We start from the raw sequence: 144,179 nt of genomic DNA on the forward strand, positions 1-144,179 counted from the left end.
CGCTCAATTTTTTCGATTTTATTTATAACGTGAAGTAACATAATAGCTGTTCAATTATGAATTTAGTTTTGTTTTCAATTGGTTTAGCAATGAGGTGACATGATGGCTCAAAAAAGCCTACTTATTGGTTGCAAAGCCTAACATAGGAATCTCCAATTTATGATAACAATTCAATCATCTTCTCCCAATCAATCCACCTAGACATAAACAAAGAGCCAACATCAGGATCCTTATACATGCAATAAATAAAATCTAAACTAGCATATAGCCCACACGAATGACAGAGTACAGTTTGTTTTTTTCTTTTTTCAATTATTTTTGAATTACAATATAGCAATATAACAAATTATAATAAATAGAAGGCTTCAATACCTAAAGTTTTATAGCATATCTAGCAAAAAAAAATTCATGGTTGTCAAGTAAAAACTCCCATTATTAATATTGGCATCATTAATATTGATGTCCACACGATAAATAAAAAAATCTATGCAAACCAAGCCTTTATGTAAAATCTCCTGTCATTAACATTGAAATCATTAATCTCAACCTTGCACGAGCTTGATTAGCATCGTATAAACCAAGAGAACCAACAAAAATGCCTAATTTTATATTATTTATGAAATTTTGTATCCAAATAGCTCGAGTAGAGGATATACTGCAAGCAATATATTTAGCTTTTTGCATATGTCTAATAACACAGTCATTTTTTGCTAGACCAAGAAACAACAACATCATTAAAATACAAGCTAGGCATGAGACAAAAGGCTGTGAATCCCTTAAGACCTGGTCCACAGAATGTACAAGGCCTACACCTATAATTTGATAATAAAACATTCCACAAGTTTCAAGCTTTAAAATAACAGGTAGCTAGTGGTACATTTAGAGCAACAAAATCCATAAAGAAATTATATAACAAATCCAATATATATCAACTTAACCAAAAATAAATAGTCATCTATCATAAGTACTTCACCAGCCAATTATACCTCTATCATGCCAATAAGACAAAGTAGAATAAGTTCCAACATAACTAAGTAAAACTGGTAGAGAGATGGTGGTTCCGATCCTAATCTTTTCACGCTCACTCCCCATAACTTCTCCCCAGGATCTGAAAGAAAATAAAAGAAAAACCCTTATACTCCCTCCTTCCTCCACTACCCCCACGTCCAGCCTACCCTCTCCTCCTCGTCTTGTGAGGAGCCCTCCGTACGTAAGCTCTGTTTCCTTAAGCAACTCATGCTCTCCTTGGTGAGGATGATGATATGTATGTTAACCATTTAGCTAAGCTCATCTTCTTGTTCAGCTTCCTATGCCTCCTTCCCCTCCCCTACCTTCTCAGGTCCCTTACCTACTGGACCACCCAGGTCGCCATTGCCATCGCTATCATCCTCATCAATCTTTTCTGGAGGAAAAGAACGAGGTACTAACCCAACCCAAACATTATCGATGGGACTAAAACACAAGTTAGCCAAGGCTAGCTAACCTTCCAAATACAAGACAACAGAAGAGCCCTCCATCAGGCTCCCAAAGTATGAACTACGACAACATCAATAGTAATTTTACTGGAGAAATGAACTAGTCAGTCACATGAGACCTCCTCTATAGTATTTCCAGGCAAATGTCCAAATGCGAGGGGGGCTAGTTGCTAGGCTCCATTTAGTACGTAGTCAAGTAGGGGCATCTTGTTCTTGGTGAATGGCCTCACTTGCCATCCAAATAACATGAAGTTGACTGCAAGTGGGGAGATGCTTTTTTTTTTTTTTTTTCTCTCTCTCTTTTCTGACTATTTTTTAAAATACAATATGACGATATATAACAACTAATAGTAAATAAAAGACTTCAATTGCCAAATTGCGGCTATACGTTATGGTTAAGCAAAAATTCCTACCATTAATGTTGACACCATTAATACTGACATCCACAAGTAAATAAAAAAATTCTACACAAGCCTAACCAGATCAAACAGTGAACTTTAGTCCCGCAGCCATATAACAAATACAGCTGCACAAGATTCGTTCATTAATAGCATTATCATTAATATTAGACTGCTTGATGCACCGTGTATAATTATTTTTTTCTTTTTATCAACTATTTTTGACATGCAATGTAACACTATAGCAAATTATAATAAATAAAAAAATTTAATAGTTAAATTTTTGTTGTATATAAAATAATAAACTTCAATAATAGTCAAGTATATTATTATCAATGTCATTAACATTTGTTGAAATTTAAATAATAAACTTTTGTGATGACTGAGCATATCAATATTGATGTCATTGATAACGTCATCGACATATCGAATTAAGAATTTTTGGTTAGCTATTTTTTGCTACTTAATAAACTCAAAAATGATTACAATAATATTTATAAATAGTGTAAAAGCATTTTTTACAAAGTAGAATTTTAAATTTTATTATAACGTTTACTAAAATTAAAATATCTTGAAATTTACTAAAGTTCGTTAAATACCTAAATGGTGGTGCAACTCGAGACGGTTGGGCATCGCGAACCCTATCGTTTGTCCTTTATTCTGCTCTCGTGTATAAAGAAAAAGAGAGAGGCACGAAAACAACGAAAAAGATCTAATTCCCGACCCCAAGGAAGAACCCGCGAAGAGTCGAATGCATGGTGGTCGTCTCCTCCTCCTCCTCCTAAATCTTCCCCCTTCGTCCAAGCGTCGCCGCGTCGCCTTCCTCCTCCTCTCTTCCAAATCCCTCACTCTCTACTGGTAAATCCCCAGATTTCTTCACGCTGAGGGCCAGCTCGGTTGTTTTGAGCTTAGAATTCGTAGGAATTTGGTAGTGTTAGAGTTAGAATTTGGGATGGGGGCCTGGGTGTCGAGTATGGATGGGGGAGAGCGGCCGATTGGGCTGGGGGACTTGCCGGAGAGTTGCGTGGCGGAGGTGCTGCTCCGACTTGATCCGCCGGAGATCGGGCGGTTCGCACGGCTCAGCCGCGCATTCCGGGAGGCGGCGTCGGCGGATTTCGTGTGGGAAGCAAAGCTTCCTAGTAATTATAGGTATTTGATGGAGAAGGCGCCGGGGGAGGAGAATTCCAAGCATGGGTTTGGCAAAAGGGAGATATTTTCGAAGCTCTGTCGGCCCAATCGCTTTGATGCGAACACCAAGGTACGCGTTTTTTTTTTGGTTCCTTTCAACGCACAAATGGATACCGTGATTTGATTTGCGTTCTCAACGAGAACGCTGAAATCCTTCTAGTTGGAAGGAGAAAAGGAGAAACTTTTATGTGGGTTTTCTAATTAGATGCTAGATATGATGATTGGAATTGATTTCCCTTTTCATAATCAAATTTTAGGTAGGTTTTTGGATTTTGAGTTCGATTTCGTTCTTAAAGTCAAAGGTGAATCTTTTGGTTTTGGAAGGAGTAAAGGAGGGAAAATTCAAGTCTATTTTCTGATTTCATACTAGATAAGACACTTTGGATTAATATCCAATGATTCTAGGGAATTGTTGTTCATCTTATTGATGGAGTGGGGTTTGGCTTCTGGTGCTGCAGGAATTCTGGCTGGAGAAGTACACAGGTGGGTTTTGCATGTTGATCTCATCAAAGGCGTTATCAATCACAGGGATTGATGATCGGAGATATTGGAACTATATCCCTACCAATGAATCTCGGTATTACTTTGTTATTTTATTATGTATACATAAATTTATTTATGTTTTTGCCTTTTCTTCCATTCAAATAGGGTGAAGCTGTTTGTGAAATTAATCCGATCGATTAATATTCTCATTTTGCCTATTTTTCTGCTTTAAGATTATTCCTAGTTAGTTTCAGCATTGAGTTTGTTGTTGTGGGTCACTGGGTCAGTATTTGTAGATTGACGTGCTCCAAATTATATGGTTCTTAATAGTCATGAGTGGCACCTGAAGACCTTCATTGCCCTGTTCTTTTGGTTTTTAGATTCTTGTGGTCATATATTTGTCACAAGCTTCAGTTTCCTATTTTTTCAAACCCCTAAATTTTTAGGGGCTTCTACATATGTTTTTATTGTCATTTACAGAACTCTTTTTTGGTGCATAATCATTATTAGCAGCTTTTCAGCTTAACTATGAGTTATTCTGGCTTCCTCTTTCAGAGGTCAGTTAGTTGCTAGTCATAGATCACCTAGCATCTGGTTATATGATAAGGAGCCAGTTACTGTCTGCTCACCTCCCTACTTACATAGGAGAGCCATGTCTCAAGTTTTTTTTTTCTTGTATTTTCTTCCCTTTCTATTTTGTTCTTGTTTTCATTTTTCTTAATTTTTTCGTTTTTTCCTTCTTTCCCAATGTTACCGCACTTGCTTTTGAAAAAGCTATACAATGTCCAGACTTTCATGCATCTTTATGTCTCGATCTGATTAATATTGTTGTTTATAGTCCTATTCTCATCCATATCCCTTGTCTTGCAGCAGATCCATACTTTCATCAGGTTTCTTTGGTTTTTGTTTAATGCCCTTTTTTTCCCTCCCTGCATTTTATTTTTGGTTGCTGTCTCTATAGTGTGTGGGTTCTCTTGTGTTGAGATTTTTAATTTTTTAGTAGGTTTTTGACCACATGGTGAACCCCCAATTGGATCAAGCCTTCTTCCAACTTTTTCTTTACATTTTTTCCTCGTCCCCAGAAATATCGGGGTCCATGGAAAAGATTCATTTGCATTGTTGAAGATAACTAAAGTAGGTTATGTTTCTATATCTTGACATTTCAATTCTGTTCTTAGGGCTGCTATTGGCTTGGTGGGTTTGTTTTACAAGAAATGGGGCATGAAGTTTCTCATTGTGCTGGACTGAAATGATCGCAATCTAGTATAGTCCACTGTCATTATTTCCTTTAATTAATTCATCATCACTTATCCTGATAGTATTACATCACAATTATGAACATTACTGTTCATTATAGTCTTGTGCATCAATATCGTTCTTATTTAATTTTGACAGACCATGTTGGCAGAAGGATTTTCATTTCTTCAACTGGTTTTTGCTGTGTAAGTTACGCGTATAATGTGACAGTCCATTTTTGAATTGCTTGAGTTGTGAAAAAGACAATGAATGTCAATTGTCAGCAAGATTTTATCTCATCTGATGATGGATGTGGATCTGTTCAGATCTGTGTTATTCTTACATTACTGTGAGAGGGCATACTAGAAGTAATCATCAGGCATAATTATTTCAGCTTCATATTCTCCTATTAGTGTTATGAGGTATCAGCAGTGCAGTGAAGAGTTATCACCCATGTCCTCAATTCTGAAATTCTGATTACAAGCTTTTGTATTACAATTATTATATGCCGCATGAAGTTTGTTAACTGGAGGGAAGTCACATAAATCTCGAAATATGTTCGTGCAGATTCCGCGCCGTTGCATACCTTCAGCAAATTTGGTGGCTTGAAGTCCGTGGAGAAATCGAGTTCTGCTTTCCAGAAGGTACATACAGCTTATTCTTCAGGCTTCATTTAGGCAGGACCTCCAAGCGACTTTATCGTCGGGTCTGTAGCCATGAGCACGTCCATGGGTGGGACATAAAACCTGTGCATTTTCATCTGTCAACTTCTGATGGTCAGCATGTCCAAACGAAGCGCTATTTAGGTGAACCTGGGAGTTGGATCCTCTACCATGTAGGCGATTTTGTTGTAAAGAACTCCAGTGCACCCACCAAAGTCATGTTCTTAATGAATCAAATTGATTGCACGCACACCAAAGGAGGTCTTTGTGTGGACTCTGTGTTAATAAGCCCCAAGGGGTTTAGACAGGAAAGAGTGGCACATACTTCCAAGTAGGTTTGCCACACAAGAAGGGGGGGGGGGGGGGGGGGGGGGGGTGCGGGATGTGGTGGAGGTTTATTAAATAGCAAAGTTAGATGCAGAAGGTAGCTTTCTTTCCATGGCAGATTTTTGTATGTACATGTATTCCCTTATATTACAGGGATGAGGTAGAGTGAGGGGTTTCCTTTCAAGATTTTGTAAATGGGTCATGTAAATTTTAGACATCAATATATTTCTTGATTAAAAAATTATCGACTATTTGCTGATGATGTATACTTTCCAGCATTCCTGAGCCTAAGCTTTCTATCAAGCAACCAGAATAACAGGAAAATAAGCTTAGTCTAATAGCTCATGGAATCCCTTGTAATTTGATTAACTTGTTTTATTTGTTGGATGTCTGGCAAGCTACATGTTTCTTGGTTGTAAAATTTGTTACAAGAACTCTTGGGGGCCAAGCATGGTAGGTGTTCTTCTCCTTCACATGTAGATAATTACAATTTAAGCATGGAGGTCCAAAGATACATTACGACTGCTCAAGAACTGAAATGTCAGACAGCTGAACAAAGAGCAAAGAAAGAGCATGGACCATCAGAAGATGGAATCATGATGAGCTTTCCAAGCCAGGATCTTCTGAATCAACCAACCTTTCCTCTTCTCAATCCTCTCCCCATTTTCCTACCTATTTAAGTGATTTCTGTGTTGCCCTAGATGCCAGGCATGGCATGATGCTGATATCTGTGTTTCAAAAAATTTCATTATGAAGCATCCATAGAGGATAAGACGGTAGTCTCATTAGCTTTATCAAGGCAACTGTGTTTTATCCTTATCGGTGCTAGCTACCAGTCGAGAGTAGTAGCAGTAGCATATCTGTTTGCTTAAGACACTATTAGATTTATGCTTGTTAGGGTTATAGTTGCTTGGGGGCACACCCTCGAAAGCATAGTTTAGAAAATATGCAAAGCTTGAAAATATGTATCAAAATATTAAATAACAAAAGATAAAAAATTAAAATAGTCAAATATTTTCATTAATTACTAATGACTACAACTGTTCAAAAAACATGATTCAGATAATTCAGTATCAGATGCAAAAGTCTAAATATCACCCTCATCAAAATCCCTGATCAAATAAGAGAAGCTAGGGTATTCTATAGCTTTGAAAAGAGATACAACAATAATGTGAGGTAACAACACAGTTAAGAATTCCACACCAGTATAGTGGCAATAATAATACTAGTAGTAAATATGTAACTAATGAAATAATAAAACACCATCATCATGAAATTCATGTGCCATCAGCTTGGTAATTAAATATTTATTTAACATACCCAATATATATAAGTCAAACAGCATTTTCAACATACCCAATATATATAAGCCAAATAATATTTTCAACATTCATATCTGGTATTGGCACAATAATAGCATCAATATATATTCGCACAATTTCAAAGTAACAATACCATTTTATGGTGAGCTCCGGTTGTTAGTAATCAATACAAGTTGAATTCGACAACATAACTTCCTAACATCTAGACTGGACACAGCTATACTCAATCCTGTGGTAGGTGAACCTTACACTGTTCTTGCCTCACTTCAGCTTATTGCTGGCAACCAAAATCATGCTTCAGACTATGACTATCAGCCATTATCAGAGTGTCATGCTCCAACCTGTGATTGGCCAACTCTCATCTTGGCGAGTCTAGATGCTTCCCTTTCCCCTATCTTATTATTATATAGTATTTATTTAAATTTTATTATATTTAAGGATTGGAATAACCTCAGCCATGCTCAAGTTTGTGGCAGGCGAACCTCATAACACTTATGCCACATTTCGGCTTGTGGCTGGCGATGAAAATATCATGCTTCAACTCATGATTGGCAAATTCTCATTACTACAAATCCAAATAATCCATTTTCCCCATCTTATTATTTTATAGGATTTATTTAATATTTTATTATCTTTCGACATTGGGCTAATCTCGATATTATATAGGCTAATCACTTATACAACACATTGACCTATGACTAGCAACCAAATTGTCATGGTCCAGCCTGTAATTGAGAATCATAATCAGAATGTCATGCTTTAACCCATGATTGGCAAACCTTCTCGTGGGTAATTTAATGCCCCCACCCCTTTTAGTTATAATTTCTTTGAGTTATTTATTAATGACATGCATGCTTAACTAAGCATAATAGAATATCATAAGAAAATAAAATATATCATACTTATCGGCATATAACATATCCTCAATCATGCAGATGATCACGCTTAAGAATCTTTACAAATTATTTATCTTAATCATTAGCATATGATACATGAATGTGTAAAATTTTGACAATTATATAATTATCGACATGTAGTAAGTGCTGACCCAAAATGCCAACTTAATCTACAGGTACACCTAATGTGTCTAGTTACTTTTTAAAAAAATCAATAATTGGCATAACAAAATATAAAAACCGACCTCCTCACTAATTTAAAATAATAAATCACTAATTTTTAAGTTCCTAAATTCAAAATTTTGATTCTTCAATCGTAAACTTATTTCTAGATTTTTTGTGGGCTAACTTAATAATTAAACTATATTCAAGAAAATAGAGAGCAAAATTTTTATCTTGATTAGTGAGCTAGGAGAGATCTTACATTGGTCCTCTCCAAGTGTAGACTACTGTCCAATTATAAAATTAAATCCATTCTAATTAGGGAGATAATCTAGGATGAAGGAGAGGGTAAGGGCTATTGGTCATAGATTCAGGGTGGAGATTCTTATCTTAAGGGTTAGGGATTAGTCTGAAGAGGGAATTTGGTGGGAAGAGAGAGAAAGAAGAAGATAGGAGAAACAAACTATGAACTAGGTTCGGCCCGACTTGGGAATAGAGAGAGAAAGAGAGAGATATAAAGAGAAAGAGAACAAAGAAAGAGATGCAAGCGGAAGGGGAGCCTTGGGCATGTCCATGAGGGAGAGAGAGAAATTGAGAGAGAGAGTGAACCGAGAGAAAGAGAGAACAAGAAAGAGAGGTTGGAGCTCTAGGAGGTGGTCTGGGCCCTCAATCATCGGAGTGTGGCACTACTACTGGCCACAAGGAACAAGACGGAGGGAGAGAAAGAGAGAGGGAGAGAGAGAGAGAGAGAAGGGAGAATAGGGCAATCGGTAGGGTGAAGCAAAACAAGGGACAACCCTATACCATCCACCATGCAACTAAAAGAAAGGGAGAGGGGAAAGGGAAAAAGCAAGAGGGAAGAAGGTTGTTAGCATCATCAATCCTAACTTGTGGCTCGACCACTCACCATGTAGGGGAAAGAATATGGGAGAAAGGAAAGACAGAGGACAACCTCCATGTTGTCCTCAGAGAGTAAGGTATAAAGAGAAAAGAAAGGTGAGTGAGAGGAAAGATATTGGTGGGTGGCGGTGAAATAAGGGACAACCTTGTTTCATCCATCATTTGAGTGAGCAAGAGGGAGAAAAAAGAGGAAGAGAGGAAAAAGGAGGGATCAGGGCTCATTGGAAAGATGGTTGTGGCCCCAGCATTCGATAGAAGGCGATGATTTTAGCCTCATGGTAGGAGACAAAGGAAAGCTTGGAAAGAAAGAGAAAAATGAAGGAAGGAGAAAGGTTGAGGCTTAGCCCGAGCCGCAACATCCATAGTTATAGTGGCGGTTGACATAAATAGAGAGAGGAGGAGAGAAAGAGAGAGGAAGATGGTGATAGTAGAGGTGAGATCTTGACGGTCAGGAGAGACAATACAAACACAAAGAGAAAGAGAAAATGACAGGCTTTGTATTTGTGTTTGAGCAGAGAGGAGGAAGGAAATAGAAAAAGGATCACACTCCTCCCATCTGAGTCTATGCTTGGTCGGACAGGCAACCACTCTTCCATTGAACTCCCTAGTACAGGAAAAAGAAAAAGATGATGCGACCTAGGAGCCTCTGTGGTGTGCATTTTGCACCGTAGAGAGCTGTATAGCCCTAGATAGCCACCATGTCATCCGATCATAGAGACAAAAAGTTATCAAAAAGAGCACGATGTACAGCTTGCAAAATGCATCGTGTATAGCACACAAAGCCACCCTGTTTGATAGCCACCGTCTCTATTATCAAATGATGTGGCAACCATCCAAGACTGTATTGCTCTCTACAGTACAAATTGTGCCCCGTAGAGGATTCAAACTCAATGTGATATAGCGATGTTGGGGGACTGGCTGACTCATTCAAGTGGACTGGCCAGTTTATCATAGTGGAAATCACAAAGAAATACAAAATATTATAGTGCTAAAACTCCATCGTTTAGCTTGGTGGTGAGACCATCAAGGTGATGTCTTCCTTTAAAAATAATAATAATAATAATAATTAAAAACTATTCTTTTCTCTCTCCTAAACTAGTGTAAGTGAGAGAGGAGAGTAGTTGAAGGGTTAATATAGACTAAGAGATGGTTGGAGCATATTAGTTTTTCAATTGTCTCTTAAGAAAAAAAAACTAGGTATAACCAAACTTGAGATGAATGTAGATGCTAAAACTATTTTATATTTTTGATAATTTAAATAAATATTTTAAAATGATTATTGTAATTATTTTTAATAAATTATATGTTATTTTCTTCTTTTGGCTTAAAAATATCTCTTGCTCTCTTTCCTTGAAAATTTGTAGAGTTCATACTTTTTCTTTGTTGCTAAATAGAAAAGTTTGATATGTTGGTTCAAAAATCCATTTTTCTTTTAATAAATCATCAATAATTAGGTTAATCTTTCTAATAGCTATCCTTAATTCTCTCAACTACTTATACTTGCTTTGCTATTGTATGTAAGCATTGCAGAGGAAAAGTTACGAGGAGTAAAGCATCAATGTCCTAATTCAAAACTTATCTGTTATATGTAATGATCAAATTGTTCAAGATAAATAAAAAGAGAAAGTAAAGTCATTCTATTTTGACAAAAGACCATAACTATGTTGAATAGGTCTGCATCCACTATCTTGATCATAATCATGTGTTCCTAAATCTGTCTTAGCTCTTTTACTTATTCTCAAAATCTAATGATGTTAGAATTCCTTCATCTGCAGAAGCCAAGCATATTTTGTCTTTGAGAGAAATTTAACTGGAATTATTATAAGAATATTTTGAATCATTAATAAAGTTAATTTTTGGAATGGCAAATTAAAAAGTAATGCTGCTTTTATATAATTTAAAGACTAAGGATAATATAGTCAAGATTGCAAGATCATGTTAATGGCCATCTATGCTGCAGCCATTTTATATGCTAATCTAATTTTTCCCCTAATTTTTCCAATAGAATCCTATAATTCTAGTTCTTCACAGCTTCAATAATCAATTAAGATTCTACCCCCAACTTCTTCCAATTTTGTTCTCTTTTAGTAACCTATCCTTTTCTACAAATGCTATCTTTTTTTCAAGACCATCAGTCCTATATGGTACTTAAAGATTAGTGAAATATTTTTCCAAAAAATATGATGGTGGCATGCGATAAAAGCAATGAGATCATGATTGAATGGGATACAATTAAAAGAAGAATAAAGTTGAGATACCTATAGATATTTCACAGCATTAAGCAAATAAAGTTATAGGATTATATTGAAAAAATAAAATCTGGGGAAAATGAAGGAGGCATTTGATTAAATGACCACCTCTAGAGTAATAGTTATAATGACTAAAATTCCTATAACTACAATTTAAACCAATATATATATATATATATATATATATATATATATATATATATATATATATATATATATATATATATATATATATATAATTTTTCTTCAAACATGTATTGCCACATGTCATACCGCTAGTATTTTATGTTATTTTAGAAACTTTTACCTACTGGCATTTGATTACCCTTTTTCATACGACTATGATTTACAATCTATGAATTGTCATATAAGTTACTTAAAACATGACAATATCATTGTGCATAGCATTTTTCTCCTCCAACATCATGTTGGTTGCTACACTTCTTTCTCCTTGTCAAGTCCATGTTACATGGTTATTTTTTACTAATTACTTAATATAGTACGTATTTATTTTGACACACTATTCCTCATCTTGTATTCTAATGGGAGAGTCTTTTGTTTCTGCACTCTTTCTAATGAAATACTACTGGATATATAGGCATCTTTATGACTGGACTAACCTTCACAAAATTCCGGTTCAACTGAAAGAGAAAATAGAACATCTACTTTCATTATTTTTATAACAGAGTTTTCTGTGACTGGGTTCTTCTTTTGTTATCTAGATATTATTTTGAGGCTATAATTTTTAATGACTGAACTATCCTTGAAGAGTTCAATTAAACCAAAAAAGTTTTAAAAAAAACACTTTAATTGGATGTACTATGATGTTCTTCTTTTATAAGTTTATACCACTAAGAAAGAGTAAAAGAACTTAATAGCTAAGAATGGTTGGACACCTCATCTAAGGAAAAAAACAAAAGTATTCAAGAAGACTTGCATATGTAAAGTCTCAATGGATTTAAAAAACCCATAAAGTCCTAACCTACACTATTGACTCTAAGTTTTTTCTTATTTCCTAACTTATATAACTTTTCAGAGCATGGGCTACCATATTTGCACCCTTCTCTTAGACCTAATCAAAAATTAGGGAAAAGAGAGAACTTGCTAACTACTCCAGACTCCTCAAGTTTCTTCCTGTCACGGTCTCACCTGTCTCTTGAAGTGCGCATACATTGAAAGTTTCAAAAACCATGTACAATTTTTAAAGAATTTCATAAAAACCAAAGGATTATTGTTAAGTGCTAAACTTTTCTTTGTAGTGAGACCTCTTCTTTAATTGGAAAGGCATATTTTAGAGTTGAAATATCATTAGAAATGGAAAGAAATAATCTTCGTAACTTATTCTTCCTCTCTCCCTGACTCTGTGTGTGTGTGTGTGTGTGTGTGTGTGTGTGTGTGTGTGTGTGTAGAGAGAGAGAGAGAGGGGGGGAAGAGTTTTCGGTTTGCTGTAGGTGGGCTAGTGGGAGAACACTTCACCAAAGTGGCTCGACTGCACCTAGGCCTTGGTGACTTAGGGCCATTTCAACCTTAATTTGGACTATGAAAGAACCTATTTCAGCTCCACTTTGGACCAACTCTTTGTCCAAATTCTAGTTTGTTGCTTTCCTTTTTCTTCTTCTAACGTTTTTCTTGGTCATCTATTGAATAACTATATTTTCTTGTTAATTTTGCATTAATTTAATTTGAGCAGAAATGCTTAACTATTTTTCACAAATATTCTTCAAGCAATCTAGGACTATAAACATCCGTCTGACTCTTTCTTGACAACTCATGCGTGAAAACTGACCCTATTTAGCACTATATAAATTTGAAAAGAATTATAGAATTATAATAAGTGGTGCTGGAAATCATTTTTGCAAACAGCTCTTGCAAAAGGGCATTTAATAAAAAGGTGTGATGGAATCTCAATATTTGTTTTACATAATGGAAAGCCAGAGCTTTGTTAATTTTTAGCATACATATTGGACCAAGAAAAGAAATCTGTTTGGACTTTTGCATCTTGACCAAGCTAAGTTGTTTTTTCTTCCCCCAAAGTTGTTTGCATCTTTTTCATCTTTCTAACATGTTTCAAAACTTGTTCTTAAATAATCGTTAAGGAACAATTGCGAGGCCAAGTGGGAGAATTTTAGTCTAGCAATATTTAATATTTGGCAAATTCTAGGTCGTAGGGCTCAGCTATTACCCATTATACATTGAGTTGCAAACATATCAAGAATTCAAGATGCATCCCAGACATTGAACTAGCATAAACACAAATTTATACACACTGAAAGCATGTTTTAATATAAGAAATCCTTCTTCTCCTGCAAAAAGTACTCCCAAGTCTGTATTTTCTAAGGTCTTTTTGTCACGTTTAAACTCATTTAATCTTTTGTACTAGTACTTCCTCCTGATGCTTTCATTTGCTTCTCTTCTCGGATCTACACGTAGGCATTTTCAGTTGCAACTTATATCTTGTATCCACTTTAACCCATTAACTCTAATGATATTTTCAGTGCCTAAGACTCAAGCCATGCACATCATAATGTATTAAATCAGGCAAAGAGAGAACAAATATTACAACAGACATTTCACACAATGCTCCACTTGAGTCCCACAATCCTCCCAATCCTTGAGACTGAGACTCCAATCCAAATACTTCACAGGACTGATCAAACTTTCAAATGCAAACTTCCTGTTAAGCAGGGAGGTGAGCTTTACACATCTAAAGGTTAGAGATCTAGGGTTTCCAAATCTTTTCAGAAGAGATGGAAATTTCGAGATATAGAATAGCGCACGATCATAGATCTAGAGTTTTCTAGGGGCAAGAGAGAGGAAAAGATGGGTTTTGAGCATAAAGAGGAGAAGAGGGTTAGGGTTTAGAGAGGGAGCAAGGGAGGGAGGGGCACAGAGAGGGAGAGAGGGGGGGGGGGGGGGGGCACAGAGAGGGAGGACTGAGGGAGGTTTTCAAGCATTCTAGGTGGTTCAAGTTGACCAATAAGAGAGAGGAAAGAACAGAAAAGAACAGGAGTAATCCGGTTTTAGTTCATTGGTGGCATGTGTTAGAAAAATACCATCAACTAAAACCAACTCAATAGCCAACAAAGGTATTTCAATTATTTCACTAAATACATAACCATTGACAAGCAGCATTAATCAATAACATCAAGCAATAAGACATGATAACAGTAAGATTATTCGCTGGTAGGACGAGGAAAATATGCACCTAGTAGCTTCTGAGAGGTAAATTTGCAATTGCCCATATCTCAACACATTTATGCAAACAGTCTATTAATAACAAAGCTTTGAAAAATGACTAACATTGAAATTGTTCTCAGAAGAGTAATGGATGCAGTTTGAAATGGCAAAGCACAAAACTGCCAACATAACAAAAAAAATTATCAGGGTCAAGTCATCATCCAAAGAACTTTCATATCAGAGCTACTCTTTTGAGCTTACTAAACTGTCAACTTCATAAATATTTTCCTGTGTTTCATCCATATTCTACATCACCAGGGCTCCCCATTAAATATCCCATTTTCTGCAAATTCTTGAGCGATTTGATCCAGCTCTGGCAGATCTACGCTTTGGGGCAAGTCTGGTCTTGAATTCAGACTGTTGCCGCTAATCGCAGGGTTGCGGGCAACAGAATTGAAACTGTTGCTCCTGCTCTGAAAGGGTCCCAAGGCATTATTGCCGGACATGTTGGCAGGGATACTCCCCAACTCCGTTCCGTTCTTGATTGACCCAACATTCATCCTCACCGGCAAACCTCCTGCGTCAGCAACGCCACTGCCAAAGCCTTCACCAGTTAGCATGTTACCATTTGCATTAGGGCCACCAACAGCCTGTTGTGGTGCTCCTCTGTTATTGAACACCTCTTGCAGCAACTGCTGCATTACATGTTGAGGCATGTGTTGGTTCACCTGTGAAGGCTGTAGGTTATTCTGCTGATGCAAGGTACCATTCAACACATGCTGCTGATGTGCACCTCCTATACCATTAACAGACATGTTTGTCAGAAGTGAAGAAACAGAACCCTGAAATTGCCCAGGCTTTGCATGGTTGGGGCCATTGATGGTACTTGATGCTTCCTGCAGAAATTCATTTTGGTTTGTGTTCACATGGTTCCTCAGTAAGTTCTGATAGTTGTTCACAACCACATCGTTCTGCGGGATGTTATTATGAACTCGGCTGGTTGTAATGTTATTGCTCATGTTGCTGCTTCTCCCAGGATGAACGCCAATGATTTTACTCAGGGTACTCTGATCAGCTGGCAGACCATGAGCAGTCATCAGTTGCTTCGGTTCCTGCATCTTCGTGTTTTGTAGCTTTGCAGCAACCTGTTGAGGATAATTCTTCAAGCTCTCTGCAAACAGAACTCCACAATCATTAAAAAATGGAGCTACTCTTGGTTTCAGTGATTTAAGTACAAAAAAGTAAAAAAGCTAAAGGGCAGTTCATGAAAGCTGTGTAAAATTATATAGAAATGCCCAGGATTGGATCTGCTTTATGATTAGAGAGTAAAAAATAAAAAATAATAACCAGAACAAAAGTGCAAGAAAGATTTCACATGTAAAATGCAATATCCAGGCTCATTTCTGAGCATACATCATTATGTGACAAACTGATATTGATAACTTTGGAATCCAGTAAACTTCAGAATTGTCCGCAATTACAAATTCCATATCAAGCATCAACAATAGGGAAATGCTTTGGCATCAAACAGTTGTATGGAGTATCAAAGTACCAAATTATAAATTTGAGAAAAACACCATTAACTGACAAGATCATATCATGCAGACATCTTCTGTCTACAGAATCATTTAAGCATTTAAATATGACTCAAATCTCTTCTATGGTAATGCAACTCTCTCCCTCTCTCCATGTTTGCATGAGAAACAAAGGAACCAGTCCAAAATGCAAACACATATATCAAGTGTTATATAAAATAGTAAAAAAATTTATGCACATAGGCGGCCACAGCCATCCATGCTTCATGTGTGTCACATCTATGAACTGGGTGAAATTGTAATATAGGTCTTAATATGTTCGGTAATCAAAAAGCCATGGGAATTTCAGATGTAGCTTTTCGACGTACAACATGCACTTTGTTCATATCCCAGGAGTTGCTAATGACTCACTAGATGGTTATGTAAAGATGAAGGGAACCAGCATATACTAGAGTAACAGCAATAGAGGAGTAAAAGCTATCTACTCACAATTTTCTAATGCTTCATTTAGATTCTAGGTTAGATTTTAGAGTCAACATCTCACATGGAAAGATGTCTCTATATGTTAAAATCCTATGTAAAATAGAAAAGGAAGCAGAAGCAGACACACTTAGAAACATGGAATGCCGTACCGGCCCGTACCGGCCGGTACGGGCCGGTACGTACCGGTCCGGTCCTAGACCGGTACCGGAACGGCAAAAAAACCGGTATTTTCCGATTTTTTATCCGAACCGGCCGGTACGGGCCCGTACCGGCCGGTTCGGAGCCCGTACCAGCCGTTACCGGCCTCGTACCGGTGCGAACCGGGCGATTCGCACCGGTACGATTTTTTATTTTTTTAGAACCACAGCGGCGCCGCGCTGTGGTTTTTGAAACCACCGCGTACCGTACCGGTACCGGCCGGTACGTACCGGACCGGACCGATACCGTACCGGTCCGGCTGGCCACCGGTACGCCGACCGGTACCGGTATGGCGGACCTTGCTTAGAAAGTATGAGAACATTAGCTACAATTACTTAACAGTCAAAACCTAGCTTACTCGATGCTACATGAGAGAACAGAAAATTATTTAAACATATACAGCGAACGATGGGAAAGGAAGAAAAGGCATACTCTCCGAGAGGTAAACTGCAAGAGAAGAGGTTCAAAGAAGTCTGTTAAGATCAATTTAGATTTTCCATTTCATAATCTGATACCTGTTAAGGTTTTGTACAAGTCCGTCATATGACTTTTTAAGGCATCAAAGAAGCTTTGAAATCATCACATTTTTTGAATCATTGTCTCGTTCACTTGCAACATGTTTGGTCCTTCTCATGCTTTTTGTTAGATAAGTAGTTCATATGATAATCTGAGATTTGGAGTGCATTATGTGAGTCTGAATACCTGACTTCTGAGGCATAATGGATGTAACCAAGCTTCCCAGCACTAGTTTTGGCACCTGTGCAGGTGCCATTCTGGTACAGTGTTAGAGCGGGTCAGTTCATGGTACAAACACTTGGTAGACCCCCCATACCGAGTATCGTTTTGCTACCAGTATAGTACAGTATGCCCAGAATGGGCAGTCTAATCCAGTATGGCAAACCACAGATGCAACAAAATTAAGGTGAGACTTCAAGGAAACCCAATGGACTTTCTATTTTCATCAAGCATGGTAATCCTGATGACTTTATTTTTCTTTCATGATACTTGCTGATCAATTGCCTCTGTTCATCAAATTTTTCCTTTTGTTGGTACCTCTACTTCCAAATCTAACATATCTTTCAAAAAAGCCATCCATAAAAGTTCATAAAATGGACTTCTAGAGTTAACTTTCTGATATATCATTCTGAAGCACTCAAATTTGCATGTGCTCCTATGTACTCATCAACCATACACTATAAATCATGCTCAATAATTCCCTTCCACTTTCCTCTTAAAGCTTAAAAAAGACCCTCAATGTTTTTTGAGTCTAACAACCTGAAAGTTCACATTTTCAGGCTTAGCTCCCTCAGACTTGAACCCATCTAGACTTAATAGCTGAAGACCCTTTTTGGAAATTATTCTCTACACTTAATCCCTGAAGTCAATTTTTAGAATTTGTTCATCATAACTACTTTCTGAAATATATTCATCCTAAAGACTGAAGGCAAAGAAGAAACAGTCATTCCTGCTTTACTCTTCAATACACCTTTTTTTTTATGAAAACTGTTCAATACACCCTTAATGTCATACTTCTCTTCATCTTTATGTTGGAACAAACTGCTGTCTTTTTATGAGTATCTAAAGGAAAAAAACACTACACATTTTTGACATTCACTCTTTTAAGTTTTCCCTGCAACCTTTTCAGCTCCATAATAATTAGAAACTATCTTAATCTATTAGACTCGTGCAATATGATTCAAAAAGAAAAATAAATCCAAACATCTCTTGGCATTCTTGAGCATCCATAACTGACTCCTCTGTCCCAATTATTTCCTCAACTTATGACTCACAGTCAATCCAAAAGCCTGTCCACTTCATCTTGAAAGGCATACACCATCTATCAACATCAAGAGAGAGCATAGGTACAAGTACTACATACTTGCGTGAAACCATGCACTCTTAAGCATGAAAACAATCCATTTTCCATCAATTCAGGATCCGTGTTATATATCCTACTCAACATGAAAAGCTCAGGCCATCTTATATCCCACTACCTCCATTAACTCTTGTGATCTCCCTCCTCTGCAGTCTAAGCTGGTGATGGGGATTGTGACATATTTCGAGTCTATATAAGGGGAGCAAAGAACCATCCAAGCCTTTGGATTGACTTGGATGCCCTGGCACCATGATAGGAGCTTTGTTTTTCATTTAAATTATATTTTCTGTTTTAGTCCATTTTTTGTTTAATAGTGTGCAAAGAACTGAAGTGACTCGTTTAGTTACATGTATTATTAATGAGTCAAGAAGGCATTTTAGGAATCAAATAAGGTGGACAATTGGCATGGGTGCTAAATGTTGGACACAACAGCCTACAAAAATGTAGGCACAGGGACACAGAATATACAAAAGCATATGCATGTGTGCGTGTAATGTAGAACCATCTTTTGAAGTATATACAAAAAATGAACAAGAAACCGAAAAGGGGAAGGAAAGAGATACATGTTATCTAACAAACAAAATAAAAGAAATAGCCATGAATCTGCAAGTTATTTATGTTATTCTTTCTATAGGTACATTTAAGGTTAATTAAAATGCCTTCCAGTACTTAAGTTGATCGATAATTGTGATGCCTTCAGATCAAAAATACGATAGCACTTTATATTTAAAATATCCAACATTTGAAACTAAATTCCCCTGCATGACACTTCGGAAAAAAAAAGTCTAGCAACAATACTTTTTTGCTAATGTGATGCAGTGATTATTGAAGATCAGCTGCTAAACATTAACGAAGGGTGCAATGGCTGTGAAAATGAGCACCCAAAGCAACAGATTGCTACTCAGATCCGTGCCATTGCGAGGGATGTGTGTTAATGGAGGCATCTTAGAACCTGATCCCGCTGCAATGAATATGCATGAAATAGTTCATAAGCATATCTTCATCCAGCGACCACAAAATGTCACTGTTTTATTTTTATTTTTTTATGGTTCTTCAGATTAATTTTGATTGATAATAAGAGGTCAGTTACTTTCCATATCACTGTAGCATGAACAGTATATGCTATAGTATGCTGGAATTTCTTTTCTTAAGGACGAAATAAAGAGACCTTTTGGCCAAGGTTCAGTCCTATCCTTTCTTTCTCTTTATTTCTGCTTATTTTTCTCATCTCTCTTAATCTTCTTCTTTATCATAAATTTGCTGTTTATCTCTACTTCTTTTCTGTGAATTGATCATATCGCTGCCTCTTTTACTGTAGTTTATTTCACAAACCACACCATGGCGAACATACAGTGTTTTACAACATCAAGTATTATATCATCTTAAAACCATCAACATACGACACAAATAGTCCACAAATTATTCAAAATCTACTATTAACTTATAATTTGAACTTCATACCAAAAGTGTTTAAAATATTTCGCGATGTTAATTCTATCTCAACTAACAATAGTTTAAACAACCTTTCTTAAAGTTCTTTTTTTATGGTAGAAGTAATACATGGATTTTGACCTGGGCCGAAATCTTGTTTCAGTTCTATCCAAACCATTTCAATCTATAATCCTATTTGAATCTTGATCTCCACTTAACATCATAAAGAAAAAAAGCATTTCACAATTTTTTAGCTTAGTTGGACAAATTTAAATCAGATTGACTTACAAGTTACAAAACCCTATAGAAATTAGCTACCATTTTCAAGGGAGAAAAATTGGAATCTAAAAGGAAAACTTAACCAAGCAATATAAATTCCAAAACTTCAATGATTGGATGCTTCTAATTGTTTGTTAATTTGATTTATGGAATCAAAACTACATTTTCTCCAATCAAAAATTCATAGAAGCAAGGGATCTTGAGGCCAAGGATTTTCTCTCCTACCACCAGAAAGCAGAAATTCTTCCATCTTGTACTATATACCAGAAAATAACTAGAATGTCTTTCATAAGATCTAGTACCTGACAACCACTAATAGCAGAAAATTCTTCCATTTTCATAAGATCAAGTACCTTTCAAAAGAGTCCAGAGAACAGAAAGAATTGTAACATAAAAAATGTGACAGCTAAAATCCTATCTCATTAGCCGATGGTTTATGTCAATGTTCTAGAACTTTGACGCATACTGGTAAGATATAGTATTGTGATCCATGGCTCACCAACAAAACTAAAAGTTTGAAGAGGTTCCTGTCATGATGCTTTATCAGTTTATCTTATGTCAGAAACTATAAATTACAGTTGAGCAAGCAAGCTTCATCCAAGATATTGGACAATTGAAATATCACAGGCAACACCTTACATGACATAGATCTAAGAAAACAATCCCAAACTTCTTCATTTCTGAACTTGTAAGGATCATACCTAAGGGTCCAATCTTGTGCTCCTGGCTAAAATCAATCAGGTCTTTCATGTTATTTACCACCTCAGATATCTGTAGACAGCGGACATACATAAGATAAATGAATACTCATGGATGCAAGCATATTGGACCATAATCTCTTCGGCATAATGAAACAAACTACCAGAACTACATGATAACTACCTGCAAGCATCGCACGTATCTTTTTGAGAATCCTAAATCATTTAAGGACGGTAATTCCAGCTTTTTTGCCACCTGACAGCTTGTTTGAAGAAGTCTACAAAAAAGAATGGATCAGAAGAGGAAGCTCATAAATGCAACTCAAAATAATCATTGCCCATCACTACAAATGAGCATATGGATATATATTTTGTGAGGAAAAAAAAGCATCCATTAATGAAACAACACTCATCCGTTAATGTAATATACTGAATGAGCACAAGTTACATATGTAATGAAAAAGTGTTAAGAGGCAATAATACATATTTTGCTGATATGTTTCTTACTTGGGAGCAACCAATTCTTCATTTAAATATCTCTTATTGCTGGAACTACTGAAGAATTACAAGAATATTTTCAATATTTTTATTTTTGTCTGTCACCTTAGAGAACATCCTTAACCACGCTTACCAAACACAACTAAAGCTCCTCTAGTTTTATAACATTCTTAATATTGTTTATAATTTGTAGGCATGTGGTTATCACATAACACTACCAAGATAATGTGCTTTCTCCATGTATTTATAATACTACGTTCTATATTCATATGGTACAAATTCTTAAACATATGATTTAACAAATAGTCTTGTAATTTCTATCTATTAATGCGCGGAGCCCACCCGAGTTCGTTTTCTGCCGCCACTGGGTGGCCGCTGGGGAAACACAGCCCGGCCCCCTCTCGGGAAACGGGGGTGGGGGTCCAACAAGCACATGCAGCAGAGGGGGGCCCACAAGCACCCGGCCCGCCCCTTCTTATTCTGTAAAGCCGACCTCTTTTTCGCCAGTGCTGACGCAGTGCGCGCGTAGATAAGAAAAGCAAAATCCCAGTGGGGGCCGGTGCCTTTTTACGGCCTAAACTCCTCTATTTGTCAGCCGTGGGGAACTACTTCCTTTATGTCTGAGGCGGAGGGAGGGGGATGGGCCTACCTATCCCGATAGGACCCCATAAAGGGAGCAGTTGAGAGGTTCCATATTGCTGAGCCGAAGGGCAGAACTTCTGTACACATCAAAACTATCAAAAAAATCCTACTAGTAGACTCCTACTTATTAGGCTGAACTCTTAGTATTGCCTTGGATATTTGTCCACCCCTAGAAGAAAGGTGTGGGGGCAGAAATGAGATTGGGTGGAGATAACAATAAACTCTAATTGAAAACAAATCTAAGTGGCAGATAGGTGCCGTAGCACGATTCAAGGATAAGCTTGATACCATATTTTAGTGATCCATGTATTTGAAGTTTTGCTTACATAAAGAATTCATTTAGTGAAGCATTTTAGATATTATATTTATATGGATGATTGAATCCTATGACCTAACATTTTCATCATAAGGTTGAGCTTCAACCATATCCCTAATCATTAGTGTACCACCAAAAAAGATTGAACATTTGTGGAGCAAGTTCAGTTCTACCATGGCTGTCATTTGGCATAACTAAAATGAACTTGAACTATTTTTTTCAATAATAACTAACGACTCTCGAAGATAGACACGTAGATGCAGAATTGGATTATCACAACAGGGGCTATCATAGAATTATTAAGGTAATTTTCTGGATTAATTCACAATAGCTTGTTGGGAGGACCGCTGGTCTATGCAAACATTGGGAGAAGGAAAAAATCCAATAATTTAACAGTATGATGTGCCAAACAGACATTTTCATCTATTAATTTCTGTCAAAATAATTAGAAAATTCAACTTTCACCTGATTTAAGCAAACAAATCTGTTTTGTATTTTAAGACAAAAAAGAAAAGAGGAAAAAATATATTTTTGCAAGTTACTTCTCATGTGAGTATGTAAAGTAGCCAAGATAGCAGTCATCCAGTCATCGAACTACAGATGTTCAAATAGGAAATTGTATTGCATGGTTCCAATTTTAAGTGTGCAACTCAACATCTGCATCTACACAGAACTGATTTTTGTTTTAAAGACAATGTGCATGCCATCAGTAAGTTCACCTACATGTTACATGGGGCTTGGAAATCTTGGTGCAAGACTCCAGCAGAACCATTGTCAGGTACAGCAGTTTGATATTTCTGTGCAGCATGGAACAACTGGCTTACCTGGAAAAATAAAAATGGGTTACTCAGCTACAGAAAATGTATAGGAACAATAAATTTAAAGCAATTATGTAACTTCCTCCAGAAATAAATCTACTATAATACGCACAATTCAAAGCAATGGTAAAACATGTCAGGCAAGGCAGTTTGGAAAGAATGTAGTTTGGAAATTCAAAACTTGCAGTTGATTTAGAATGCCAAATAACAACAGCAGAGTTGCGCAAAGTTGGGCATAGATGATTAAATTATAATGATGCTACAAGATCATTGTTTCATCTCCATAAATATTAGCTGAGAATTAACAATGATATTGGTGATAAGAAACCATCGAGTCAATAAGTAACTCAGACCAAATATGGAATGACAACCACTAGGTAAACCTTCAGACACAATGGCCAGATATAACAAATATTCCAATAAGCAGCTGAGGAGATGGACAAAATTGAAAATTTAAAATCAATTTAAATGTGCAGATGATTACTAGAAACTTGAATGCAAAGAGGGCTGGACTCTTGCATACAAGCATTAGAAGCATCGACCGCTAGCTGGTTTTTAGTTATAGTTAGGACTTAGAGACAAGGTTTTGGTTGTTTATTTACCACTATGGCATGAATGTCTGGCTGGATGATACAAACTGAAAAACATATGAACCATAATAGCATCCAATGTCACTTATATTTTTGTGGTGTCACATATTTCTAATATTGTTAGACTGCAACAATAGAGACAACCAGGAACTACATCAGCTAGGGTAGCCTTCACACAGTCCTGGTCAGACTAGAACTAGTCAAAAAGATACAGACGGATCAGCTGGTTACTAAATAAGTTATACATGGCCATTTAGTCACTTGTTTGAAATCTAATTTGCATGATAGTCTATGAAGTGATAGTGTCTTATGCATAACGATGAATAAATGCCAATTTTAAATACCTAATAGAAAAGCCAGATTGTGTGATAATTTTATCTTTTTTTTTGCTAAGGTTTTTTCTTTTTGCTAAGGTGTGATAATTTTATCTTCAATGCTATCTTTTTCCTCCAGTTTCTTCCTTCATATTCCTCTTATTCTTATGAATTTATTTGTGAATAATATTCGTACATGCATTTTTATCCTTCTCGTAGGCTTTCTTCCTCTAGACAATTTCCATCTAGATCTATCTCAATCACCATCTCACTTGATCTCCACCCATCCCACAAATCTCAGGTTGTCCTCATTTAAAAAAATTCCCCCAATTTCTCCCTCTGAGCTCAATTTATGGTCCATGGTGTATTAGTGATTAGGGTGGTAAGTTAATGTTTTTGAGAGAGATTTCTCAATCTTCACCGCCACCATCCCTCACAAAACCCCAACATGTTCTCTCAGCCCATCCCTTTTGGCCTCCTTCAAAAGATACCAATGTCTCAACCATGGTCTGTCGTACCGTTCCATACCGGCCGGTACGTTCCGGTCCGACCTGAGACCGGTACCGGATCAACGTGGAATCCGGTCCCGGTATTTTATTGTTGAAGAACTGGTATAGGACCGGTTCGAACCAGTACAGAACCGATTCGGACCGGTACCAGACCAGTATGTACCGGTCTGGGCCGCCACCGGTACGCCGACCGGTATCGGTACGGCGGATCTTACTCTCAACCATGGAATGCCGTACCGGCCCGTACCGGCCAGTACGGGCCGGTACGTACCGGTCCGGTCCTAGACCAGTACCGGAACGACAAAAAAATCGGTATTTTCCGGTTTTTTATCCGAACCGACCGGTACGCACCGGTACCGGCCTCGTACCGGTGCGCACCGTACCGCCCGGACCGGCCGGTACCGGCCTCGTACCGATGCACGCCGTACCGCCCGTACCGGCCGGTTCGCACAGGTACAATTTTTTTTTTAAGAACCACAGCGCCGCGCGCTTTAGTTTTTGAAACCACCGCGTACCGGCCGGTACGGTACCGGTACCGGCCGGTATGTACCGTACCGGTCCGGCTGGCCACCGATACGCCAACCGGTATCGGTACGACGGACCTTGCTCTCAACCCTTTTTCTCTGGTATCCCGCTACTAATTTTTTTTATTTATTTAACTTGTGCTGAATAGTTAATATTTTTCCTTATTCATATTTGTATTTCTTTTTCCTGTTTCCATTCACATTCTATATTCTTTTGGTGCTTTGCGTTGATTCACAGTTTTATGCACAGTTTTCCTAATTTGATTTTGATTTTCAGAATATTCTAGCAACTAGGCATGTGCAATGTACATCTGAAAAAATAAAATAAAATAAAATATCAAGTTACATTGGACATAAACGATAAAATATAATTAAATATAAAATAATATTATGTTGATAAAATATTTTAAAATACGGATCGATTGAAGAGAAATATAATTTTATTTTTATCATCCTGCATTTTTTGATGCAATCCAAAATCTTTTAATAACTTAGTTAGTTCATTTTTTTAAATTAGCTTTAAAAAGTAGCTATTACCAAATAATTTGATTTGGAAGAACTCTTTTCATCTCTTCATTAGGTTGGATTTCCAAACCATTCTAAATTCCTAAGTTTTTTAATAGCAAGATTTAATAAGACAGAAAAATGGGGGCAGATTTTTGGTACAAAAATGACAGACAAAATCAATAGGGAATATTTTCTGATTTCAAACTGTCATTTTTATATATACCAGTACCCAAGCACATGCAATGCATGTTTGAGAAAAATAATATTAAATTTAAAGTTGTGCATATATATAATTAATTAGATTGTTCCTTATTCATTTGCAGTCTTGTACATTTTCCACATTTATCTTCTCTTGCAAACATCACAATCAAACATTTCCTTATCATTTTGCAGTTGATATTGATATTTCTGATCTTTAATTTATTTATTATCATAATTTTTTTATTGAGGATTTTGAAGAAAATACACCCTCTTTTTTATTTTGCAGATTCAGTATCGTTTTCTTTTTTTTTTTTTGTAGATTCCATACAATTTTTTGAAGTTTGGAGAAAACCATTCAGGTTGGATTTTTTTTAGCCTCATCACATTGGCATGTTGAAGACTTGCCCAAGTTCACAATAACTAGTTTATAAATTAATCAATAATAAATATAAAGAATAAACAACTAATACTACAACTTGTTAAAGCACAATAAATCAGTAGAATATAAAGCCAAGATATTGATAAGCTTACACAAGATCTATGTAAGTTTTCCATGATGCTAACTTAGTTATCCATGACTTTGTGCAAATCCAATCAGAACTTATGTAACCTAGACCGAGGTTGTGGATTGGTGAGCAAGTGAGGTTGCCACTAGCCTATCCTAGTTGGGTTTTTTCGCCTTGCTATGTTAGCATACTGAAAACTTGCAGTAGTCTCTTATAACTTTTACACAAGCTTCGAACAAGGTTTACAGGGATTTGGAAAGGACAGATTAAAAATATATTGTAAAATTCATCAAAAAAATACGTAGAATAACAACTAATGCTATAAGTTGTTAGAGCACAATATATAAGTAAGAAGGTTTACTAACAATTTTGCACTAGATCCATGTAAGTTTTCTGTTATACTAACTATATTTTAGAATCGACTTATGAAGCCCAACCCCTAAAAACCCAAATTAGGCCATGTCCACTGACCGGCCTAGAACGGCCCAAAGGCCCGTTGCAAGTTCCAAATAGGGCAAAGCCCTACTCGAACACGGAGATGACTGCTCCGCCTCGAACTCTGCTGGAGACCAAGAAACTCTAGTCTCTACTCTATATAAAGGCCTCTCAACTCTCCTAGCAGCACCGATGATCACTGACCACCGCCACCTCTTTCCGCCCATTTTTTCTTCTTGATAGCCAGTGTCTAGTTCACTATGGCCGCAGAAATTTCTCACTAGAGACAAGGGAGAGCACCAAATCCCTCTCTATTCTTCTTCGCGAACCATTCCCCTTCTCTTTCGAACCATCATCGACCAAATACCAGCATAAAGTTGCCAGATTTCGACCACAACCCCCTCTGTTTCATGGATTACCAGCTCTGTGTTTTTCTTTTTCCAGTCATCTCCTGCATCGGCCCCTGGCCGGAGCCAGAGCCCCAACCGCTGGCGACTGAGCTGGGATCCAAGAATGACCGAGCAAAGGGCCCCGTTCGGCCTTGTTTGTTAGCTGATTTTCATGCTTCTTGTCGGCCGGTCGCCGCCACTGGCCGCTCTCCACTATTCACCGCCGCCTACTGTCACCTTGCAAAACCACCATGATCCACCCCCTTCTCCTATTTTCTCAAAGAAGAAAAAAAGAAAAAAGAAAAGACCCATCCCTTTCTCTCTCTCTAATAGACCTATGGGCCCGTAGTGAAGGGTCCAATTTCTTCGTCCTATAGATCCGAGTTGACCTCCACAAAGATGTCCTGAACCCCCCGGATACCCAAACAGCCTGTTGGACCAATCACCTCGGCACTATTGAGTGCCTCTGAAACCCACTATTGATGAACCTTATCAAACAATCTTGAACTTGATCGAATCCGTGCTTCATGATTCATTGATCGAATCGCTTAGAATTGACCCATCTAAAGCTATCCTAAGTTGTCTGCAGGCTAGCGGTATCTTATCTGCTTTGTCTATCGAGCGGTCCCGGTGAAGGGGAAGGAACCTAAACCGTCGAACATTGTCACCGGGTCAACCGCCTCCTTTTCTTGTTATTTTATTACTATTAAAGTCATCAAAAAGGAATTAATTTGGCTTTTTAAGTCTTAAATAAGTTTAGCCGATTCGCCTAGTGAATTTTGAAGGTTCAAAGTGAATGAGGTAAGTAGTTTTTACACTCCATAATTTTCAAACTATCATGTTTTTCATGCATATGGTTTATCATTGATGATATCACATTTTCTTAAAATAAAGGATCAGCATATGTATTAAGAAAATTATGCTTTGTTATGAAAAATGGTTCTATGAATATTTTTAATGAAAAATAGCATGCTTATGAAGCATGAATCTTATCCTATCAATTAGTATTTTTCTATCTACTTATGTGTATATTTTAATAAAAAAATATAAATATTTATTTTAAAGAGACTCAAATAGCTACGTATGACCTTCCTAGAATTGGAGAAGATCAACATTCAGAACTAGTTCCATACGAACACAAACTCTGCCAATGGGTATAACATTGGCACATAAAACATGATACTTTGTTACGAACACGGGCTCTGTTACGGGTATAAAATCACCTTAGCATGAATATTTGTAAGCAATACTTTGAACTATGATATGACTAATAACAAAAAATGATTTATAATTATTTGTACAATATACTTGGAACCATATTTAATAAATATGGATGGATTGTGCATGCATTATTTGCTTTATGACTTATGTTATCATGTTCTACAATAAAATATTTTATTTTTGTAATCTTTATTATTGTCTTCAGATGATGCATTGTTCACAGAAAAACTTACGCTTAATCCGATAAGATAGTGTAATTTTTACTTACTGAGTATGCAGCACATATCTCTCTTTATTTTTTCTTTTTTCAGACGAATAGGATTACTAAGAATGAAGAATGGTTCAAGCTTGGAGTTCGCACAAGCAAACTTTACGATTTGGTAGCATAATTTTAGTTTTAATTGACTATAAATTTGTAGTTAGTGATTTTCTAAATTTTGAGGATTATGGGTCTTGGTATTTATATTTTAATTTAGATGCTCTGAATCTATATTTGTTTCATTACATAATGGATCATGGAATTGGACCCTTTATTATATCTTATTGGTGATGGAGTTGTAGATTGATTATGATTATCGGCTTTGTGTTATTGTGGGATGTACCCCTCAGTAGCATGGTCGTGTTATATCTCGGATTTGGGGCATGACACAACTATTCTCAATTTTGTGCAAAGTCCATTTAGAACTTGTGCACCCTAGACCAATGTTGCAGGTTCCTGCACTACTACAGATTGTAAATGGGTCGATGGCAATCTTGTCCTACTCTCAAAAGTTTTCAAAATTCGAAAAAATAGAAAAACAATATCCAATTGGCAAATAACAAAGTGACTACATTTTTCTTGCAAAATCCTCTCTTTATTATGCTTTCTTCTATTTCCTGTGACACATTTTTATCTTTTATTTTCTTATTGATTTATTTATTTTTTATTTTCTTTTTTTAGTATCATCTCTCCAAAAAAGAAATGTTGTATCAGAAATTATTGGTGTTTTCAATTCTTCTTTATTCATCTACTATCACAAGTTTTTGGTATGACCCTTTCCTTGCATATCTATAACCAATTTTCAATTTTTTCCATATTTTGTTGGAAGCCAAGAGCTTTGAATTGTTTATTTGTTTATCACCATGATATTGAGTGGGTGAAATTTCTTTATTTATATAAAATGAGAATTTTATCTTTTCCTTATTTGTATATACTGATGATCGTATAGTTGATCTAAAAAAGGGGAATGGTATTTTCATGATAAAAAATAATACAAAATCTGAAAGGAATATTTCTAGATTTCAAAACTCTCATTTTTTTATATAATAGAGACTAGCAAACAGGCATGTGCAATGCATGTTCAATATAATAAATAAACATAAATTAATAATTACATAAAATCAAATAAAACTGAGTATAAGAATTTTTTATAAAACAGAAAAATGTAATAAAAACAAACAAAATAAAATATATGAATAAATACACTCAAATAAAAAAAACAATAGACCAAATAAGAAAAATTTAAAATAAACCAAATGGAAAATTAAAATAAGTAACGCTAAAAATATAAAATACAAGTAGAGGATTAAAAGATAATTAAGCTGATAAAATAAAATTGTAAAGATTAAAATATAAATAAAATAAAACACAGAAAAATAAAGATAGAGAAATAAATTAAAATCTACCCTATTATAAAAAGGGAGGAATATGTTGGAAAGATTCCATCTCTCAAATTGTCATCCATATTGCCCTTATTCTTTCATAAAAAATAATGCATAATTTCTATCATAAAAGGGAAATTTTACGTAATTAGTAGATCCACACCACTCTCTGATTTTGATTTCACTTTTTCTCTAATCTCATCGATCCTAACTTCCAACTTTTCAAAAATTACCCCAACCCCCCACCGATCCTAACTTCCAACTTTTCAAAAATTACCCCAACCCCCCACCCCACCACCCCCCCCCCCCCCACCCCCCCCCCCCCCCCGCGCGGCCACAACAACTAAGCTATAAGAAGGCTAATATAACAATGACAAGTTCTTAATGTGATGAACCCAAGCAACTTAGGTGAGGTCAGAACCTCTATACATTGAGCATTTCCTTAATAGCTTTACGGCAGTGTTTTGGTTGGGAAGATAAGCGGAACAATGCCCTTGTTTAATTGACATTAACCCTCCAAACACTCTTTAGCAAAGCACAAAGAATTTAAAAAGATATGCAATGCAATTTTTTTTAATTTGATCCCAGATAAACTATTCTAGACTGTAAGATGGATAGTGTACTTCTGATTAAACTGGGTTAGGAGTTACCCATTTACTCTAGGCTAACTTAGATGGGCCAAGTATTCATCTAATACCAACAAAACATGATATAAAATCTTATTAAGTTTATAGTTAACTTGTCTTGAAATAAGGGACACGATGGACATGCTATAATTTTCTTTTTGTCAAAATATTTATGATAAGTAAAAAGTGCATGCATGTAGACATACATGTGCATACAAGTAAATTACATACCTGAGGTGCTAACAACCTACGAGGGAGAAACTCTTCGTGGTGTCGTGCACAAAACTCCCAAGACAAAATCTGAAAAATAGACAGAATAACTGAGTCGCTGAGCTAAGATAGATGCATATGAAATAATTACTACATAAAGGTTGGAAAACAGAATTGTAAAATATAAGCCTATAGGCAACTGTTCAATGCCATGGGGAACATATTAGTTGCATACTTTTAATTCTTCTGTGAACATGATTCGGAGTTGCCCCTCATGAACAACACGTATATGTTCATAAACAGTCTCTTGAGCAACCTTTGCATACTCCAAAACCATTATTCCTGAAGACAACTGGCGTTCACGAGGCATACCGAGAAATAGTAGCTCATCAATAACCCCACAATTAAATTTAATATGATAAAGCCTCGGCAGTATTTCGAAGGTTGCCTCTGTCAGACCCCACAAAAAAATTAAAAAACAAACGTATCAGGGAGAAGCGATAAAAAACATCCATTAGAAGGAAAAAGAAACTAGAAGTTAAAATAATAGAGAATTGAAGATAAAGACAAATCACGACCTGAACATCTATTTCACTATTTGTGAATACAGCTTCATGATCAGATAATTACATGAAATAGAACACAATTTAGAGCAGCCAATTTCAAATCTAGTGAAAGCAAAGTTATATAAATGTTGGTGAGCTTTATCTACACTAAGAAAGCAATCAAAGACAATACAAAAAAAAAAAAAGATTTTGAATGTGCATATTTGCATATTTACTATGATGTCTTTTTGGTAATTTAGAGTTGTAAGCAATGTTTTAACTCACTTTTAAGTATCGATATGGGACTGCATACCAGTAGTAAATTACAGCAAAATGCAGTATGATCTGATTTATACAGTCAAGATTATCAAACTGCCTAGGTCCTATGTGTTAACTCCTTTAAAGGGCTAGACAGAATTCCTATGCAGCCAAGCAGGCACCTGAACAAAATTATTCCTAAAAAAATAATAATAGCCATCATAGTTTTTAAAGAGCGCATCAAAGTACATCATATAAATAAATGGTAAGGCTGTCAACTACTTAAATTATGGAATTAAAAAAAAACTTTGATTTAATTATTTTAGTTTTGCTTAAACAGTTTTTATATTAAGTGATTTGAAGCATTTAAAGCTTCTTAAAAGCAGAATATGTTTGAAAATTGATTAGTGTACCAGGGAACACTCTATAAATGGGGACAACTATTTCAATAAATCAACAAACAGGCACTCAACCTGAGCTAAAGGTGGCCCCTAGGAGGCTCACTGCCCATCTAGGAACTTGGGTGATCACCTTGCCTAAGGCCTGGAAGGCAGTTTGGTTCACCAAGCACCTACATGGGACTGCCTAGGCACCTAGGCAGCAGCCTGTAACAACCATGAGTACAGAATCCCCTTATACCAACCAACACATCGTACAATCTTGGAACAGGGCCACCAAAAGATACATGCTAGTGGGCGGCGGTAGTAGCTTTCTTTTCTTATTTTTTTGGATTGGTGTGGGGGGGTTGGAGTGCATGAGCCCCACACTACCACTAACCTATTGGGTCGATGCAGTACACACAATACAATAAGCGGTAAGTGTCAACAAGAAAACTACGTATATAAAGGAACTCTGAAGTTTAGATTAGAGAATGAAAAGTGTAAAACTGACCACAGCAATGCACTTAATCTAGTACTATGACTAACAGAAAATTTAGAGTGGTTGAACCGTTGAACACATTTCATAATTAATAACTAATGATAGGGAAATGAACAAAAGGAAGAACAGATAGATCACGTAATTTATAATATAAAGTTGTTGAATGAGAACTTTATATATTTTCCCAAGGATTCAAAGACAGAAGAAAATAATTTCTAACATCAGAGATAGTTCTTAGAAACAGGTCATGGTTTGAACATTGAAAATTCAAATGAAACACCTCCTACTGATATCTAAGAATTTCTTCTATAGACCAGAACCCGTGTCATACTGAAACACATAACTAAGCATTGGCAGCAGATAATTAACCGAAAATAAAGGGTCCAGGTAACATTTAGTCAAATCTTAATAATCTTTCTTGACCCCTCAAAGATCCTAAACTCCTTTCCTACATAAGCCTCCTAAACCCCTCTTTTTCTATCCCCTTATCTTGCTTCGAATCCCTCAAACTACGAAAACTTCCAATCATAGGCCCATCCTTCCAGCACCAGAATAAGCAAGCCAGCAAGCAAGAGAGAGAGAGAGAGGCATCTATCTATATATGTGGAAGTACCACAGTCGATTGTGAGAGGATCAGTGCATTTAAGTTTGGCTTCTCTTCCCCCCACACCCTTCTCCTTTTGTTTATTTTACTTACAAGTTCCTTTTATGTCAATTTGGTACACAAGTTAATAAGAAATGCACATGTCCATATTGTTTGCAATATGAATTTTCTTCCATCAGTCAAATCGTTAAATTTCAAGGGTCATTGCTTGGTGCAATGGCAAAAGGATTGGGCTCAAGTGAGTGGCATGGGTTCGAGTCCTGGGGCACCCACTTTGTGCCAAAAAAAATGCCAAAGTTTGCCCCTCCCAGCACCCTCAATTGCCAGGACCATAATTAGGCAATGGCCATTTTTATGAAACCATTGGATTTCAACTTAGGTATGAAATTTATTTTATCCCCTTTTCCTTTTATATTAATCAGCTAGCCTTTGATCTAAAAGCAAATAATCACACATTTTATTGCTACATATTTTGCATTTACCATATTCAATTATCCATATTCTTTAAAAGGTGCATTAAACTAGAAATTAGAAGGACTTGTTATCCGACAAATCAACTTTGAGAATTACTCCTGCCCCTAAAACTATCTGTCAGTGCACCATATTATAACTTCTGCAATATGTACTTACAAAACCATAGAAATGTTAATTACTGTTTCTTAACCCACATAAAAGTGATTTTGATCGAGCGATTTCTGGAAAGAACTGACTAAAAAGTAAAGTGAAGACAAAAAACTCCCTAAGATGGAAAAATTGAGAGATATCAAAAGATATTTCCACTTCAAAACCAATAATTTGTGTAGGGAGCAATGGTAAGTAAGATTCATAAACCACAACCTGAAACAGCCAGATGAAGGTTAGTTGTTGATCATGAAAATTCCAATTATATTCCCTTTTATCTGAACCTCTTGTGACAACATTGGACGTAAAATTTAGTTTGCTTTGAGAAAACAATGCTAATTTTACATTTGCTAAGACAGGAGTTTCACTGTAAGCAAGCAATGGTACCATTTAACTTCTGAAAAGCATATGTCATATTGGTGCATAATAAAGTCACTAAAAGGAAACAAGCAACAGCAGTCATGCAAAAGCCAGGCATACAAATATAGACATCGATAGGAGTTGGAACAATTTCCATAATCACCAATGATGAGAATTCCTGTGTTACAGTAAAGTAAGTATCCTGCTAACAGAGTTTAATATTAGTGAATCTACTAACCAAATCCTTTTCCTGATCTAGAACCACAGATGCTGCATTGCCATGCATCCTGCAAATAAGTAAAATAAAATAGAGTGATATATCAATATACATGTAACAATGATACCTCTATGCATTTAAACCTCAGAACAAGATACTACTCTATATTGAAACTTCATGTACAACAAGGACAATGATATAGTTCAAATCCAAGATCATCAAAATAATGATAATAACAGTGGAAACTTGAGATTCAAGTTCTACGGTGTCAATGATCTAAAACTCTAAATAATATGGTGAACATATCCTAGTTTTGAGTAAAATAAACATCAAAATTATAAGATTGGAGCAATTTTATGTGTTAGTAAAGAAGTAAAAGGACTTATTACAAGCGGGAACTTTCTTCAAAGGTCTTATTTTACGTCTTCTTTAGATTAGGCAAGCTCTAGCCACCTTAACATATCAGTATAATTGTGCTGATGATATCTAAAGTTGAAGTAGGATATCAGATTTTTTTTTTTTAATCAGTTTCACTTCACAAAAAGGTAAAGCACAGACTGATGAGTCTCGCTGGTGGTCTAGGCTTTTGATACAAAAGGCTTGAATGTCCTCTCAATTTTTGACATCTACTTCAGCCAGCTGGCTGCTTAATTTTCCAATCAGAATTTCATTATTGATGTAGGAAGGTACTTCACAGGCTAAGTAAGAAACAACTGCACAATTTATGCAGCAAAACAGCACAGAACAAATAAAGGAAAAGATAGGAGTCAAATGATATGGATTATGTGTTTTTTCTTTTAAGGATTGAAGAGAGAGGTCCAGGGACATAAGTAATAATTAGAATGCATGAAAAATTTCAAAGGGCAAAGCTGCATAGCAGGAAAGAGAAAATAAGAAATGAGTTGAATGGTATGCATTATGTAGTGTTTGTTATCAAAGGATTGAGGATAAAGGTCTAGGCCTCTGTAATATAATTGGAGGTCATGGCAAATTCAAGGGTTTAAGTCTTGCCACTGCAACAGACACCACAGCTGCTATATTCAGAGGTGCGAGTGAATTAGATCACAGAGAAAGGAATAGAAAGAAACCAACAAAGGGATAAACAGGGATGTTTACGGTGATAACTTTGCAAAATAATTTGGGCTTTTATAAATTGTATAAGAAGGAAGTTTGAGGGTGGTCTGGGCTGCATGGATATCCATGGAAATATGATTATAACTAATCATGACTAACCTGGAAGCAGTCCCATGAGGACTTCTTTCCAAATATTGGACCAGCGGAGTCATATGAGTATATGACCATCCAAACTGACCACTCCAATATCATGTGCATTGGATGTGTCTATGCCTTAAAATACTTCCATGGCCATGTACTGGATGAGACCAAGATCTCCCATTAACGTCTTAAGTCATATTCCAATATTAAAGCCTCCTGGTATGGAACTGGTTGTCATGCTTTTCTTAAATGAGAACAAGGAGCAATTGGGGTCTCATTTGTCCAACTAAATAAAAAATTTAATTAGTTAGATAGTCATTAATTTGTAAAGAAAACAAATTAATTCCTAAAGTTTAAAAAATTTCTTGATTGCCTCGCATATATGTATTAGGAAAAAAATTACTAGCATCCTTAGCTGAATTTAAGCAAATACTTCACCCACTTTCTGTACAGAATTTAGATCTAAAAATTGTTGATTATCTAATTTTGATTCAGAGTGGCTTTTCAAAACTCGATCCCTCTAGAATTACTAATCTGATTGTGCATAATACAGGATTCAATATTTTATGTTAGTCTTGCTCTCCATGTGCATTTGAATAGTATCTTTGCTACTTTTAGCACATGTTCTAGATGCATCTTCAAGTCCAAGTTATGTGATATAATGTCATATAGATGTAAGACAAAAAATTTGGTACAAAAACCATGAATAGAGCATTTAGATATATACTCTTTCCATACAATTTTTTAAAACATAACACTAAGATTAAAAAAAATATGAAAAAAGCAACAAAAACGATTTCAGAAGACAATAAGCTGTAGCAGGGCCACGGCAACTTGATCATGTGCAATTCGATCCACATCATTTGCATCCTTTGTTCGATACGAATATTTTTAATGTTGTTTCTTATAACTGTATGGTTCCCTTATGTCAGAAATTGTATTATGTATCATGTCCCAGTTTTCAGAAGACAAAATAAGCTGTGGCAGGGGCATGCCAACCTTGTCATGTGCAATTCAGTGCCATACCATTCACATCCTTGGTTCGATACAGAATATTTTTAATGTTGCTTGTTATAACCGTATAGTTTCCTTATGTCAGAAATTGTATTATATATCATGCCCCAGTTTTTTACTATGTAATCTCCACATTTAGATCAACATACTTTATGAAGCATGTAAAATGGAGAGCTTGAAAAGTTAAAAACACTATTAAAAAGGTCAAAGTTATTAATATATCAATATAAGGCATCATTGGCATATTTATGCAAAGGAAATTAAAAAAAAGTTAAAGTTCAAATATAAAAAAAATGACTTATTAGGTCTGTGCAAATATACAAATAATGACTTGTTAGTTCTGCAGAAAGAAAATAAAGTTTTTTGCATTTTCATTGACAACATTTAATATAGGAAATGATATCTCCGCTCCTCCTTGCAAGAGTAACCATCTAGCATCAAAGTACCACTTATGAAAGTGAGAAAAAACTCATTTTGTCTAAAGAAACATGGAAGGAATCACTCAAACAAAAGACCATGTCTCCATATTTTGTGCATAAGCAGTTGACCGCATCAACCATCCCCACCAGTTTCCATATTCTTAGAGCTCTAAAATCCAATTCACACTACTCAAGCAGATATCGGCCCAAAAATGCAGAAATAGAAGCAAAGTATCTTTTATGAATGATGCTATCCTCCAAACAAACCATAGACACATCTTGCATTATCATTATTCGAAATACAGCATTAGGAAGAGCATGCATATTAGCATTATGCATGCATGTTCATGTGATCGAGGGATTCAGCTATAATTTGGATACAGAATACATGAGGCACAACAAGAACTCTATGGATATGCATTAAGCAAGTTAAAAAGGAATACAAGAAACAATATTAGTGAGACGCTAACCATAGTAGCTTGTGGGAAAACACCTAAGGCATGGTTGCTTTTTATATTATCATACAATGACAAACACCACCTTTTCTTAGCTCGTGGTGCAAAATACTCTGTCACAAATTTCTTCCAATATTGTATAGAATTATCCTGCAATTGGAGCAAATACTGTTAGACAAGTTGGCTATGAGAAAACAGCAGTAGAAACATAATCCCAACAAACACGTCAGATTAGTAGTGCATATGAAACAATCAACTCACAGCTGGCCGATTACGCTGATGATACATGTATTGCGTAAGACGGCGAGCACATAACCCTCCATCCAGGGGGCATTTTGCAGGCGTAACTGGTCGCATGTTCTGCTGCTGCAGATGCTGTCTCAACTGATGTTGTTGTTGGTGGGCTGTCTGGGCTTGCTGTATCTGTGGAAAGGATTGCAGCAATTGCTGCTGCTGAGCTTGATGCTGCTGCTGAGCTTGATGCTGTGCTGACCTCTGCTGCCGCATTATGGCCTCTAACTGTGGATTCTGATGTCCCTGCAGCTGCAATGGCTCATGTCTCTGCAGAAGCTGCTGGACTACCTGCTGCTGATAATTACTCCCCTGCCTCATATCAAGCCGTGGTTTCTTTTGGGCATTTGACAAATCACCCACCTCCTGAGCTGTCGGCCGAGACATGGCACTGGACACCACTTGATTCTGCACCTGGTCATGTTGTGGGCTCTGCTGCACAATGGAAGAGCCATCCATCATAGGGGAACCTGATACATTGTTTGATGAGAAGGACATAGGTGAGGCAGGTAGACGCATGTAGGACTCAGTGTTGATGCTGGTGCTCCTTTGTAGCTGAGGCCTGCCAGAGAGCGCCGAGCTGGCATCCGTAACCAGCGAGTTTGCGCCGACACTGGGCCCAGAAGAGTTTGCAGCACTGTTGAGGACCCCGTGGTTCATGTCTCCAGAGGCCGGATAGAGACCAGATCGCCCGGTCCCTGACATGGAGTTCACTGGGGCTAGGCTCCGGCAGTCGCCTTGAAATAATATTCCAGAGGCCGAGGAAGACTGGGACTGGCCTCCACCACCAGCGATCCGTGATGGGACCACTGAGGGGGCGGCTCCCAGTTGGGGGCTGGAATCCAGGTAGCTATCCAGAACCCACGTTCCCCGGAAAAAAAAAAAAAAGAACCTTCCACTGAAAGAATTCAAGCCCTAATCTTGGCGCATTCAATAAAAATCAAGTCTTTCTTCCGCCAACTGCACCAGAAACTAGGGTGAGATCAACCACGAACGAAATTAAGCAAATGTAACAGTACCCTTAAATTTCTATCAAGAAAGATCAAACCCTAATCGCCTCAAAAGCCACTAATTCAGCCAGCAGAAGCTGAAACGAGGTAAAATAATAAAGAAAAAAAATAATTAATTGCATGCAGCAATAGCCTAAAATAGGAAAGAAAAAACCCTAATCTCCTTCCAATTCAATTTTTTATATAAAAAAAATTGCAACCAATTCTGAAAATCCTCGATGGCAGTAATTAGAAGAAACAGCAGGAAATAACTCATCTTCAATTCCAAAAACTCACAGAAAGATGCAATAGTACCGCTCAAACAACAGAAAAAGATCGCAACTTTTACTGCTTGATCAAAAAACAGATAAAACTATCTGAAAAAATACAACACAAATCTACTGAATTAAAGAAGTAATGCAGCAATAACCTAAAAAAGGAAAAAAAAAAAAAAAAACTGATCTCCTTCCAATTCAATTTTTTTATATAAAAAAAATTGGAACCAATTTTGAAAATCCTCGAAGGCAGTAATTAGAAGAAACAGCAGGAAATAACTCATCTCCAATTCCAAAAACTCCCAGAAAGATGCAACAGTACTGCTCACACAACAGAAAAGGATCGCTAGTTTTACTGCTTGATCAAAAACAGATAAAACTATCTGAAAACATACAACACAAATCTACTGAATTAAAGAAGTAATGCAGAAATAACTAAAAAAAGGAGAAAAAAAACCCTAATCTCCTTCCAATTCAATTTTTTTATATAAAAAAAAAATGGAACCAATTCCAAAAATCCTCGATGGCAGTAATTAGAAGAAACAGCAGGAAATAACTCATCTTCAATTCCAAAAACTCACAGAAAGATGCAACAGTACCGCTCAAACAACAGAAAACGATCGCAACTTTTACTGCTTGATCAAAAACAGATAAAACAATCTGAAAAGATACAACACAAATCTACTGAATTAAAGAAGTAATGCAGCAATAACCCAAAAAAGGGAAAAAAAAACCCCTAATCTCCTTCCAATTCAAGTTTTTTATATAAAAAAATTGGAACCAATTTCGAAAATCCTCGATGGCAGTAATTAGAAGAAACAGCAGGAAATAACTCATCTTCAATTCCAAAAACTTACAGAAAGATGCAAAGTACCGCTCAAACAACAAAAAAAGATCGCAACTTTTACTGTTTGATCAAAAACAGATAAAACTATCTGAAAAAATACAACACAAATCTACTGAATTAAAGAAGTAATGCAGCGATAACCCAAAAAAGGGGGGGGGGGAACCTGATCTCCTTCCAATTCAATTTTTTTATATAAAAAAAATTGGAACCAATTCCAAAAATCCTCGATGGCAGTAATTAGAAGAAACAGCAGGAAATAACTCATCTTCAATTCCAAAAACTCACAGAAAGATGCAACCGTACCGCTCAAACAACAGAAAAAGATCGCAACTTTTACTGCTTGATCAAAAACAGATAAAACAATCTGAAAAAATACAACACAAATCTCTGAATTAAAGAAGTAATGCAGCAATAACCCAAAAAAGGAAAGAAAAAAACCCTAATCTCCTTCCAATTCAATTTTTTTATATAAAAAAAATTGGAACCAATTCCGAAAATCCTCGATGGCAGTAATTAGAAGAAACAGCAGGAAATAACTCATCTTCAATTCCAAAAACTCACAGAAAGATGCAAAGTACCGCTCAAACAACAAAAAAGATCGCAACTTTTACTGCTTGATCAAAAACAGAGAAAACAATCTGAAAAAATACAACACAAATCTACTGAATTCAAGAAGTAATTCCTCTACTTACCCTTCAAGTTCGAGAACGAATTATCTTAGCAAAAGAAGAGAATTGGGAATAGGTCGCGCCGGTTCTTTCGCTTTTCTCGCCCCTTTCCTTGAGGCTAACTCCGTTCGACGAGCTTCCCTTATATAGCGGCGGGGGGAAAGCGAGCCTGGGGAGGGGGTGACCGGCAGCAACCGCCTCAGCCGCCCGATGCCACCGGCCGTTACCAGTCACCTGCGAGATGTCGAGATCGGGGGACGTCCACGCGGCAAGTTCAACTTAAGATTCCGACACGTGCACATCGGTAACCGGAAAAGAGAGATGTGGAAACCGACCGGGATAGGGAGAACCAGATCATACCACGCGAATCCGAATAACTGCGGATGAAACCCTGTGGTTGGAGTGTGGGGACCACATCAGTTGGCGCCAGGGGGCTCGTTTGGTCTTTTTAACTACGCGTATCTGCACACGTGGGCTTGGGCTTTTCTTTTAAAATACCGGGGGATCTAGACATCAGCTGCTTTATTTTGTTAAATTTCACGTCCTAAGAATATGCCTCTGTTTTTAGCCAAAAAAAAAAAATGCCTCTGGAATCAGGATGGATGGTAGCAGGATACATTAATTTATTTTGCTCAATAAACCTAGAGATTATGGTTAGAAAAGGTTACAAAAAATATTAGCATATTTTTACAAATCACATCACAAACTGCATCATCCATAATATTTTTTTTATTAGCATGATTTTATATCCATCTATATTATTTTTTTTATTAGCATGATCTTAATTTTAGAGATCACATAATAACTCGTATCACTCATAATATTTTTCTTTTTTAGACCGATCATTTATCAGCTTATATTATTTTTCTTTTATATAGTCTGTGGAGTATATATAACCCATGAGATATATCGAATGTGATGAAATAGAGAATAAAATCATTTTTCTCTCTCTTTTTCTCTTATTTTTCTATTCTTCTGCAAATATTTTAATATGATATCAGAGCCATTGATCACCTAATCTATTGTCGCCATTATCGCTCGGTCCTTTCTATCCATCTTTGATTTCATTTGTTGCCTTCAGCTCCTTTACCATCTAGTTCGAGGTCTCTTTCTCCTCTGTCATCGTGCCTTCTTCAACGAGAATCACCAACGTTCAATTGCCTTCTCTTTGAGCTCTATCGTCGCTGTAATTGTTATCTTTTGTGTCTTCTTGCTACCACATTATCAAATAAGTTAATTAGCCACATTGGCAGGCACATCAGAAAAACACATTGATAGACACTAATTTGCTTTGTTAGTTAGTCAAGTTAGTGGATGCATTAGTCTACCGCATCAGTTAGCTATGTCAGTATTGCCAAATACATCAGGTTGATGTGTTAACTTTCTGATTTGCTGCATCAATTTTTAAACTAATATGTCTGCTTCTATTCTGCCATTTCAAATTTTATATTATCACATCAGCTTGACACATCAGTCTATCATATCAGCTTCTGAGTTATTATGTCAACTCTTAATTTACTACATCAGTTTCTGAGCTGCTATAATAGCTCGTGTTCTGCTACATCAGACTTTATGCTACCACATCAGCTCTTGATCTACCACCACGTTAGCCTCTGGGTTGCTATATCAGCTCCTAGTCTATCACGTCAGCCTCTTAGTTACTATATCAGTTTCTAGTCTATCACGTCAGCTTCTGAGCTGCTCTTCAGCTCTTAATCTGGTAAATCAATTTCTAAGCACAATCATGATTTAGTTTTCGAATTCAAGTTTGCACCTACAATACCATCTTGAGTTTGAGGAGTGATATTAGCATAATTTTAAAGATTACATAATAACCTGCATCCCCCATAATATTTTTTTATTAGTGTGATCATATATCGGTCTATATTATTTTCTTTATATAAAATCTGTATATGAGTATTTATAACCCTTGAAATACACCAAATGTGATGAAACAAAGAAATAAAATTACTTTTCTCTCTCTTTTTCTCTTACTTTTCTTTATTCTATAAATATTTTTAAAAAATAATTATAGAATCTTAAAAAAAATATTTTGTCCATCAGAAATATAGACAATCGTATTATTTTTTGTTTTAATAAAAACAGACAATCATAGTTAAAAATTTAGTATAAAATTTTTCCTTGAAAAATTTATGTGGAGGGTCCCATTTTGTGAACCATTGGAATTTTCTGCTACATAATGCATTTATTAAATTGTTCCATCGTTAAATAATATATGATTAGCCAACCCACATGATGCTTCCATAGTACATCACTAGGCACCATTATTTAATAAATTCAATAATCATAATATCTTTCCAAGGGTTTTAAATAAATATGCTATAATGACTAGTCTTTTTCAAGGAAGTATCCATTGTGATCTCTTTCCTGGAAAATGGTCAACAAACCAATGGGAGGTACAACTTTATTTTCAATTGAGAGAGGACACATTGAAAAGAAAATGAGAATACTTTTCCCTGATAGTTGTGGAATTCATAAGTCAAATATGAGTTGAAATTATAAGTTGGCATCATGAATTCACGAGAGGTGCTGTGGGCACAAGAGAAAGGAAAAGTAGCAACCAAAGAGATACAGAGACGCAAGAAGACAATCTTGGAACGTACAGAGAAGTGAAAATAACAATGTTGATATTCATTCTCATTAATATGAAAATAATAATAATGATATTTATTAATATATCATATTCATAGAGTACAATAATACTATACTCTGTAATAATATATTAATATGTAGTAATAATAATAATACTAATACTTTATATCAAAATATTGTATTATAGTATATATTATATCATAATATAGTATAGTATAGTATACTAATATTATGACAATACTACATTATTATCATTATTATATCATAATAATCATATTTTAATAGTATAATATATGATACTCCTATAATATTATAATATTATACCATTCTAATATTATACTCTTTAAAATAACTAATTTGTAAATTAAGAATACTTTATAATAATAGTTCTTGATAGCTTAAAGAGTTAAAAAATTATAAATAGAATGTGATGTTTTTTATTGTCATTTTATCATATTATAAGCATTTTTTCGGTTTGATTACCATACAGATATTAAAGTTCCATGGCAGTGTAGAAATGTAGTTAGGAAACAATAAAAAGTATTTTGTTAAAAGCTCTACTAACAAAATACCCACTCCCAACAGCTCTATTGATAAAAGCTCTATTACCAATAGCAATCCCTACTAAAACCTTGGTCTGCTTCACTCACTATCTTATGTTTTCTCACATTAAACTCAATTTTGAGTTTTCTTGTGCAAGCTCAGGTGGCTTCTCATCCTTATCTACGTTGAGGAGCAACTTTCTTTCTTCCTAGATCCTTCTTCAGATTTTTTCCTTTGGGTTGCAACTATGAGAGTAGCTTCTAACACTTCTTGCTATGTCCATTGATCCTATATGGTGAGTTTTCCAAAATTTGTTAGCTTGTTTCTTGCTCTAGTCTTCCACCATCTTTCTTGAACTTATTGCCTTTCATGCCTTCCTTATGCCAGTGCTTCTCAAGTTGTTACAATACCGGTATTCTTAGAATTGGACTCATGTGATTTGGATTTGCAAATATCTAAGGAAACTAGCTTGACAAACTTCCATAAAGAGCTACAGAGACGTAAATCTAAGATTTCAAAACCCCAGCATTCATACAATTGCACGCCTCGAAGATTGTATACCATATTCACTTCCCTAGGCTTCTATCCAATATTGAATTAGGTTTGATTGTGCATCTTAGATACAATGTATATATGTGTGTGTGTGTGTATGTATGTGTGCGCGCGCCCGCGTGCATGCGTGTGTGTAAGGTATCCCCCAAATAATTCCAATCAAAGCATTTTAATGTCTCGTGGTGGATTGATAAGAATACTCCAATATTTCATCTTTGTCAAAAATTACATATACCATATAAGATAGATATCATATTTATGGATATGATTCACTTTCAAAATATCTTAATGGCTAAATGATAGACACACGAGACGCAATCTCGTGCTAAAGAGTGTGGAGGTTTGAGTCCTCTTCAAAGCATAATATTGAGAATGCTTACTGAATAAGCAATTCAATAACAGATCTAATCAATGTTGATATATCAAATAACTTATATATTGATACGAAGTATTTCGACAATCCCCATGATTTGAATCTGAGTTGTTGGAATTAGAATAAATTAGGTAGTGGATCGTGAAATCTTGGCACCTCTATCTAATGAATGTGGATGTCCATTTGAAAAGCATTTGCCTTGCACCCACCCTTGAATATAGGATTCAACAAAAATCATACAAGGGTAAATTAATAGAAACCACTAATGAAATACCCACTAGTACCTATTACCCAGAAGATAAAATCTAGAGGTGATTTTATAGCTTAATCATGATTTAGTTGGCCCAATGGTGCAGACTCCCCTTTCATGCCAATTGGAAACAAAAGTATCTTAATCCTATCTTATCATCATATGAAGCGCAAACTCCTCCTTGCCTAATGGTACCAGTGGAATAGAATTGACCTACAATATAGAACTCATAGGTGTAACCTTTCACTCAATGCTAAGATTAACAATTGAAGCATCCAAGGTTACATAATCGAGGAAACATGACCATGGCCTTCTCGCTAGATTCATGGGTATATTTAGCTTTGAACAGTTTTAACTTTTTCCGGTTGCTCTCATGGAGACCACCGATGTACTTTATAAAGATTTCATGATCATCAATGAACATCTCCAGTAGAATAGGTTGCTTGTAGAACGTGGTAATGTAGTTATGGATAAATTGATCATACTTATATTATAGGTATTGTCACTTGATTCACCAATTTTTCTAATTATAAATTATGTAGAATTGTTTTGTGATCAGGCTCTTAAACTTTTCCTATTTTAGATTATAGATATTATTTTTTATGGACAAATTCCATCAAGTAAGAGCAAGACCAAAAAGCTGGAGACAAACAAATGGTACCTTTTAGATACTAGTATAATCATAGATAGTGAAATAAATCTTTGACTAATCTAGCCAGTTATCCAGCTTCTTTATATTAACAATGACATCATATATAGGGATTTTGATTCGAGCTTCAACTTTTAATGGTTGAAAAGGAAAATATTATGTGCCTTCAAGTTTCTTATCCTCCTCGCCGGATATTATATCCTCATCTCTAGATGTTGGAGATAGCTTTACCATAATAGGCATCACCAATCAAAATACAAGCTCGATAAGTTAAGCAATCTTCTCCTCCAATTGTATGAGATATACTTTCATCTCAGCATTTGTCAAGGTACAATTAGTAGCTATATTGAAATTATCTTGCCATTTACTTCAAGCACCAATAATCTCTCTCATCTGCTTGTACTGCTTATGCATCCAGACCATAAACTAAGATCCTCATAGATACAAGGACTAGAGCTCTAATACCAATTTGATCACTTGGAGAGAGAAATTCATTAACCCACTCAAACTCGAATCATTTTAACAAATAGAAAATATAAAAATTAGCAAAAATAGAATATATGTCTCCTTTTCTTTCAGTAATGGAACACAAAACCATAATACAAAATCTTTATTTATATTAGTGAGGTACATCTTTTCACAATTCAATCAAATTCCTCTTATAGTTAAAAGAGGATACTGCTTTTTCGAAATCGACAATGACTAATTAAAATAATCAAGAAAAACCAAAATGTTGTAGAAAGTAGATTCTATCTTTTACATCAACTTTATCTATAGCCACTTGGCTAGTGCTTTCCAGATTGAAGATATGTCCGGCCAAAGTCTTCCTCGAAAAGGAATATATTACTTTGACGAGCCCGTTTTAAGGTCGAAATGATGGAATTTGATCCTAATTGCTCAATATACACACTCTTACGAATGGTACCATATCATAGAGCTCAAAAATTACTCCATTTCAAGAAGAAGAAGAAGAAGAAGAAGAAGAATAGAACCTAAATTAGATAATGTACAGATAAGTTATAGCGGCTGACAGTTGGAGAAAAGGACATCACATATTATTCAAGCATAGTTTTATTAAACAAGTTAGAGATAATGACTAGTTGGAAATTGAGACTATATTCTTTGTTTAGATTATACGGTTGCTAAAATATAGATTTCACATACTCTCCAAGGGCAACTAATTGGGGAATTGCTTGCTCAACATGCCTTACACCATATTCATCTGGACTCCTCAGTCTTGTTGGTAGCCCGTAGTTCCTTTTTCAGTCTTAGGGAGGGATTTAGATAGAACCGATTCAACAACATAGGAAAAAACTTTCTCTTCAAAGAAGGTGGGAAGAGCTTTCATCCCGGACTCATTCTTCTAGGTCAAATTCTTTTCCTTCAAAGAGGGCTAGGTCTAATCCAGGGTCACTCGACCTAGAAAAACAGATTTACAGTAAATGTTGATGACATGATATAATTTTAGCATTTCATACATTCTCTGAAAAAGGCTTGCAAACAAAAGCTTGACACTGCCAAGAATGACTCTCAAAAGCTCACTTTCTGTTAGCCATTAACGTTGAGCTACAATAAAAATACATTGCTCATTTCTACTTTTGTAGTTAATTGTCTTCTTTTTTTCTCTCTGCCTCAGATTAAACCCAGAACCAAGACAAAAGGCTCTCACATTAATCACCCATTAGAACAACAAAAAAAGACTAAAGGGAAGGAGAGATGATGAAACATATGGCTTACATGGAACAAGAAAAGTTACTCTAGGTCCCTATTGTACTATGCCATCATTTGATCTCCGATAAGGTACATAATGATGATCTTTAGATACATTCTTCTTCCTTTTCTCAAGTACGAGTCAAGCTTTCCTGATGCCTGTAGAGCCAATAGAGAAGAATGAAACAAATAATGAAAAGACTATCTTCGTGAGTTATACATCAACCAAATCATGTTCCATGGGCTTGTGCATACCTTGATCTCATTATACTTCTTTATCAGCTTCCTTTCACGAATATCTGCTGCCTAACCAAAATTAAGTTAAACATTGAATAGGCACAAGCTAGTTATTGACAATGCAGATTTGTGCTTGCTTGTGCATGTGCGTGAGTTCGTGGGCTTGTGTGTGTGCGCTCGCACACTTTTGTGTGTATGTGTGTGTGAAGGGAATATATAGACAGACATTTTTTGGGATATTGTGGTTGTTTTCCTCGCTTCACTGCTTCTCTTTCTTTTTTTATATATTCAGAAGAAGATTAATCGATAGAGTAGATTACTAAGCAGGCTTGGTACACTCTTCTGCGAAGGACTAATAGATTGATGGATGAATGGAAGCATGATGGATCAAGATATAGATGCACTCGCAAGTGATCAATAGCCTCCCTAAAACACTCGTACAGACTGAAAGAACAAATTCCTTTCCGACAAAATTTCAGATTCAGCACTCTTTCGAGGGCCTGATTTTACCGCTTATCTTGAAGATGTAAAATAGTATTGATAAAAGATGATTAGTGTATAGTATTAACATCCAATGACAAGGTATGATGTATGTAAGACGAGCAATTTCACAAACTTTATCAATTTTATGTTGAGGTGAAGAATCCATCAAACAAGACAATAATCCTAGTCAAGTTAGGATTTCTAAAGCATCCCTTAACATAGTCAAGATTTGAATTCAAATCAGATCCAAAATTACTAATCGATCAACGCAACATTCTTGCACCATATTTGCTTTTGAAGGTTTAACTACTCATGCAATGTTTGCTACATCCAATTGTGATGGTAATAGTTATATTAATCTTGAAATGATCTATTTGCAAATACTCGAGCCTATTCCTTAGGGTTTCACTTCCCATTTATATTGGTTAAAACTTTTAAATAGCTTATCATCTTTACCAAATATACTAGCTTCTAGAATTCTGCTTAATTTTTATGCCCCAATAAATTTTGTTCCTGTCCATGAACAATTACAAATCTAAGACATCATTCATTTCACTTTGTTTAAACAAAAATATATAGAAACAAATCAACTGCAAGCTGGGTTTTAGCAAGATCTGCAACATTGGATCAGAACTGAATAGATGTAGACATTATAGCTGACTTAGATATATTGAAAACATAACAGCTACTAGATCCAATCACCACCAATATAACTAAATCTACCTAGAAATACTTAAAAAATAAGTGCCAAGACCAGCAGCATATTTAGATCAATCTGATCCAGATGTCTAACTTCATTCACACGAAGCACATGATAAGCAGACAGACATATTTGTGTAAAATAAGCACGATCCAGGAAAGACAGATGACTATCATAAAGAAGATTGCCTACTCAATAAATCTCTTTACAAGGCCACATTGGACTGAACAATAGCAACTTTATGCCATGCTTATAAGTAAATATGGAGGGTATTTTCTGAAGTTTAAGGAGTAGACCTATGAGGAAGAACCTCATCTACATACATGCAAACATAAATACATACATATATGTGTATGTGTACGTACATAAATTACATATGTCCATATGCCTGTATGTGTGACTATATATGTGCGTGTGAGTATGCACATAGCACATACATATGTATGTATGCAGATGCAAATGCATATGTTTGGGTGTTCACATACATAAATATATAGATAAGATTGCAAAATTAGCCTTGTCTGATTAAACAATAATGGGGATATATAGATGAAGCAATTGCAATTACAAACTCCACTACAAGATACATGCATTGAGACCACTATTCAAATCTGATCATCTTTAGGGAACTCTCCTAATATCTACTCCAATTATTTTGTGGGTCCATTCGGTCACCCGCCAAACACATAAATGCCAAATTCAGTAGTTATGCCCCCAAACTATTCATTCTGATTTAAGAATCATTGGTTCGCCTCAATGCTACTTTTAGATTCTCATTACATTCTTCATACAGAAGTTACTAGTCCTGTTCGCTCTGGATTTTGGCGGATTTTGATTGTCTTACATATCCTCTAATGACTCTCCAAATAAATTTCTTTCACTAAGCATCTCATATCTAATTCCTCCCATAGAACCATTAAACTGTTCGATAATTCACCTCGTTGTTGCTTTCTATCTTGTCCTTTCATAATGGATCATTCTATTAATTCACTTGATTGGCTATTCATTTGTCTTGGGATCTTGGGCATTTTCTTGCAGTTAAAATTGTAAACCTTTTAGAAGTCTATTTCACCCTAAATTTTTATGTTTGTTTCTAAATTCTAATCTCTTTATGTCCATGCAATTTTTGGGAACAACAAATTACATTTTGTGGAGTTCGCAACTTCTTTCTGATTTCTAGCTTGTGCTTGATTTCCATCTCAATCTTCTTTTAGATCTTTCCTTCTTTTCACTTCCAGATTGGCCCAATTATCCTTATGTGTGTCATTTATACACTAATTATACTCTGAACACCTAGAGTTTTTCTCTGGAGGGCAAGCCATTGTTGATGAACTAGTAGAACTGAAACTAGAGATTGAGAATCCAATCCACCCTACGCCTTTTTCTCATCATCACTGCCTTCTCATTTGGGATAGACTTCGTTTTTCTTTTCTCTCTCGTGCAATCTTAAATCAACAAAGGAGAAAAAAGTTTAAAAAGAGCACTAAAAAATGACTAGAATAGAGTCCCAGACAATATGTACTGATGGAAGGGGAGAGACCTTATATCGAGAGACTTGGCTTTGATTGATCGAGAGTGTTGTCAATACAACGCACATCAGTGGGTATTATGGTTAGTCATCTCATTTAGCATTTGGAATGAACAAGGTTTGAAACTTAAAAAATACCTATCTCGCTTCCATTGAGGATTACCTTCTGACTTAATTTATTTCTCAATCTGGCTATTATAAATATAAAGAAAGTAGAAACTCAATCTTTGGGGAATTGGAAAGGATCCTCAGTAAGTTTTTTTTATAGGGCAATCTAGTGTCCTTATTCCTCAAGTGCCAACCGCAGAGAGGAATGCCATCAACTAGGTTGCTATTTGCTACTAACCACTCCCTCGCCTGCCGGCCACTCGGGCTTCATGTTTCAAGTTTGTTATCCTAACCGTCTCCCCTACTCTACCAAGGAAGATTTTTCTTTTTTTCATCGTTGACCAAGGAGAAGGACAAAAGAATAGTTGCATTGCTCGTAAACTTTAGAGATGTCTTGGCATGGACTTATAAAGAGATGCCTGGTTATCTCAACCAATTGTGACCCAGCATTTAACTATCAAGCCAGGGAAAAGGGCTCCTCCCCACTGATGAACAAATCTTCACCCCCTAAGAAGATGCCTCTAAAAGGATGATTCTAGTCCTCCTGAAACATCTCTCTCTTATTGCATCCGAGGAAGTCAAGCAAACACAAACAAGAATTGCTTATTTTTTGTAAATAATTATTTGTTTTATTGTATGATTAATCTAGTTAATATGTTTATTATTTGCTGGGATATCTACCTCATTATTCCATATCTTATTATTTTTATAGATTTTGAAAACTAAGATAGCATGGGGTTATGATCGAGAGAGTGACTAGAGGCTGAATTTGATATTTTTAATTTAGATTAGGTTTTGACTAGATCTTGATTTAAGAACTTTTAAATATTGTTGATTTTATGAGATATTAAAATTTGGTTCTAGTTATTTAAATTGAAGTTTGAACATTGGTTATTTAAATTTATTTCGCTGTTTGCTTTATGATATCGTGATAGATACCTTATATGCTTATGGAGAGAGTTTTCTATGAGTATCCGACAATTTCCATAACTCCCGGCTCGCGAACTTGGGTTGGAGGCGTGATAGCTGGTATATTGATACCTTGCCAGTGAGAGTTATGTATTGGTATATTGATATCCTACCAGTAGAGGTTATGCGCTATTACATCGATATCCTGCCAGTAAAAGTTATGTGCTGGTATATTGATATCCTACTAATAAGGGTTATATGTTGACACATCAATACCTTGCCAATAGAGGTTATATGCTAGTGTATCTGTGAGGACCCATGCGGGCGTGTGTTTAGTCCCACATCGGTTTCGCTGGGTAGATCCTAGGTACTTATACAAGATCAAGGAACCCAAATAATACCTTTCGACTAGCCATTTTGGGTGAGGTCCTGGGTTCTTACAAATGATATCAGAGCGAACCTGACCCATAATCTATGTGGACTAGGGACACTACAGCACGAATCTATTGGGGTTGACCACGGGCCGATCGTGGTGTTTGTGATTAGATTTGAATAGATTTGAACCCTTAGCCTGACGAGGACGTCAGGACTTGAACGGGGAGAGTATGTGAGGATCCGTGCGGGCGTGTGTTTAGTCCCACATCGGTTATTCGCTGTGTAGATCTTGGGTACTTATACATGATCCAGAAACCCAAATAATACCTTTCGGTTAGCCATTTTGGGTGAGGTCCTAGGTTGTTACAGTATCAATACCCTGTCAGTGAAGATTATATGTTGACATATTGATAGTCTGCCAATATGAGTTATATGCTAATACTTTGACTATTTCTGGTCTCATATCTGACCCAGCCATATAATATAAGTGTGGTCATAATTCATGACTTCTGAGATAAACTTGATGTTTTGAAAAAAAAAAAAGTAGATTTATCAATAAAACCTAGATTTTGAGAAAGATCAAATTTGACATGTATAAAGTGTTTATAATGCTACATAACTAGTTTTAGTTTTTGAACTGACGTGATTCTTCTCCTTACTTTTAGTAAATTATTACCTCATTTATCTAGTTAAGTTGTTCACTACTTACTGAGCTATGTAACTCATTATTCGATACCTTATTATTTATATAGATCTTGGAAACTAAGATAGCATAGGGGTATGCTACAGGAAAGAGTGATTAGTTGCCTAATTTTAGTTCTCTATTCTATATTAGGATTTTATCGAAGTTTAATGCAAAACTTTTTAAATATTGCCAATTTTGTGAGATATTAAGTTTTGATTTTATTTATTTAAATTAAAGTTTGAATGTTGGATATTTAAATATATTCCACTGTTTGCTTTATGATACTGTGGTGAGATATCCTGCATGCTTGTGGAGAAAATTCTCCACGAGTATGCGGCGGTTGTTGCGACTCTAACTTGATTTTGAGTGGAGGTGTCAAGGAGAGAGATTATGTGCTACTCTATATTATAGAAGAAAAGAAGATAGACAAAAAATGAGAGAAAATCCTGCAATATTTATAGATCACTGCACATTTTTATAGAAAGATTATATAACGGTTTGATGATTAACCTTATATATTGTTTCACTAATGATGCGGGCAAAGGTTTCAATGGTTGTCAGCTATGAGCCAAGTATATAAGAACCCAAATGGAGGTTTTGTCATTGTAACCCATATGATAAAAGGCGACCAAAGCTCAAGAGCATCGCATGGCTAGCTATATTGAAAATTGTGCTTGAACAAACTTGAAAGACAAACCCTTCAGATTTATACTGAGATGTACGTACGTACTAATGGGTAAAACACTCTAAAAGTCTACCAAACTGATAAATATTTCTTGAAGGAAGAATAAAGTATGGCACTTGACTCAAAGGTATTCTTAGTTGCATTAAAAAAAGTAGTCTAGTGCATATTAATCTAGAAGGAAACTTACTATCGAGGATATTTAAAATTTTAAATAGACCTACTTTCACGACATCCGGTATATAATTAGCTTTCCAAAGCATCTTAAATTACTAGAAAACGAATATCAGTTGAGGAAAAAATGACTGATTTGTTGAAGATGTCAGTGCTGTTGAACTTTCAGTATTTATGAAATTGCCATTCCATGGGATATTTATTCAATGATGATTTTCCTTTGTTTTTGGTCGAATTTTCATGTTTATTTCTTCTACTATTTATTTGATATTTATCTTTTTTTCTTCTTCTTCAGATAAAATATATCCTAAGTGATTATAAAAAAAGTCTATTGGTTTCAGGATATCTATCTAATAAATACCCTAGCTATGTATTTAGTTTTGATCATTGAAATCAATATAACTATCTACTGAGGATTTTCTTTCAAATTTCTCTTGTGTGGTAAGGAGCGCTGTTTAAGGCTCATATAGGATGCTACAGTTAGGAAAGGAGTTATCAGTGAGATGCCTGTGTTCTTCAACCAAGCCTTGTGAAGATTGAAAGTGGGATGCTGAAGGTTCAATACGAGAGGAGGCACAAGACCTTCTATTTATCCGTTCTAATTCTATACTCCCTTTTAGTTTCAGAGAGTTATCCTTTTCTTTAGTTTAATTCTTTCCTTTTCTTCTAGTTCTTGTTTTAAATTCAATCTTGCTTCTAGCTTTGATTTGCTTCTACTTCAAATTATATTAATATTGTACTACTATCAGCTAGACTTCAATTGGTCAATGAATCAATAGTATAAGAAAATAATATTATTGGTGAGCCCCACCGCTACGTCGGGTGCTAAGTCACCATCCTCGACCAGCCCCTCATCCTCATGAAGCTCAACAACCTCACCTTCAACATCACCAGTGTTTTTTTTTTTTTTTAATCTCTATTTCTCCTCATCTCTTCCCCTACAATCCTCCTTGCACTTCACCCCTTGCCATCCTTTTTTTTTTTTTAATTTGCCAGCTCACCATGGGCAGCATCCCACTATTCCCAGCACACTAAATCTCAAGCCCACTCTAAATTTATTTTATTATTGAAAAGAATTACTAGAAGTGATGAAAACTGAATGTAGGAAAAATAATTTTATAAAATTAAAAACTGAAAGGCAAAATAAGATACATTTACTCTTTCTTCTCAAATTTGGCCTTGAATTTATTTTTGGTATCTTTGTCCCCACAATCAATGGTCTCCTGAATACATAGGAATGAACCAAAACTAAACGCGATGAGCAAACAACCCCCCTCTTACTATTGAGGTGGTAGCACGATGGAAATAAGGCTTTGATTCCATCGGAATGGCCTAGATTCGAAATATGCGGATGTCGATTAAATGTGGAGACCGGATGCCTCCCATCTGGTTTGTCCGGTGGAGTCGCTATCTGGTCTGTCGCTACTTAGATGGTGCTGGTATGACGTACTCACATCGAGATAGAGCTGCCACGCTGTTGGAGCTCTGCTACGGATGGAGAGGATATGAGTAAAAAATGTTCAGATTGTATCGAACACTCTCCAAAGAGAAGGGGCCCAGTAAGTACTGCTATGCAAGTGTGGTTCTTCTCACCTCACTCCTTCCTTCCTTCTTTTTTTTTCCTAAGCCAAAAAAAAAAAAAAAAAAAAGCCCTCTTGCCCAACTTCCATCTCCACATACGCAGTTCAAACTCCAAGACCTCATCCACCTATTTCATTTTTTGGTACAACCCATTAACCTATATCTAACCCACCGTTCGTACTATTTTTGGGCGGAGGTCCCAATATCGCGTACCTGCTACAAACTCCAGGACCACAGCTTCGCTCCCCAGTCCCCGCCGAACTCGAGAATCTCGAGGCAAAACCCCACATCACCACCGTCCAAAAAGTCGAGTAATTCGAGTTCCCTCGCCGGCCTCCTCTTCTCGCATAAAAACGCTATCGAGCAGTGAGCGTCTCGTAAAGGAGTTCCTTCTCTCTCTCTCTCGTGGAGATGGAGACCATGGCGGCGGCGATAGGGGTGTCGGTGCCGGTGCTGCGCTTCTTGCTCTGCTTTGTGTCGACGATTCCGGTGAGCTTCGCGTGGAGGCTGGTTCCGGGAACCCTACCGAAGCATCTCTATGCCGCGGTCACTGGGGCGGTTCTCTCGTATCTCTCCTTCGGTTTCTCCTCCAACCTCCACTTCCTCATCCCCATGGGGCTGGCGTACGCCTCCATGCGCCTGTTCCGACGCCACTGCGGCATCATCACCTTCTTCATTGGGTTTGGCTACCTCATCGGATGGTAATTGGCCTTGGATTATGTTTTGTTTTCTTAGGTTTCTTTTTTTAGCTGGATTTGCTGTTTTCTTCGTAGAAGTCTTTTGTGATGCCAAGTTTTGATTTTTTTAATGCAAAATTGGATGAATTGAAAGATTCATGTGGAAAATTTCTTGGTAGGTTGTTTTGGCTTGCATGCAGGAGTGCTCGAAAATGATTGTTTTCATGTTTTTTCTTAGACTTTTTGCTGGATTTGCCGTTGTTTTTCTTCGTAGAGGCCTTTTGTGGTGCGAGCTTTTGTTTTTTATGCGAAATTGGATGAGATGATTATGTGGAAAATTGCTTGGTAGGTTGTTTTGGCTTGCATGCAGGAGTGCTCTAAAATGATTATTTTTAGTTCTTGACAAATTGAAGGTCATACTCGTAGCAAAGTGTCGAAGGTACTTGAGCTCTGAAGTGTCATTGAAGTGCTGATTCTTTATATTTTCCATTCAATGGTAATTTATCTATTCCAGATCTCGAAGTTATGTTGGTGTCTTGGAGGATGGGATGAATTGTGATAAAGCGTGGTGATGAATAGAAATTTATGGTGTTGTGTGTAACTTGAGAAGCAGGATTCTCTTACGTGGTGTGAAATGTCATATTGGCAGGCAGGTGGGGTCATACTGATCTTTCATGCTAAATGGGAAAATATCATTGTCTTGATTAAAAGCATTCAGCTGTATGCCATCATAGCATTCATTTATGATATTTTTCTTTTTAACAAGACCCAGGTGGTTAGTTGGATGCTATAAATTCAAGCGTATCTCTACTAGCTAAAGACGATTCCTATTTTGAAGATTTCTTATTGTGTGTCCTAGAGCTACTTGGTGAAGTTGTCACTTTTGTTGAACTTCCATACACCGATTGATTGTACGCTTGCTGTTCTCAACTGGGCCTCTGAATCTCCTCTGGTTTCACCAATCAGTGAGCTTTGCGAGTCGAAGTCATTTCCGGAAAGACACAATCAGAGGAGCTCTCATGCGTGGATATTCTTGATTTAGGCTCTTCTGCGTATATCAAGAAGTTGACAGTTTTAATCTTCTAACCATCTAATTTGCAATGATTTACAGCATTAATACTGCATAGAAGTTGTCGGTTTGTTGCTGATATTGGTATAGTAGCTCAATCTTATATAATCAGTAGAGAGGATAGACTAGTGTAGTCTGACCCTGTTCAAAGGAAACAATAAAAAAATAAGGAAAAAAGATGAATAATTCTAACATGTGAACTAAGTAGGCCTCTTTTAACTGAATGTAGACTTTAATTTTGAGTGGAACTTGTGATATTACTGGAGATACTAATGCCAAAAATGTCAATAATAGTTAAATTTAGGTACCTCTGAGCAATGGTTTTTTCTTTCTTCCTAATTGTTGACTCTTTTTGATGGTTGCTCAATATAAAAGGGATTAAGTGTCAAGTGTTAAAAGAATACTTCTAAACATTTATATTTGAATGCACTGTTTCAATATTTCATATGATTCAATAAGATTCGCCACATTCATTTCAGACTTCATTTATGCATGTATATCAACTTCATGTTAGTGCTCTACTTCATCATCTGTTGTAGTGATATCTAGTAGAGGATACAATTTGGCTCATCAGACTACGTCATTTGGATAATATGGATGGCCAAAACTGGAGATTTTCTTAGCAATGCACTGCTAACATTTTGTAGTCCAGTGACATTTATAATTTGACCATATTGAAATGACATATCTCTCTGCTTCGATGGTCTTTAGCTCATTCTAATCAATTGCAATAAAATTTGTTTTCTAGAATGACAAGTTTCTTGTACTCATCCTTTCTTATGGCCCACGTGCTGAAACTTGCTATTTCCTAACCTCAGCTTATATTTGATCATCCTAAAATGCTATTATAATCTCTTTATGGAACTTGGAAACAACAAAGTCTTCGAACTTATGGAAGCTGCAAGAACATTATACTCGCTGCAGTGACATCTAGGTCCTCTTACAATCCTTGCTTGTTATCAGTGAAATCCTTTGTGAATAAGGATAGTTAGAATTTATATACTTGATGAGGAACTGCTGTATTTTGTACAAATATAAATATTGATACTGGATATCATTGTTTGGTTATGACTCCGTTAGGAGTTTAGTAGTAAGATGCATATGCTAATACTACCAAAATCTTTTTATGATAGTGATGTTAGCAAGCTGCAGGGTGATCTAAGTTTGATGACTCCTTGATGAGTGCCGGTTTTGCTCTTCCTTCCCATTAACCCCATAATGACTTTACTGACATGACTAACTTCAAAATGCATTATTGCCTTTACATAGATCTCTTCCTTCATCTAACATCATTCATAAGGACAGCTTACTTATTTTGGAGACCTAAATTTGAACACCAAATTGTGAAACTTATCCTATGCTTTTCTAGTGAATCTTATTCAATTCTTAGTCCAGATCAAACCAGTAGAATGCTAGTGCTGTCCAACAGGCATTGCTGAAGTAGAGGATTTACATGATGTAGGGGTGAGGGTGAAGTGAAATTATGTAGTAAATTATGTAGTAGATGCAAGCATGAAATCTGAAGAGACAAGTAGCATTTCGTTACTGGAGATAATGGTCAAGTTGTGCTGGACTTTACAATCAGAATTTCTTACAAGAAGGTAGGGTAGAATAACGCTAACATGTGATATAAGGCAAGTTCAATGCAAAGGTTAGGTAAAAGACAGCAAACAACACAATGGATGTTGAAGTTTGAAATGGAGTTGATGATGGGACATTATTAGATTCATGCAGTCAGTATCATACCTAAAGAAGCCCTAATCAGAAAGAAAGACAGTAGGTGCTAAATAAGAGTGTTTGACGATAAGTCAGAAAAGAATGCACTAAAGATTGAAGGACTACCGACAAACCCATACATGTGCACTATCCAATGGCTAGACTGTGGTGTTGCATGGACATGGACACAGGAGTCAAATTCGGACATGTATCCAAGTATCTGACTCAACAAGAGGAAAAAATAGAGAGACGGGGATATGTAGGATATATATAGATAATTATATATACACACACACACACACACACACACACACTCACTCTCTTCTAATTAGAAAACATTGTGTGTATTTCTTATCCTACTAACTTCTAATGTCAAAATGAGAGGTTTTAACTCACTGTTGGTAGAGTCCAGCTCTCCACAATACTAAAAGCAAAAAACTTTATATGTATCCAAGTATCTGATATGTATCCGCTTTGGATACATGTCCAACATGGTGGTCTATTCTCAGGTACTAAGCCCTTAATCCCATCGTGAGTGAAATATTGAAGCCCAGATGAATTTGCACTAAGCCCAGGTTCATATGGTAATTAATAAAGTGGCCCTGATTTGAGGATGTTTCAGCCTGACAGAAAACCTAAACTTTGGAAAGTTTGGATTTTAGTATCGTTGGGCCAGCTTTAACTCGGTTCATGTTCAAGGTTTCAATCCAGTTACAAATTGAGCGTACACCTTCCCCAACCCATTGGCATATGGGTATAATTTAGTCTTATATGATGGATTAGAGACCATTATGAGATAAAAATGAGACATGTACATGTTAAATTAAGTTTGAACAAGGTAATGGTCCCCAAATATTGATTTATGATAGCTGAAAATAAAGGAAATAGACTAAAAGCCAGCCAAAATAGCTTAAATATAGCAAAAATGCCTATACCGTGACATGGTAATTGGAAATGAAAGAGGATTAGTTTGTTCGGGGGGTCTTTTTGTTCATGAATTTTGGAGATGGTGCCTTACTTTGTGTTAGCATGAGATATCCAATGTAATTTAAAATGCATTCATAACAATTGTACTATTGTAGGTTAATAATTTAATTTAATTAGGGTGTTCAAGGGAGAACAAAGGTTAGCGGGTTCTGCTCATGAGAACTGGAGGTCTCCCCCTTTTTTTGTGAGATCTCTCTCTATCATTATCGTCCACTCTTGCTCTCTTCTATCTTGCACTTTCTTTGAACCATAGAGATGGTTGGAATGGTGAACTTGAAGCTCTCAAAGCTTCCCCTTGAATCGAAGAAATGGACAGAAGGATCTGATGGCCTTGTCAGCATAACAAGTGCTAGAAGCTTTAAGACACAAAATATGTGGTTGCTCTAGCTTGAAACTAAGGCAATTTTCTGCTGACTATGCTGTTGTCTTCATGCTCCAGCTTGAAACTAAGGCAACTGTCGCTGACTATGTTGTTCTCAAATGTGGTGAAGAGAGACTTGGAATTGCATGAGGGAGATGGATGCCTGTATAACATTACGGAAAGTGCAGAGGTTGAAATGTGGTCAAAAGATGTTGAAGCCTGTATAACATTCCTGAAAGTGCTGTTGAGCATTGTGTATAGCTTATCAAAGAACTCCACCTAGTTGCTGAATTCTGATGGTTTATTGCCTATCAGCTGAATAGATATGGGTTTCAGAGCCTCCTTATCAGTATGCACCAAACACCAAATAGAATTCAGAACCTATCCTCTAACCTTTTGGTGATAGGTTACACCTAACATTCTTGACAGAGAATATCTCATTGCGTGTTTTATTTTTTGATTTAGACTAATGATGAGTATCTTCCATGTTAACCAGATTTCCTACTGTAGTTCTTGGGAGTTTTAGCAACAGTGACATATCGATGAATTTGAAGCTTTAACATAAAAAAAAAGTTAAGGATCGATTTCCTTGGTGAATTCATGTTTTTTAAAGAAATCCAATATTATGTTATTGCAAGAGTTACACCCATGGAGCATGACAATAGACTTGAGGTGTGTGCTAATATTAACCCAGACCAGGGTGATTTGGATCAGGTTGCAGCAGGTTCCAAGGCCAAACATTCTGGCTCGTGCATTGTCCATCCTTGACTCAAGTGTAATTTTTCCTGCTATTTAACCCTTTGGTTTGGTTTTGACCATTTCTTGTTGGCGAGGGGGGTAGATGAAGAGGATAGCATATGTTTTGATGGGTGGTAGAACATTTAGGTGGTGGTAACAATGCAGGTGGTGGTGTTGTTGGAAGGGTTGTGTAGAGACAATGGTATTGAGGGCTTTGTTGATGGTGGTGGTGTTGGAAGGGGCAGGAAAATGCAACAATTTTGGCAAAGAGATAGAGATAGACATAGAAAGAGAGAAGTGAGGCTGTTAGGATTGCAAAAAGTGGTGGTGTTGGTGCTCTGAAGTACAAGAAGGCAAGGGAAGGATGGAGTGAGAGAGAGATGGGAAAGTAGGAGAGGGAGGAGCAAAATTCTCGCCTGATCTCTGGTGATTGGATCTAGGTGAGAAAATAAATGAAAGAGATAGTATATCTGTAAGCATAGCTAGAAATATAATTTTTCCAACTATTTGGGTCGGCTTTCTGAATCCTCAGTCACAATCATATATATAAACATAATAAATATTTTTTATATGTTTTAATGATAGGTGGCTATCTAGTCAGGCCATGGTAGTTCTCACCTCGCAGTAAGCTTTGACACAGCCTGTATCCTTATTGGACACTCAATTCCCGAGCTAGCTTGGCCCTATAAGCCAAAGATTCTTGCCCAAACCCTAGTGTTGGCAAAAACACTGCTAGGTGACTTGGCTGTCTAGGCTCTTAGAGAGCCTAGACAACCTAGATAGTGGTCAACTAGGCACTCATATGCATGTTTGCCACATGAATAATGATAACAATCTTTTGTTTATATGCTTACTATTATTTTTTTAAAGTTGCTACCTGTGCTCACAGTTAATTCTTTTTTTTCCTTAGGTGATTTGTTTAATCACTTATTTTCTTTCCTACATTCTGTGTAGCCATGTGTACTACATGAGTGGGGATGCATGGAAGGAAGGAGGCATTGACGCAACTGGTAGTAAACTTGTTTAAAGTATCATTGTGTATTGCAGTGGATTGACTTTGAAAAGTAAAACTGCTCATTTATTTCTAGCTTTACTTCATGCATGCAGGCAACTTGACATATACTATGTGCAGATAGTTAATTTTATCGGGCAAATTTACAGGCTATTTAATGCCATAGATTTTGGACTCTTAAATCTATTTGTGGACATTATTTGGGCCTGAGGAATCACCCCAGATATTGTATGTGATTGTTTTTAGAAGTATAGATTTTTGCCCCCTTCACCAATTTTCATCATATAAATCTAAGTAAATTTATATTGTATACATATTTGAAATTATTTTAGATCCCTATCTATCATGGACCTGGTCTTGCAGACAAGCTCTACAGTAGAATTCCAAGGCTCTAGCTGCTGAGTTATTGTAGCATGAACTCACATCTAGTTATCTTGAGACATTGTTTTCCTTAAGGAAAACATATTTTATATCTGTGGTAGTCACTATTCATTTTGATATAAAGCAGCTCCTTGACTGTCCAGTGTTTTTATTGATTAAGCTTTTAATATAGTAACACTGTAGATGAATTTAGTGTTACCTTGGAAACGGATTGCTAGTAGTTTTCCATGATCACTAATGCAGAGAGTACATGTCTATTATGATTTATTAAGTGTGAAAGGAAGGAAAGATACATATGGACCAAAAATAAGAAGGCTGAGTATGGTCAACAGAGTGCCCTAGAACACCCTACCAACAACCTTATGCTGAACAACTTATCATGATCTCTTTCTCATCTTTCCAACTTGGGCAATCCAACTTTCTTTCTGTATATTGTTTTAAGTAAATGATCTTGACCATCAGTCAGCTTGTAATGATTAATGATCTAAGCACTATGATCCATAAAGTGGTAAATAATACTATGCTCTTGCTGCTATCTGCATTCAGTTAGTCCTTACTCTGCTTTGATCATTGTCAATGGATGAGCACCTGATACATAGTTTTACCCATGCTGTAAAAACCTGATAGCTTTTGCTCTGCTAGTCTCAGCATTCAAAGCACACCCATACAATAACAAATAAAATAAGAATCATCGATGATATTATCCGTTGTCATCCTAACTGCTGAAATTTTCATTTAGTATGGAATTATTAAACTTTGCACAAGTATACTTCAAGTTCAAATTTCAGTTCCTTATTATCAGTTTTGTGAATAGTTCTATGTCTAGATACAAAGAAAACTAACTTGCATCGTGTGCCATGTCTTGTTTGATTTTGAGCGTCCTTCTAGAATGAGGACTTTCTACTTTGTGTCAGTTCCAACATGTTCCTGTCTCAAATGCACCATTCAATTTCATCTTTCCTAAAGTTAGTCATGGTAAATAGTTGAAAAGTCATGTTTGCTTGCTCCTAAAATAATGCAGGTAATGTAAAAGTCCTCTAATTTGCTGCATAATTATGAAAAAGAAAGAAGCTTCCCGTTTTGATGCACATTGGGCTGTAGGCTCTTGTTAGAGTAGATTGGGCTTGATCCATGCAAACTTTTTCCCAGTTGCGAAGTCCCAAAGTACAATTAACCAGACTGTGATTTTCTTAAGGTGCACTTCGATAAGTTAGCTCAAGGAAGAAGCTGAACTAGCCTTAGCACGAATGTAGGATAAAGGACATCAAAAAACTGAAATTGGGGATGCAAGTAAGAGAAATTTTAGAAATTCCTCTTCCTTTCCATGGATTTAAACATTAAAGAGGACACTCTTGAGAGGGTTTTCACTCTCAAGAATAAGAGATTTCTTATTCTCTTGTTTCACATCGAAGGTTCTTACCTCTTGGCACCATGCAAACCCCTATTATGCAATTCAAAGAGCAGTAATATGAAGAGGAGGTATACCTTTTCACATCTCTCCAAAAAGGATTACATCCCTTTATAAAAAGATGCAACCAAAAGGTGTATGTGTCTAAGATGCATCTCTTGAATGATTTCCCCTGAAAATCCACTGTATCCCAAGAGATATGTCCTTCAAGGAATGACACAAGGAATTCATTCGATAATTTGTTTCCCCCCTTTCGACTGCCCACTAGATGACTTTTTGCCAACCGGCAAGGAGATGGTATCAAAATGAATTCCATGGGCTGCTTCTATCCAATGCAAGGAATTTAAGGGGGAGAGGAACTATCTCCTACCAAAAAGTGGGGTAACGGGAAAGAAATTCATGCATGAAGGAGTTAAGATATGAAACGGAGAGGTGCATGTTCAGAGAATAAAACTAATAGAGGAGTCTCATTAGTAAATATACTCCTAATAGAAGCAAGCATATTTAATAGATTTCCCTACCCCTGTCTTTCTCAATGAATAAGAGGGAGACAGATATTTTTCAGTTGACTCAGGGATAAAAATTCATGATGGAATGAACGGTTTGGTGAATAGGGGACTGAGGAAAGGTCTGAGAATGAGAAAGTCATGTTATAGCTGCTATCCTGATACATGTCTTTGCTAACTAGAAGTCTAGAATACCCTACTTATTTCATGTACATCCAGCTTAATAGCAACTAATTGCTTTCATGTTTGCATGTTGTAGGAGCTTTAATGGTGTTGACTCTTAAAGTCATTTCATGTGCAATAAATTACAGCGATGGGCTACTAAAAGAAGAAGGATTGCGTGATGCACAAAAACAATATCGATTAATTCATTGCCCCTCAATAATTGAATATATTGGTTACTGTCTTTGCTGTGGCAGTCACCATGCAGGACCAGTATATGAAATAAAGGATTATCTTGATTGGACAGAAGACAAGGGGGTAAGTGAAGAATGCCATTTTCTTGTATGCATGTGGATGTAGACTTCTGTGTTTCCCTGCAGGATTAAATTATTTAATTTTATCATTTCTTGTTCCAGATTTGGGTGCATTCGAATGACAGACCATTGCCATCACCTTATGGTGCTACATTGCGTGCTTTAGTTCAAGCTGCAGTATGTATGGGACTATACTTATACTTGGTACCACAGTATCCACTTTCTCGGTTTAATGAGCCCATATATTATGAGTGGGGTTTCTGGCAACGGCTGAGATACCAATACATGTCTGGATTTACTGCCCGTTGGAAATACTATTTTATTTGGTCAATCTCAGAGGCTTCAATCATCATTTCTGGTCTGGGTTTCACTGGGTGGTCAGACTCCTCACATTCTAAACCTCAGTGGGACCGTGCAAAAAATGTTGATATTCTTGGTGTGGAGATTGCCACGAGTGCAGTTCAGCTACCACTTGTATGGAACATACAAGTCAGCACCTGGCTACGTTACTGTAAGTTTATATTCTGTATCCTGCCCGTATTATTGCATGTGCTTATTAGATTCCCTGCCCTTAATTTGAATGAGGAACTGAAAGCCTGTGTGAAGTTGTGCAAATTGGAGTCTGAGGGTGTATTCCGGGAAGTTCAATTGTTCTACGGCAGTTGTATGTCTGGGTTTCATCCACCTTTTGCTGATTGTTGCCTGTGCATGCAAGTATTCTTGTGAAAGATAATATTATTTGCACATGCATGTGTCCGAAGGCATCTATGCATGCCAGTGTGGTTTATTGCATGGCTTCAGTCATGGATGATGTTAAATGAAACAGGTTAATTTTATTGTCGAGTCCTGAAATGTTGGCTTTTGCACTGACAACTGCTACTTTCAATTGCTTTAGTGAACAAATGAACAGTTAATGAAGCCAAATACTTGGATGTTTCTATTTATGGTTTCAAGGACTTGTATAGATCAATAACATCAGAAACTTTTGTGTATGCTGGATCTTCACTTGTTTATCATGTTGCTGAGTGTTTATTGGTCTAGTTTAATGCAATTATGGTGGTAGAATTTACAAGCGGAAGTCCTTAAAGTGTATGCACAACTTTTTAATCCAATGGGTGAATAATGAATGCTAGTTTGCTCTTTTATTTGCCTTGTGATTGTTTTATATATTTAGAGTAACTTACGAAACTCTCCCTGAGGTTTACATTTACTACACTTACACTCGATAGTTTGTGAAACCTATACTTGCACCCAGTTAAATTAATGGCGTTAGTGAAACTGTTTACCTCATGTGAAAAATTGCATGTTTTCTGATGTCCTTGAGTCGCTGTTATGTCACTTAATCCTATTTTGGTCATTTTTTAAATTTTCTGATGTCGCAATTGGTTCCCATTTAAGGTCAATGGCTTGACTAACATTTTGTTAAGTTATGGGTTAAAGTGTTACACAAAAATAAACCTCACGGGGTAAGCATAGGTTTTTCAAACTATCGGATGTAAGTGTAATTTACCCCTAATCTCGGGGTTTTTTTTGTAATTTACTCTATATTTTAATGTCAATTACTAATATGTTGGTCAACAATATTTGGTCTAATCCTTTTTCTCCCTATAACCTGCCTTTGAAGTTTGCACCATTTAAAAGTTTGTAATGGTCAGATGATTGTCTGAATGAACATGCAATCTGAGATGTCATTTTTATTTTAGATGTATATGAAAGGCTTATTCAGAAAGGGAAAAAACCTGGATTCCTTCAGTTGCTGGCTACGCAGACTGTCAGTGCTGTTTGGCATGTGAGTATAAAGTTATCTTTCCACTCCTAAAGATATCTCAATGTGGTCATTTCATTTGAAGTGTCTTTCTTATAAAAAATTACACTATATGAATAATTTGTGGGCTATCTAGTTTTACATTTGTTTTACTGGAATAAGTTTTATGCAAATTTAAGCCTTATAAAGGACCAATAATTCCTTTAGATGTTCTTTATATATTTATAACACAGAAAATATTGTTTGATTGTATATTATTCTTGACTGTTGAATATTTTAATCTCGGTGTAGACATGAATCTGATCCATGATTAGTCCACTATGCAGAAATTTTTCTTGTGTACATGAAAGAATAGTCCTAAAATCTGAAAATTTTCATTCAATATAATACAGCGAGATTGTGTCTAATTGTTGCATGGTCAGTATGCATTCTTGCCAGTAGAGGTGCATAATGTTTAAATACTTTTCGTTCCCTATCCATTCTATCTATGGGTATCATGATAAGCTTTCTCCTTGCTAGGCTAGTCGCAATTTTTTGAGCTATGATCTTATCTGTACTTGTCCTTCTTGATCTATTTTACTGTTGTCATTTGGAACTTGAGAGAAGCTAGAAAAAAAGAAAAGGTCTTGAAGTACTTCCGTGCTTCATTCTCTTCCACATATCATGTCCCAAATCAAGGTCCGCTGTACCGGATCCGGTAGGCGTACCGGTTGCCTACCGGACCGGTACGGGCCGGTTCGTACTGTGCTCCGGGCGGTACGAACCGGGAAGCTCTTCCCCGCCGGAACCGGGGAAGAAGAAGAGAACCAGAGAGAGCGCGGGGAAGAGAGGGAGGGAGCCCACCTTCGGCCGCCATCGGAGAGCCGCGGAGAGGCGTCGGAGGCCGGTGGGGGGCAGCGGGGCCCGGCGGGGGACGGGGAAACCCGCGGGGGCGCTGCGGAGGCCGCGGCCGCGTTTTTTAATTTAGGGATTTTAAGTGAAGTCGGCAAATCGGTTGCCGACTTCACTTAAAAATCCCCAAATTAAAAAATTTGGGGATTTTTAAGTGAAGTCGGCAACCGATTTGCCGACTTCACTTAAACTCCCCAAATTTAAAACCGCGGCCGCGTTCCCTGTTTCTTTCGAAACAGTGGACGCGGCCGCGGCCTCGGCCTCCGCAGCGCCCCCGTTTTGAAACAGGGGATGCGGCCGCGGCCTCGGCCTCCGCAGCGCCCCCGCGGGTTCCCCCGTCCCCCGCCGGGCTCCGCCGCCCCCCACCGGCCTCCGACGCCCCTCCGCGGCTCTCCGATGGCGGCCGAAAATGGGCTCCCTCCCTTTCTTCCCCGCGCTCTCTTTTTTTCTCCTCGTCTTCTTCGTCTCCGGCAAGGAACCGGCCTGTACCGGTTTCCACGGCTCTGGCGTACCGGTAGCTGGCCGGACCGGTTTGTACCGGCCCATACCGGCCGGTACGGGCCGGTTCAGCATACGCTGTCCCAAATAGTATAAAATATAAGTTTCTTCAATATCAGTAAGTTACTCATGCATCTTATTACCTTATGGCAATAGGGATTGTATCCTGGATACATGATATTTTTTGTTCAATCGGCATTGATGATCGCTGGTTCACGAGGTATTCATCTCAAACTTAGCTATTCTACCCGCCTTTATGTATGGTTTTTGAACTTTCTATCCACTTTGGTGATGTGTTTTCTTTCTTATGTTTGAGCAGTAATCTACAGATGGCAGCAAGCTATTTCCCCCAGGAACACTTTGCTTAGAAAGATAATGGCATTTACCAATTTTGCCTACACGCTACTTGTTCTTAACTATTCCTGCATTGGCTTCTTGGTCAGTTCCCATCTTATGTGGCTTTTTTCTACATATTTATTCTATGAAAATGCACGTGCTTTCCTAAATCCATTTCACCGGGTGTTCAGTCATGAAAATCAATTTTTTATCTGGTAGCAGCAATTTACTTTACAGAGCTTCTCCACCTTTTGTTCATCATTTTGAAGTTTTATTGATCTGCTTGGTTATGCGGTGCCATTTTGCTTTTCTTTGGAATATTAACTGCACCAGTTGCATGTGCCCATTTACAAACAGTTTCCAGGACCCATGCACGAGTATGTACACACGCGCAAAAGAAGAAGAATAAGAAGGAACAAATATTTGCACTGTAGTCTAGTATATAAATTGTCCCAGGCCTATGATATAGAGTTTGTATGTGTTGTTCTTTTATTTTTTATTTTCAGAAAGGAGGGAAAACCTACCCAAACTTTTTTGGAGTAATGAAAAATGGATACAATCAGAACAGAAAAGAACATAGAAGTCCTCTGCTAGAGGAGACTTAACAGCTGTCCAGCAGAACTAGATTAAACACGAGTTGAGTACTCCTTCCATGTGGAGGAAGCCATCAATAGCTTTTTGAGAAACCAGAACTTCCCCAGAATTTCAGTTTAATGTAACTGAGCTACAAAATTGATCAGGTCCAACCTATAGAGTTCCTCTAGAAACTCCAGAACTTAAAACACTGTGGTTTTGCTTTGAATTTGTTCCAAACTGGGGCACTGAATCTAACTTATAAGGTTGAGTTCAATGGGCTTATGAGGTAGGTAAATTTGTGAACGTTTATTATTTCTTTAGATGTTAGGAAGCATTTTCTTTAAACTAAACTTACATATTCTGAATATTGAGAAAACATTGAAGCATGGCAACATCAAGTTCCAAAAAGGTTAGAGGAAGGTGAGTTTTTTATTTATGTTGGTTTGGGTATCTAAAACTCATATCTCATATGCATTTGGATTGTCATCTGTTAGAATGTCACTAAAAAAATAAATACAGTACTTTTTAAAGATGTTTCTAACAATAGATCTTTCTAAAAAATAAATTTTAGTTATTGTAGAGCAGAATTACTGTAGTAATACATTGAAAGGTCTTGAAAAACATAATAATATTTGAATGATGCCTAGGTTAGTTTATTGCTTATATATTTTTTTTTATTTGTAATTTTATTGACATCTTCGTTTTTTTCCTCGACCAAAACTGCTGAAAGTGGTCAAAACCAACGTTGTGAAAAATTGATCTTATGCTTTTTGGTTAAAATCGACCCAAGTTAGCAAAACAGAAACTTAGCTTCTGTTCTCCTGTTCTAGATCTAAACCTCATCAGAAGCTGGAATGTTACTTTCTCTTGATTGAATGACTAGCATATTTTTTGAAGTCATTTCTCATATTACACTGCTTGTATCAAAAAAACAGACCATATACATCTGATACCTTTGATTTTCTTTCAGGTACTAAGCATGCAAGAAACTGTTGCTGCCTACAGGAGTGTATATTTTGTCGGTACCATTGTTCCTATTGTGATTATCCTACTGGGCCATATAATCAAACCAGCCAGACCTGTCAGGCCTAAAACTCAGAAAAGCCAGTGAGGCAAGACTTATATGCCTTTTCCAACTTTGCTGGAAAGAGGTGGAAGAATATTGCAGCCTCTTATCCGTGGCTTTTTCCCGTTCATAGTCTTTCATTTCTCTGAATTACGAAGTGATCTTCACGTTGATTTGAGTGTAGCATGCTTCCTTGGATCCCTGCTTTTGTGTAAGCTTATAACCTTAGTTAAGGGATGCATAAGCCTATTCGGTCATCTTTGCTGATTCTGTGACATTTTTTCTGTGAATGTCTGGCCAACTTGCTCATGCGACCTCTGAGATGGCACATGCAGCTTGAAGTTGTCAGATGTGATATATGCTATTTTTCTCCTAGATAAAGGTAAATAAATGTTTTTCACGTCTACCTAAATGCAAGATACCTCCTTCACGTTTGTTTGAAACTTTGTGTTAAACAAGCATCCTTATCCTAAACTTTGGAGGCTATTCTTTCGATATGATGATATAAAGGATGTTCTGGTGCATGAGGCTCCGGTAAGGTTTGGAGAGTGTCAGATATATGTGGCCTTGTCTCTGCTTGCGGAAAGGCATTCTTTCTATGATCATATGCCAAAAAAAAAGAAAAGAAAATAAAGAAAGAAAAGTGGGGGCAATCTCCTAACTGACCAGAAATCAGATTGCAGGTAACTGTCAACCTGCAAATCATTTTGTTTGTGCTGCCAAATTAGTGAAGCATCTTTGTGAACCCTCCATCTCCAAAGAGAAATAGAACAAATGTGCTTGGATGAACGATAATCTTGGCACATCATGATGTTAATGCTCTTTGAAATTCAAATCATCACTTAATAATGGCGAGTGCTTGTGCAATGAAATCTCTTGCATAAAACAATAATTTGTGAAATTGACAATTTGCCAAATTTATGTTTTCTCTGTCATTCGTATTTCCCATCTCAGATTCTTTTGACATTAACTCAATACTGAAAGCTCAACTGGTACAATATATTTATTTATTTGCTTGCTTGCATCTATATTTCACTGAAAACATGAATGTGGTATACAGACAAGGTTAAATATCAATTGGAAAAAAGAGGAGGGGGGGAGGGGAGATGTTTCTTAATCCTTGTTGATTTTGATTCTTCTTAAACCCTGAAATTAGAGATAACCAGGCCGACCTTTAAACTGTCATTGGCATATGTAACTCCTTTAAACTCTCATTTGCATATATAACTCTGAAGTCTACCACATACAAGAGCATCTCAAAAACAGATGGGAAGATGATTATTTAGCTGAGTTACATTGGATAGAAAATATTGCCATTCAGGTCATGATCTTGTAAGAAGATTTTTAGCTACAAGGATTTGTTGGCGAAAAAAAATTATTCTCTTTTACTTTTTCTGAAATAGGAAATCTTCAGATGTTTGGCGAAAAGTGATAAAACTTTCCTCTAAAATTCAAAAATTTATAATATAATCTTATCATGAATAACTCCATCCTCACGCATTGCTAGGGTTAGAATGAGATTTAGTACTCTCAGGATATCCATCAAGCATGAGAGCTCAACAAGCACCGACTCATCTGCGCTTCTTCTAAACTGGCATACTCATTGAAATCTATTATCAGCTCCTTGATGCATGTCAGCCACCATTGCAGCCATATCAGATACTAGATCAAAGATAATAGGTGAAAAAGGTCCCAAAAGCATGTTTTCCTAACAACTGGTCGTGCCAAAATTTTATTTGACTTTTTCTATGAGAGGATAACCCTTAGGTGAAGTTGTCTTTGGCCTTCAAAACACCCCTCTCAAACTTGAAGCCAATGGCAGTCTACTATAGCACCAGATGGAATTCCTTCTACAGTTCAACCATCCAACAAACCTCTTCCGTTGGTGATCCTATGAACCGAACAATTTCTGCCACCACCTCCTTTCCAAGAGTGCCAGGTTTAGATCTCTCAAATTCCTTTGCACCTAATTCACCAGCCAAAACTACTCTTAGCATGATTTGAACCCTTCCAACGATAAGATCTTCTGATTGTTTCTTTTCTTGTTACCACCCAATTTGGGACCTAAAATACTGACATACACTATGAGAGCAAACATTATAGTATAGAAATGATTAAGGTTAGCTTATCTTCAGTAGACATCAAAGAGACTGAGACAACTAGCCACTAAACTCCTTATCTTTGTTATTGCTGATAGAATTCCTATGGGCGAGCAACAGCTCATGTTTTTCATAAATCTGGATTGTAGGACTCAGTTGTAAGGTATAAGTAATTAAACCAAACTTATTAGAAAAGATGATTTTTATTTAAGAACCATAAATCAGGTTCGCCCATGTAGGAATTTAAGCCCAACATGTTAGAAATACAATTAGAGTCCTATGATGAGGACTCTTACAGATGAATTTATATATCTCTCTTCTAACAACTACAAGATCTTATTATTGTTTTTTTGTCTTTTTGTATAAAACATTATTTGTTTTGAGGGGAAGCTTCTTATCAATTATGTCAATTATGTAACCTCCTTGCTCTACTATGCCACACGGTTCGCAATATAATTGGCTTATGTATAAAGAAGGAAAGTCAGGACACTTCTGACTTGTCCATCTAAGCTCCAAAAATAGATCTAGTTTGGTAGGCCATACCACCTTACAACATTCCAACTCATGATATGCAGGATGTTGGGTGGATCATGAGCTACAACTCCATGCTAGACATCTTTGTCTTACAAAGCATGATGTCTGGCTAATGTTGCATGGCCTTACCTGCTTTTTGTCAAAATAAATATTGTCTTTTAAGACTAATTCTCAACTTTCGATCATAGCAATTATTCTTGAGATAATTGAAAATTGAATTGTATTAAAAAAATACTAAGTAATTGTCAATGAACACCATCGAGTGCTTGCTTGGATGGTAACACCCTTTGCCACTTAGGCAAAGAGGCAGGTGTTCAATTTCAATTAGAGTAAGCCCTCAAGGGCAGCATTGAACCCAAGTCTCTTATATCAATAGCGCAGGTTTTTTAGCAACTTGAGAAGTTGGCACCCTCAACTAATATTCTTCTTCTTATATTTCTCTTCATCTGATCCCCTATCTATTAGCCACAATCTTATGCTGCAGATTTTTTACTGTGACTTCCTATATTAGTGCCTTCCTGATTATTGGCAGAACTATGGAGGACGAGGAGAGCATTTGCCCTTCCTATAATTCTGATTAAAATGAGATCTTTTTGTATAGGAGGCATGTAGAAATAAACATGGATAAAGAACATGCCTACCTAAAATTTTGATTATGATGATAACAATAGAACAATATTTATCAACCCTCTATAGTGTTTGGCTGGTTAAGTGAATAACCAATCTACAACCACCACTTAATACCTTAGTTACTAATTTCTAAGATAACTAGCATTGATAGATGACCAACCATATGAGATTTTTATACAAAATCACCTCAACTTGATCCCACTATTTTCGATCCAACTGGAAGTCTATCTTCATGGTTCAAGTTGAATTAAAGCTTTGATGCATACTCGACCTATTTATAATTTAAGTAAAAAATTTGACCTGACCCAAACTAAAAAACGCCCTAACCCAAACCTGATCCAAATGAGTAGATAGGGTTTTCAAGTCGAGTCAATTTTTTTGCCACCTGAGCAGTCTAATGAAGACCGTGGGGAAATTGCAGCTGATTGAGCCGCTTCCTATGTGGCTCACCACTCTGAAGGTTTTGTTTGGAGGGAGCACGACATAGTATCAGAGTCACTTTCAGCTTTGTTATTTTTGGATTCTGTTGGCCTATCTACATCCGTAGGATGTGAGTCGCCGTTGTATTCATAATAATAATAATAATAATAATAATAATAAATAAATAAATAAATAAATAAATAAAAAAGAAAAGAATAGAAGGAGGCCGTGGGGAAACTCAAATCCGAGCACTAGACCAAGTTGACAGCTATCGGGTCAAACCAAAGCAAAGAACGGGCAGGGCTAATCCGCGCGGAATCACCCCCCCTCGGGCCTCCGCTTTCATTCTTTTCCCACCGAGGGCAAGAAAGAGGGCTCCTCTCGCCTACAACTCCCCTCTTCAATCTTCTCGAACGGTGGTCGACGGTGGCCGCAGGCTTGTCCATGGTCCGGCGAGGACTGACGACGGCCGGCCAATCGAGGTAACTCTCTCCCCTCCTTTCTCTATCCCCTCTGTGTCGTTTCTTTTCGTTAAATTCTGATGCTGTTAGATCTCAAAATGAAAGGGGTCGGTCCAAGTTTCCAAAACTGGTTTTTGATTAGTAATTTTGCTACGTTAGAATTATTTGTTATATTTTTCTTTTTTATTGTATTTAGCGATGGTCAGTATTTTTGTTATAGTAATTGCCACCATAGCTTATTGAGAGTTATGCCAGTTTTGATAAGTAATTGAAATATTATGGAGGCATAAATTATTTTGTAAATTTAATACATATTCTGTTTCATGGGCACTCGCCTAATCACCTAGGCTATAGGTGGGTCCAATGCCTAGGGTCGCCTAGGCCATTTGGGTTTAGCGGAGGGTCTGGTCTGAAGCTAGGGTTTGGAGATTTCTTGTAGGGGAGTTGGTGATGAGCTCTCCTGATATGTTTGTTACTGTTAGTAGAATTCCAATTGATGTTAGTACGGTAAGGAAAATGTATTCTAATTTTGAAAAGAATAATTGAACACAAATAGCAAGCTTAATTCTCCAATATGTCATTTAACAAAATGACAGAAATTTCCTCATGTGGACATATTTATTATAGATTACTTGGTGGTTGGTTGGCACCGGGAAACAAACCTACTTGTTTCTCTACTTTCATCCTTGGATTTCATAGCTGTACATGCCTGTGTTTGTTATATGCCTGCAGGAGAAATTTATTGCTTGTATTTTCTTAGTATGGCATGCTTACCTTGGCTGTGACAGCACCAAGTCTATATTGGTCATGCATATTGTGAAGCAATCTTCCATGATGGATGACATGAGTAATTGCGTATTTCTTTCTCTTGTTTTACAAGTAACATGGATCAAACAGGGATTAGATGCTATGATAATATCTTGTTTCCCTGCTCTCTTCCCTAGATTTCTCAAATGTACATGCCTGAGTTTTATATGTGTACAGCATTTTTTGTTCTTAACTTACTGTGGCATGCTTGCCATGGTGGTGACGAAACTGAGTTTATATTTGGTAACTAATATTCTGCAATATGCTTCCATGGTAGGTATTATAAGTAAGGAGAGGAAAAGGACAAAACAGTAACCCTAAAAGAGCGCAGATGAAAGACGAAATCAGAGAAGGAGATAAAGGGAGGAGCTTCCCATTGGATCCCAATCTTCCTAGATGGGTTTGCCAGAACTGCCGCCATGCCCTCTGCATAGTTGGGGTTGAATCCTATGCTGACAAGTTCTTCAATGACCCTTCTCGCTCTGGTTAGGATTTTCCCTCTACTTCCATTTTCTTATCCCATCTCTTCTTTGATTCTGATAATACTTGACTCAATTGTTTAATTTCTGTTATTCTTGCTTGATCTGATACAATTTCTTGCAATTTTTCTTTTGAAATATACCAATCAGGATAGCCATTTCATTTTTCTTGTTTGAACTGCTACTTATTTTCACCATCTCTTTTATATTCTATTTTTTGATGAAATGAATGACTGAATCAACTTGCAATCTCATCGATTCATTTAGTGTACATTTGGTTGTGAGGAAATTAATGGGCAAGGAGAAAGAAAAGTTATTTTTTAAAGATCTAGATATGAGCTTTCAAATTTATCAACATTCTAGTGAAACAAACAGATGGAAAACTTTTTTGCAAGAAAAGCAAAACTTATGGCACTTGTTTATGCAACCAAACTTGCCATTATCAATTTAGCTTAATTGGGTGATCTCTTGTAGTTATTGTGTTTAATTTTATGACTCTTGTTTACCATGACTTATCATGCTTCAAGAAATCTTTCTTTGTTATTTAGGAGGCTCAAGATGATAGTTCTTGATATTTGTTTTTTTCCTCCCTAATCTATATCTCTAGTACTCCTAAAAGCAAATTGAATGAGTTTTGGGTATACTAGTGGAATTCACTAAAATATCTTAAACTTAAGTTTTCTTCTCAAATTTTCTATGAAGCAGCATGAATAATGAGTTATTTTTCTATTATTATTATCTTTTACTATGTGATTGAATTCACACACTAACTTATCAATATATATTAAGTGACATGAATAATGAGCTACATCATTACAACTTTTAACTATGATAATTTTCCTTAATTCCTATTCATCAAATCAGTTACATATACTTGTACCCTAAAACCTCCATGATTGAGACTATCCAAACGTGTTCTGTTATGCTACAACTAGACCCTTAATAACCAAACAGCTATTCACTAGTTAAGCTCTCAAACATGCAGGATCTTTTTTTTCTAAGAAAAAGCATGCAAAAATTACTAGCTAGCTCATATAAGAATATATATATATATATATATATATATATATATATATATATATATATATATATATATTAGGAATTAAGAGGTATATAAGCAAGTGTTTTATTACAGCAACCCAGGACCTCATCCAAAAATTTAGCTAGAAGGTATTATTTAGGTTTTTTGGCCCTGTATATGTATCCAAGATCGCTACAACACATCCAACGTGGGACTAACACATGCCCACACTGTTTCTGACATTTTTTTTCTATTTAATCTCTGGCTTTCTCACCATGTTAAGGGTCCAAATACAATTAAATTTGGTCACAAACACTATGATCAAGTTGTGGTTAATCTCAAAAGGACCCATGTTGTAGTGTCACCTAGTCCACATAGGTTATGGGCTACGTCCACTCTAAGATCATTTACAACAACCTTAGACCTTGTCCAAAAAGATAGTTAGAAATTATTATTTAGGTTTCTTGGCCTTGCATAAGTATCTGAATATCCCCAGTGCATAACTGATATGGGACTAAATGCACACCTGCATGGTCCCTCACATGTATGCTTTATAAACATTTTTAGTTCATAACCATCTTTAACATAATAGATATTAGTGATAATAACTTTGGATGTTTCTTGTATGTAGCTCTTTGTGTATGCATCAATTGAATTTAGAAAAATGGAAATGCTTTGTATCCAAAAATAAAAAAGCAAAAGAACTAGGTGCAACACTTCTTCCCCTTTTGTTTAAGTTAACATGTTAATACTACATAATATTTTAGGTTATCAATGTACAAAATTGCAAATTAAATAACATTCAAAGTAAATTATATATTTTTCTTTGCCATAATATTTAGTGCTATACACCTATTCTCTCCTTCCCACCCACCTCTCCCATTATCTCCCTCTTTTATCACAAACCAGACTGTTGGCTGCTCAACCTCCACCAACCCTCCTATTAGTCACACCACCTTGTCCATCTCCAAGTAGAGAAGGCTAACAACTTCCTTGCTACCTTGCTATTTACCACCATTGGATGCAAGTTGCTCTTTTATCTCTTGTTTGACATTGCCTATATCTCTAATGCTCATTTTATGCTTTGTAATTGTAAATTACTTTTTTGTTTTAATGGATGTTTGATGTTGCATTGTTAATAGATTCCGCATCTTTTTTTTAATTAAAAAATTGAAATATGAGTGTCATTTGGTGGCTGTTGACCAATTATATGATCTTGTGTATGCCATTAGATGATTGCTTGAACTTTTCCCTAATATTTTTTCTTCTTTGAGGAGGAGGTACATCCAAGTCCAAAGTTTTAGGTGGCAGATTTTTGCATTGGAAGTGTGCTAGTTTTTCTGTACAAATCATATATTGTCTTCCTTACCTAACTTTGTTTTTTTTATTAATAAATCTCTCCGGACCAATGCCCACAATCTTAGTATCGGGTACCACACTAGTACGTTACCGGTTCGGTAAGATACAATCAGTTCAGTATGATGCGCGTCCATACGGAGATAGCTCCCGCCTTTTTTCTCACTTTTTATCATGGTATTACTCGAAATCAGAGCTGTACTGATTTGTACCGAGCAAAACCAAGTGGTTCCTTTTGATTTAGATCGGTACGGACTAGTTCTCATACCAAATTGGCATATTGAATCAATGCTGCATAGGTTTGGTACCGTAAGCCTTGAACCGGGTGGTTCAGATGGGTTTTGTAGTCCTTGCTTTGGACTCATGCTTTCTCTTTGCCATTTACATTTATTTTTAAATAAATACAATATTTGAGCTTCATTGCAATTTTACAAACTACAAAAAATTTATGTTCGTGAAGTTGATCTCCATGGAATTTGTTTCCACATGTGTCAGAGTTTACTTCAACATGTTTTTTATAGGATTTACCCATAACATTCTCTTATGTTAGAGTCTCTGATATTGCATAGATAATCATTTCAATCAAGAGCACACATCTATAATTAAGGCCAATGTATGCCATCAAAAATCCTTTATTGGATTGTGCTGTTATTTTTATTCACTTGGCTACCATCCCATCACCAGCACTGTTATCAACCTTGCCAAAACCCCCTTGGAGATGCTATCATCTATAAATAAAAGTCTTGTCTATCATATCTCAATAGGAAGAGAAGAATGACAGAGGAGGAACTTGATGATGACTCGGAGAAGTGGCTCTTGCAAAAGAAATCTGGTTTATATTGCTAACTAATATATGATTTTTCATCAAGCTCAATCCCCTTGAGGATGACGGCCTTGACAGTAGCACCCTCTGTTGAGGGTTTGCTAGCATTCCTCTTTCCTAGACTGAAAGTCACAATTAGTGCTAGGATTCATTTGTTGCTCCCCAAGGGTTTAGGCCTTGAAACTTTCTTCTTTTGTAATGAAAAACTACTGTTTATTTTTCTGTATTTTCAAAATCCTAAAGTAATAAAACTGTATCATTTTGAAATTTCATGTAAGCTTTGCTATGGCAAGCTTAGAAGTAGGTTCTATATTGCAATCTGCCATGTTACACACTTTGAGAGGAGATTACAGGATGCCAATATCATGCTATTAGATAGTGGGCTTTTAGAGTTTTTCTCTTTTTGGTGCTTAGAGGGGAAAAGTTTAGTTCCCTAATAGTTGTTCCATAAGCCTAGGTACAAATCCTTCCTTTTTCAAGATTGGAGGGGCTTGGTTGACTGGAGAAGTTCTGCACCCTGTTTTCCTTTGAGGTTCTTAATTGCTTTTGAGGGGAAGGATTTGCAGAATTTCATTGGACCATCCAATCAGAAAAGAAAATTAGGGCAGCAAGTGAAGCAAGTTTTTCATGCATAGCTCAAGCATATTGTGATAAAAAGTGGGCTAGACTAGGAAATATGCTAACCTCAAGTATCATTTAAAGCTAATGAGCTGAGCTCAAACATCATTTTAAACTTGATTCGTGAACATCATTTGAAACTTAACTTATAAATGACATGAGCTTCAATGCTCTGAGATTTCAAAATAATTGGAAACTTGGCATGGCTAGATAACAACCTTGTTCAAGCTTGGTTTACTTGACAAACAAGCTGAGCTTGAATTTATGTTGCCAAGCTTGGCTTAAGCTTGAATATCCATTTCACATAACTAGTGATCCTCAGCAGCTTACTCTTCGCTCTTAAAGAAAATATGTAGTCCTCATTAGTGAGCACATTAGGTGGTTGTAGCCAAGTCTAAGGCATTCCTGAGTTCTGACCACACCACTTAAGCCTTGATCCAAGCTTTGCCTGTCCAGAACATATGCCAATCCAAACCTAGCCTAAATATTGATCTTGTTAAAGTCATAGGAGAAAGCTGGTATACTTTAGACATGCTTATGAAGATAACCACAGTCGTGTTAAAGCTTTAGACCATAAGCTGTTTCACATTTGAGGGCTGTTAGGAATCAAGTACTGCATGTTTGAGGCAGCAAATTCTCATAAAAGATTGTTGTAATATGATTTTTCAAACTTGAGTATATCTCGATTTTCTCAAATTGTATGCCCGTTGCTATTGTGGTAGCAATCACGGTGCTGGAGAAATGTAATAATGAATTAGCTATCACTTTTGCCCTTCTTTTTAATGTGAAGGAGGAAAAGCAATACCAAAAACAACATCGAATTTCCTTTCGTTGAAAGTTTAAAATTGCTTTGTAAGTGTAGGTTAAATGATTGACATCTAACTTAATTATACACATAATTGTAATGTTCTCATGCAATGCACATACATTTTACTAGTGTATATGAAATAGTAATTAGTTTATCATGAACTGCCTTAATAAGATTATCTTTATTTCCTTTTTCAGACGTAGGTGCTCTTGGTATCTAAGTGTCTATTTTAAAATATTTTAATGTAATTTTCTGATCTATACGTTAATTGCTATTTGGAAGTGCATTGTCTATACTAGGAATTTTTGCCTTTGAATGCTTATAGGAATGCAAGTCTCTTCGGTCCAAGGGAGTGTGATGGGATCTAGTCGAATGGACCATTCATTTGTTGTGTTGCCAAAACAAAAAGCTCAGGGTCATGGGTTCCCGCCCCGCTCTCGTGGTGGGCTTCCACATTCTGAGACTAGCCAGTTAACAAAGGCAATGGAGGAATCTTTTGTTGTCTTGCCACCTGCTGCTGCTTCCATGTACAAGGGTGAGTCTACATCCGAGGGAGGAGGGGTCCAAATACCAGCATATGGCGAGAACCCAAGTAATCCTTTGCAAGCAAACAATGGAGGGTTTCACTCAACCATAACTGTCTTGAAGAGGGCATTTGATATTGCAACATCCCAAACACAGGTACAGTTAGCTATTGGTTTTGCATAGAGCACCAATTGTGTGTCTAATTTATTCTCTTTGGTAATGTACTTTTGGAGCTTATTGAACTAAGACTGTAGTTTGATGTGTTTTATGTTATTCTGTGTTATGCTACTGATATCTGGATGTCGAAAATTGGAAATCTGGGTTGCATGTATATTTTCTAATCTGATGCACCTTTTCACAGGTTGAACAACCTCTTTGTTTGGAATGCATGCGGGTGCTGTCAGATAAACTAGATAAAGAGATTGAAGATGTGAATAGAGACATAAAAGCTTATGAAGCGTGTTTGCAACATTCTGAGTTGGAGTCATATGCTGTTCTCAGCGAGGCTGGCTTTCTTGGGGAGAAGGAGAAGGTATTTGTTTTGACTAACTGTCATATTTCACTCAAAATATATCCTTTTATCAATAACGATGTAAAATATTAAAATTCTTCTAAATTCATGCCTAAACAAGCCAGAAATAGTTCACATTGGACAACATAGTTTGCAGCTATAAATGGTGTCATATAGAATAAGAAACAAAAGTTATGTTGATCTGCACAATACTTATTTTGTACAAGTTTAAGTGAGTTCACTAAATTGCATGATGAAGTAACATATTTTACAGCTCACCAATGACACAGTTATGTTGTCATATAGAATAAGAAACAAAAGTTATGTTGATCTGCACAATACTTATTTTGTACAAGCTTAAATGATTTCACTAAATTGCGTGATGAAGTAACATATTTTACGGCTCACCAATGACACAGTTATGTTGTCATTCTCATATTGCTTTCCATATATGGTTATACTCCATGATACTCTTCTGGTAACTCCAGTATGTCATGACTGCAACCTACTATCATAAATGTTGGATTTTGTCTAACATATGGTTCCAATTTCCCCATATAATATGAAGTTATAAAAACATAGTTAAGAAACCCCACAACAGCACGAGTGAACTAATCATACTGTTGGGAAAGGGAGTTTGATTAGATAGAAAGTACATTATGGTTCCATTAATATTATCTGAAGAATGTGCATGCCATATTACTTTTGTTTTCAAGCCTTCGATATCAGTATGATCAGCAAGCCTTTTTTCCACCTGTCAGGGTACTTGAAAGCATGTTCTTTGATTTTTCCTCTGCTTGATCAGGGCACTTTAAGAGTTTAAAGCATTCAATCCATGTAAATAAAGCAGACATGTACCTGTTTGCCTTTTTGGAGTTGAAGACTATAATTTGACTTCCAGAAGTGGCACCATAAGGAAGTTGGCAAGTGAGTAGAAGTGTTTAGCACTTCATAGAATCAATAGGAATATATACCATCGTACGAATCTATAAGCATCAATAAATAAGCAGATACGATTACTTTATTTTAACATCTTATCAGGCATGTATTTGTCATTGTGAGTATCTCATTTGATGCTTTGGTGAAATATTCTGTGTTTTAACTTTCTTTAGGTCTATGAAAAATAAAAGTTGATGTGCAGATATGGGACAGAAAATTACTTCGTTGTCTATTTACTTGTCTGCTCGTATATCTATCCATTAGTGATATTTGCTAAGGAAACAAGATCTGATCAGCAAATTAACCTTATCTAAAGATGTGTTTTTAGTCTTTAGAGCTGTTATTTTTCATATATTTTATTTCTTTTTTAAGATTGAGGAAGAAGAGAGAAGACTTGAAGCTGCAATTGAGGAAACTGAGAAGCAGTTTTCAGAAGTAAAGGTTGAAATGAAGGAGTTAGAAGCAAAATCCAAGCTCTTCAAGGACTTAGAGGAACGGTGGGTACTTTGAATATTCCCTGATTTGACATTTTTTTAAGTCTTCGAGTTCTTGCTTTAAACTTACAGCTTCTTGACCAATTTGCATAGGAGTTTCACATATATCTTTCGAGGATGATAAGATGTTTATAGTGGGATCTAGACATAAAGGCCATTACCTAGTTATGGTCTGGGAACCCAGGGTCCTGAGAGGGGCGGATTGGGACAGACCTAACCCTTGGACTTTTTTGCACAAAGTGGCTGCCCTTGGACTTGAACTCGCGCCATTGCACTTGTCAGCCCCAGCTGTTTACCATAGCACCAAGTAGTAGCCCTTATAATGGGATCTAGACATGATTGCACAATTTCCTTCTAAGCCACATTCTGGCACTCAATTCATGTTATGGTTGTTCAGTTCCTTGTAATTTGTAAATATAATTTGTTCCTGACACCTTAACATATTTGGAAGCGGAAAATAAAGTGGCATAAATAATATCAATACGCACCGTTGCACGTCAGCCCAAGCTGTTTACCATAGCACCAAGTGATAGCCCCTATAATGGGATCTAGTCATGATTGCATAATTTCCTTCTAAGTTATGTTCTGGCACTCAATTCATGTTATGGTTCTTCGGCTCTTTGTAAATATAACTTGTTCCTGACATTTTAATTATATTTGGAAGCTGAAAATACAGTGACATAAATAATATCAATATGCAAGATATGACACAATTAAACCATCAGGTATAGTACTTTGCTGGATATGTGTAAGATATTTCATTTGAGTTGGTGGCTTTACCCAGGGCAAGCATTGAATTGCATGAGTAAAATTCTCAGGTTCCTATATTGTTGAGAAAGTTTGAAGAGGAGATGAAATATTCGATGGTCTGTGATGGTAACCCAACATTCCAAGTTGATTCTGAGCACGCAAATCAAGCATGTCTGCAGATCTTTTGATATGTTGCCTGCAGACAAACTTAAAGTGGGATGGGATATCATATATAAATATGGTAGCACCTAATGTTCTTGTTAATGCTATGCAAATGGTTTGTTAGTAATTTATTCAATGAAGGTGCTAGAGGACAGAATTTTTTTCTTCACAAGGAGCTTAGAAGGCTCAAGCTAAAGCTTAAAGAAGGGTTTGATGGATCAAAATAAGATGCATTCTCAAACTAATCTTTTTTAAGTTATGGTCAGGACTAGATTTCTTTCGGGATACATCGTGTTTAGTATATTGTCCATCTTGTAACTAGAAAGTTAAATGCTAAGATCAAATATCCTATATTACAAGCAGTTGTTATTTTTATTTGCATATGAATAATTCTTTGTAATGTATTCCTATCAAAGGTTGAAATAATTTGAATTTTTGGAGCACTTCAGGTTAAATTAAGAATTTTCTGGGGGGCTTTCTAGACATAAATGATATGCCTGTTTCTTCATTATCTTTTTTATTGATATAATTTTAAGAAATTATCACTAAAGCAAGGCTAAGCTTGCCATCATATTAAAGTTTTGTTATTGTCAATGGCATGCCATATGCATTACACTTTAGCAGCACATCTAAGCTTCATTTTTGTACTTTTATTGGATGTATGTTGATGTATCTCTTATCCTTTCACATACTGCATCTTTTTTAATGAAAATAGTCATATGTGCAATCACTTTGCTATCATTATTTTTGGTTCTTTACTCGCTTTCTTGATAACATACATAACTTACCTTTGGTTCTAGTAATTGTCCTATGCTTTCTTGTTCCTCCTACACATTCAACCTTGAAGTTTTAGTAAGATATGTAAGGAGAAACAATTAAAAGAAAGCGAATGCTTACTAGCATATAAGCATGGTGTTTGATCATATCTATCAAGGTCTGACGAATCGACCCATAACGGCCGGTTTGAACCAGTCTGGCCTGTAACCGGTACGCTGGAGCAGTGAAAACCGGTGCGGGCCGGTTCTGTGCTGGAGACGAAGAAGACGAAGAGAAGGAGAGAGAGCGCGGGGAAGAGAGGGAGGGAGGAGATCTGTGGCCACCATCGGAGAGCCGCGAAGGGGTGGCGGAGGCCCGGGGAGGGGGACCCGCGGGGGCGCGGCTCTCCGATGGCGTCGACGGGTCTCCTCTCTCCCTCTCTTCCCCGCTCTCTCCCTCCTCTTCTTCTTCCCTGGCTCCGATGGAAAAGAGCTAGCCGGTTTGTACTGGCTGGTTCCGGAGCGAACCGAAACCGTACTGGTTGGTAAGCGACCAGTCCGCCTACTGGATCCGGTACGGCGAACCTTGATATCTATTATGATTGACTGCAGTGTTTCAGTGTCATTTTGAAGAAATTTCAATGGCAACTGATCTCATGTTGCAACTATGGGCGAATATGATCCATATTTATATATTGTTAATGATATGGTAGAACTTTTTGTTTCTTTGTGGTTGTACCTATTAGTGGGGTTGTACTTCTTCATAGTTAGTTTATAGAATCAAATGCTGTTTCAAATTGGTGGTCGGGGTTAGCTTTTTGTCTTGGAGATTAATGCTTCTCTAAATCTCAGTTTGTGACTATAATTTTTGAGAAACTTATGTATGAAGCTGCTTTGATTCTCCTGTGCAGTTATTGGCATGAGTTCAACAATTTCCAGTTCCAGCTGATATCTCATCAGGTAGTGTTTCCACATGATCCATGTTTCTTTACAAACTTTTTTCTTTTTCCATTCCTTTTTTTTTGTCAAATTTTCAATTTATTCCATCTTAAAGATTTATTTAGTCCTATACAATTTTATTTATAATTGATGAAAAACATTTTTCTCCTTATCAATGTTTAGTTTCTGTTTTCCCAACTGAAAAAAGAAGTTGGTTGCTGATTATTTGACTGTTGCTTATGTATTGATTATTTGACTGTTGAAAAAAGAAGGCAAAAACTCATTTAACTCATCATTTTGATTGCATATTTATTTGATTATTTAACTCATAACCTTTTGCCTGAGGCTCAGAGGTAAATGGGATTCGCTTTCTCAAGCCATATAAATTTTTGCCTGGGTTGTATCTCCTAGAGCATAACCTGGGCTGTCGATTCATGTATCTTGTGCCTTTTCATGAAACTTTAATTTGTTCCCTTCATATATTGGTTATTTTCAGTTGCTGGTTCCATTCCATGCTTCATATCATCATCTCTTTATGTTGTATGGGTTTACCTATAAAAGATCATATATGCATTAACTTATTATTTTGCGTCAAAGTCACCAGTTTTAGGCCTTCTCGAGAATGCAATCAATTCAGCATTTTGCAGGCGTAAACTACACTAATTTTGTGAAAACAAATTCTTCATTTCATTCATTATTTTTTCAACTACACCCTCAGAAATGTCTTTTCTTCCTTGAAGGACAATGTTCATTAATGTAGTTGGTCATAGAAGTCATAATGTTCCCAAGTTGTGGTCGGGTTGGTGCATCTTGACTCCTTACATAGTGCTTCTCCTAGTTATTCAAGGACAATCTTAGTATATTGTCTTATGACATGAGCAATTAAATTCATGTTATTTTAATTTATTTTCTTCATCCAGTCAACTTATAGTTTGGATTTGTTTTTTTAATACAACAGGAAGAGAGAGATGCAATTTTGGCTAAGATAGAAGTTTCTCAAGCACATCTTGAATTGCTGAAACGCACCAATGTGCTGAATGATGCCTTTCTTATTTGGCATGATGGTGAATTTGGAACTATTAACAATTTCCGACTTGGCCGCCTTCCTAAGATACCGGTATTTGATGCCAAAATTAGGTCATATGGCTATTTATTTGTATTTTTCTTTTACTGATCTTTATATATGCCAAGTGTTATGGTACTACTCGCTTTCTTTGTGCAACTAATAATTTCTATCTGTGCTTGCATGTGTGTGTATATACTATATATTGATATATTTGCTTGATTGATGTTTTCCCTTGTTTTACTTCCCTTTGCATTTTCCTTGTGCTTTTCTCTAGTTAAGATTTTTCTCTTTTGTCATGATTCCTTTTAACTACATGATCCTTGGTTCCATGAACTTAGACTGACCAATATAGTCAATCTTTCTACCTGCATTCTAGCCATTGGCCATATAGTTTAACTTGTAGGTTGCACTTTTGCCTAATTTGCCTTGGCCAAGAATTTTGTGCCAATTCATAGTGCTCTAGCACCAAGCTAACAGCTGGTTGTAAAATCTATTCGGTCCTTGTATATTGCCTTCTTGATTTACTAGAGTTGTTCTCTAGAGTTGCTCTGCGTTTAATAGAAGGCTTGGAAGATATGAAACATTTCTTGTAATTTTTTGGTTGTATGCTTTTTTTTTTTTTAATTTTTTGGTTGTATGCTTTTTTTTTTTTAATTTTTTGGTTGTTAAGGTGAGAAATTTTCATGCAAGAAATATTTTCTTGGAAGCTTTATACTTCTTGTTTTTGTTTGTAGTTTCATCCATCTCATTGTTGCTAACATGTTTTCTCAACCATTGTATGGTATCTTTTAGGTTGAGTGGGATGAGATAAATGCTGCTTGGGGCCAGGCATGTCTTCTTCTGCACACAATGGCATCTTATTTTCGGCCAAAATTTTCGTATCCTTGCACTAAAATTACATAACTCATGAGATAATTTCCGCATTCATTTTATTTTCTTTTTGTAACTTGAGAAGAAAGTATTAAAATCATGGATTACTGAATCCCGAATCGGGTGGTTCGGCTCGTACTGAACTAAATTGATGCTAAGTAGGAACGACTCATAGGGTCGGTTCAGTTCACAAGTTTTAGCCCCCTTCCACACGGTTCGAACCTTGATAATAACTTATTCTTAAGTCAATAGGTGTTTACTTATTTTTGATAACCCTCCCCACACGGTTTGAGGCTTTCCTTCCCCTCACGACATTTCAAGAGCATTCGAGGCTCTCCTTCGTTTCTTTCTCCTTCTCTCAGGGTCCTCGGTTAGCCGAACCGATGGAAACCCTCCCCCTTCTGGTCGATGGAAAGCCTTGCATTGATTGCCTTTCTTCTGTTGATGCCCTTGTCCATCCCCGTCTCCTTCCATGTGGTTCACAGGTGAGTTTCTCTCCCTCTCTCGATCTCTTCCACTCTCTCTCTCCCCTTCCTCTCCATCCCTCCCTCTCCTTTGCCCTCTCACACTCCGTCTCCGTCCCTCCCTCTCCTTTGCCCTCCCACACTCCCTCTCCCTATTTCGGTATGTCCTAGAATGGCACGGTACAGCAATACTGTACCGAACTAGTTGCCAGCAAGTACAAGCCTCGGTACCGGTTTGGCAAACCTTGATCAAGATAATTCCATGATGTCATAACTTCAATAAGCTTTTGACAAGCCTCTACTATTAATTGACGTGCGAACAAGCATATCCTCATTCATTTTTTTCATGTCAATCGTATATGTAGTAGTTTGTTGTAGTAATTGGTGAAGAACCCCAAGTGGGATAAGGCTTGTGGATTATAGATAGTGTCTGGGTTGTGGTCCCTTGTTTATATTGCTGTTGGTAACATTAGTTGGAAGCTTCAAATGATAAATTAACTTTTGTAATTGCATACTTCCTTTTTCTCTCATACATGAATTTTTGGATGGACAATGGCAAGTTGCAAGTTTTGTTTTCTGAAAATGCTTATTGAAATACCTCTTGTTGTTTGTTGAGCTTGTGCATATGAAGTCTTCTCGTGCATCTATTGTATAATATTTTGAGCTAGAACCATGCATGAAGCACCACATTTCTTTTAAAAATGATTTGGCATGGGAAACATCCTTTATTCTTTTCATTAGATATCGAATCAAGATTATTCCAATGGGAAGTTACCCTCGCATTATGGACAACAATAACAATACATATGAATTGTAAGTTAACTTCTGACGCTGATATGATCATTTCTCCATGCACCATTATTTATGTCTTTAATTTCTTTGCAATATTTTATCAGCCTTGTGATTTTTATTGCAAATTGTTGGTACTTTTACCATAAAATCATAATCTGTCAGTCATTAGATTCTAGATGATTATGATGTTATTTGCTTTATTTTGCATAAATATGTTGTTGTATGACTTGATGTTGATAAATTTTGTAACATATGCACTGCTTTACAATTTACATTTATTTGCTTAAGTGGAATGAAACAATAAAAATTTGCAATTTTATTTGATGATTGAATGAGCAAACATTGAAGTGTTCCTTGTTTATCGTCCAAATATCGTAGCTTGCTATTGTCAAGTTAGGGCTACAATCTTAAGGTTCTTATTATATTTTTTTTCAAAAGAATAAATTGAGCTTTACCTAATTTTAGTGTTTACATCGAGGAATGCGGAACCATCTCGAACCGCTCGGTTTGGGGTGTGCTGAGCCGTATCGGCGGTAGACCAGGACGGTTCCGGCATTCAAAACGGTAAACCGGCAGATAGGGGGGAGAGAGAGAAGGAAAGAGAGGAAAAGAGAGAGGGAGAAGAAGGGGACCCGAATGGAGGGCTATAGGAGGCCTTTAGAGGGGCCCCAAAGGGTCGAAGCAGGGGCTCTGTCTTCTAGACCTTTGTTTCGTTCGAAATAGGGGTCCGTCGGAGCCCCTTTGTTTATTTTGAAAAGTTTAGTGAAGTTGGCAAGGGGTTTGCCGACTTTATTTAAACATTTCAAAATAAAAAAGGAGCCCCGACCAACGAAACAGGGGTCCGAAGGGCGAAGCCCCTGCTCCGGCCCTTCGCGGCCCCTTTGACACACCCTCCGGCAGCCCTCCCTCCCTCTCCCTCTGCCTTCCTCCCCCCCTCTATTTTTTTTCTCTCCCGTTCTCCCTCTTTTGCTCCCTCGCCCTCTTTGCTGTGTTGGTTCGGGTTCGGAATGGAACGGCATGGGGGTGTACCGAACCTAGACCTGACCACGGTTCCGGAACCGCCGGTTCCGGTTCCACAAAAACCTAGAACCTTAACTGGAACCAAAAATAGTCGGTTCGGTTCCGGTTCTAGAACCGCCGGTTCCGGTTCCGGTTCCGGTTCTAGACGGTTCCGGTTTTAGACGGTTCCGGTTCCGGTTATAAAATTTTGAAAAAAAATAGATTGTGTAATTAATTTGGAAAAAAATTTTAAATACAAATAGATTGTATAATTAATACAAAATGATAATTTGTACCTCATTTTATTATTTACTCATCAATAGAGGGGGTCGGTAATTTGGATCCCAAGAATTTGGGTTTGGAACATATATTTTCTTGCCTTTATTTGAGCGGGAGGAAGACATTTTTGATAATTGGATTGGAAAAAATGAAAATATGGGAAGGTTATGGAATGTGTAGAGAATTGGAATAGATTGAATAATTGAGAGAGTGAAAAATTGAGAGAGAAAGATTGGAAGATTGAGTGATGTGGTGAAAAAATTGATTTGGAAAGATATATATAGTGTTGGAAATAATTTTCGTTTCCCAAAATGCTCCTCAAACTAGCCGTTTTTTAGTTGTAGGAGGGGTAAAATAGTCGTTTCCCAAAATGCCCCTCAAACTAGCCGTTTTTAAGTTGTTAGGAGGGGTAAAATAGTCGTTTTCTTCGGTTCCGGTTCGGTTCCGGTTCCGGTTCCGTCAAACCTGGAACCTTAACCGAACCGTATTCCTCAAGGTTCCGGTTCGGTTAAGAACCGTAAGACACGGTTCCGGTTCCGGTCCGGTTCTTCCCGATTCGGTTCCGGTCCGGTTCCTCGGTTAGAACCGAACCGTGGTCAGGTCTAACCGAACCGTGTCACCGGCCGACCGATTCGGGCTCCGATACTGGCACTGCAGACTTTGGTTTACACTGTTATGTACAATCAGCATTTCTTTGATCGACAATAAATTAAATTATGAATGCAATTTTAGTAGGAATCAATGTGAACATAACATGCCTATTAAAATCAATTTTCATGTGACAACATAATTGTGATCATTATTGTTATCTCTTGGTACTAAATTAAAGAATCGAGATATTGGCAAAGAAATTGTCTATAAGAATTAGTCAATTGAATAAAGAGTAAGAGATATTTCTGGAAGATTGTTAACCCTGCACTCATGTGAGACCTAAGTGAAAACTATGGAAGAAACTAGAAGGCCAAAAATGTTGTATGGTTGCAGGATTGGAGCTAAAGAGTGTTTAGATGTAATATGAGCCTTGTGGATAATATGCTATTGTATGTCAGTGTTGACAGCTTGACATTAAGAAGGCAAGAGTTGGAATCAAGATCTGCAATCTCAATATCTGGTACTGTACTAGTATGTTATTGACTCGGTACAGTACAATATGTACTTCATAACGAGACAGATTCCAGCCCCCTTTTTCTCAGTTTTCATCATAAAACCGAAATCGGGTGGTATGAGTCGGTACCAAGCGGAACTGGGCGGCTCTGCTCAGTTTGGCTGGTTTGGATAGGTATGGACCAGTCTCCTTATCGAACCAGCAAACCGACCAATTCCACGCTGGTTTGATACTATCAGCCTGAACCTGGCGGTTTGGGGTGGTTTTGCAATCTTGCAAATTGTATAGTGTCTTTTCTTTTTCTCTTTTTTTTTGTTTTTGTTTTCTCAAAGTACACACATATGTGATTGCATAGGGTTCTTCCCTTGATCAAGCTTGACTTTGTCGAAGCTTTTGTGGTTACTAGGTTTATTCAGTGCTTTTTTGCTGTATTAGTTTGTGGAATTTTTATATAAAATTCTCAAAGCTCGTTCTGGTTTACTTGGAGAAGGATATATTAGATGGATGATTTTCACTGGTAAAGATTGTATTGTCATGTGCAACTTCTCTCAGGGAGAAAGGCATGTGCATCTGAATACAGAAGAGGTCCCAATAGGGGGAGCTGATTGGATTATGTGGAATGGTTTAAGTCTTCCAGGAAATTATGAGAGGAGAAAAGTTTGGTCAATCAAGGTCGTAGTCCTTGATAAGCACAGATACACATCCTGATAATACAACTAGGTATTTTTTGTAATGAAATTCTCTTGCATGTGTTTGACGTAAGCCACTTCTACCTAATTCTTGTAATTGTACATGCTGTAAAGTTTGAATTATTTGTCATTTATGATTTCTTTGCTGGCCATCTTTATATTTGCTCGATTTAAATTGCACTGCACATTTTGAATGCTGTATCATGAACATCATTATACCCAGTTTCATAAAACTGTACTTAAAATTGATTTGAGAACATGTAACTCCATTTTCTTTTCAGTCTGTGAATATGAGAACATGGAGATTTTTCTTCCCCAGGTTTGGCCCTGTGAATTTATTTTGGAGCACTCGCTATGACAAAGCGATGACATTGTTCTTAACATGCCTTAAAGAGTTTGCGGAGTTTGCTAACTTGAAAGACCAAGAAAACAATATACCACCAGAGAAGTGTTTTAAACTTCCTTATAAGTGAGTGTTCTCTTACTTTTGAATCTGTCATTTGGCTGGTCATAAATGGCATTAATAAAGTTTCACAACTCATTCATGCAATGTGGAGTCTATTTCTGTTAGACTGTTCATATTATTCCATCATATATGAACCATGCTTAATTTGATTTCGCTGCTGTTTCTATTTATAAAGTTTCACATTTTACGGTTTTGGTATTCAGTTTACATTGCTGGTCTTGTCTAATATGACTGTGACACCTTGTCTTTTGCACCAGTGAGTGTTTAATCATGTAGAATTGCTTCTAGAATGCCATTTATATTGCTGGTCTTGTCTACTATGACTCTGACACCTTGTCTTTTGCACCGGTGAGTGTTTAATCATGTAAAATTGCCTCTAGAATGCTATTTACTTTATACTGTATATTGGGTCTAAAAAGTATGAAACTATCTATTAATTGGCATGGTCGCCTGGCAGTTCTTGGTGTGGCTTTCTTTAGTGCATTTACATTAGATATATTATTTTATGTTCATCTTCTGGTATTGTTGGAAGGTTGTGAGAAATTTGTTATTCTGCTGTTTGTAATAATATGTTCATGCATCCATGCATTCATGTGCAAACACCGTGTCTTACTAGATATTGTGCTTTATATCTTGCAAACCTCATCGTAGACCGATATCACCAGAGAAGTGATTTAAACTTCCTTACAGGTGAGTTCTCTTTCTTTTTGAATCTGTGATGTTGCTGGTGATAAACAGCATTAATAAAAGTTGTACAACTTATTCATGCAATGTGGAATCATTTCTGTTAGACTTTGGATTATTCCATCACATATGACCATGCTTAATATGATTTCACTGCTATTTGTATTGATAAAGTTTCACATTTTAGGGTTTCTGGTATTCAGATTACATCGCTGGTCTTGTCGAATATGACTGTGACACCTTGTCTTTTGCAACAGTGAGTGTTTGTTCATGTAGAATTGCCTCTAGACTGCCATGTACTTGAAACTTCATATTGGGTCTAAAAAATATGAAACTATCTATTACTTGACCCAATCCAACCCATAATCTAACCTGACCCGAGGTCAAGAACCCAATCACCCAAATTTGACCCTTTTTTATGATATTGAGGAGATTTCTAGGGCATGGGAGAGAACCTCTCATTTTCCTTCTCCTCGTGCCCCTCTTCACCCTCCCTCCTCTCTACCACTATCTCCATGTGCCACCGCTCGAAGTGCCTATACCACCATCGCTATGTGCCACCGCTCGAAGTGCCTATACCACCATTGCCATATGCCACCGCTCGAAGTGCCTCTACCACCATCGCCGCGTGCCCCTGCTCGAAGTACCTCTACTACATGTGCTGCTGCCGTCGTGGGCTTCAGGCCTGACATGGGATTGTGGTGGGGCTAGTCACTGGATCTGACCCTATGCTCACTTGCCACTGCTCCCCGATAGAAGCCACATTGACAGCCACATCAAGGAGTTGGGATGAGGTCGAGCTCAGGGGCCATTGTAGGTTATGGAGCGGAAGTGGGGGCAGCCGCACTGTCGGAGGGGAAGGTGGGTGGTGAGGGTGGATAAGGTTGTCCTGCTAGAGCAGGAGGGTTCTGAAGATGGCGAGGAGCTTGCTAGAGTGGTTGAGGACGACGATGAGCTTGCTAGAGTAGCCAGGTCAATCTCCCTCAGGTGGAGGGAGTTGAGATGCCGCTGTTTCTCTTTCTCACTCTTCGCACTGGGTCACAAACTCATCGTGTTTAGACTTGGATTGGGTCCTTGGCTCGAGTTGGTTTCCTGGGTTGGGTTGGGTGGGATAGATTAAGATTCATTCAGGTTGGTCGGGTCAAGATTTGATTCATTGACAGGTCTACCTCATCCCCACTTATGATGTGATATTAAAATAAGGGGTATATCATAATATTTGTTTGATAAGTGAACTTCTAAATTCTGAAACTACGGTTAACTATTGTATTGTTGTGCATAACTGTAAACAATTTATGGATACTTCTAGATTAATATTGATGCCTTGGCACTGAGACACAAAGGACAGCCTATCCATGGCAATCTTGTGAATCTGTCTTTTGCTTTTATCCAACATTTCTCAACTAAATATCACTGAATAATCTTTTATCTGCAATTTTTATTCTACGTCATCATCTATGTACATAAAGTGTCCTATCTATATGTTTATGGATCAATGCATGATGCACTAGGAACATCTTACAACTGGCCCATGACATCCTGAGTTGGTCCTAAGATCTGTGGGGAATAAAGGAGGGGTACCTTAATCTTTGTTGAAGGATGTTGGAAACGGAGGGGAAAACCTAAGGTCAAATGGTTCCAAGAAGGAGATGAATATGCAAGAGATGACATTAGAGATATCCTTAAATAGGAATGCTTGGCAAATTAGGACCCATAAAACTGAATCCAAATAGTTGGGACCAGGCAAATTATGGTTGTGGTTATAGTCATCTGATTGACTCTTGATTCAAAGTTAGCTGCACTCTTAACTTGCGATTTGATTTACATAGTAACTGAAGGAAGAGTAGAAACATAGAAGCAACAAGACAAATCCGCCCCCATCTCAAGCAGGAGATGCTTGCTTGCTTAAATTCTTCTCACTTTTTCATTTTTCCTACTGATGTAAAACTCATGTTGCTATGGCCTTTTTCTCTTAATATTTGAATATGTAGATTAGTTTAAATACGCTAATATTAGAAAGTTAGAATTTAATGTACATTACGGTCTAACAAAAAGTACAACCTGCTTGCTTTCCTTGTCTATACCATTCAGTCAGTTTCAACTCATCATTATCAGCACCACCAATCAAGAGTACATGAGCTTTCATGCCTAAAGTTGAAACATTGCCTGAATCATGAATAGGAAAGTGGTTCATTATCTTAATTTTTCTTGTCAATTATTATAGTGTGGATAATGTTTAATATTATTGTTGCTGTTGTTGTATTGTATATTTGCATTATTGCTTTCTAAAAGAATTTTGTTTCATAGGATCGAGAATGACAAAGTAGAGAGCTATACCATCACCCAGAGCTTCAATAAGCAGGAAAATTGGACAAAGGCTCTAAAATACACTTTATGCAATCTGAAATGGGTTCTGTACTGGTTTGTCGGGAATACCAATTTTCAGCCCCTTTCTGCAATGGTTTCTTCTCATGCTGATGTTCCAGCCCTTGGGTCACTGTACACAAAACAATCGGCTGACAGGAAGTGCTGATCTGTTGGACTTGAAACAATCTACTGATTCTGAAAGTTGACCAGACACAACACTTATCACGTGAACTCGTGTATATAGAACAAAATATAAATTTTTCTGTTTCGTGTGCAGTTAGTCAATCCTTCTCATGGTGGTAAATGATGAATGTTTCTATTAATTCATCAGCTTGTACAACCAGACAAATTGTGCCATGTAGGAAATTCGTTATTATTTTCATCTTGTTGCTTAATTTCCTGTTTTTGTTCCGAGTAAGTAGCAACTATATGTATTAGAGTTTGCTTTCCATTATCTATTATGATGGTTACTCTGGTGAGTGGATGAGATCATGGGTCATATAAATGCCACCCATGCCGAATGCTGACTCCCCTCAATTTAAGGTAATATGCAATTGGATTTTGTCTCCTTTAGTAATTAATAGTTAAGCTGTCGTTATGCACCCAACTTTCAGATTGAATGGTACAGTTTTTGCTATTCTGTGTTGGTAGAAGTTCAATTTTAACAAACAAGCAACATGAAGAAAAAAGGTTGAAGTTGGAAGCAAAATCCCAATGTTTTAGAAAAATCTGAGGATCAAATAGCCTTAATCGAGTAACCACCAGAGGATTTATATCTTTGACAAGTCTTTTCTCAGACCATTTGAAAATTAACTTGATGTTATCTGCAGAACTTTTGTCTTTTCTGATTTTTAACTGATATTTTGGTCTATATAGTATATAGCTTTTCAACTTTCACCCTGATTTTGACAATATTGTCTTTGATTAGATTGGGCATGTTATTTATCATAGTGAAGCTATGAGTGAAGGTGACTCCAGGAGTTTGAACAATTCTCTGATGCATTTATGCAATGACATAATCTTTGGCTCAAACCTCATAGTTTCTTTAAGGTTGGTCTTCAAATTAGTTGTTGCAATTGCCTGTCAGTGATCGTTTGCCATGTTTTTAACCGATGTGTTGCTTCCACTACAGCTGCCTGTCTATTGCTTTGACATGTTTGTTTCAATTTGCTTCATGTTTTCCTTGATGTTCCATCCTTGATAAATAAATTGCTTTTCATTATTTTATACATTTAAACGGTGAAATAGGCTACTGATGGTCTGATATTTTGGATGTGCTTCCAAGGTACTTTAAGCTCACATAAAATGGTAAAAATTTGTTGACTCTTTTAGTTGATTTCACATAAAATGGTAAAAATTTCTTGCATTAGCCACAGTCTGTAACTTCTTTGGGAAAAACAGAACCTAGATGGTGATCATATCTACCAAAGTCGAATATGTTGCTCCATGCTTTGACAACCGTGATCTTCTGTTGTGAGAAAGCAAATTTTACTAGCTGCAAATTGTTTATTTAATAAATAAATTTTATAAATGCCATTTCTACAATTTTTATAAACTTGGGTTCTATTCGAAATTACTTGGTTTTTAAAAGTAGAGCTTTATATGTAAAAGCTTTAACAACAAATTGTTAGCTATTTGACAGTTTCATTTTTGAAGTACCATGAAACTTTATTCTCTAGTTAATAAGTACTTTTAGTACGAGAAGATGTCAATCAAGAATATTGTATTGTATTTTTAATTTTTTTAAGTTTTTATACTATCAAAAACTGTTATCATAACAAATTATTTATTTTGAATAATTTAATATTAGAATAGTATAATGTTGTGATACAAAAGTATGATATTATGCTCCTATAGCAATTTTATACTCATTATTATGACAAAATAATGATAGTAATGTAGTATCGTAATAATCTTAGTGTAATATGCTATAATATAATAGTTTATATCAATTATTATTATTATATATTAATATATTATTACATAGTATAATATTAGTATAACCAAGAAATGCATAACTGTTTCAAATCGGGCGGTTCTGTCCGCTCCGAGCTGTGCCGGTAAGCTACCGGTATGGTTCCGGCTTTGAAACTGGATCGTTGTCTGAGCCGGAGAAGAAGAAAAGAAAAAGAGAGCAAGCAGGGGAGGAAAGGAGGAGCGGCTCTTTCTTTCTCCCTTCCCCGCTCGCTCTCTGTTTTTCTTCTCCTTCTCCAGCTCCGGCTGGTTTTCTCTCGGTACGGGTTCGGTACCGAACCGGATCGGGCACCAACCGGTATAACATCTAGTACCGGTTTGGCAATTCTTGAGTATAACATACGAATATGATAATATTATTTTAGTATAATATTATATAATATAATAATATAATATTATTTTTATATTAATATAATATAGTGCCAAATATTATTAATATATATTGTTTTAATATAAAATTTAAATAAATAACATAATAATTATAAAATTTGATAGTATTTTGGTTATACAAATAGCTTGTCAAGGAGATGTTTCAAATTGGAGCTTTTATTAAATTGAGATTTTCAACTTCCAGAAGGACCATAAAGCTATCTTAGGTTTCTTATCCGGTACTCATATATCATGGACAAATATTTTATCGCTGCAGAAAGTGCTTTTGACCCTCCCAAAAGCTTCCCAAACGGGCCTTAGGAAACAAACAATGTCCTTTCAACATATTACCTTTCAATCATCTAGCATCGATCCTCTGATGGACCGCGTGACTTTACTGCAATTGGATTGGCTAATGCTGTCTCGAGGTAGGTGGTACTGGATTAAGTTGAGTTGGATTTGGTTAAGATCAACTTTCGATTGACTCAAAAAAAATCTTCATCCAAATCCAAATGCATTTTATAATTAAGTCCGGAAAAATTAAAAATGATAATTAGAAAAAGTTAAACTATTATAACCCAGCTAGTGTTTCTCTTGCAAGTTCCATACCTTGAAGAAGTATAAATGAGAGGCCAAGAAGAGGGGATTAGGTTTAATTAACCAAACATATGTGTGAGAGAGAGAGGGAATTGAAGTGGAAAAAAGAATATGACAATTTGTTAATACTATTGGATACAGTTTTGCTTTTAATATTATTTATTTTCTTTGCTATTATGGATTGCAAAGATGTTTTAATCATCCAAATCAATGTTTAACTAGCCATGGACATATATTAATCAATTTTCCTAAAGGGCCGGGTTTTAAATCCTTACTTCTATTTAATCCACTTTTGTTTCCAATATTATTTGTTTTTCTTAATTATTATTAACTTCACTGCCTTTCTAATCAATTAAATAAAGTTTAACTAGCCCATTGCACATATACCATTTTCCTAGAGGGCCAGATTCTAAATCCTAAGTACTATTTGCCCCACTTTTATTTTCAATATTGTTTAGTTTTCTTTATTATTATGGACTGTGCAGCTTCTCTAATCATCTAAATAAAAATTTAACTAGCCCATCTCACATATATTATACTCACTTTCCTACGGTGAAGTTTTAAGACCTTGTTCAGTCCATGGCATCATCTCTGAGGTTGAAGCTAGACATAATTAATTAAATTGATCACAAGAAATCCAAGCCTAATGCATCTGTAAAACCCCCTCACCAATCCTTTAGTTTGGGCAGGTTGCAGGTTCAAGTTACAATTGTCACCCTTAGTGAAGCTTTCACTATTATCATAGCCCATCTGATCTCCCCATACTTTTTCAAACATGATCTTTTAATTAGACACTCTAAATCATTAAGCGATCACCTGCATCTGAAGCAATAATCAAATGTTTTAATGACAGAATTTGATCATCAGGTCAGCTGTAATAGTTGGCTTTTGTCTTTTATTCTTGGTTTTCCTAAATGGATGCTGGTGGATGGACGCACAATATGGTAGACTTTGTAGGACTCATGACCTTAACTAGTAGTTAGGGTTGAAAACTGGTTAGATTTTATCTGGCCGCATCCTTTTCCATATCCGAAGAGGATCGGATTCTGATAGAAATTTTGATATGATCAAATCCCTCAACCAATAAGATTCTCCATATGAATGCTGATGGATGGAGTATGATGTGGTAGACTTTGTGGGACTCACGACCTCAACCAATAGTTAGGGTTGAAAATGGGCTAGATTTTATCGAGCTGCATCTTTTTCCGTCGGATCGGATTAGGATAGAAATTTTGATCCGATTGGATCCCTCATCCAGTAAGATTCTCCATAATTGCTGGTTAACATAAATTAAGAGTTTTAGCAGCAAAGTCTGAAGAACTAGCGTAGAAATGGTGGTTCTTATTCCCACACCTAAAGAATTTTGAGATCCATTTGGGTGAGATTGATGTATAGCGAGTAGACATGGTCCTGGTATGGTGATCAAGAAGGGACATGATGTGGAGTAGGTGGGAACATACCTAGCTAAGTCATGAGAACATCTGTATGTCTGATCCAATAACACTCATCTACAAGCTATAGTTGTCGCAACAAACTATGCATGTCCCATAAACCAGTTCAAAAAAACATACCTAACAACAATATGATTCTTCTAACATCATCATTAACATCTTTAAATTTGTGTCACAAAAATCGTGCATGCGAATACACAATTATTAGTTTGTTCGGGAATTCTTAATAGGATTAGCAAGATGCTAATCCTTTCCTTTTTATTATTGCGGATTTTAAACTTCAATACATGAAGATAGGATGGAATTGAAGCCTATAATTTCTTTGCCACTTGAATAGATACAATCAACATGTGCGAGCACAAAGATGTCTAAATAATGAGAAAAAATGATGTGACCTACCAACAAATGAACAATGTTTCCTCTCATTTTCTATCCTATAATGCACATTAGGTAGATGGAACAATGTTTTGCATATACTGATGGAGATATAAAATATGCCTAGGTCCTGTTCAGATGCATAAAACTTACAATCCTTGTGATAAGGTGTGTTGAGGTAGTTTTTGGTGCCTAAAAATGTAATAAAGGTGTTGGAGGAAGTAAAGGGCAACTCATCCATCCTCCTCACTATGGATTTTTAATGATAAGGGATTTCAGTTGTATCATTCTGAATTGTTTTCCTTCCACTGTTGCTACTTGTAGGGCTACAAACAATTCGAGCTGCTTATGAGCAATTTAGGCTCGGGATCATCTCGATTGAGACTCTGTTCGACCTTGGCTTAGAAAACGAGCCGAACTTAATTAGCATTTGGAATTCAAACTAATGAATGAGCAAAGCATGAAAAATATGGATTACATGATTACATTGAAGCTTGGCTTGACTCGTTAAAAAGCTAAAAAGCCGAGATTGAATACGACATAGGCTTAGCTTTCCATATACCTTAGATTATCTGAACGACTTATTAATTAATTAATTAATTATATTCTGATTTGCATCCATAACTCGTACATCAAATTTTTGGATTTTAAGTAAAGGGAGGGGAAGCCCCACCCATCAAAACAATAGTTTTTTTTTTTTAAAACAAAAAATGGAGAAATAGGGTGAAAGCATTCTGCCCATGCGCTACCTTTCTCAGTACACATCTATCTAGTTGGAGCCTTGTCTTATCCTAGATTCCCCTTCAAATATGTTAGATTGTGGTTTGAACAAGTCCAGGTCCTTCTTGAGCTAGGGAGGGACAGGTACTTCTGCTGACATATTGAGAAGCAATGCTTGCTAGAAGGAAGAGGAATGCTTTGAGGACAAATTCATTAGAACTGCTGGAACAAGTAAGTGTACCATGATGTACATCAAGTATGAAGTGATCATGTTATCTATTGATAAGAGCAGCATGTAGCACAGTTGTATTTGTCCTATACAAACCTATATAATTTTGGAGTCACATTACTTGTCCTCCTCTGTAACAACTCCAAGCCAACCTTTGGACCATTAGTGCTCTGGCTTAAGAGCTTGGCCAACCACATGGACAAGGTTCAGTCCTTGTAGATTAGGAGTGTTTCCCAGGTTTGGACAAGGCAGACATGTTACTGAATATATACATATATATATATTTTTTATGAAGGATGTTGTTAAAAAAAGTTAAAATAATAATAATTAAAATTGCATTTAATATAATACCAGTATTGTTTGATAAAGGAAACACTGTGTCTAAGTTCACTAATCAACCAATAGGAATAACAAAAATCGTAGGCATTATATATGGCATCTACTCTCAAGAAGTCCTAAAAATAAAAAGGAAGTATGCAGTATCAAGATTGACAAGGGGATGAACAAGAAAATCTCATGGAAGATCCAAGACTGGAAAAAGGCATGGCTTGGAGATTTATGAAAATCTCCTATGTAATTCTTAGTATAAATGTAGGATGCCAATGATGCTAGCTAATAAAAGAAGTTTGATATAACTTTCATGAAGCATTGCAAATTTGTAGGAAGTTGGATATCTCCTGTTTTATGTCCTTAAGTCATTAGATTATAAAAAGCAATTATGATCATATAAGATTGTTTGGTTGACCAAATACTCAAATTCTTGATTCCACTAATTATTGCAATGTATTATTTCAAAGTATGATTTGTTCAGGGAGACTTTGGATGCCCAGTTTTGGTAACTATGGATTGTCCCCTATAATAATATGAAAATTTTGGCTATTTAGTTAGATAGGATGGGCTCAAAATTTTTAGGTCTCATTAATGGATGTTTCTAGAGCATTCACTAAGGGCAATGCTTTTACGATGTTAAGTGATATGTTAATTTTCAATTCAAAAGTTAATTTAAGTTTCAATGATAAACTATATTTCTTAACATAAGTTATGTACAATCTCATTTTTTAAAGACTAACCATTTAAATTCTATCTTTTGTGCCTCACTAGAATGAAACTCAATCATTCATATGAAGATGAAAAAAGGATGATTTTGTAATACATGTGGTTTTTTTTTTGGGTACATAAGGGGCAAAGCTACAAAGAAAATATCTAGCCAAGTACATCAGAAGATTATATAGTCTGAAGGAGAAAAGGCCAAAAGCATCTGCAGCCATGTATGTTGCAAGTTCGAAGGGAAGAAGATCACCTATTTCTCCTTGCACATCAGCCTAAAGAGCAGTAGCAACCATAATATATGTGTAACTTAGTAATTAAGATGAAGAGAATTTAGAAAATTCCTTGGAGCAAACTTAGAAAGATAGTTGATTCAAATGGTAGGGTGGCCTAATTTTGTGCGCACGAAAACCCCCATCCTGCGTGCAGTCAAGGGATTGATGCAACTAATGATCATTTATGGGTTCGAGGAGGGATGTCATGTAGTTGGGGGGCGTGGGGTTGGCAATGCCTTTATTGAATGTTGTAAGAAAATATAAAATATATAAATAAATCTACCTCATTCTATCAACTTAAGCTTTTGGGATAAATGGTGATTTCAACATGGTATCAGAGCAGAGGTCCTGAGTTCGAACTCTGTCTCCACACTCTTTAACCCCATTATTAAAAATTTTACATGTTGGGCTCGCCCATTAAAGGAAAGTCCAGCCCATATGTGAGGAAAAGTGTAAGAAAATATAAAATATATAAATAAATCTACCTTATCCCATCAGCTTAAGCTTTTGGGATAAGTGGTGATTTCAACAAATGCCCCCCAAGGCACTATTCTTTCAGAGACTTAAACAAACTAATAACAAATAGAACACATTTCGCGAGGCCATACTATAATTTACAAATCGTCTAGGATGGGAATTCTACTTAATAGTTTACTGACCTCTAAGTATGTTAGCCTTTGAATATAATATTACATTTGGTGTTCCAAAATTTTAGAAGGAATAAAATATTTTTCAAGAAAAAAAATCTAGTAGAAATGTAAGAAAAATTATGGATTATCTTTTCTTTTTCTGCATCCAAAATGTTAACAAACTCAAATTTTCTGAAATATTTAAGCTTTCTAAAGCCTTTCTCAAGCAACCTAACATGTTCTCAAGAAATTAAGTATGTCTCCTAGTGAATTATATTGACACTCCAGTAGCAAGTTGGAAGTTTATTTTTTCTTTTTAAGTTTAGAAAATAAAACATATATCAAAAAGGCATTTGGAGCCTAACTATCCAAATCCCAATGATTTGCCTTATATATAAATTTTCATTTACCTTTTCTATTATTTTCCCAAAGTTCATATAATAAAAAGTAATTTAATATGTGATAGATACTATGTGTTAATAATATATTATGTCAAATATTATTATGATTAAATAATGATAATGTGATCTTTATGAAGCCTTTGACTTATATAGATATTTCCATATTATAGAATGCACTTATATTCATCAATTAATTCTTTAGTTTTATTAGTTGTTATACATTTTCGATTATTTTCTACCTCCATACCATCCAAAAATATCAAAAGGATCCATGCACAACAATTTGTGAAAATTTTCAATTGCCTAACTAATTTTCTGCTAAGTATATACGCTACAAATGCTCTCAAAATATTAAGGACCTGAGTATCACGAAGTCAAATGCATGTACCAAAAGCGGGCTATGTTCCTTAGCAAAAAAAGAAGAAGCAGGCTACGCTCTTTTAGAATTTATGTCACGGCTGTTTACAATTATTTCACATTGATCACCCAAACAATTTTCTTTTTAAAGATTTATAGGTGGCAATCTCATCAAGACTAGCATTATAATTGTGAGCATGCCAATTATATATCTCACTTTCGAGATTGTACCTATTTGTTGGGGGGATCTATTATAGTTTATTTTTTTCAATCCTTCTAGAATATTTATCTTAGGTAGATAGATCTCAACTTCCTTTATGAAAAGATCTAATAAGCTGGATTTGAATGCTTGTTTAAATTTGGTAACTCAATCCCAAAGCAATACACAACCAAAAAATTGAAGTTTTTGTTTTCATTCATTCGATAAGACCAGTATATTATGCACAATTGTGGTCCAATGTTGCGGCTAGGGGTTGACATATTTTTGACGCTACTATCATCGGAGCAGAGCTGCGTTAGAAGGTATCATCTATATGAGACTTGTTCTGGGTGCGGACATAATTTATCTTGAAGGAGACTCGGCTACGGTGATCGAGTGGATTTAAGGTCAGCACAACTATAATGACAGATTCTCGTTACTCCGGAATATACACAGACTATCAAGAGGGAGTGGCTTTTTTCAGACCACTCATATTTATTGAGAGGCAAACAATACTACTGACTAGGTCATTTTCTTTGCGACCCATCATTTTGAAGGGAATTTTTAGAAGGATCTAGCGTTTGTTTTTCTCCAACTATTTTTTTTCTGATTTTATTGATTGTACCCATGCATATTTGGTGTGAGTGGTTCGGTGATGAACTATTATCCTAAGTTAAAACAGAAAGTTGGGTTAGTTGTTGGCAGCCAACAATGTTCCACATTTTTCCCTTAACATGACTATGCATTGCATAAAATGATCACAAGCGATTGCCATCATGTAATGCTAATTTCTTGCCTTTGTTAGCTAGATTGCTTGTTGTGGGTACCCAAAGATATCTTTTCTATATACTCATGTCGGAGAGATTGTATGCATCAATCATGCCTTCCATCTGTTATAATGACTCATGATTTCTTTTCCAGTTATCAACGGAGCAAAATGTGGCTTCCGCATTGATGCGAAATAAGTCACTTCATAATTATGATATGGTAAACAAATCCATCAATCATTCAAAGATGGTGATCCAATGCATTATATATATATATATATATATATATATATATATATATATATATTAAGCGGGTGCTTCATATAGTGTGTATATGAATACACTCAATAAGATCAAAATACAACTTGCGAAGTGTCAATGACAGCTTCCCATCCTCCGACCAAAAGGAGTATCCCGAGTAATTGGCCGCGTAGGCAGCCACCCAATCAGCCGCCCTATTGGCCTCCCTAAATATATGCTTAGCCTAGATGGTCCCCAATTTCTCATCATCATCACTATATCGCGGATCAAGGGGTGGTTTGTGCTCTCACCTCTCGACCCTCTCTGAATCCATCTAATAATAGTGGTCGAATCATCCTCCAGAATAATCGAGCTGGCCCGCAGCATCATCCGTACACGCGGAAGTCCCGCCCAATGCCTCAGCCTTTTCCAACGACCCTTTTGACGCTATCTCCATGCTGCTTTAGGATTCGCACAGATACACACGTCGCCCCCGCGCTCCTAACGGCTCTCAGATCCTAATTCAAAAAGTTGTAGCGTTTCCCGTAATTCATCCCCATTGCAGGGTTCTCTCCTATCAACTCCTACAGTAAATACCTATCCATCTACCGAATCATGCCACGTGTCACCCTCTTCAGCCGTGCCAGAGACGCGTTAGCTGTCTTCCCGACTCATAGCTTAAATCAGTCCTCTCTACTGTTTTATCTTATCCCATACTAATGCTACAAAGCAACTTTTCTTTTCTCAACATCCAGCTGGCAGCTCTCAACACGGGATCTACATTAAATAAGTTGTTCACGAGGAACAATTAACCGGTAGCTCCGCTCCAAAAAAGATATCCATGTTTGCTGTTCCACGTGGCACGTTTCGGCGGTGTCAGTACCTTGGTAAGCCCAAACCCGGTGGATTAATTTATTTAGAAAATCCATATGTTTCGAATTCGAGACATCGCCGTAAACCCCACCACTACCGTCCGATCCGTGGGGATATATGTAAATATATCCCCGTTCTTAAGAACGGGAATAAAATTAGCGAGAATAAAATCAAAAAGATATCCTCCATTTCCCTGGGGTCACCTCCTACCATTTCCGTAGAAGAAGCTGACAGGCGATTCGAATGCGAAGAGTCGAGGTTTGAATCGCAAGGTAACTCTCTCTTCACCTCTATCTCTATTTTTTTTATCTCTTTCACAAAAGGGGGCTTGGCTTCCAAGGGTTTCTTCTTTAATGCTTGTCCCCGTTTTCTCGTCGCTTCTGCTTCAAGGGAAGAGGAGAGTTTTCTTCTTCTTCTTCTTCTTCTTCTTCCTTCTCTTATCAGCCTTGTTTCCTTTCTGCCTTTGTTGTTTCTTGCTCTCAAAGAAGAGAAACGGAGCAAAGATCGCCAAAGTTGCAACCTTTGGCCACGTTTTTTTGTTCAAGAGAACCACACCTAGGAGAAGAAGGTATCACCGGAATCTTCGAACGGAATTCCTCTCTCACACACTCTTTATTTCGACTTGGGGAGATTTTGGTAATGTTGTGAAAAAATCCCGCTTTCAAAGCTAGTCTTAATCGTTCAGTTTTCAAGCTGCCTTTCCGGCGCGGCGCCGGCCGGTTGGGAGGGACACGCGGTAGCAGAAATGACCGAATTGCCCTCATTCCGGGGGAAGAATCGCCGGCTACATCGAGGGTGTTTTCGTCATCGGATTTCAAGTGCCCCCGTGCTTGAGGACTTGGATCCGCTGTCGGCGGATTCTGTTCGGAAGTAGATGTAGTCAAATGACCATATTGCCCCTCCATTTCCAAAAGGTGACGCCGCCACGCCTCCACCCTCGCCCGTCGAATCGCGAACTTTCCTGTCGTTTTTAACTTAAAACTCGCCTATTTTTTTTTTTTAACTTTTCACTAGCTTTTCAAAAAGCAACGCGATTAAAAGCAGTTAAGGGAAGCTATTATCATCTTTTCTGTTCTTTTTTTTTAAAAAAAAATTCTTCCATTTCTTTCATTTTCTGGTGAGTTTACAATGTTTTCAGAATTATATGTTTTATAAGTGGGCTTATTCAATGCTACTCGCCCCACCATCATTTGGGTACTTGTGACGAGAAGATTCTCAGAAACTGAAGCAAGATGTTACCTCCTTGTTTCCTTCCCCTATTCCAATATTTTATCCCCAACTAATCCCACCCTCCACGCCGCCCCTTTTCTCGTCATTGGTCCGCTTCCTCTTTCGTAGTAACGCTCTTCCAATTGTCAAATAATCAGCGACAGATCATCGCCGGGAAACCATGTCCGATCCCGTCTCCGGCGCCGGATCGGCCGAGGACTGGCTCGCCCGGGCCCAGCTTTTAGTCCCCACGGCCCAAGAAAAGGCCCGGGCAGCGACGGGCTTCTCGGGGCGGTGGAAAGCCATCGTCTCCAAGCTAGAGCGCATCCCGCCATGCTTGTCCGACCTCGCCAGCCACCCATGCTTCGCCAAAAACGCCCTCTGCCGGGACCAGCTCCAGTCGGTCGCCGACACCCTCGCGGAGGCGATCGACTTGGCCGACCGCTGCCTCTCCGGCGACCCTCCCGCCGGCAAGCTCCGCACCCAGAGCGACCTCGACGCGCTCTCCGGCAAGCTCGACCTTAACCTCCGCGACTGCGGCCTCCTTGTCAAGACCGGCGTCCTCGGTGAGGCTACCATGCCGCCGCCACCCGCCGCCGCCGCCCGCTACGGCGAGCCGGTGGCCGTCCGCTTGAATCTCCGCGAATTGCTCGCTCGTCTCCAGATTGGCCACGCCGAGGCGAAGCACCGGGCGCTGGATGGCCTGCTGGAGGCGATGAGGGACGAGGAGAAGAGCGTCATGGCGGTGCTCGGCCGGAGCAATATTTCAGGTCTTATACAGCTCCTCACCGCGACCTCGCCCCAGATTAGAGAGAAGGCTGTGACTGTGATCTGTTTGCTTGCCGAGTCGGGGAATTGCGAGGATTTGCTGGTTTCTGAAGGGGTGCTTCCCCCATTGATAAGGCTGGTGGAGTCTGGAAGCTTGGTGGGCAGAGAGAAGGCGGCGATATCGCTCCAGAGGCTGTCTATGTCGGTCAATACTGCCCGCTCCATCGCCGGACATGGTGGAATTCGGCCGCTTATCGAGCTCTGTCAGATTGGTGACTCCATTTCTCAGACAGCGGCTGCTGGTACTTTGAAGAACCTTTCGATCGTGCCCGAAGCGAGGCAGGGTCTGGCTGAGGAGGGAGTTGTTAGAGTGATGATCAATCTTCTTGACTGTGGAATTGTGTTAGGCTCGAAGGAGTATGCAGCTGAATGCTTGCAGAATCTGACATCCAGTAACGACAGTTTGAGGAGGTCCGTTGTGTCTGAAGGGGGGATTCGGAGCCTTCTGGCCTACCTTGATGGGCCCTTGCCGCAGGAATCTGCGATCGGTGCATTGAGGAATCTGGTGGCCTCAGTCTCGACAGACAGCCTCGTTTCACTCGGCCTCCTTTCTCGGTTGGTTCATGTGCTGAAAGATGGGTCTTTAGGAGCGCAGGAGGCAGCAGCGGCTACAATTTGTAAGGTTTCCAGCTCGATGGACATGAAGAGACTGATCGGGGAATTTGGTTGCATTCCTTTGCTTGTGAAGATGCTCGAGGGCACGACGAATGGTGCGAGAGAGGTCTCTGCCCAGGCCATTGCTAGCTTGATAAGCTGCCGACAGAACAATAGGGAGGTTAAGAAAGATGAGAAGTGTGTGCCTAATCTAGTTCAGTTGCTCGATGCCAATCCTCAGAATACAGCAAAGAAGTATGCAGTGTCTTGCCTTTTATCTCTCTCTTCGAGCAAGAAGTGCAAGAAGATGATGATTTCGTATGGGGCGATTGGGTATCTTAAGAAGCTCTCGGAGATGGATGTGCCTGGCGCGAAGAAGCTACTTGAACGATTAGAACGAGGGAGATTGAGGAGCTTGTTTAGCAGGAAATAGGTCAAAAGTTTGTTCTCTCTGCATATTTTGCTTTTAACCTTCTGAACTATATGTTTCACTGTCTCTCTGAAACATAAAAGAGTGAAAGTTGAGGCTGCAAACTGAAGTCCAACTCTTGCTTTTCTGGCAATATGTAAAATGCGACTTGAACTTGTTGCTATGTAAATGTTTTAGAAAGCTATCTTGTGCTCTGTTTTTTTTATTTTTTTCTTTGATCTTCCAGCATTTTTTATATGTCTTTGATTTCTTATACATCTTTATACTGCTCTACCAGGTCTCTCTTATCGTTGAGACTATCTGTTATTTGTGGTAAAATGAGTTAGAAATATATGTTAATTCAACTGGGATCTATCGTGATAACTGGGGAGTTTTTGTATGCTGAACTAAGTGAATAATTCTAATCAATTTAAAGCATTCTGAATTTGCTGTTTCTTCGTTCTCATTTTCTTACCAGGCAGGTCATACTACACAATTTGTCCTTTCGACCCATTCTGATTTAACTTAGTATCATGAATTGAGGTCAATGAGTGATCATGGTTCTCCAAATACAAAGTTTTGTCTTTATTGTGCCATTAAGTAGCTTGAGCACATCTTTGCTTGCCTTTTTTAATCAGTTTTGCCATTAAACTACTCCTCTTGGTCTGCTATGACTGTCTGTTTTTTGACATATAGTCTGCTATGACTGTCAGATCCATTCTAGTCTGAAGTATGGTGATGTTGGGAGCCATTTAGTTTCATGTTGTTTACCCCAATACTTGTATATGTTGGAAGAAATTTGAATTGCTAAAAGCTGCTGTCCATCAGGTGCAACATGCTTCAAATATTTGAATTATGGTTTTTACAATTGTTTAAGATGCAGATTTCTAGATTTAAATATAATTTTGGTCTTGTAATGGAGCTGTGTGCTTAACATTGGAATTTTTTATTCTGCATGCATCGCAGCACATTCAGTGAAATAGCAGTATTACATGTTCTCCTGTACGTTGTCGGATGTATCTCTTTCAAAATCGATCAAATCAATCGCAAAACTTGGAGCAACGCACTCATTTCATCGGCAAATTTATATGTTTTTGCAGCATGTGTCCTAAGATGGAGTTATTATGCATGCAAAAGATTTAGCTAGGACTCATTTCTTTCCTGCAATTGGATATGCGGTTGTGATGCCATTGTTTATGCACATGTCTTATCAGAGTCCTTCATCATCTTTCTTGTTTATAGTTATGATGCCATGACTGCATAGAAGAGACAACTGAATTTGTTTGATGACCTTACGAAATCTGCAGCTACTAAAACTATGCTTCCTTCCCTGTTTCTGCGTCGTTGAAGTTGCTTGTTTCGCAAGGATGTTGTGGACTTGTAGCTTGATGTTAAAGATTATATGTTGATATGTCCTTCCCTTGAATTGAATAGAATTTCTTGAGAGTTCTAGTTATTATTTTCTGCAAAAGTTTATGGTTTCCTTACCTTCTATCCATGTTGAGTTCTTTCTCAGTTTAATGAACTTCTCCTTTTTTTCTTTTTCAGTTAAGCAAATTTCCCGTATGATGTGAAGACTTTTGAAATCTTTCAATATTAAACAATGGGTTGAACAGGGGGGAAATCTGTAATCTCAACCCATATAATATCTAGCAATAACAGGAACAACATCATCGTGGCCTTTGTATATGGCTGTTATGATTTGACTTAGCCCATGTGATCGGTTCTGCTGTAGGGCCACTTGCAGTTGTTTGTATCACTAGATATTCTGAAATGAACCAACCAATATTAAGAATGCATTTGGCTGTCTGTACTTTGGAGAATCCAATGCTGTTGCAGACATGCATTCTAAGTTCTAGTGTTTCAGATTGTGGTGACACCGGACAGAGCATCCCCTTTTTGTTCCAATAAAACTTCCTTCACTGTTTTTTTTGTTTCCTAAAGAAACATACTTTTTAAATTTATAATTTAAGTTGTTGTTTGAACAATGAAGCTTTATGTTTCAATCTCCTGCCTCTAATTTCTAAGCTAGAGAAATGTAGGTTCTGTTTATATGGTTCTGATGCCATTGTGTATATGTATATATTCAGTATCGCTCGCTGGCATATCATTCTCGGAGATGATTGTAGTGTAATATCTGCTGATGTAGGACTGGAAAGACCAGATCAACGGCACCAAGAAATCTACAACAATCAATCGCTGCACTATTTTCTATTATTTTGGTAAGTTTTTCTATTTATGGTATATAACTTCTGTTGCAGAACTATATTACCTGTATTCTCTTGCTGAAATTCAGCTTCAATTCAAAGGCTACATGGTATTCTGTTGATCTATTCATCAAATATGTTGCCTATTTCAAGCTTTTTATTCCATCTATTGCTTTGTGGGCTCTCGAGGTTTTTTATTCCTATGGTTTAATTTTGAGCACTATTGCATAAAATAGAGAAAGTGCCTGAGGATAGTAGGGAGCACAAGCCCCAGAAGACAACATTGTTCATTATGTGCACTGTTTCAATATAGTTAAATTGTAGATATCTTGCAATTTGATTGGCATACTCTTGTTCCTGTATGAAAAATTTTAATATAGTTCCTTTATTCAATAAAAAAGCTATCTAATATCGCAAGGCTACCTCTTTTTTTTTACCTAATTTAAAGATTAATCTCTCTCTCTCCCTCTCTCTCCTTTTCCCAGGACTTGGTTTGGTGAGTTCTTTATTATTCTAATTCAGGGTTAAAGAAATTTCTTCAACTATTCCCCCACCCCCAACCTCCCCACAGCTAAGTAGCATGGAGAAACCTGAAAAAAATCAGGATGAGGGTAGGATCAAACCCTAGTCATTCAAACACAGACTGACTTTACTAAACCAGTTCGTATCCTCGTGAAAAATTTCATGCATGGATAAGCCAAACACTGGTCATTTTGATGTTTCGATATGCAATAGTGATCTTAATTCTCTCCAAATTCTGCATGTAGGCATGGATTATAACTGAATGAAGTTTGATTTTTGGATGACTGGAGGGAGATTTCAAAGTTCATGAGTATGAGGTATTGAAATTTCTTGGTGCAGATTGTTTTGAATTTATGATATTTACCATTCGATTATGTATCATTCCTTGTCCATCTACTATATTTTTGCATGATAACAATTTATCTGAACAATGACATTCAAAAGATTTTGAACTAGATGTTAATAAACATATGCTACTCTGAAAGTAGATTTTTCAGATGTAATTTTTTCACCATGTTGTATTGTGGAGTACACTTTCATATTCATGGATGAGGCACTACTCGCCCACTAATATCAGCACTGATGTGATTTTTGTTGTGGAAGAAGCACTTTCCACCAGCAATTATTAACATGTGGATTCTTTTCTTGCTGACAATTAACATGTGGATTGTTAACAACATGGTAGTTCATTGACATGATTTTTGTTGAAGCTCTCTTTACTGGATAATTAAGATCACTTAAAATCTATGAACATTGTAAGTTAACAACTCAACAAGCATGCCCTTAGAATATTTCTATTTCCTACTCTCTTTTCTGTATGGAGACGGGCATACTACACAAATTGTCCGCTGGTGGAGAGTGGTAATAATCTTATCGCTTAGGTTAGGTAGATGCATGGGCATGCCGTTAATGTTGGATCAGTTGGAAATAGGATAACCAAAAGATGATCGTGTGTCACGCTTCAAATTCGGAGCATGACATGGTTGTGCTACTGAGGAGTACAATCCACAATAACACAAAGCTAATATTATATTTAGCTTTCAAATCCATCACAAATAAAATAAAATAACTAAAAGATTAATTTCAGTATCTATTAAATAAAATCAATATTGGTTTAGAGCGTTTACATTCAAATATAAAAACTAAACCTATAATTTTTACTATTTAGAAGCTTACTAACTATAATTTTATAATCAACTGAAGAACTAAAGTTCTACTCTGCTATATAGATCACTAAGCTTGCTAGTACGAAGTTCAAGTCTGGACCATTCTTCATTCCTATTGATCCTATTCGTCCGGTAAGAGAAAAATAAAAATAAAGGTATATGAGCGACATAGTTTAGTAAGTAAATCTCTCACTACCTTATTAGATCAAGCATAAGTTTTTCATGTCGATGCATTATTTAAAAAAATAATACATATTTCAAAATAAGTATTTCATAATACAGTATATTAAAGACATATCATCAAGTAAATTATGCATGAATAAATCACTCATCTTTTAAAATATAGTGTCAAGTTTCTATTGCAAATAAATTTATAAATTATTCTTCATGCCGTGTAATCTTATTATATATATATATATATATATATATATATATATATATATATATATATATATATATATATATATATATATATATATATATATATATATATGCATATGCGTGTGTGTTTGTTAAGAGGAAAAGAAGGCTGAGATATTGATAAATAACGACTGGGTTATTAACGACAACAGGAAACCCATTCAAAAGAGAAGTAATGAGGGGGAAAAAGGGCTGAGATATTGATAAATAACGACTGGGTTATTAACTTCAACAGGAAACCCATTCAAAAGGGGAGGGGCCTTTCAACAATTAGCATTTTGTATTTGGAGTGCGGAAATTGCAATGGTTTGAAGTAGTAATCAAGCAAATCGCAATATACACAACTCAAATCAGATTATACTCGTAGAACACATCTTAACATAAACAAAATTGGAACCATGGATTGCGGAGAAAATAAAATCACCACTTAAGGCCAGAAATTTCCAATATAAGACAAATATGAAAAAAGAAAAGAACTAAAAGAAAAAAAAAATCTCAGAAATACACCAAGGCAGAGATGTTGGTAGTAGAGTTTTTATAAAAAGCTATTTGTTGTTTGATAACTATATTTTTAAAGTGATGTGAAACTTTAATATGTTTGGTAAATGAACTGATAAAGTACTTTTGGTCTAACAAATGACTATAAAGGACATTGCATAGTATTATACAGCAAAGTATAATAAAATATAATATGTATTAATACATAAGTATATGATATAGTATAATGTTATTGTAATATAATATAATATCATTATTATATAGTAATATAATATTGTATATTATAGTATAAATAATATAACATAATTAATATTATATAACATAACATATCAATGTATTATAATATAATATAATATAATATTATATTTATAGTATATATAATAATAAGAGTATAAATTATTATTATTATTACTATTATTAGTATATATTAATATTATTATTTTATGTAATTATAATATTTTATTATGGGTATTTTGGTCTAAAAGAAAAAAATAATAAATCAAAATAACTTTTCGATGCATGCTAAAAATGCTTTTCCGAATAAGCTTCATTTTGGAGCTTCTTCTAAGAAGCTCTCTTTTAGCTTTCTGACAAAGCTACAATAATTTTCCGATATTTTTATCAACCATCTCTATTCCATATAAAAGTATTTTTAGAGGGTTAGAAAATACTTTCTGGCCCATCAAAAGCTTTGCCAAACGGAATCTAAAACCCACGGGATCAATATCAGGCACCAGCCAAGTCCAATAACGAAAACAACACAAAATAATGCATCACTTTACAACCCAAAACATCGGAACCAACAAAAAAGATACAATAAAAATTTTACTCACAAATACATGAAAGAAGAGAAGATAAGGAGTACCTTCTGATTCCATCCCCAATCCGACATACTTAGCTTGATCAAGGAAACCAAGATACCAAAAAAAAAACCCCAGCTGCGCACTCATGCTTCAGAAAAAGGAACCGAGAGAGACCGAGGAGGCAGCTAACCGGGTCGACCCGTTTACCCGTAACCCGGACATCATAACGGGTCGGGTTTCACAATATTGCGTTCATGCTTCGTCGCCACGTCATTTTTATTTTTAAGACGGTGACACCTCGATCGTAGCAGCGTCCACATGCGGCACGAATTACATTCTAATTTACCGCCGTAGATGTTCTTGATGTAAACGACACCGTAGATCTACCGACGTAAACGACATTTCTAAGGATTCGTGCCCGCCACCACCCGCGATAGAAAGGTAATCACGGGGTCCAACAGCTGGCCATGTGAGCTCCTTAATTACTTTGGCAGGACTCAGGAGGAAAAAAAGGAAGGGGGTTGGATCTTCCTGGCGAAAGAAGGATTCTCTTTCCTTCGCGCGAATCCACCGTCCGGTTCCGTACATCGCGCCGCGTGCAAGAACTTAATGGCGAACAAAGATCATACGGGCGGGGCACCACAGAAAGAATACGATGGGGATTTTTTTTTTTTTGACACGTTTACGCCTAATATAAATAGAAATCTAAAAGTTAAATATGGATAAAAAAAAATTCTTAGGAACAGAGTCCATCAATAATCTAACTTAAAAAAATAAAAAAATACTATCAACTAGCCGTATACGGTATGTAAATAAATATTATATATTAGAAACTATATATCAATTGATTTAAAGATGTGTATTAGATCGTTATTAAGTATATACAAACCTAAACTAAAATATATATTAAAAAGATAATGAGTATTTTACTTTATGAGAAGGAAAAGGGGATACAATAGTTTTTTCTTATATACAGTTTTTATTGATGTAATTTTTTTTTAAAAATATAGATTTGACGGACTCCCGTATAATTTTTGTTCATTTTTTTTTTGTTCATGGATGGCAGCATCCACTATTCAACTTGGCATATTGTGACGAATAATAATAATAAGAAGATAAAACTAAATTTTGGAAGGGTCATGGGAGGGTACTTCAATATTTTTTGCCATAGAACAACGTTGATTCCGAGAGGATGCAAGGGAATATATATATATATATATATATATATATATATATATATATATATATATATATATATATATATATATATATATATATATATATTTTAATTGATAAGCAAGCAATTTTCACCGTCTTTTAAATAGCTTGGACTCCAGCCTGCAATGCGCTGCCGCAACCGACATTCCGTCGGCCCGGCATCCCCTCGAGCCAGGGCTGGGTTTGTAACATTAATCCATCCAATTTAGAACATTAATCCTCATCAGCTAATGATGGTTTATTTTTATTATTTTTGCCACGTATCCCATGGCATATATCTTGAAGAGTCAAGATTAGAGGTAAGACAGAAGGAGACTCTTTCTAGCAATGGAGTTTGATCATCCCATTATTTCTAAAAAAATAAAACTAACAAAAGACCATCATTCATTTCATTTCTGGAAGCTAGAGGATGTATACTCTAGATAACTAATTTGTCATATATATATATATATATATATATATATATATATATATATATATATATATATATATATATATCAGTTGATCATAGATAGTATACTGGTTAATAATATGATATAAAAGTTCTGTATTGCTTTGTTTGAAGATATGTATTAAATCGCTGGCTAACTAACTAGTCAAATATCAATCAGCAAGCCATGAACTATATAGTAGAATATTATCTTCTTGAAACAATATATCAATTTGTCTAAACAAAATTACCGTATTGCTGAACGGTTAATTTTTCAAATAGTTTCATCAACTAATTATGAATCATATATTAGTGAACATAATCTTTTAGAAACTACATATCAACTTACTTAACAAAAAAAAGAAGAGAGAAATACAGGAGCTAAAAAAAACCAAAAAAAAGAGAAATATAAGAGAAAATAAATTTTCTTTAATTTTGAGAAACAACAAAAAAAAAAAGACAGCCCATTAATAGAAGTTCCCTTCCACCTTGCCTCTTCAACATTAGTGCTAGAAGGTACATCTCCAATATAGCCAGAGATCAACAGTTCCCCAGGACCCATGAAAATTTAATTCTTCCCATATTTATCCATACTTAATGAGTGAAACTTTCAAAAAGGCCCATTGTTAAAAAAATAATTAGAAAAACAAAGCATACTGGTAAGCTACAATCTTTTTGTCCGAAAAGTGATATTATATGCCAGTCACGCTTTTGGCATATAACATCAAGATAATTAGACTACATAACAAACAAATCATAAGGCCTTATCCCCACAAGGGTGGTCATGATTTTGGCAAAAATTCATCAAATAATCCCAAATATTCACTAACACGATTGAGTTTGGTTCGAGCATAAAGCTAGCATAAGGTTTGCATTAAACCTTACGCCTACCAAATAACATTTGGGATTTAAAAAGGCATAACCAAGGCATACTCATGCCGGTCAAACCTGCTTACAAGAAACATAACCATCCCAAGGAAGAGCTGCCATAACCTATATTTTGATATAAATATCTTTTATGCCTCTTTTTTACTTCCTTACGACGACAGTCATTAATTAAAATTTATTCCAAAGAGAAACTTTTGCCATTCAAAAGTAAAGCCAAACAAAAATAGGCATGCGTCAATGCTTAACCATTCCCATAGGCATAACTTTTATTGTTTCCATTTTTCTTATGCCTGATCCAAACCAAGCCTCAGCGTGTACCAGTGCTAAATATGGCATGGTAAATATGGCTGTAGGAACAAACCAGAGATGCGAACTACAAGCTCCCAAAAAATTCGAGTTCAAAGTAACCACAGAAATAGATGATAGCTTATATTCCTTCTAAAAGCGAACAAAGGGAAGGCCCTCCAACAATATCCAGAGTTGGTGTAAAATTCTATTTCGAAATGTATTACTTAGGACAGGCTGCTTCAAGCCACCGCACAAATCCTCATTCTTAATGTATCGGACAGAGAGAGCTCCACAGAAAACCTTAAATTTGTCGAGGGGCAATAAGAGCACATTTTAAAAACTGATTCCAACAATGCACTCATCATTTTTTAAATTTTTGTCCATCATGGATAAATAGGATAATTATATGAACAAACAACAAATCCATACTGCAGCACATTACATGATATAGATGCCCTAATGCAAAATGAAGTGCATGGTCTCAGAAATTTGTCAGTCTGTTATGGTGGAAGTAGCTCCAAGGAAGATCTGTCAAACATACCATTAACAAATTACCTGTACCACAAAACAGAGAGCAGAAAAGAAAATCACATCGAACTAGAGGTCATCCTAAGATCTCTCCTGCCTGGGCGAGCGACTGCATAACCAGCAACAAGATGTGCAGAACAGAATTAATAATATAATACTTGTGGGGAATAAGAAAAACCAAATAATGATGCTAACCTGCGATGCCTCTCATAAACAGGGCTTTCAGCTCTACCATAATCAGGACTACCCCTTTGTTCAGGTTTGTTATATGGGCTGGAACCACGACCATAATCAGGGCTACCCCTCTCCCTCCCTCTACCATAGGGACTTGCAGATCGCCCACGATCACTCCTCCTTTCTGGAGATCTGTCCCGACCTCTCCTATCAGGGCTGTACCCATTTCTCCTCTCATCATCATCACGGAGGGCATACTCCACTGAAATAACCCGATCCATCAATTTGCTGCATATCCAACACGAGAAAATAGAAAAGACAATCCATCGGTTATTTGATTTGTTTAGATCAATCCAATGAAAAAAATCTACAAACCGTTCTAAGTTCGATATTATGGTGTCTTCTGTGATGCAAAAACAGGGTGATCATTATCAGCAAACCGAGCTACAGTCTCAGATTGCAATAATTTTTATTGTGAAAGAATAAACATTTGTAAGTCAAATAAGTCGGAATTAACAGAAGGATCTGTAAGCAACGAATTAAAGTCATGGACAAGATAGATTACATTAGATAAATGTCCATCCTACCAGGTGCACCTGGACTACAATGTGATTAGCTCAATGTACTCATATAGATGTAAACTTTGGTTTTAGAGGCAACTCCATGGGAATTATATATAACTGGATGCTCTTGAAATGGGTCTCCATCGCCACATCCGTAAATGCATTTAAAGGCATTCCAGTGAAATGATCTACTAGAGTTTAAAGGCATTCTAGCAAAATGAACCACTAAAGCATGCTACTTATTATCAATTTTAGTTGGTAATATCAGTAATTCGTTTGGGACTTTGGACTTCCTTATTGGGCCTCTGTTGTTACATGAGCCCAATTTCCCCAGTGACTGTTAGGGATAATTTGTAATAAAACAACTTCAGAAAGTCACTAGAAACAGTGATCTAGACCTCTATTATATCCTTCAGTGGAACCAGCAGTTTCTAACAAGATGCAACTCCACAGCATGGGCTACCACAAAAATTTTAAGAAGCTCGTCTTATATTCAAATGGGCAACTCCATATTCTCTTTGCCAAAAAGCATGGTTTCCTCAACAAAACATATGCCCGAAAAATTATCATTTTTAACAGCATTAAAAAGCACCTGACAAGCAAAGAAACTAAAGAACCTCAGACAGTTACCATAAGCCTAGGTTTCCAAGTTCACTGTTAAGTTTCGGTGGAACCAAAATGAGGACAGACACATTGAAATGATGAACTCAGAGTTCACTTTCAAGCATTGGATAGCAGTAATATTAGAATATGGATCCTATGACGGATGAAAGATACATCTGCATATATTAATCAACAAAACTTACAAAAAAGGGGAGCCAGCGCACCCGTGTGAAAGCTGGCCAAAACAATAACGGAAATTTTGACAACAAATATAACATAGCGATATTAGTACAAATGTAGATTTTGATAATTGCAGCTTGTGCTTTTTCAAAGCGAAAACTTGTATTCACATGAAACAGTGATTGCACAAAGATTAGTATCGAATTAATTAAGATGCTAGAAGATAGAATTTTGATATTTAAACAAAACGAGTTCCCTGAGGCAATAGGAAAAATCATCTAGAGAAGTTACTCAACATGAGCAGTCAAAACTTATTTAACAAGAAAAAACAAAATGCATATAAGATTTGTGCAATATACAAAAATGAACTTGCATGTATGTAAGCGTAGTGACCTCATGTTGGTAGCATCCAATGCTTTGGTGGCATCCTCCTGCGACTCAAACTGGATGAAGGCAAAATTTCTTCTAATCCTAATATTTGATATTTTTCCATATGGGTCAAAATGCCTCTCCAAGTCTCTCATCCTGGTATTGATTGGATCAAAATTTATGACAAACAAGGTCTTCGTTGGCCTCACATTGGCTGGAGATCTTCTTGAACTGCCAGACCGCCTACCACCACGTTCTTGCTAGAATTACAATTATGAGATATCCAATGAGAAATATGAAAGCCAAACTTCTCAGTGTTTCACTTATTCACCAACCAGCAAAACAAAGTCACATACCTTTGTCCACTCAACACGTAGTCGTCGCCCTTGTCTACCAAATTCAGTCCGATCAAGTGCTCGAATTGCATCCTCAGCATCGCGTTCATCATCCATGTAGATAAATGCAAATCCTGCAAAATTAGATGGCAAAACAAAAGAATAGAATCAATTTTTTAACTTAATAAGAAATTTAGGTCAATAAACCCCTTGTCTAACGAAGAGAGAGCTGACACCCGCTGCTCCAATGAAACATTCAAAGACTCTGCAAAGAAATTTGCATAACATCTCTCCATCTCTGTGAATGCCAGAAACTAGTGGACAAGAAAATCAACAACAGACCTCATGTGTAGAACTAAATGACGTCATGGTATAACAATCCAAAAGTAGGTCTCTCGTGGTAGGCCATCGAACAGATTATGTGTTCTCCATCTATTCTCCAGCCTGGCCGCGAGATCGGCATGGGAAAATGAGCAGATTGGGACAGTGGTCAAAGTTCATGGAAAATGAAAGGCAATGGTCTCTTGGGGAAATGTTTCCAGGTGAACAGATGCCATAGTGAATGGTGGAACAGATCAGCTCCTGGAAATAGACAAGAAGATGAGCCTCGAGCTCAGGAAGGAAAGGTGATGCACAGCCCATCAGCCAGGAAGAGCATGTGTGCTCCAATACATTCCTGCACCAAAGAAATTGTTGAGTACGGGGGGCTTACATTAAAAAAAATAATGATTTGCTAGACTTATCCTGAATCCAATTCTCCTGTAAAACTCAATAAAAGGTCCTCCATGGCTATGTCATGCTGTCTGGAAATGGTTGCAACATAGCAACTGAGAGCTGATGCGGTTCTACCATGCCAGCTTTGAGAAAGGGAGGGACTCTCCTGCTTGAGAAATGGCATGAACAGTAGGATACGCCCACATATTAATGCCCCGGCATGGATTATTGTCCCTAGCTTATCGTCTACTGAAGGGCATTGCGTAGATTAAATATACTTGATGATTCTTAGTAAGTATACGCCCATCAGCATGAACCAGAATTAGTTTTAGATCTATAATGTATCTTGAACTTATTATAAGAGGATACCAAGATTTCATTCAATTAAGAATTATCTACAGCCATGCTAATATTGTAATACTTAGCATGAAATTACACATATAAATATAGAGCTGTAATGATATAAACCACAATCAGAAAGGGAAAAATAAGGAAACAGCAATATTCGAGTAACACACTTCTCCAACCGCAGGTTTTGAAGGCACTCAGGTGTGCTGCAATTTGTAGAAAGGATACCAATACTAAGAAATAAATCATGATTCAATATCAGCATCCAGGAATATCTCTTCAGTATTTCAGTCACAACTTCCAAAGAATATTCACAAATTGGTGTTCAGTCAAAAAAAAAAGGTCAAAAGGACTGAAGAAGGAATCAGTTGTATTAACCAAGTTTTTAAATCCCATAGAATTGGGGGCATCCCAGTTCCTCTGATGCCCCAGCCATCTCAGGTAGGTACTCTTCCCTCCTTCTTTCCTCTATTTCTTTCTTTCTTTCTTTCTTTTCTTTTTTCTTTCCTTTCTTCATTGTTTCCCTCATTCTTTCTTTTTCTTCTTCCTTTCTTCATTATTTCTTTCCTTTTTTCTTCCTCTTTTTCTCCCTTCGCTCGGGTCCTTATTATAAAACCTTATTATTAACTTGTAGCACAACAGATAATAATCCTACGGGTCAAAAAAAAAAGGGCTTAGAGAACAATGAATTGCCACCATCTTAAAAATGGATTAAAATATTACCTGACTTCATATCTACTCTTTCAACCCTCCCATATCTGCCGAAAAGTCGCTCGATCTCAGATTGGCGAGCATCATACTCGAAGTTACCACAAAAAATGGGCCTCATTTTGGTTAAACAAGTCAACAGCTAGATCTCCCTTGAATCTGGAATGGAGGACAAATATAAAATACTGAGAAGGAGAAACGAAACATGAAAGGAATTCATAGATAGTAGAGGACACGTTGGAAAGGTGTAAATCTTTAATGAGATCGATCAAATTATATAATGGAAAAGCAAAAAAGAAAAAAAAATACCGCATAAGACTTTCTCTAGATTAATAACAAATAATAAATTACACATAAATTAGTGAAGAAGCAAAAACACACAAAGAAAATTCCCTCAATACTATCCGAAAGTAATAAAATGACCCATAGAAAATAATTACCAACTCTAAAACCTATTCAACAGTATCAATTAAATCACATTAACTCTGAGGAAGATGTCATCCAAATCCAATCACTAACAGACATCTCAAAACAAATGAATTCGGTCAAGACCTAACAACAAAGAAGATCGAAAAATCTCAATAAACCAACAGATCCGAACAGATCGATACTCCCGAAAGTAAAATATTACCAGAATCTAAGCTCAAACACAAAAGAAAAGACTTAAACCATCTAAAAAAACGGAAAAAAAAATACCATCCAAATCTTTCAACAGGAGATCCAATACCACCAATCGAAGGCAGCCAAAGTTCATAAATCTAAGGGATCTCGTAGCACAGATCAAGAATCGCAGGACGGTTTCGATCGGAACTCTCACCTTGGGACGAGCGAGAGAACAGCAGAGGAAGAAGAAACCCTAGGACTCGACGCGCCGGCAGAGGAGAACGAGCAGGGGACGGCATATTTTTGGTTTATATACAGCGACGGCAACGAGGATATTTTTGTGAACCAACTGTGACGTGCCACGTAAGCGGATCACGGTTTTACTGTGAGAGCTCGGGGCTCATGGGAAGCAAATAAGAGTAAAATAATGCCTCCGGAGAAGGGAACATCGAAAGCGACCCCAACTCAATGTAATCTACCTAGCCTTGAAAACGAGAGATGCCAGTTTTGGAGAATGGCTAAGGTTTTGGACTGGGTTGGCCTCGGCACTCAGAATTTTTATTTTTATTTTTTTTAAATATATTTATACTCGTCAAGTATAATTTATTTATTTTAATTTAAAAAAAGTTTTAGATTGGGTTTGACACGAGACCGGATCCAATCTACCTACCAATTTGTCCATTTATTTGTGTATACATTAACAAGTAATAGAGTTGCATGTACAAATACATGTGAAAATTCAGATATTGATCTAAAAGATATTTGGTAATTAAGCTGCCATATATAAGAAAACTTTAGTTATTGGATTGTATGAATGAGGATAATTTTACCAACCATTCCTTTCGAGGGATCACTCTCGTTTGTTGGAAATAAAGTGGAAGAAAAAAAAATTATATTTCAATTATATAATAGTATCTCTAGTTAGAAATCGAGTTCATTAAGTATGTAAATTTTAAGACTCTTTTACCATTGTATCAATATCTAATAAATTACTACGCAGCAATAGATGATTGGTGAGAAAAGAATGAATCCTTCTAGTGTCTCTATCATATAATTAGTACTCGTGTCCAGGAATTCGCTGTATTTATGTATCATATTTTTGACCATACTATTCATGTAATTTTGTATAAGGTTGCATTTTATTGGGTAAACATATGGGCTAATATTACCTCTCTTTTTTTGCAGTGCCATGCATCATTCAATTTATTTTTTTAATATATTTTTTAAGTTATCTTGATTAGGGCTTGGATGATTTGAGTATAAATCTATCAACAAACTGGTCATATCAACAACAATAAATACCTTTTTTTTTCTCCAAAACCTGCCACCTCCCCATCTTCTCTTCTCTGAAAAAGCTGTTTCTCTGCAGAAATCTTTTGCCTATATTGGTAACATCAAATGCGGATTATCCTTTTACTTCTTAAGCTTGGAAAAGGGGAACAAGATGGAAATAGTAAGCATACAACGTAGACTAGGCTACCAAGTAATGCTGGTTCTGATAATCCAAGTTCGGACCTCTTAGATTCTAGTTGGATGGTAACGATGCTCCAAATTAAAACTAACAGTTAAAATAATGGAGACATAAGATTTATTTCTAACCACATAAAAACAATATATAATCCAGGCCATCTTAACTATTGAATTATTAAAACTAATATCACGCCCCAAACCTAGATCGCAACAGACGTCGCATACCTGAATGGCGGACCATACAAGCATGTAAGGCTACAAATCTTACAATCTCAAAGCAATAATAGTAATTCTTCAACCCTTAATCAATTTAAATTAAGATTGAAATAAATAACTCTCATAATCCATCGTTCCATAAGTCAAATTATGCTAACTAATTATTATGATTCAATTCAAATAAAATATTCAAATTAAACTAGTGTAACTAGTTTAAACTAGAAGTCCAATAATTGTGAATATTTTCAGAAGATCTAGCATCCTCTCCCAAGTCCCGAGCAGTCATTGGTCAGGATCTGAAAAATAGAAAAGACAGAATAATGAGCTACACTAGCCTAGTAAGCAACATAACAAAGTGGAGTCTAAGTATACCAAATAAATAGCAGAATACTGACTAAGAATAAATCAAATTTTGTAATACATGTATTTTTAAAAAATATTATTATTATTATTTTCATAAACTAATTCTAGAGACGCAACATCGTGCTATGGTCATGTAACCTAGTGGCATGGGTTAGATATAGAATGCATAAAGTACCAGATACCACTATTCTAATTATTAGTAACTCGGTGTCGAAACCAATTTCTTAGATTACAAGTCGATAGGGCCAACGAATAATCTCCATTGGTGGGGCCAGATTATAGTCGTACCGAGAATACATACATATAAAACAAGTTTCATAATTTACCCAGTTATATTTTTCAAATCACATAACATATTTTAAAATATTTATTATCATCATAATAACATACCCGATCCATTTAATCAAGTATAAAATAAATATCGCAATCAAATAAAATACATAAATTATTATTTTACCAAAGATCGAAAAATACATTTTGAAGCATTAGGTTATTTAGCTTTTCTCACTTCAAAATCTCACTTCAGTTAGACGGGTCAGGTTCACCTATGTTAATACCATTAAAATACCATTTAATTTTATCATTATTTTAAAAACCAAGTAAAGTTAAAAATTCAAATATTATTGAAGATACAACCTCATGTCCAAATTAGATTGGTTAGGGGACAGTGCCCGACTGCCCAGGTCAGTTTGAATAAGATGAACTAAACTGATCAAGATGAGCTATGATTTAAGTAGCTCAATAAAGATTAATGATAACTAAATTTTAAGAGTACCTAACAAGGCTAGGGTATTGAGTCGATATGCTGCCTGGATATCAAGGCAATGCAGAGCCTCCACCCTGGGGTCAATTTAGATCTGAGCAAAAGGGAGTCATGGCTTTGAACTAAAATCCCTAGGTTTTGCTTAAAAAGAGAAAGAGAGAGGAGAGAAAAGAGAGAGAATCTCAGTCTAGGTTCAATCAAGAAGAGTCTTGGTTGTCAATCAAATAGGTCATCCTCGCATCTAATCCACATGCTAAAAAAATGGCAACTAGGGAAGTAAATCATTTATTTGTTTTTTATTTTGAAATAAATAAATAAGAATACGATGGGAAGAAAAGAAGATATAAGAAGAGAAAGAAACAAACAGGAAGGAAGAGAGGGAAGAGAAGAGAAAAAGAGAGAAGGAAGAGGAGAGAAGCTCCGATCGAGAAGTAAGTCTCGATTTGGCCCAAAAATAAAAGAAATGACTCAACATAAAGAAGAATAAAGGAGGAGGAGGGAAGCGAAGCTCACTGTTCACGGCAGAGATGGTGAATCTCGGTCGAAGATAGCTAGGTTCAGTGGCATCTGTGGTGGTGACACTCGAAATAGGAGAAAGCAGAAAAAATAGGGTAGTCAGAGCACAAGAGAGAGGAGGAAGAGAGTTTGGCGGTGACGCTCGGCTGAGGTGTTGCGGTGGCCACCAAAGGAGGAAGAGGGAGGAGAGCTTCTCATAAATCAAATAGAAGAGTCTTGGTGTATTTATAGAGAATTTTTGGGAGAGACGATAAGCTAGAATTGAGCTGGTCATTCGCCAGTTGCAGTGGTCCCCAACGGTCGCAGCAGTTCGCACCAGCCTGATGAATTCTCAGTGGCCTCGACTGGGGTGGCCTTATCGCAACAGCCTAGGTTATGGGCAAGGGAGGAATGCATCCTCCTCTATTTCAATCCTAATTTTTTTTTTTTTTTTGACTTTCCTGATTGAAGTCTGCGGGCATTACCAACTTCAATATGGGATGGGTCTAATTGGGCCGATTCTCACATTCTCCCTTTCTAAAATAAATTTTGTCCTCAAAATTTAACATACCTTAGTTTGCAAAAAGGTCTAGATATTTCTCTTTCAGCTTGTCCTTCAATTCCCACGTAGCCTCATGTTTGGTGTGATTACTTTACTAGATTTTGACATAAGTAATTGTGCGTCTTCTTATTACTTGTTCCTTTTTGTCAACAATATGTATCGGCTGCTTATCATATGACAAGTTTTTCTAAGTTGCAAAGGAGCCAACTCTACTATATGGCCTGCATCTAGAACATACTTTCTTAATATGTAAACATGGAATACATCATAAACTTTAGATAGTGAAGGTAGAAGTGCCAATATGTATGTCACGCCCCTGCCTTTGCGAGGCACGTGAGGCACCTAGTGCACACGTGGGGGCCACATGAGGGGGGAACACGGGGCTCCCCTGCCAGATATTGTCCGGTTCTGGGGCTTCACGCAAGCATCCTTCACCCCTCTCCGATTTTGTTTTCCACCCAAAACGCGTCTGCAGGATTTGGAGACGCCCGCCTCATATGCCCAGGCTCTGGAACGAGTCTTTCCGATGTGGGACTATTGGGCCTCACACCCTTCCCACCATCGGACAAGAGCCGTCCTCGGCTCTGATACCAAATGTCACGCCCCCGCCTCTGCGGGGTGCGGGGGCGTGACATTTGGTATCAGAGCCGAGGACGGCTCTTGTCCGATGGTGGGAAGGGTGTGAGGCCCAATAGTCCCACATCGGAAAGACTCGTTTCAGAGCCTGGGCATATGAGGCGGGTGTCTCCAAATCATGCAGACGCGTTTTGGGTGGAAAACAAAATCGGGGAGGGGTGAAGGACGCTTGCGTGAAGCCCCAGAATCGGACAATATCTGGCAGGAGAGCCCCGTGTTCCCCCCTCATGTGGCCCCCACCTGTGCACTAGGTGCCTCACGTGCCTCGTAGAGGCGGGGGCGTGACATTTGGTATCAGAGCCGAGGACGGCTCTTGTCCGATGGTGGGAAGGGTGTGAGGCCCAATAGTCCCACATCGGAAAGACTCATTTCAGAGCCTGAGCATATGAGGCGGGTGTCTCCAAATCCTGCAGACGCGTTTTGGATGGAAAACAAAACCGGAGAGGGGTAAAGGACGCTTGCGTGAAGCCCCAGAACCGGACAATATCTGGCAGGGGAGCCCCGTGTTCCCCCTCATGTGGCCCCCACGTGTGCACTAGGTGTTAGAAGTATGCCCTAGAAGCCAATCTGGCTGACACATTATTAATTCTAGGACATAATTTGGTACTTGACTTTATTATTATTGATTAATAAATGGGCATTCTTTTCATTCATATTGTTTATGTATCTATGAATCGTCCAAGAAATTAATAAGATGATGATGCATATTCTCAAGAGTTGAGAATTTGAGCTATGTATCATTGGTGATTAATTTCTAAATGCTCCTGATCAATGGATCATCACGAGGACGGTGATCGATCCGATCAGTGCACAGATCACTTTCCTTTTGGATGGACGAGACTTGAGTCCACAGTGTAGGGACACTGAAGTGATAGTGCAGGTGTTTGTTAGAGAACAAGGGTACTGAGCGTGACCAAGACAAGAAGTCACTTGGATGTCTATCCATTTGTCATTGACTTGCTTGATGTTGCAGTAGTATGACTGGTCCTTTGACCTGCGGTGCTTCAGCTACTCACAGTGAGGTTATTGTAGTTTGACTACACGTATACATGGTCTCTAGTCATATGGGTCCTTGTAGTGTAGATTGGCTGCAGTAAGTTCACTATAGGAGTAGGGTATGCACTCATATGGAATCTATCGACCTTGATAGAAGAGGAGTGATCCTATGTGATTTGTTAGACTGAGTTCTAAGACCTTGGCCAGGGCAGTAATATAAAGTGGAGAAAGAGTTTTCCACTATCGAACTCGAGTCGAATAAATCTTGACATATGACAGACGAAGGGGTTTGACGAGTTATCCATGACCTCCGTCCTGTAGGGATCCACGATAGTAGGACTGTATCACACGATAACTGCACCTAGAGGTTCATCATTCTATTCTACTGGGTAGCCACTACATGCTGCTAGGTGTCACTGGTGGATGGTGGGACTCACAGGGATTATCTCGATGATCGATAAACCCTAATGAGTAGAGTTGGAATCGTTCCAATCCATTGAAAGGAGTTTTCAATGATATTGTGATAGAGATCATAATATATCTCACTACCAGTCAGAGTAGAACCTATGGGGTCACACACATTAGAAGTATTGACCAATCCGATGGTTGAATCGTGATTAGGAATCACAAGTAATCAATTCGATTGATATTCAGTTGAAGAAGGAACAAAGGAAATTAATTAATTGGACTTGAAACAAGAGTCCCACTTCGAGTAGGATTCCTAGAGTCCTAATTGGATTAGGACTGGGAATCCTAGTTGGAGTAGGACTGGGATTCCTACTTGAAATAGGATTCCTACAATCCTAATTAGATTAGGAGTTTTGAATTAAAATTGGATTCCTACTTGGAATAGGATTTCTAGAAGACCTAATTGGATTAGGACTTCGAATTCAAATAAGAGTCCTAATTGGATTAGGACTAAAATTAAATATGTCCTAATTTGGATTAGAATTTCTTAAGTCACAATTAATTATTAATCTAATGAATCAATAAGACTCCTAATTGGATTAGAATTGAAGAGTTCAATTGAGTCAAAATTGATTAAAGTTCTAATTGGATTAGGACTTACCTAGATTGGATCCAAATTGGTTCACCCTTGGGCTAAGCCTAATTGGATTAGGGCTAAACCATATTAGGGCCACCCAATCCTCATTAGATGAGGATTAGGGCATCACAAGAAGGAGGGGATCACACCCCTCCTCCTTAATTCCTTTGGTGCGGCAAGGAGAGAGGGAGGCGCCCCACATGGCATAACATCAAGGGCTCCTAATTTGTAGGAGCCCTAGATGCTTTAAAAAGGGGGTAAAGAGGAGGCGCCCTAATTGAATGATGGCTTCTCCTTTTCAGCCGTGAACTCCACCCTCCTCTCCTCTCTTTTCAGCCGCCATCATCAAAGGAAAAAAGGAGAGGAGCCGTGTGCCTCCTCTTGGCCTTCATCCTTGGTTCCAACGTAGGGAAATCAAAAGGCTGTAACTAGCCTTTTGATTCTTCTCCCTGGAGTCTTCTTCTTCTTCATCCTCCCTCTGACATTCAAGAGTTGATTGAGAAGGAGGTGATCAGCCATCAAAACAAATCTCTGCAAGGGAGCTAGCACCTCGGGGAGATTAGAGTGTTTGGATTGGTCCTCTGCTTCGTGTGGATACCCGTAGAGGCCGGACGCGTGTGCGGCTTCAAGCGAACCTTCTTTCAAAACCACGAACTTCAGTTTGCGGTGATCATCTACCCGCACAAGGTGAAGATCTGATCTTCTAAAGGTTTTTAAAAGTTTTTAATCCTTATCTATCTACGAACGATTTTTAAACAACGTTCATGCGATGAACGGTTGATCCCGCGCATGCCTCTTCCGCTGCATCTGAATTTTTTAAAATTTCAGCGGCATGATCGGGGTTTTCTAACACTAGGTGCCTCATGTGCCTCGCAGAGGCGGGGGCGTGACATTTGGTATCAGAGCCGAGGACGGCTCTTGTCCGATGGTGGGAAGGGTGTGAGGCCCAATAGTCCCACATCGGAAAGACTCGTTCCAGAGCCTGGGCATATGAGGCGGGTGTCTCCAAATCCTGCAGACGCGTTTTGGGTGGAAAATAAAACCGGAGAGGGGTGAAGGATGCTTGCGTGAAGCCCCAGAACCGGACAATATCTGGCAGGGGAGCCCCGTGTTCCCCCCTCATGTGGCCCCCACGTGTGCACGAGGTGCCTCACGTGCCTCGCAGAGGCGAAAAAAAAAGAAATAGAATTAGACTGCTATTTCGATGTATATGTATTAGATGGGTGCGGCAGACGCCGCACGCCCACACGGCGGGCCGCACGGGCGCGCAAGGCAGCAGATCATATCAAAGCAGATACAGCTATTCAAAGATGACATAATTATTTAAATTGTTCAAAAGCGGTCTTACAAAATTTCAAAATAACATATGCCAACATAATTCAAATGTCCAAACTAAACTAACTAAAATGCCAATAACCGAAGAATCATCAGAAACTCTAACGCACTCTCCAATCCCGTGCGATCAAGCCTCTGGATCTGAAAAATGGAGAAAACAGAATAATGAGCTACACTAGCCCAGTAAGCAACAAAATACCCCAGAGTGGGGTCAGAGCATATCAGATCAAAATACAGGATAATGTCTGGAATAAATCATAAATAACATCGTTTTGTTGTTTTCAAAACTTATTATCATTTTTTCAAAAACTCTTATACCAGACTCTCAACATAATAGGCTACGATCACGTAACCCAGTGGCATGGGTTGCACAGAGTGCCAGAAACCACTATTGTTAGTCACCGGTGGAAACGGTGTCCAGAAACCACTATTCTAATCACCGGTGGTGCGGTGTCGAAACCGGTTCCTCACATATTACAAGTCGACAGGTCCAACGTATAATCCCCATTGGCGGGGCCAGAACAGAATAGAACAGATCATAGCCATGCTGAGAATACATATATATAAAAACAGATTTCATAAATTTTTCAGTCATAGTTTACGGATTTCAGAGCATAATTTTCAAATGAAATTTAACATGCCAGACCCATTTTACTAAATACAAAACATATTTCAGAATTTAATCTATTTATTTGAAAATCACACTTGAAGTATTAAGTTACTTACCTCTTCTCGCTTAATCCCTACATCAGATAGGCGGATCAGGTTCACCTGTTTAAATTTAATTAATTCCTTGTTAATTTCAGAGCTAAGCAAAAATCCAAAAATAATACTACTGGGCGCGGCCCAACAGGGCCCAGAGTTGGTCCATAATGAACATGGCCCGATAGGGCCCACATCAGACACGGCCCAATGGGCCCACATAGACTCGGCCCAATAGGGCCCTCCAAGGTTGGCCTCTAATTTGTTCATTTATGCAATAAAAATTCGTTTCAGGGACCAATGTCTAATTACATTGCACCGTTCCATAATAAAACTTGGGTAAAAGGACCAAACAAATATAGTTGAGGGCCTTTATGTAATAAATCTTTCCTACAGGGATCAAATACAAATTTCAGAATACCTTTTTGTGAAATAATATACTGTCAAGGGCTGAACTGAAAAATTTCATTTATTGGCCAAATGGGTTCGGATTTTGGGTTCCGGGTTTTGGGTTCGGGTTCCGGGTTCGGATCTGAACTGGGCCCAAGTTGGGCCCACAAAGGTACTGCCCAACTGGGCCCAAGTTGGGCCCACAATGGATAGGGCCCAACGGGCCCAGTTTGGCCCGTGATGGGCGGCCTCCTTCCCCAAACCCCCCCACGGACAGGGGAAGAAGGAAAGACAGAAGAGAGAGAGAGGGCCGGTGGGGTGGCTGGAGGTCACCCCTCGGTCGACGGCTAGCCGGCCGCCATGGCGGCCAGCGACTGTTGCTGTGGCCGACGGGAAGGAGAAGCAACCAACTCGGTTGCTTGGGGCTGAAACAGGGAGAACAAAATCAATGAAAGCAAGGAGGAGGGAGGCTTACCGACGGTCGACGGAGGTGGCGGATCTCGGCTGAGGGAGGCTCGGTCCGATGTCAAGCGGCGGCGGCGGCGGCGGGGCGTTCCGACGGCCAAAATAGATCGAGAAATAGGGGACCCGGGTGGTGATGGTGGTGGATCCGGTGGCACGCTCGGTCGGGAAGGCACACCAAAAGGAGGGAAGGAGGAAAGAGGAGGAGGAGCTCGGGGTGGCCGTAGGGAGGAGGGCTTGGGGGGTTTTCATCACCCCCCTTGTGATGGCTCTCCACCGCGAAGATCGCGGCGGCCGAGCGAAATCTGCGGCCGCGGTTTGGCCGCGGATTAGCTGGAGGGGGGGTGCCGCGGGACGTGCGGCATCCTCGCCCCGACCGCCCCCGGAAGAGCCGGAGAGGATCGCAATCGCGATCCTCTGTTCCGGTCTTCCCAAAAGAGGGAACGGGACTGAAGTCGGCAGGGGCTGCTGACTTCAGCCCGTGTCTCACAATGTATGCTACACCTTCAACTCTTTATAGAATTTTAAAGGGTCCCATATAATACGGATTGAGTTTTCCACGAATTTCAAATTACATTACCCCCTTAGTAGGAGATGCTTTCAAAAGTATATGATCTCCGACCTGAAATTTTATTTCTTGCATTCTATTATCAGTATAACTTTTCTGTCAGCTTTAAGCTATCTAGAGGTGTTTTGTGATTAGCTAGATCTTCACTACTGTTTGCTGAACAATTTTAAGATTCATAAAGTTTCTTTCACCTACATCATCCCAACAAATAGGAGATCTGCATTTTCTTCTATAAAGAGCCTTAGAAGAGGCATCTGAATACTTGCATAGTAATTATTATTATATGCAAACTTGAACAAAGGCAAGTGACAATCCCAATAACCTCTCATATCAATCAACATATTTTTCAAAATTTGAATGATCCTTTCTGATTGGCCATCGGTCTATGGGTGAAAAGCTATGCTGAAACTAAGAGTGATCCCCAAAGCTTTATGTAGACTACCCAAAAATGAGCCACATACCATTAGTCCCTATCAAATACAATTAATACAGGAACTTCATAGAACCTCACTATTTGCTCAATATAAAACTCTGCAAACTTTTCTAATGTCATTCCTATTTTAAATGCCAAAAAATGAGTTGATTTTATCAATATGTCTATAATTACCCATATTACATCATAAGCTTTAGAAGTACGAAGCAAAATATATTTTTTTATGAGTTGATTTTAAACACCTCTATGAGCCTCTTCTATAATTTTTCTTTTTAAATCAGAATCATTTGGAATATAAATTCTGTTAAAAAATTATAAAAATAGATTGCACAGAAGTTAATGCTATAGAAAATCTGCATAGATTTTAAAGATGCAATTATTTTCTACATAAATTTTTAATTTGTAGAAAACTTTTGCACAGATTTTAAAGTTGCAGAAAAATTTTACAAATATTGTAAATCTACAGAAAATTTTTGTATAGTTTTTAAAATTGTAGAATATTTGTTTGAACAATTTGTCAAAGCAATATGGCTTTCTAAAAGGACTGATTTTTATAAAAAGAAAAAAAAAACTTTTACAGCCTTCTAATTCTATATAATTAAAACCAAATTTAGTTCCATACAATTGAACTAATCTTGATAAAGAATCAAATAGCAATTTCTAGTGTAATTAAGATCAGGTTATAGACTGTAGAAAAAATTTATTTTGCCTAGAAACTGCTATATCTTTATTTTATAAAAGTATTATAAAAAATAATCTACTGGAATAAAATCAAAAGATTGAAAAGGGATTGTTTGAATCGAGGCGTGTGATATATACTGCCCTAAGAATATGATTCATCGCCTACGTGTAGGTTTGCGGCGATCTCGTCTCCAAGGTACAACAACCCGGCTCAGCTGAATTCTTTTTTAACGAGCACGATCGTTGTGGAGGCTTGATTCAACCAACTCCTTTAGATGCCCAGAAAATAAAAGAAGATAAAAAGCAAAAAGTTGAAAAGTAGAAAAACTCTATCTGTGGAAGAAACTCTTGAGAGACGAAAGAGAGTACTAGTGAGAAAGAGAAATTGGATTGGATTAGGATTAATCTTAGAGGAGTCTATTTATAGACTTTATTCAGAAAACCGAAAAGATGCGATAGTAATGTTTCGAAGACACCGTATCTTTTCGAAAACCAATATTTTTTTTCCAAAGAGTCATAACTCTGGTGAAAGAGGTATCTCACAAAAGGATATTTTAAAGTATTTAAAACAACTAAAGATTAGAAGATAAAAAAATTTTAAATCTTTTTTTAATTAAATCTCCAATAGGAAGTAAAGGCATCTCGATATGCTGCGCTTTAGATAATCTATACAATACATTAAAGTAGAGTTTGATGGTCTCTCGGAATGACAAGTGTCGTGATGAAGTTCGCCCAGATGTCGATATTGGAGACCTTCATGTGGTTTGAAAGGTTTGAGGAGATCGCTCTGCAACATAGCCTAAAAAAAAAGAAACAATGAACCGTGAAATAGCTTCCCTCCTTCGTACCTACCTTAATGAAACATGAATGATCTGTGTTGGCCCCGGAGTGCATAGCCCACTAAAATAAGAAAAAAAACAAAAGGCAGAGAAGAAAAAAATGGTGCAAACAATAGTGCATTAATGAATGAATTGTGAAACGTAGCCCAACATTATCTACCTTAATGAATGAACTATGAAATGCCTTCCTGATGAGAGCACAAAAGTGCGATCTACACGCTGCTTAAATTAATATTATTGCTAACAAATAATGATAAAAGTGCTGCATTAATTTCATATTTTTTTATTTGGCACAGATCAGAGTTTAAATGCGCATTGGGTTTATAAAGATGCATCACCGCAGGCCAACAACTGAGCGCATGGGGTCAGCCCCATTTGCACACCAGAAGGAGCATTAGCAGACCAAGTTCAGCCTGATGGAACAGCAACCAAAGGGGCTAGATTCATTATCCGAGAAGGTCCAACAGTCCGTGCGGTTCATAGTAGCATGCCCACCATCCCACACATCCGTCCGTGATTCATCCGTAAGCCAACAATCCCTGGCGTCCATTCTTCATCATCTCAGCTTCCGGATTAGGAATCAACCCGTCCGCATCCTGTGAGCCAGCGTCCACCTGAGCCCGTGAAGCTTCCCAGCATCCCACATCTTTTTTTTCCGTTTCAAAGCTTCCGCGATCAACCAATCCTGTGATCCTAGCATTCGCAATTCACCCATCCATGGCGTCCGAGCTTCTTCTCCCACGCATCTCACGCATTCCATCCCGCCTGCAGCCTTCCACGATCCTCTCGCAATGGATTTCCCAGCCGTCCGCCTTCTCCACCGCGTCCGCTTCAGCTCCCAGCCGTTCACAGCCTCAATCCGCCTCACGCGCCTCCCAGCTCTACTTCCAGACCCGCATCAGCAGTCTTCCGTGATCTGATCTCCCGCAGCCCCTTCGTCTGCGAGCCCGCGATCATCGCCCAGCCGTCCGCCTCCTCCATCGCATCCATTCTCAGCGCCGGATCCGGCCGAGATCAGCTCCATTGCTTCAGCCTCATGCGCCCAAGATCCAGCCGTTTGCCTCTAATGCATTGATCTCCAGCGCGCCCAAGATCCATGGAGAGAGAGAGTTGATTATAAGAGGTAGTCGGTTGAGAGGGGAGAGGGAGGATCTCTCTCAGATTCAAAAGAAAAAGAAAAACAGAGGAGGGAGGAGAAGGGAGAAACAGGGCCGAAAAGAAAAAGAAAAAAAAAATAGAATAAAGGAAGAGGTGATGCTTGTAATGGGAGGCTAACTCCTTTGGCAAAGGGTGATGGATGAACTCTTGTCATGTTGCTTTCATCAAGTACACTCTAAACTTGTATTCTAATTGTTTAATATCCATTGGTATGTTATGATTCTCGCATATTTATTTATTAGATAAATTAATTATGTTTTATATTTATTGATGCATGTATCGCTCTGATATTTGATTTGTCATAGATATAACTAGCACGATGAATGCTTAGACATTGAGTTCATGTATTCAATCGATATATTCCATGATTAAAACTATTTTATCTATTCGATCCTTAATCAAGAATCGTCGAGTTTATTTGTTGAAAGTAATATTGTCAAGGGGAGATTCCGGATCCCTAGCCATCTCCATATTATCGAACTTAATTTATTAATTAGTTTATCTAAACTATTGAAATTAAATCTGAAATTAAACTGATACTTCATAGACCGTTCCCTAAGAAATCGACCTCGAATTTCCGAGTTTTAATGCTTGTGCGATTCTCCTGCACTTGGAAAAGTAATTTTGCGAGAGCACCATTGTCACGCCCCGAACCCAGCACCCGGGTCCGGTACGTGACCGGCCGCATGAGCTCTAGAGTAGTGCCCTAAAGATCATGCAAGGCCTATGACTAACAAAATTCCAATAAATCTATAATTAATCTAGTAATTCAAATAGAGCAGTCTGACATGTCCAAATAAACAAATTAGTTCAACTACAAGATCTTCAAATGTTCATCGATATCAAAGAAGGATAAATAAACTAACTAGCTAATGACTCTGATACTTGCACTCTGCGCCCATCCCATCCAAATCTAAGCATCCTGCAACTCTGATAAAAAAAAGAAGAAAAGGGGATGAGCTTTACAGCCCAGTAAGAATCCCTACACATCCACACCAACATAATAATAATATAAATATGAAAACCACTGCAAGTCGAATCACATACCATGAAGTCATAAACCAACTATCAAAGCTCAACAATTGATATAAATATGTACACCCAACATCAATAAAAGTCCAGCCATACAAGAATGATATAGCATATAATAGCTCATAAATCCATATTATAGTTTTAATGCATTTTCTTCAATTTGATCCAGATTAATTTATCTTTCCGACTTTGGGTCAAATCTCGGTCACATTTCTCAGCCTGTGGTGGGGCAACCAAATTATCACATTTTCAGCCTGTGGCAGGGCCTGCACAATATAGTTCCACATTTCTAGCCTGTGATGGGGCCTACCAAAGTATCACATTTTGAGCCTGTGGCAGGGCCTGCACATTATAGTTCCACATTTCTAGCCTGTGAGGGGGCCTGCCAAAGTATCACATTTTCAGCCTGTGGCGGGGCCTGCACATTATAGTTCCACATTTCTAGCCTGTGAGGGGGCCTACCAAAGTACCACATTTTTCAGCCTGTGACGGGGCCTGCCATAATAACAAGATAAACCCAAAGTCCCTTTTCATACAATCCAGTTTACATCCACACATCAATTCCTTTATATTTATTTCCGGCTTTAAACTAACCACGGTCACGTTTCCAGCCCGTGACGGGGCAACCAATATCACATAGTTAGTTTAGAGCACCACATCCATCAGTCGAATTTTTGCAGGTGTAGGTTATGCGCATGCATGCATCCATCATTATACCAATCACAAGCAAAGACGATCAAAATACAATTTAAATATAAAAACCATTTTGCTTTGTCTGGGTCATAGCATATCAAACATATATATAGTGCAAAATATTTATATCATGTAGGATTGGCGTACAAGGATTCTTACCGAAATTGTAGACAGACTCAAATATAGATCTGGATCACAACCTACGAGCTGGGGTGCTGAGTCCCCTGATCAAAACCTCCTGGCACCGCTGACTCTTCCCCTACAACATCAATTATAAATCACAAACTAAATTATTTAATATTTAAATATTCTAAACCATAATTCACATCTACTATGGGGTCCATCACCAGGTCCCCAAACATCTCAATCCCTCCAGATCTAGGGCAGTCGGGGTGGCCCGACTCCCACCTTGCACCATCGGCCTATGTCGTCGCCAGCCGTGGCCGCAGCCATGCCGGCGACGATGGCCGGTCCCGATGAAGAGACCAACATAAAGGGATGATTCCTCTCTCTTCATGGTTGGGAATACATCTCCCTCCCTCAAATCCTTTTTGATCCAAGGGCAACAACCATGGTGGTTGTGCCCTCTCCTTCCCCAACCCGACAACACCACAGGCCGAACCATCGTCGGCCGTCTGCAGTCGCCGGCGATGGTGGCCGGCCAAAGAAAGAGAGGAGAGAAGATCCCTCTTCTTCTCCTTCCCTTAGAACCGAAAGGGTCCTCCCCCTTTTCCTGCATTATTGATAGAAGGCAAGCATTCTCACAGCCACCGTGATGGTGGCTCGGCTTCCCCCCCACCCGACAGCAGTCACGGTGGCCCACGACCGCCGTCGTCGTCGCCGCCGGTGGCCATCCGACGAGGGGAAGAGGAGGAGAGGATGGGATCCCGAGGAAGAGGACCTCGGATCCACCCTCCCTCATCACATACCCATCCTAGAAAACCCTCTCCGACCTTCATACGAACCCGACCAGCCCCACCGCCATGCATCTCGGCCATCCCGGCGGCCGGCGGCGGCCAAAAACTTGAAAGAAGAGGCCGAAACAGGGGTACCCTGTTTCGGGCTCTTCTCCGACGATTCACCGGCCAAAAATCCCTCCCACACGACCCAAAAACCAAGCAATGAAACGCAAGGAAGAAGCCACGCTTACCTCGGTCCGATGGGGGTGCTCCGGCGGCCTTTCCGGCGACAAAATCGGAGAGGAAGACCTTCGGATCCCTAAGCTTCTTCGCCCGATTTGTGAGGAGTCTTCACGAAGGGAAGAGGTCGCTTTGCGGCCGGCCAGATCTCCTCTCCGGTGCTCGTCTCCTCCGGCGATCGACCTCACGCCGGACGCCGCCGCCTCCCTTTTTTTTTTGTTTCTTCTCCCACGATCGTGCCCTAGGCACGATCGTATATGGTGGATGGGCCCGGTCTTTTCGGGCCGGCCCGTCCACCCCTCTCTCTCTCTCTTTTTTTTTTTTTTTTTTAGGGGTATTACATACTCTCCCCCTTAAAAAAAATTTCGTCCTCGAAATTAACTTACTTGAAGCCTCAAATTTTTTTAAAAAATTGCATCCATTATATCATCCCTGAGATTTCAAATAGTCTCCCTCTCGGAGTACCTACCCACAAGACTTTGACATACAAAAATTACATCATCTCAAAACTTGATCCTTTCTATTTACCACACATAGTAAGTTCTTTTGATCTCCTTCAAAAGAATTCCAAACTCCCAACCTTGGATTAAAATGCCATAATTATATCCCAAAGAAATTAATTTCTCTTAATTCTACCCAGAGATCATAATTGGCTTGACAGAAATAGGAGAAATCTTTAGTATCAAATGCTCCTAATATTCTATAATCATTTTTCTTTTCTTTCTCCCATATCATTCCAACAAATAAGAGATCCATGTTAAAACATTCCAAGTCTAAGACCAACCAAGGAATCATCAACCATAAATGCTAAATTTAACATGCCCAAGATTCTTCCAAAAGTTGTCAACAATAGAAGAATCCACTGGTGAAAATTATATAGCTACCTTTAGATCATCCATAGAATCAACAACATTCTCCTGAAGCTAACTCAAGTATTCCATCGTAATGCCTTTTAGATCAAATATTAATGATCTTAACCAGTTTCAAAATAAGTCAAACCACCACACTTCCGCTGCACACTCTGATTTAATTCATTTAATTCTCTAAAGTCATAAAATGATTTCTGACTAGAGTATCACTTTGCATTGAGACTAAGAAACTCCAAATTTCAAATTTCCAAGTAGAACTAGAGCAAAACCTCTAGATCTTTTTGTTCTCGATTTATATAGAGTGTACTTACCATAACCCCGATCCTTTAGTCAAGTTTAAGGTCACTATGTGATCTCCACAACCTTTTTAGAATCCAAAATATCTAGGTTTAATTTAAAGGGGGTAATTCTTGTATTCTCTTTGCAATTTAATTAGAAAATCTACATTGATTTTCCTTCCAACAGAATTTACCTCAAACTCAATGGGTTAGAACCGTTGAGCCAATATCACTATGAGTAGGAATTAACTCTATCAATCACCAAATCCTTCTTTACCAAAATCCTTAATGTCTATGATCAATGCTACCCATGATAACTCACATAAGCATCTCAAAATCGAAATTTCTACTCAATTTTGTATTTTACAATGACAAAGATTTCTAGTTAGGTCATAAACCTTGACTTGAGTTCAAGTTAACACATCCAATAGTTTCCAACAATTAAAAAAAAAATTCAGGAGCCCAATCCAGATATACAAATTCAAATAATTAGAATACTCCACCAATTTGCATACTCTATAGCCTCAAATTAATCAAATACATCAATAGAAAATAGGTCTATTTACAATATTCAACATGCCAATACCAGATATAATCCACATACATATTCAACTTCGAAGAACATTCCTTTCAATATTATGAAATCTTTTTAGCTCACTCCAATACTACGGAAGATCTACGTACAAATCCCGCTCTAACAATTAGCAGCAAAACCAAAAGTACAATCACATCAAAACCCATATCAAGTTTAAACTTTCAAGTCATTTAAATAATATCTGAACATCGTATAACCGATATGCCATTGTTGACCTTCCTACACTTATCTTAGGTCAAACCTCTCTTATCATGATCAAAGACAATTTATACTTTCCTTCCACACTCATCGAAAACCAAACCTGATGCATACGTTTTATCACAATGCCCAGTGATCTTACACCTTAAGCACTGAATCTAATTGTCATGTCCCTAGTGATCATAACCTTAAGCTATGATATATTTCCGTCGCAAACCCAAGTGATCTTAATCATATGCTCAGATTCCAACTGGTCACATTTTCCAGTAATCTTAAACCTCAAATTTTAATGCCACTAAGGCCACAGTCCCTAGTGGTCTTAAACCTTAGATTATAATATCATTCTTGTTACAATCTCAAGTAATTATAAACCAAATCTCTAATAGTTTTGCTATCATAATTCTACACTGATACTCACCTGAACATAAACCCTAGGATACCTTAACCTTAAGCTCTGATACCACTCTGTCACGCCCCGAACCCAGCACCCGGGTCCGGTACGTGACCGGCCGCATGAGCTCTAGAGCAGTGCCCTAAAGATCATGCAAGGCCTATGACTAACAAAAATTCCAATAAATCTATAATTAATCTAGTAATTCAAATAGAGTAGTCCGACATGTCCAAATAAACAAATTAGTTCAACTACAAGATCTTCAAATGTTCATCAACATCAAAGAAGGATAAATAAACTAACTAGCTAATGACTCTGATACTTGCACTCTGCGCCCATCCCATCCAAATCTAAGCATCCTGCAACTCTGATAAAAAAAAGAAGAAAAGGGGATGAGCTTTACAGCCCAGTAAGAATCCCTACACATCCACACCAACATAATAATAATATAAATATGAAAACCACTGCAAGTCGAATCACATACCATGAAGTCATAAACCAACTATCAAAGCTCAACAATTGATATAAATATGTACACCCAACATCAATAAAAGTCCAGCCATACAAGAATGATATAGTATATAATAGCTCATAAATCCATATTATAGTTTTAATGCATTTTCTTCAATTTGATCCAGATTAATTTATCTTTCCGACTTTGGGTCAAATCTCGGTCACATTTCTCAGCCTGTGGTGGGGCAACCAAATTATCACATTTTCAGCCTGTGGCAGGGCCTGCACAATATAGTTCCACATTTCTAGCCTGTGATGGGGCCTACCAAAGTATCACATTTTGAGCCTGTGGCAGGGCCTGCACATTATAGTTCCACATTTCTAGCCTGTGAGGGGGCCTGCCAAAGTATCACATTTTCAGCCTGTGGCGGGGCCTGCACATTATAGTTCCACATTTCTAGCCTGTGAGGGGGCCTACCAAAGTACCACATTTTTCAGCCTGTGACGGGGCCTGCCATAATAACAAGATAAACCCAAAGTTCCTTTTCATACAATCCAGTTTACATCCACACATCAATTCCTTTATATTTATTTCCGGCTTTAAACTAACCACGGTCACGTTTCCAGCCCGTGACGGGGCAACCAATATCACATAGTTTAGAGCACCACATCCATCAGTCGAATTTTTGCAGGTGTAGGTTATGCGCATGCATGCATCCATCATTATACCAATCACAAGCAAAGACGATCAAAATACAATTTAAATATAAAAACCATTTTGCTTTGTCTGGGTCATAGCATATCAAACATATATATAGTGCAAAATATTTATATCATGTAGGATTGGCGTACAAGGATTCTTACCGAAATTGTAGACAGACTCAAATATAGATCTGGATCACAACCTACGAGCTGGAGTGCTGAGTCCCCTGATCAAAACCTCCTGGCACCGCTGACTCTTTCCCTACAACATCAATTATAAATCACAAACTAAATTATTTAATATTTAAATATTCTAAACCATAATTCACATCTACTATGGGGTCCATCACCAGGTCCCCAAACATCTCAATCCCTCCAGATCTAGGGCAGTCGGGGTGGCCCGACTCCCACCTTGCACCATCGGCCTATGTCGTCGCCAGCCGTGGCCGCAGCCATGCCGGCGACGATGGCCGGTCCCGATGAAGAGACCAACATAAAGGGATGATTCCTCTCTCTTCATGGTTGGGAATACATCTCCCTCCCTCAAATCCTTTTTGATCCAAGGGCAACAACCATGGTGGCTGTGCCCTCTCCTTCCCCAACCCGACAACACCACAGGCCGAACCATCGTCGGCCGTCTGCAGTCGCCGGCGATGGTGGTGTGAGGCCCAATAGTCCACATCGGACAGACTCGTTCCAGAGCCTGGGCATATGAGGCGGGTGTCTCCAAATCCTGCAGACGCGTTTTGGGTGGAAAACAAAACCGGGGAGGGGTGAAGGACGCTTGCGTGAAGCCCCAGAACCGGACAATATCTGGCAGGGGAGCCCTGTGTTCCCCCCTCATGTGGCCCCCATGTGGGCACTAGGTGCCTCACGTGCCTCGCAAAGGCGGAGGCGTGACAACCATTTCCCACTGAAACAAAAGGCAGAGAAAAAAAGAAGAAGAAAGGAAATAATACCTATCTTAATGAATGAACCGTACGTGAAATATAGCCCACCAAAAGAAGAAAAAAACTTTGCAGGCAAGCATGACTGTGATATCACGCTACCAGATGGATGTGTGTGGTTGCCTCATCTAGCCGTAGCTCGCATAGATGACAGCGGTAGCTGTCTTGATGAAGCAAGAAAAAAAAGCATAGAAAAAATAGAGGAGATCAATTTATAGGCACACGGGACCATGTCATCCGGCTCGCAAGCGGATGTCTACGGTCATAATTACCATGTCTACTGTAGGTGTGGTCATTTCATCATTCTGACTATGGCTAGGTGCGGAGATCATTGCTCCATTATATGTGGTTGCCCAGAAAACATTGGGATGACATGACTGCTGCCTATTTCTTCCCTCCCATGTCCCTTTCTCATCAGGAGACCTGCAATCGTCCTCTTCCTGTGTCATCTTTTAAGAAAGGGAGGATGTTGCTGACCTAAAACGTAATTTTCTTCTCTCCTCCCTTTCTTGGGCCGGAACAATGGGGGGTTACCGAAAAGAAAAGACGACCATTCTCTTCCCATGCTGCGGGTGCGATAGAGGCAAGGAAGGAGAGAGGAGGGCACGTCAGCATATGGAAGTGGAGCACGAAAGTGGGGGTGTAGGGTTTAGAGGAGGGAGATGAGGAGTGAACGAGAGAAGGAATGAATTGGAGCAGTGTTAGGAGATGGAAGTGGGGGGTACGATAGTAGGAGGTAGGGGTTGGAGGAGGGAGACGAGGAGAGGAGTAGAGAGAGGGAATGAGCTAAAGCTCCCTAGAATTCTAGAGAGCTCACAAAGTTTAACTTACATCGACATGGATCTCAAAGCGATCTGACCGTTGGGAGGGCGGGGGCAGGGGGGTGTCAACGTGTCGATACTAGCCTCAAGATAGTGGTGTAGGGGATATGAGGAGAGGGTGAGAGAGGAAATAAGCTGGAGCTCTCTGGAATTCCAAAGAGCTTACAAATTTGAACTTATACTAGCATGAATCTTGAAACAATTCGATGGTAGATGGGTTGACATATAGGTACAGATCTTAGAGCATTGTCGTAGCAAATATAAGGGAGGGTACGGATCTCATAAGTGACCTGGTGGGAGTGGAAAGAAAGCGGAGCTCTCTAGAATGTTCCAGAGAGTTAACAACATAGATCTCAAAGCAATCCGACGATAGGAGGAGATTAGCAAATGTGAGGAGAGGGAGGGGTGAGGAAAATATCGGCATGGATCTCAAAGTGATCCAGTAAGAGTGGAAAATATCGACACTGATCTTAAAGCGATCTGAGGGAGTGGGTGAGGGAAGAAAATAGAGTTTTTTGAAATGTTCTAGAGAGTTATCGACATGGATCTCAAAGTGATCTGATGCTAGGAGGAGATTGGCGGATGTGAGGAGAGGGAGGGTTGTGGAAAATATTAGCATGGATCTCAAGGTGATCCGATTAGGAGTGGGAGATCCGGCGGTAGGATCGTGTGGAGGGAATGAGAAGAAAGTAAGGTTGAAGGAAATACCTGCATGAATCTCAGAGCAATTTCGTGGAGGGGGCAGCTCGAGTGGGTGGTGGAGGATTGCTTTACCTGTGATAAGAGACCTCCATAGAAGCCAATTTTGCCGGAGTTCGAAAGTTATACAGATGAGAAGAGGGTTAGTGTTAGAAAAATAATTGAATTTAGATTTGAAAACTTTATTTTGCTTTTTATTCGAAAATGCAGTCATTAATAATTCATTTAAATATCAATGATTGTTATTTAATTTTAAAAAAAATAACTGTTGTACATCTATTATTTGAAGGTATAAATTAAACACTATCGTTGAGGATAAGACTGGTGTAGCAATCTTTATAATATTTAGAAAATTAGCTTAGCAGTTAATTAGTATCCCAGCATCTAATCTTGCGATAGATGCAAAATGTGACAGATTTACTTTTTTCGTTGTTGTTAAAAAAATTCTTGATGGCACCTACATTTTCTAAATTATGTTTGAGCCACAAAGTTTTAATGGCAATGTTTACAATCTTAAAGTAACAAATATTTTTCCAAAAGTGAATCTTAATGTATTGATCTAGATGTAAGTTCTAGATCCGAACCTTCTTCATTTCAAGTTTAAGAAGAATCTGCTATTTTGACTCCCGAAAAATAAATTCATAATTAACTTTTTCAAGAAGTAACTCCTTCTAGAAAATCACCAAATACAAGCTAGTAAAATATTTTAAATATTGTTGTTTTTCATTTTTTCCTTTTACAAAAAAAAAATTGATATAACTCCACATTACCATTGCAAAGAACTATAATTACCTGCATCACCTGCAAAGATATTGCGACGGAGATAATTCAACTTTAAACATTTTCTTTCCATATATTCCTTTTTTTAATAATTTCTAATCATATTTTATTATTGAATCTTCAAAATTGAGTAATACTTTTATAGAATTTTCCTACTCTTTTTTCCAGTTTAAACGAGGGCGATGAACGTTAAGATTGATGTAAGTTCATTTGCTAAGAGAAAATAATTTTTTTATTATTAAAAAAATAAATGC

At 37.4% G+C, this 144,179-nt stretch overlaps 6 protein-coding genes across 12 annotated transcripts; 4 read left to right on the plus strand and 2 right to left on the minus strand.

The window, feature by feature from the left end:
* The first annotated feature begins 2,509 nt into the window (after positions 1-2,509).
* LOC103715069 (F-box protein PP2-A13-like) lies at positions 2,510-6,010 on the plus strand. Its single transcript, XM_008802579.3, has 3 exons — positions 2,510-3,131; positions 3,520-3,638; positions 5,348-6,010. Exons 1-3 carry the CDS (start codon positions 2,826-2,828, stop codon positions 5,775-5,777), a joined length of 855 nt encoding a protein of 284 aa, XP_008800801.1. The 5' UTR covers positions 2,510-2,825; the 3' UTR covers positions 5,778-6,010.
* Positions 6,011-14,525: 8,515 nt separating this feature from the next.
* On the minus strand, positions 14,526-40,688 carry LOC103715070 (probable transcriptional regulator SLK2). Of its 2 annotated transcripts, none has more exons than XM_008802580.4 (10): positions 40,604-40,688; positions 37,771-38,760; positions 37,525-37,659; positions 34,428-34,476; positions 31,158-31,372; positions 30,944-31,012; positions 23,155-23,255; positions 21,160-21,253; positions 20,979-21,048; positions 14,526-15,646 (listed from the first exon to the last, which is right to left on the minus strand). In XM_008802580.4, the coding sequence occupies exons 2-10, from the start codon at positions 38,503-38,505 to the stop codon at positions 14,787-14,789; spliced, it is 2,328 nt and encodes a 775-aa protein (XP_008800802.2). In that variant the 5' UTR covers positions 38,506-38,760; positions 40,604-40,688; the 3' UTR covers positions 14,526-14,786. The 2 variants fall into 2 exon arrangements, with proteins under 2 accessions (XP_008800802.2, XP_017700204.2); XM_017844715.3 differs by having other exon boundaries at positions 37,771-38,772.
* A 14,249-nt stretch (positions 40,689-54,937) lies between these two features.
* On the plus strand, positions 54,938-69,637 carry LOC103715071 (lysophospholipid acyltransferase 1-like). The gene is made up of 8 exons (XM_039114689.1): positions 54,938-55,432; positions 61,234-61,289; positions 63,846-64,066; positions 64,165-64,573; positions 65,766-65,851; positions 67,373-67,436; positions 67,536-67,654; positions 69,099-69,637. The coding sequence occupies exons 1-8, from the start codon at positions 55,143-55,145 to the stop codon at positions 69,237-69,239; spliced, it is 1,386 nt and encodes a 461-aa protein (XP_038970617.1). The 5' UTR covers positions 54,938-55,142; the 3' UTR covers positions 69,240-69,637.
* A 3,530-nt stretch (positions 69,638-73,167) lies between these two features.
* LOC103715072 (beclin-1-like protein) lies at positions 73,168-94,517 on the plus strand. The gene is made up of 11 exons (XM_008802581.4): positions 73,168-73,359; positions 74,423-74,630; positions 79,576-79,931; positions 80,137-80,307; positions 81,598-81,722; positions 84,298-84,346; positions 85,284-85,442; positions 86,184-86,269; positions 87,467-87,538; positions 90,909-91,058; positions 94,047-94,517. Exons 2-11 carry the CDS (start codon positions 74,477-74,479, stop codon positions 94,270-94,272), a joined length of 1,548 nt encoding a protein of 515 aa, XP_008800803.1. The 5' UTR covers positions 73,168-73,359; positions 74,423-74,476; the 3' UTR covers positions 94,273-94,517.
* Positions 94,518-104,701: 10,184 nt separating this feature from the next.
* LOC103715073 (protein ARABIDILLO 1) lies at positions 104,702-110,977 on the plus strand. 4 transcript variants are annotated; one of them, XM_039114690.1, is made up of 3 exons: positions 104,755-104,881; positions 105,098-105,523; positions 105,977-107,875. In XM_039114690.1, the coding sequence occupies exon 3, from the start codon at positions 106,000-106,002 to the stop codon at positions 107,671-107,673; it is 1,674 nt and encodes a 557-aa protein (XP_038970618.1). In that variant the 5' UTR covers positions 104,755-104,881; positions 105,098-105,523; positions 105,977-105,999; the 3' UTR covers positions 107,674-107,875. The 4 variants fall into 4 exon arrangements, 2 of the variants coding, with proteins under 2 accessions (XP_008800804.1, XP_038970618.1); XR_605318.4 differs by lacking the exons at positions 104,755-104,881; positions 105,098-105,523 and adding exons at positions 109,740-109,871; positions 110,624-110,977 and having other exon boundaries at positions 105,536-107,673; XR_003387170.2 differs by lacking the exons at positions 104,755-104,881; positions 105,098-105,523 and adding exons at positions 108,363-108,477; positions 108,616-108,700 and having other exon boundaries at positions 105,536-107,673.
* A 5,443-nt stretch (positions 110,978-116,420) lies between these two features.
* LOC103715074 (serine/arginine-rich splicing factor RS41-like) lies at positions 116,421-121,553 on the minus strand. 3 transcript variants are annotated; one of them, XM_008802585.4, is made up of 6 exons: positions 121,429-121,553; positions 120,627-120,770; positions 118,863-118,975; positions 118,531-118,766; positions 116,813-117,079; positions 116,421-116,726 (listed from the first exon to the last, which is right to left on the minus strand). In XM_008802585.4, exons 2-6 carry the CDS (start codon positions 120,730-120,732, stop codon positions 116,699-116,701), a joined length of 750 nt encoding a protein of 249 aa, XP_008800807.1. In that variant the 5' UTR covers positions 120,733-120,770; positions 121,429-121,553; the 3' UTR covers positions 116,421-116,698. The 3 variants fall into 3 exon arrangements, with proteins under 3 accessions (XP_008800807.1, XP_008800810.1, XP_026663483.1); XM_008802588.1 differs by lacking the exon at positions 121,429-121,553 and adding an exon at positions 119,184-119,517; XM_026807682.1 differs by lacking the exon at positions 121,429-121,553 and having other exon boundaries at positions 118,863-119,517.
* Between the last annotated feature and the right edge of the window lie 22,626 nt (positions 121,554-144,179).

The sequence above is a fragment of the Phoenix dactylifera genome, chromosome 17 (genome assembly GCF_009389715.1).
Source record: "Phoenix dactylifera cultivar Barhee BC4 chromosome 17, palm_55x_up_171113_PBpolish2nd_filt_p, whole genome shotgun sequence".
NCBI lineage: Eukaryota > Viridiplantae > Streptophyta > Magnoliopsida > Arecales > Arecaceae > Phoenix > Phoenix dactylifera.

What these genes read in the sequence shown, in the direction of transcription:
- LOC103715071 (XM_039114689.1), top strand. Translation starts at nt 55,143, where the DNA reads ATGGAGACCATGGCGGCGGCGATAGGGGTGTCGGTGCCGGTGCTGCGC. An exon ending in TTTGGCTACCTCATCGGATG is followed by an intron (nt 55,433 to 61,233) that starts GTAATTGGCCTT and finishes CATTCTGTGTAG; the next exon opens with CCATGTGTACTACATGAGTG. An exon ending in GATGATCGCTGGTTCACGAG is followed by an intron (nt 67,437 to 67,535) that starts GTATTCATCTCA and finishes ATGTTTGAGCAG; the next exon opens with TAATCTACAGATGGCAGCAA.
- LOC103715074 (XM_008802585.4), bottom strand. Translation starts at nt 120,732, where the DNA reads ATGAGGCCCATTTTTTGTGGTAACTTCGAGTATGATGCTCGCCAATCT. An exon ending in TACGTGTTGAGTGGACAAAG is followed by an intron (nt 118,767 to 118,862) that starts GTATGTGACTTT and finishes TTGTAATTCTAG; the next exon opens with CAAGAACGTGGTGGTAGGCG. An exon ending in TTGGATGCTACCAACATGAG is followed by an intron (nt 117,080 to 118,530) that starts GTCACTACGCTT and finishes TTGGATATGCAG; the next exon opens with CAAATTGATGGATCGGGTTA.
- LOC103715069 (XM_008802579.3), top strand. Translation starts at nt 2,826, where the DNA reads ATGGGGGCCTGGGTGTCGAGTATGGATGGGGGAGAGCGGCCGATTGGG. An exon ending in GCTTTGATGCGAACACCAAG is followed by an intron (nt 3,132 to 3,519) that starts GTACGCGTTTTT and finishes CTGGTGCTGCAG; the next exon opens with GAATTCTGGCTGGAGAAGTA. An exon ending in ATCCCTACCAATGAATCTCG is followed by an intron (nt 3,639 to 5,347) that starts GTATTACTTTGT and finishes ATGTTCGTGCAG; the next exon opens with ATTCCGCGCCGTTGCATACC.
- LOC103715073 (XM_008802582.3), top strand. Translation starts at nt 106,000, where the DNA reads ATGTCCGATCCCGTCTCCGGCGCCGGATCGGCCGAGGACTGGCTCGCC.
- LOC103715072 (XM_008802581.4), top strand. Translation starts at nt 74,477, where the DNA reads ATGAAAGACGAAATCAGAGAAGGAGATAAAGGGAGGAGCTTCCCATTG. An exon ending in TCCAGCTGATATCTCATCAG is followed by an intron (nt 84,347 to 85,283) that starts GTAGTGTTTCCA and finishes TTAATACAACAG; the next exon opens with GAAGAGAGAGATGCAATTTT. An exon ending in TGTTTTAAACTTCCTTATAA is followed by an intron (nt 91,059 to 94,046) that starts GTGAGTGTTCTC and finishes TTTGTTTCATAG; the next exon opens with GATCGAGAATGACAAAGTAG.
- LOC103715070 (XM_008802580.4), bottom strand. Translation starts at nt 38,505, where the DNA reads ATGTCAGGGACCGGGCGATCTGGTCTCTATCCGGCCTCTGGAGACATG. An exon ending in TAGATCAGGAAAAGGATTTG is followed by an intron (nt 31,373 to 34,427) that starts GTTAGTAGATTC and finishes GGGGTCTGACAG; the next exon opens with AGGCAACCTTCGAAATACTG. An exon ending in GCACAAGATTGGACCCTTAG is followed by an intron (nt 15,647 to 20,978) that starts GTATGATCCTTA and finishes TTCTGTTTGCAG; the next exon opens with AGAGCTTGAAGAATTATCCT.